Genomic DNA, 144,179 nt, shown 5'->3' with positions numbered 1-144,179 from the left:
CAGTTCAGTTCTCCAGGAACCCAAACCCCTCCTTCCTACTCCAACTCTAGAGCACTTGTTTACCTCCCTAATCTCCTGCCCTTCTTGTGTCGCTTGTGGTACAGGTAGTATTTCAGAAGATACTACTTTGGAGATCCTTGCCCCTAAGCTTACATCCTAGGTCCTAAAATGTTGTTTATTTTTTTTAAATGGACTTAGTTTTCACCTAAAAAAAGATGGAGGACTTGCACCTCCATAACTTCCAACCACTTATTTCTCAAATAAAATCCTTATTGAGGTTATATGATCTCCCGCTACTATCTTGGTTCGGGAGGAAAAATATCCTAAAGTCTTACGTGCTTCCTGTAATTATTTACAAACTAAGCATGATCTGGAGGCGGGGATTTAAAGCCCTTCGTAGAGAAATCAATGCTCTGCCGGGAACCAGGAGGGAGCAACAGCCTGCAGGAGCGCCGCAGAACGTCAGAAGAAGTAAGTAATGATTTTTATTCTTTGCTCCACTGTATTGCCGGCGTATAAGGTGACAGTTGGGGGGTCGTCTTATACGCCCCGTCGCCTTATACGCCGGTATATATTTTTATTGTAACACATTTCTGGATGAATTGCAGGGAAGGGGTTATATATTTAACCCCTTCCCGACAATTCATCCTGCGATCGCCGGCAGCCCATTGCTTTCAGTGGAACCTGCTGTATTGCTGGCTCCATTGAATTCAATGAGCAAACATCGTTCTTCTCTACCACAGCTGTTACAGCTGTGGCAGAGAAGGATTTGTCTTCTATAGGTTCTCAATGGGGGTCGGCGCTGCTGCCGCCGGCCCCATTGAGCGCATATAGAGAAGATTTATGGCCTTAAGAAGGACCGTTGGGGTTCTTGAAACCTAAAATACTCCTAACACTCTCCCTATAGCAGCTCCAACACGATAGCACTTTCCCTGAACTAATGTCAGAATGCATCCGTACCGAGCCGCGGGAGGGGCAGATTTCAATACTCGGGTGACACCTAATCTCGCCAGCCACTCACTGCAGGGGGGTGGTATAGGGTTTGAACGTTGCAGGGGGAAGTTGTAATGCCTTCCCTGTCTTTCTATTGGCCAGAAAAGCGCGCAAATTTCTCAGGGAAGAAAGTGAAAGTAACTCGAACATCACGTGGTGCTCGTTACGAGTAACGAGCATCTCGAACACCCTAATACTCGAACGAGTATCAAGCTCGGACGAGTATGCTCGCTCATCTCTAGAAGGAAGTCATCTTTCAAAAATATCTGTGGTACATGGACAATGCTAATAATTCTTATCTGTAATTCGTGAGTAATGTGGCTATTGTGTATGTTAACCTAAAAAATTCAATTAAAAAACTTTGTTTAAAAAAAACAAAAAAAAACACCTCTGGCATCAACGACAAAGTTAATGTGTACCATGACCGCTGGATCCTCACCAGCCCCTCCCAGTAATCTGTCAAACTGGTACATGATCTGTCGAACTCAAGCACCAGGAAGACAACACACCATTTGCTGATCCCCATCTTTGTGGCTGATTGCCCTGTTTATTATACATTCCGTAATGATACTCATTAAAAAGACTGTAGAAATGACTTTTGCCCAACTGCCACACCCACACACAAACGAAAAACATTTCCAATTGTGCACTAAGCCATAAGCTTTCATGGACAGAACTTGGCAATTTGTATTTGTTTTTTTTTTCATACAAAGTCAAAAGTATATAAGCTGGCACTTTATGTGGTTTGTTGTAGTAAGCATGTACTAGCTGAATCAGTGCCATGCTGCTTTTTTATGGGTGGTGGTCTGATCAGACAGGGTCAATCAATCAATCCATCCAGGGAAAAGGGAGCCCCATGACACCCCACCAAGAAGCCTCCACCAAGCCTCCATAGCCAGGGCTTGGAAAAAGTACTTTGGCAAACTAAGCAGATAAGGCCCCTCAAATAAATACATTTCTTATTAAAAGTTGTCTTGAAAACACATTTTAAAGGGCAAATGTAATACCCCCCCCCCCCCCCCCCAACAAAAAAAAAACAAGGGAAGAAGCTAAATTTTAGTGAACTCAAGGACCCTTAATGATGTCAACCCCAACCTTCCTCTTCTGATCCACTGCAGCCAACGGTAAAGCAGATCAAAGTGATAATGATCACTTGTCCATCAATATGTGTGCAAGTTACATGCAGAGCTTGACAGCACCTGTGATGTCAGTTATTACCGGCTCTTAGCTCCGCCCTCTGATCACATTACGGGACGTCATCACAGGTCCTTTATCCTCCTCCTGCATTGAATGAGGAATTGTGAGCAGACTACATTCCCCACAGACCCCTACAGCCTCAGTTACTATGAATACAGCATTACTCAGTGTGGCAGTTTGTACCTGCTTGTGAGACAGCTGTACACCTATGTGGAGACTGCAATGAATGACACCTCACAAATTAACACATACATAGCTCATGTGCTGCCAGGACCTGTGATAAAGGTCTGCCGGAGCTGGAAGCCTGCAGGGCTGTTAGGTGGAAGGCAGCAGGATAGGGTTAACGGGGAGGAGGCTGTTAATTGTAGAAGAGGATGCTGGGAGAAGGCAGGGTCTAGCAGGGAGGGGGGAAAAAAAAGAGCGGTTAGAGCAAGAAAGAATCAGTGCAGCAGAGGAAAAGAGGAAGAAAGAAGCACAGAAGGTTAGAAGAGTGAAGAAAAAAGAATATACCTCGAAGTTCCAGCCAGACCCGAAGAGCCCAGCAGTCAAGCAGGAAGATACCAATCCAGGGAAACACAGCGGTCAGAAGAAGCAGGGAAGAAAGCAAGAAGACCAAGCAGCAGAGGAAGAGCCCGAAGACCACCGACTCACCATTGAAGATGGAGGCACTTATGGTGAAGATCCGGGCAGCGGCGGTTGAAAGGGGTCTGGATTGGCTCGAGCAGCTCTCCGGTGAGGCCCTGGGAGCAGCGGTGGGGACTTCATTGGTGGCGGCAGACGCAGGGACGGCAGCAGGCCAAGCAGCGGCGGCGGGAGGTGCAGAGCCAGGCGGAGAGGTGCGGGCAGCGGGCCAAGTGACGGCGATAGGTGCGGGGCCGGCAGCACCAGCGGGGCCAGCAAATGAGCGGAGGCCGCGTGTACCCGAGAGACTGAGCCCCGAGCACGCTCCCTCACGCAGGCAAAGAGTGCGGAGTTCCTCTCCGCCCCCCCCCCCCCCCCCGCAGCCAGGTGAGTTAGTCTCTGTCTGGTGTGTCCAACAATGTTAACCAGTTAGCTTATGCGGGGGGTAGTATTGGTCAGTTTGCGGCGGTAGGTGGGACGGCCAGGGTGACAGTGGCGGTCCAGACAGAAATGGGATTCGCTTAGACGATAAGGCCAAGGGCGAGGTCTACGTTTTCTTTGAGGGCCCCTTGGGGGCCCACCTGAAAAAAGAGGTTAGGGAAAAGATTTGGAGGGACGAATATGTGGAGATATTCTCCCTCCTCCCCTTGGAAAAATTTAATTTCGACAAGGGGAAAAGGACAGATTTTAAAAAAGAGGAGGAGAAGGAGAAGCGTAGGTGGTGCCTTATACCCCAGACTTTCGCAAATTGGCTGCTGGCGTTTGCTATTTTAGCAAGCGTGATCGGGGAAAAAGCCCTGGACAATTGCTCCGGCCTTTTCTGCTACATGGACTCCATAGGAGAGGCTTATCAGGTGTATGGGGGGGGGGGGGGGGGGGGAGGGGCAGACCTGGCTGCACTATGATGAGCAGTTCAGGCAGCGTAAGGCGGTGCGCCCATCTATCAGATGGGATCACAAAGACATTGGGCTATGGTTGAGAGTTATGGCCCCTGCGCGTTTTGGCCAGCCCTTTCAGGGCAGTGACGGGTCATTCGGCTCGGCCTCCAGTGCAGCAGGGGGACAGGGGGGAGTAGGACCGGGTACTGCTGGCAGTACAACGAGGGTCAATGCAAGTTCGGGGCAACATGCAAGGTCCGTCATGCTTGCTCCCACTGTAGCGCAGGGTCCCATGGGGCAGCTAGATGCTTTAAGAAAGGAAAGGGAAAAGGCCCGGGGGGGGGGGGGGGGGGGGGGGTTTACAAAAAGGGATGACCCCGGTGATTCTGGAAGAGATGGTACCTCATCTAAGTAGGTACCCAGATAGGGAAAAGGCGGAGTTATTGTTTAAGGGTTTTAGGGATGGTTTTCACTTCCCGCCCCCGATTCAAGGGGTACCCTTTTCGTTAAAAAATTTGCGTTCGGCGTTAGAATATCTGGAGGTGGTGACAGAGAAATTAATAAAAGAGGTTAGGGCGCATGGCAGGGCCATTTAAAGAACCGCCGGTGCACGATTTGGTGGTGTCACCATTGGGAGTGGTACCTAAGAAGGACCCGAATAAATTTCGGCTAATTCACCACCTATCATACCCAAAGGGGGTGTCTGTAAATGATGGAATAGACCCTGAGCTATGCTCGGTAGTGTATACATTTGATGCGGCACTTCAGTAGATTCGGAAATGTGGTAGAGGGGCGTTGATGGCGAAGGCTGACATCGAGTCAGCTTTTCGCTTGCTCCCGGTAGCACAGGAAAGTGTGAGGCTCTTAGGGTGTTTTTGGGCAGGGAGTTATTTTGCGGATCGTTGTTTGCCCATGGGATGTTCCATCTCATGTGCATACTTTGAAGTGTTTAGTTCATTTCTAGAGTGGGTAGTGAGGGACACGGCGGCAGTGCAGTTGGTCATTCATTACCTGGATGATTTTTTGTGTGTGGGACCGGGTGGTTCGCCGGTTTGTGTGCGAACTTGCTGGGGACCTTACAATGGGTGGCGAAACGTTTCGGGGTGCCTCTGGCCCCTGAAAAGACGGAGGGGCCCACAACTTGTTTAAGTTTTTTGGGCATCACCATTGATTCAGAGGCAATGGTGTGCCACTTACCGGAGGAAAAATTGAGAAATTTACATGAGGAGGTAGGGGCAGCGCAGGTGGAGAAGATCACGTTGAAAGGGCTGCAGTCGTTGCTAGGCAAGCTGAATTTTGCTTGCAGGATTATGCCTATGGGCCAGGTCTTCTGCAGGAGACTAGCGTCGGCAACGGCAGGGATTCGGGCCCCCCACCACTTTAGCCGTTTGGGGGCTAGTCACAAGGCGGACCTGGCAGTTTGGTCCGCCTTTTTGGAAAAGTACAATGGCAGGTCGGTAATTATGGGGGAGGTCAGTAACAACGTGGACTGGGAGCTCTATACAGATGCAGCAGGAAGAGCGGAGTTCGGGGCCTATTTTCAAGGTAGATGGTGTGCGGGGGAATGGCCGGAACAGTGGAAGCAGGAAGGTTTAGTGCGGAACCTAGTACTATTGGAATTATTTCCAATAGTAGTGGCTATCACACTGTGGGGTAGCCACTTCCGAGATAGGAAAGTGAGATTCCACTGCGACAACATGGGGGTGGTGCAGGTAATTAACAACCTCTCGGCGTCATCCCCCCCAGTGGTTAACCTGCTGTGTCATTTGGTACTGGAGGCCTTGTCGTTAAACATGTGGGTGTTAGCGGTGCACGTTCCAGGTGTCGAGAATTCAATTGCCGATGCTCTCTCACGATTTCAGTGGGAGCGGTTCCGGACACTGGTGCTGAGAAGGAGGGGAGGAAGTGCCCGCATCGAATCTGGAACGTGGTAAGCGAGCAGTGGGGGGCCTGATAGAGCAGTCACTGGCTCGGAGGACGAGGGTGGCATATTGCGCAGTGTGGTGTGAGTGGGAAGAATGGTTGAGGCAGTGTGTGTGGGGGGGGGGGGGAACGTTCGGAGGAGGATAGAGTGGGGTTACTGTTGAGCTGGTTGGGAAGGAGCGCAGAAATAGGACGGTCAGTAGTAAAGGTTAATCAGTTTGTAGCGGGGGTGGCCTTTGGTTTTAAATTACGGGGGGTTGGGGATGTGACGAAGAAATTTCTGGTAAGACAGGCGCTGAAGGGTCTGAGGAGAGGGAATGGGAGGCAGGACACTAGGCGGCCGGTATCCTTTGATGTCTTGGAAAAATTAGGGGGGGGGGGGGCGCGGTCGATGTTATTTGCGGGAAGGAGTTCGAACATCGGTTGTTTAGGGCAGCCTTTTCATTGCCGTTTTTGAGGCCCTACGGGTAAGCGAGTTGGTGTCACCTAGCAAGGTCTCGGTGGGTGGCCTGCAGTCAGAGGACATGAGGTTGGTGGATGGGAGGTTGGAGTTGCTTATCCGTCGGTCCAAGACGGATCAGCAAGGACGGGGTCAGGTGATTCGACTGGGTGAGGTGCCGGGGGCCAGTATGTGCCCGCTGAGAGCCTGGGAGCAGTACAGAAAAGGGTTAGGTTTTTGCACGGGCCCATTGTTGCAGCATGAGAACGGACAGTTTTTTATCGCGTTTTCAGTTTACAGCGGTATTTAAGAAGGCCTTGGAGGTGGCGGGGTTAAACAGTTCACAGTTTGGCTCACACTCATTTAGGGTGGGGGCAGCGACGGAGCTGTCAGTAAGAGGCATGGAGGAGGAGGCGGTAAAGAGAACAGGTCGATGGGAGTCAGGGCGTTTTAAATCGTACGTGCGACCTCACCTGCTTTAAGTTCAAGGCAGGGTTGACCGGAGGGATGAGGGGGGCATTTTGGCGGTTGTTAACTAGATTACTGTTTTATTTTTGCAGATTGTCGTCCAGCCTTAGTATGGATCATGGGACACTCCTGTTTTTTTGGGGAGCGGAGAGAGCGGGGGTACGGCCGAACGGTAGGCAATTGCATTTACCAAGGAGCGAAGCGGTAGTCAGATGGATGGGGATTAGAGCTAAGACTTGGGGTAGCATGTTGGAGGAAGTGGAAAGGAGGGTTAGGTGGGACAGGGCGCCGGATGTCCTGGTCCTACACGCGCGAGGGGGGACACACGATTTGGGGAAAAGGAGGTTCAGGGATCTGTCTAGAGATATAGGGTACGATTTTCTTAGGCTACAAGCGTCATACCCGGGAGTAGTCGTGGTGTGGTCAGAAATAGTACCGAGGAAAGTATGGAGGGGGGCGCTGTCCGAGAAGGGCCTAAATAGAGCGAGGGTCAAGCTAAACAAGGAAGGGTCACGCTTCGTGGGAAGTAAAGGTGGGATAGCGGTTAGACATATAGACCTGGAAAATTAGGTGGGCAATTACTGGAGGTCAGACGGGGTTCATTTAAATGACATTGGCACAGACTTATGGTTGGAGGGAGTGCAGGAGGGCATTGAGCGGGCGCTATTGGTGTGGCAGGCGGCGCAGGCTCAAGGGGGGGGGCGGGGTGGGGGGGGGGTCGAGCCTCGCTTGCTGTGGCGGGGGAGGGGGTCCTTGGATCCCGTGTAGAAGGTCAGTGGGGGGGAAGGCAGGGGCTGCATAGCGCCTTCCCCCCTTTTTGTTATTGGTAAATCGTGGCCTGTCACCTCCTGGGTTACAGGGCGGAGCCCTGATAGTCGGTGGGAGAGGCTAGCCAGGGGTGGCTAGCCGGCCTTGGGGTTGGGAAGATGGCGGCCGGAGGCTAATTGGGAGTGTGATTGGTCTCCCGAGTCTGCCGACCTGCGGCGGGAGGAAAGGTTTATGGAGATAGGCGACGCCTGAGTCAGCCAAGTTGCGGCGGGTGACCGGGACAGCCATTTCCTTGGTTGTGTGAGGCGGCAGGATATTTTGTAGGTGGGTGCTCCAAGATCCTCTTCTCAGGTTTGCCTTGGGGGAATGTTTTTTTACGATGTTTTGAAATGCGTTTTAAAATTTGTATTAATGTTGTTTGTTTTAATAAATGGCTGCTGTGGCCAAATTTTATCCAAACAGATGGTGTCTGTGGTCTTTACGGGTAATGGTAGGTGGGGAAGTTAAGGAGGGTCACAGCGGCGACGACTTCGTTATACCCGGTACATGTCACAGCCATCTGATCAGTCACATGGTCTCTGAGCTAAATGAGGGACTATGGGCAGACTACATCCCCCATAAACCCCGTATCCTCAGTTGCTATGGATACAGCAATACTAAGTCTAGCAGTTTGTAGCTGGTTGTAAGACAGCTGGACACGTGTGGAGAATCCAATAAGTGACACCTCACAAAATGTCCATACATAGCTGGCAGTGCATACTGACCAACAAAATCTAAGCATAGTCCTTCACCACTATCTTCACATCTCCTGAAAGTGATATCATGTCAGCTCAAGTGGTAATGCCGTCAACACCAGTCCAGCCTTCATCTAATCGTGAACTGTTGTCCAGTGTTGAAACAAACTGCGGCTATCATGCAAACATGTCACCACAGAGGGTTGAACGTTGCCGTGAAGCTAATGCAGCTTACATGACACGGTCACAAAACATGGTTTCACCTCAGCCACCAGCTGACATTCGTAAAACACATGCAGCTCATAAAAGCAAAAGCTACAAGTGAACATGGCTCCTCAACGAGCTGCTGAAGTTCGTAAATTACGTGCAGCATATATGTGAAAATGTAGCAGAGCAGTGTGTGTGTATGTATGTAGCAGAGCTGTTTGGCACATTGCGCCATCAGAAATACTGGTACTATTGCAGCGTCTGAGGAGCAGGCCCCAGTCTTGGAGATGGAGAGGAGTTATCCAAAAATGGATAAATGCACCAGGGGTACAAAGGGTGCATCACACAATGCTTGTAGTACTATGGTTAGGCCCCAGAGAGGAGACGTGTTCCTAACAAAGGGGTGAAGCCTACTAGCGCCTCTCAGGAACTTCCTGACCCACCTATGGTCTGCCAGAGAGATTGAAAAATGCCCCCAAGGCCGCAACCTGAACCTTCAAGGTGTTTGAACTTAACCCTTTATCCAAACCTTCCTGAAGAAAGTCTAGAATTCTGGGGATGTCAGGCTGATCTAGTTCCTGAATATCTTGCCCCACCCATTCTGAAAAATTTTCCCAAACCTTCGAATAGATCTTTCTAGTCGAAGGCTTGAGGCTCTCACATATGATTGACACCAGCTTGTTGGATAGACCTAGGCCTAAGAACTTTACCCTCTCAGCATCCAGGTGGTTAATTTGACCCTCTGGACCTTCGGGTAAAACAGTGAGCCTTGACGTAGAGGTCTGGCTTAAACGGCAGGTAAACGGGATCGCCAACACAGAGGGAACCAAGGTCTGTTGGGCCAACAAAGCTACTATTACCGCCGTCCTTGATCCCTATACCTTCCTCAGAATGAGTGGCATTAGGGGCCGGCGCGTGTGCATGTGTAGGGAGGCAGTGGGGAGCATAAGCTACATCCCAGTCCCACGCGTGCGAGTGGGTGTCCGTGCCTACTACCTGGGCCTCTGCGCCCCGAGAGAAGAATAGCCGACACAAGGTGAACAGATTTATTGTGGTGTTCCCCACTTTGTGGCGAGAGATCTGAACTCCTCGGGATGCAATTCCTATTTTCCACTTCCTGTCTGCTGAGGTAATCCGCAGTCATGTTTTTGGCTCCTCTTATGTGAAAGGCTGACAGAGATGGAGTTGCTTGTTCTGCCCAGTATTGGATTTTCCATGCCAATCGCTGGAGAAGAGGATTCCTGGTGGCACCCTGGTGGCAAGTGAGTGATACTGCAGTCATTATCCGAGAGGATCTTAATGTGTCTCCCAACTAATTCTGCATAATAGCTGCATAGGGACTTCTAGACTGCATTTAAGTCCTTAAAGTTGGAGGTATTGGATAGCTCATGAGGACCCCAGGAGCCCTGTATGTGCCTTCTCTGTAAGTAGGCTCCATAGCCTATAGCGCTGGCATCAGTTGTAATCACTACTGCAGGGTCACGGTTCCATTCAGAGACTTGAGAGATTGACTACTGACATCCACCACTGTAGAGAGTACTTGACTCCTGGTGAAATGGCGATTATCTCATTTAGAGAAGCCCGACTCTTGTTTCTCTTTGAGGAGAAGGGCTTGCAACTTACTGCTAATAGACACACCAGTCTTTATATAGGGCTGTATACGCACCTAAAATATGCTGCCGTCTTGAGGGGAGTAGGGAAGAGCATTAAAGGTAGGAATCTAGGATAACACCCAAAGATGTTTTCCTAGGTTCTGGATCTAGGGTGGATTTTTGAGAAAGGATGAGCCAGCCTAAACCCAGCAGTAAAGGGAGGGATCTGTAACTGGGAATCCAAGATTGTGGGGGTTTCCGCCACGAGGAGGAAGTCATCCAGATGAGGGTTAATTATTATCACCAATCCGCGCAAATGTGCTGTCATTTCTATTACCACTTTAGAAAAAGAAAATTGTGGGGTGGAGGAAATCCCAAATGGCAGACAAACAGAAAATGATAAACTGACCCCTCTATCTCTAATGCAAATCTCAAATATTTTTAGGAAGTGGCATGAATGGGGACGGGATAATCAGAATCTTTTAGGTCAACAGTGGCCATGACGCAATCTACACTGTTTAGCGGGGGTCGTAGTTTTGTTTCCATTTTGAATTTCCTGTATATAATAAAGTCGTTCAGGCTTTTTAAGTTTGATTGTTTTATGTGAACCGTCTGGTTTTGGCACTAGAAAAAAAATGGGAAATAAAACCCCTTCTGGAAGTCTTGTTCAGGAAAAGGGATGATGGCCCCTAACATTAACAGATTTTGGACCCCTGTATGTAAAGATTATTAGATGGAAAGAGATTGTAGAGGAGTTATCAGAAATCTTCTGGGAGGCAGGGAGCTAAACTCAATCCTGTAACCTTCAGTTATCAGACTTAATACCCATTCACTAGCAGTAATGTTCCACCATTCACTATGAAATTAGGATAATCTCCCACCCACTTGTTGGGGGCAGCAGGACCAGGATTGTCTGATGGGTCCTTACCCCTTCCTCCTTTGGGATAGGACCATTTTCCAGTTTTCCCTTTCCCCACATATCCAGAGGATGAGGGACAAGGTGGGAACAGCCTATTAGGGGGGTCTATCTACTGTTAGCACTTGACTTTTGTCTGCTGCCTTCTCCAACATGAGATCCAGATCTGGGCCAAAAATATGACCCTGAAAAAGGAAGGGCGCAAAGTTTGTTCTTGGATGAGGCATCTCCCGACCAGGCCTTCACCCAAATAGCTCTTCTGGCGATGTTAGACAGGGCTGCTAAACGGGCCCGAAGCGGAAAATAGGAGTTGCTGTTTAAAGTCCTTTGATATTATTGGACTATGTTCCATGTACTGCCATTCATTTAGGATCAGGCGTCTCAGTGTAGCGTTTACTGGGAATACCGGTAAAAACATCTAGTCCTGTATAGAACAAGGCTGCCGGTCTCCTCTACTTGCACGGTTTTACACACCACTTTAAGGAGCTGGTCCAGGTCAGTAGAAGAGAAGAAGTACTTTTTTTCCTCCTGAACTTCCTCACTCAGTTCCCCTATAGAGAGGTTGTCCACCATGTCAGATTCAGAGCCTGATGCCGCAAGAACTGTCCTTCTTGCAAAAGAAGACCTGGTTGTAGGTTAGAAAAGGAAGAGTATTGGACCTCCTCTCGTACTATAGTCAAAATATCTGTCATTATAGTGACTTTCTCCTCCTGCAAAATTTTGAACGTACAGAATGCACAAAGTAGTTTAGTGTACATGTCATCTAACCGCTTTAGGCACATTGGGCACTTTTTGCTACTCCTCTTGGCCTTTCTAGGTTTCTGTATATCCCTGTCCTGCAAGACATGGAATACAGTTGTTAAGTGTTTGTGTCATGGTGCAGGTGCATTGGTCAGCCCACTGGACCACTGTTCGGGGAGTCTGATTTCTCTCTGGCGGGCATCCCAGACCTACAGAATCCTTTAATGGTACTGGAGGATCAGGTGACAGTCACTGCAAACCACCAGCAGAACTCTCCTTGTAGCTGCTGGACTTTAAATTTTGCGTTTTCTCCAGTACAATTATGCCAATACCAAATTGTATTTTTTTTTCTCTTTTTCACTTTAAAAAAAAAAAAAAAAAAAGTAATACACGTTTAACCCATTCCCGCTGCAGGGCGTAAGTTTACGTCCTGGGAGCGGGGTACTTCCCGCAACAGGGCGTAAACTTACGTCCTGGAGATAGCGCTGGATCATATGTGATCCAGCGCTATCCCGCAGCGGGAGCCGGCTGTCAGTCACAGCCGGTGTCTCGCTGCAGCAGCGGGGGGACATCGGAGATGCGCCCGCCACTTTTAACCCCTTCCCTGCCGCGATCTAAGTAGATCGCGGCAGGGGAAGAGTTCACAGCGGGAGCGCGGCTCCCTCTGTGTCTCCGGCCGGAACTCGCGATGTCATCGCGAGAGCCCGGCCTGTCACCATGGCAACAGGACGCCAGACACTGGCGTCCTGTATTGCCTATGCCTGAGATCGCTGTATGAGCGATAAGGCATGGGAGAGCAGTAGCTCTGCCATGCCTTATGACAGCGATCATCAGGGCAGTGATTAAAGTCCCTTAGAGGGACACAAACAGTGTAAAAAAAAGAAAGATTTAAAAAATGAATTAAAAAAAATGTAAAAAAAAAAAAAGAGTAAAAAAAACCATTTTTTATGCTTTTTCTCAGATTAGCATAAAAAAAAGGTAAAAAAAAAATAAAACCCCACATATTTGGTATTGTCGCGTCCGTAACGATGCGTACAATAAGTTGCACATGCTTTTGACTGTGCACCGAAAAAAACGCTAAAAAAAAAGCTAAAAAACTGAGGCAAAATGCTCATTTTTAGCATTTTGCCTCACTAAAAACGCTATAAAAGTGATCAAAAAAGTCGTATGTACGCCAAAATGGTACCAATAAAATCTACAGCTCGTCTCGCAAAAAATAAGCCCTCATAGAGCTCTGTACATCAAAAAATAAAAAAGTTACGTGACTTTGAATGCAGCAATTTAGAATAGAAAAAAGATTTCCAAAAAAAAGGGTTTTTATTGCAGAAAAGTGGGAAAACCTAAAAAAAATGTTAGAATTTTGGTATCGTTGTAACCGTACCGGTCTGCAGAAAAAATGGAAAGTCTCATTTATGCTGCATGATTAACGGTGTAAAAAAAAAAAAAAAAAAAAATCTATGGCAGAGTTGATGCGTTTTCTCTCTCTGCTATCATTAAAAAGAAAAAAAAAATTTACAATATAGTCTATGTACCCAAAATTGGCATCGATAAAAACTACAGTTCGCCACGCAAAAAACAAGCCCTTATACGGCCGCGTCCACGGAAAAATAAAAAAGTTATGGCTTTTGAAAAATGGAGATGGAAAAATACCAAAAAAAAAATCGCTTGGTCCTCAACGCCAAAATAGGCCATGTCATGAAGGGGTTAAAATCACCCTCCTTTTGCCATATCTATAATAAAAAAAAAAAATCTAAGATCAAAAGAAAAAAATACATATTTGGTATCGCTGCATCCGTAAATGTCTGATCTATCAAAATAGTGCATTATTTACCCCGCACGGTAAACGTAGTCCGAAAAAAAATAAAGAACGCCACAAATGCACTTTTTCAGTCACGCTATCTCCCAGAAAAAAATGCTATAAAAAGCGAACAAAAACTTGTATGTATTTCAAAATGGTACCAACGTTAACTACAGGACATCCAGCACAAAATGAGCCCTTGCTCAAGTACGTCGATGGAAAAATAAAAAGTTATTGCGCGCAGAAGATGACCGCAGAAAAAAAAAAATAATGTCTTTGAAATAAAATACAAGTGCTACAGTAAAAAAAAAAGGTCTACACATTTGGTATCGAAGTAATCGTACTGACCTGTAGAATAAAGTTATGTCATTTTTGTTGCAGTTTGTGCGCCGTAGAAACAAAACGCACTGAAGGGTGGTGGAATGTCATTTTTCTTTCATTTTACTCCACTTAGATTTGTGTAAAAGTTTTTCAGTACATTATATGGTACTTTAAATAGCACCATTGAAAAATACAACTTGTCACGCAAAAAACAAGCCCTCATACAGCGACGTCGATGAGTAAATAGAGGATAAAAAGAAATGGGGGAAGAAAAAAAAAAGGACCCTGTCATTAAGGGGTTAAACAATGTACTAACTTCCTTCTCTGGGTTATTCCGATGCAGGGATACCACATGCGTAATTTAATTTTTAATTTTTCACAAGGTAAAGGGACACAAGTGTTTTGAATTTTATTTTTTTAAATCTTTTCCTTTTTTTCCCCCCTTTTTTTTAAAATTTTCGTCCCTTTAGGGGACTTCCACAGAGACCCATCAGGACTCCCTGATCACATTCTGGGGTGGGGTGGGGGGGGGGGGGGTCCCTTGGTGACAGCCCTTTACATGCTGCAGTCACAATTTGCAACGTTTGAATAAACTTTCAGCTCGGTTGGAGAGAACCACCACAAAGTATTTCTTGCTCCGGAGGACAATACGGACAGCAGGCGGTTGGGTTGCAATGGGCACCGTGTAATAGTTTATTGGCACTGCAGGGGTATTGAACACTTGTTTCAAAAAAAAAACAAAAAAACACTTATTAGAGTGAGTGGACCCCAGCATGCAACAACTGTTTTCTATAAACAAACATTAAAGTTCATATTGTCAGCGTTTCAGGGAGGGGGGAATCTTCTAAAAGCAGAGGATAAAAACAGGAACGCTTACATGTTTCAAGCCTAGTTAGTGGTATAGAGATGGATATTCAGGATACAATGCAGCAGAAGGAGATACAAAAATATACAATATTTATGAACATAAGGAAAGTTATACGGACAACTACATTGTAAAGGTTACATCTTAGAGTATGTTCACACATGCAGCAGAATTTCCACAATGGAGAATTTCATGGCAAATTTCACAGAACTTCTGCATCTAAAGCAGTCAAAATCCGCTGCGTGTCTGCAGATTTCAGAAGTTATGGCGCTCCCCTCACCTCCACAGTCTGCACACCATCAGCACCCCACTGAAAATTGCCATATACTTACTGACACAGGAGGGCAGACATGTGCATCACCTCAGCATGCAGGTAACCAAAATGCCAAATGAGGGAGCCAGTTACACTACCTCCTAATATAGAGGGGGTGGCTGCTTAGTGCATACTCCTACAGAGTAGTAACTATAGGGTGTCAGACCTTCTGATACACATAGTGCATTGTGCAGGCTAGCAACCTATAAGTGACGATCTATCAGTTCAGCGGTCTGCCCTGCACCTTAAAGGGTGAGCCACATTGGTACTGGCACCCTGGGTTCCCCTGGTGTCTGGAAGCCGCACTGCATGTGAATAATGCAGAATAAATGAGAGGTATTAGATGGATTTGGGCTGGCTGCCTGAAAGTTTTCAGCATTTATAATCTACACCATGGGTCTGCACCACGCCCACAGCGTGTAGATGAGGTTTTGAAAATCCACTTTGCTGATACAATAAACGCTGCAGACTTTCCTTGCAGAAATTGCGCTCATAGCAAATCCGCCCCGAAGGGAACGCAGCCTAATAAGTGCCCATTCTAAAGATTTTCTAGATATTCTCTACAGTTGGGATTTGAGGATATCCTACAGAGAGAGAAGACCCGTGACCATTACAGGAGCTGTCGAGGTACCTCAAGGACTGGAGCTAAGATAAACGGGTGTGGATTTACCACAGCCAATCACAATGCAGTTTTACCAGAAGAGGTAAAGAAGTGAAAGCTGTGCTGTGATGGCAAGAAGGTTCTTATTCTTTTAGAGAGTTTTGACAAGTGAGCCCCAACACACCACACCGCCTATCAGACAGTGAGACGAATCCACACTGTCACGTGTTGTCTGCAGGGTATTCCAGGACTGGCAAGTGGGGGAGAGTTTAAGAAATCCACAGCCTGACATTTAATACGGCAGTTTACCACAAAGGTCACCTCTTCAGATGAGCAAGGCAAGATCACAGGCAAAGCAGGGGGATTGCAGACAGACCAAGGCAGCCGCAGTCGGCCAACATCCCACCCACGTTTGCGGTTTCTGTGCCAACGTCACACAGATTCAAAAAAAAGATTAAAGGCGATCATAAGGGTGACTACCCACTAGCGGTTTTTTTTTGCTGCAAATTCAGTGCGGTTTTTTTTCCAATTGTCAATGGGACTTTCTAATGGTAAAAACGCAATGCACCAAAGACACAAGTCGCGTTGCGTTTTTAAGATTCGAAAGTCCCATTGACAATTGGAAAACAACGCAGCGAATTTGCAGCGAAAAAAAACCCGCTAGTGGGTAGGCACCCTAAGGGTGCATTCAGACGACCGTATATCGGCTGGGTTTTCATGCCGGCCGATATACGGCGTCTCTCCCTGCAGGGGGGGGAGGCTGGAAGAGTCGGGAGCAGTGCTCTGAGCTCCCACCCCCCCCCCTGCACTATTTTCAATGAGGAGAGGAGAGGTGGGGGCGGAGCTAATTCCCGGAACTTAGCCCCGCCCCTGCCCCACCTCCTCTCATTGCAAATAATGCAGAGGGGCGGAGAGGAGGCAGAGAGGGGGCGGAAGCTCGTGGACTGCTCCCGACTCTTCCAGCCTCCTCCCCCTGCAGAGAGAGACGCCGTATATCGGTCGTCTGAATGCACCCTTAGGCAGCGCTAGATGCCTTTCATGGAGCATCACTTACTACAAGGCCATAAAGGACACATTCACAAGGGGCCGGTTGGATGCAGTACAGATCGCATCATAGGAACGGCACAGGGTTTTGCAAGGCTTGCAGAAAAGAATAAGGGCCTGCGTCATACGTGTATTTGCGCAATTTTTTGCGCTCACGATATACAGTGAGTAGAACCCAGGGATATCTATTTTCCTGTGCACAAAAATGTGCACATATTGAACCAATTACCTTAATGTATGGGAGCATGCTTACAGGGTTTTTTTCCCCCACACACAGGTTCGCATCATTTGCACATGCAAAAAAAGTACAGTAAAACTTGCAGATGTGCACACAAATTTGCGATGCCCATTACACTAATATGCGGCACAAAGGTGCGCATGCCCGAGTGACACTGGTCTAAGTACCGCAAAGTCACTTTTTTCTGACACTGTTTTCAACCACATTCAAACCGCCCCGTGTGAATGACTTCCCAATATCCAACTTGGCTATCCACCCAACAACTGACAAGTCTAGTGAGTAGCGGAGACCCCCTTCACGCTCATCTAACAGCAGCCACAGTTCTGACTCCTGTCTAGTGGCCGGTGCTTGCAATTGCAGGCTAGGGTCCCAGTGATTCCAATGACAGCTGCACCTGCAACCCCCCACCATGGCGTATCCAAATGCGGACAGCCGGCGATGCCTGGAAAACCCCTTTAAATGTTAACAGTTGAAAACAGGGTGGTTCTGGCGCATCCTTAAAGCATTTCCGAACTGCAGCAATATAAATAAAATAAATGCAGTTTTTAAGTACGCTTTTAGTTTTTTTGCTGCAGTTCAGAAGTGAACGCCAAGTGTGAACGCCGCCTTCCGAGATCTGGAACGCGAGTGCCTAGCGCGGTTTCTGAACACAACTTTGGCGCGGCTTCAGCTATTTTCTGGTTGCCTTCGGGATTCTGTAACCACAAACACCTTCCATCTGTGAAGTGTTCCCTGTAATTATGAATTAGGACAGATTTATTACACTTTCTTTAAACTCACCAAATAATGAAAAGTGGTTTTACAATTCCTTCAGCTGCCAAACCAATAAATCATCTTCTCACTCACAGAAGAGACAGACCCGCCTGCAGCTCCTCATGGCGGGAGGTGGCTGATTTAAATAATTCCCAGCACCCCGTCAATCAGCCAGCGGGCGGCTCACCTGCAGACTCAGGTGTGCATGATGGGAATAGTGGCGGCCCTCACACCTGCAGGGTTCTGAGACCGCCAGCAGGTAAGGCCTCCTTCACACGGGTGATGCGGTTTTATACTGGCAGCATTGTGGCCAAAAAAGCATAAACAGGAAAAAGCTGCGATCAAGTCGTGGCCAAAATTTGCGTTTTCTCATCTATTCGCATAAGTGGCTGCAGTTTATGTACACCGCAGCATGAAAAACCCTCAGTCAGTGTAAATCCTCAGCATGGCCTCCAAGGGTTAACTAGAGCCAACTGTAATGTTTTCGCAGCGCTGGCTACAACTAAACTTCCTCCCCCATCCTTTTATAGCAGCTCCAAGAGAAATCTATGGGAGCCACCAGCATATATCGGCTGAAAGATAGGGCAAGACCTATATTTTCCAGCGGCGTATAAAATTGGCCACCATATTCGGTCGCTAATGTCCAATAATTTCTGGTGCAACGTTTTTACGCGGCTAGAAATCGGTCATGTGAATGAATGCATCGGAAACCAATGCTTCAGATGATCACGATGTTTTTAAGCTGCTAAAAACCGCATGTGTGCAGCAGCCCTAAGGCCTCATGTCCACGGGGAAAATAAGAATTAAAATCCGCAGCGTTTTTCCCGCACGTGGATCCGCGCCTCATAGGAATGCATTGACCACCCGCGGGTAGATAAACACCCACGGATGGTAATTAAAAAATTTCTGAAGCATGAAAAAAAATGGACATGCTCCATTTTAGTGCGAATCACGCGTGTGGGAGCTCATAGAACACATGGCTCAATTGATCTCCCGCGTGAAAAATAAAAGACAATTACAGTGCATCTGCAGCCCAAATCCGCGTTACAAATCCGCAGCGGATCTGATTTTTCCCGTGGACATGAGGCCTAAGGGTCATTAATGGAAGGAGGGGATGAATTATGGACAGAACGGATCCTCTTTCTTAGATTCCCTGCTGGTGTTGGCTTCAAAAACTATATCAAAAAACCTGAACAAACCCTGCAGGTGTGACCGCAGCTGGAGGACGGTTGTTACTGCTAAATCCCCTGCTGGTGTTGGCTTCAATGTTGTGCATCTTAAGGCTCCATCACACAACATGCAGAGAATAGAGCTTATAGATTTCAATGACTTTGTTCCCATTTAGCACACCTGCAGTGCGGACGTGTCACAGGTAGCAGCGCACCAAGCGCCAGCAGTAGGTCATCCGGATTTGCTGTCACATATTTTGTATTCTTAGTAAGTCCGGATCCATATTTGCCCAATAGAAAAGATTACCGATGATGCAAAAACCAACAGTAGCGCAGCAGCTGACAGATGGAGGACAGATTTTTTTTTTAGAAAAGTAACTTTACAAACGAAAGTAGTAATTAGCTGCTTTGGCTGCACATGAGGGATCGCTACTGTAAAAGTTGCATATTGACGATAATCGGAAGTCACGCAATATATAACATTATACAAAAGGCAAGGCACTGGAATGTGCTGCGCCAAAGCACATCTGTCGTCGTGACTATGTCTTTTACGAGGGGCTGCTGTTAAGTCTTTGGCTTTGTGTTCTTTTTTTGTTTCTATGGTAACGAATGTTATATCACATGAAAGCCTTATGTGTCTAATATATGTTTTCAAAATGTTGTGTTTGTAGCTTATGGCAACAGTGATCTCGGCACGCAGGAAAACAAAATGGCGGAGTCTAAGGCGATATTCCCAGCAAATGAGAGCAGAGGAGTGATAAAATTCTTGTTTCTGCAAGGAAAGTCCGCGAAGGATATTCATGGTGATATGTCGCAGACATTGGGCGATCAATGCCCTCCATATTCTACAGTTAAGTACTGGGTGGCCGAATTTAAAACGGGCCACTTCAGCGCCAATGATGAGGAACGTCCTGGACGACTGAGAGAGGTTGTTGTTCCGGAGATCGTCGATGCTGTGCACAACCTCATACTGGAGAATCTGCGAATTTCAGCTGAAGGAATAGCAGACATCATGGGGATTTCTGGTGAACGTGTTTGTGTCATTATCCATGAACATTTGGACATGTAGGAGCTCTCTGCAAAGTGGGTCCCCAAATGTTTGACAACAGATCAGAAAAGCATGCGAGTGAAAACTTCCCGGTCTATTTGTCACCGTTTCCGGACTGATAAGAACTTCCTGGATCGACTGGTCACTATGGAATGAGACCCGGATTTATTTGTATGACCCTGAAACCAAGGAGCAGTCAAGAGTGGAGGCACAGTGGTTCTCAGCAAAAATCAGCCACTAAGGTGATGGCGTCTGTGTTCTAGGATAAGGAGGGCGAGCTGCTAGTGGACTACCATCAAAATGGTTCCACCATCAATGCAAGGTATTACATTGAACTTTTGGACCAATTGAAGGCACCTCTGAAGGCCAAAAGGCGCGGCAAGGTGTACAAAGGAATCTTGTTCCTGCAAGACAACGCCTCCGCTCACACTGCACAAGCAACCACGGCAAAAGTGGTGGAGCTAGGCTTCCAGCTGGTTGACGACCCACCTTATTCACCAGATCTAGCTCCCTCTGACTATCATCTGTTTTCAAACCTGAAGAAATACTTCAAGGGTACCAAATTTCACACCATTTCTGATGCCTTCTTTTTGCAAGGCTTACAGAACTTGGAATACCGATGTAAGAAGTGTGACATCAGTGGAGAGTATGTGGAATAAATGTAAAGTTTCATCTTCCTATCTCGTTGCTTTCTGGGTAAAGCCAAAGACTTATCAACACCCCCTCATAGGTCCATGACGTGACACTAGCGCTCTGGTAGGAGAAGCAATAATAGTATTATCATGTCTCCATCTAAGGGTGGCTTCACGTGAGCGGGTTGGACTGTGCATGTGGGATCCCGCAGCAGACGGCGCCCCTGCGTACCTATGATTTCTGCATTGCAGATGATTGCAGTGGCTCGCCGTTGGTCTTGAGCAGTACAGATTATTTTTTTCAATATTTGTATTTTTTGCGCTGTTGCTAGGTGGATACCTGCGGCCAATACACAATGTTAATTGTGGATCGCCTGCGTATTAGACGGTCTCCATTCACTTTAATGGAGTCCATCTGCGCGGAGTCTGCAGCAAAATAGAGCATATCAACACATTTCACCTACCCTAAACTATCCGCCATGTACGTCAGTCACACTCCGTATAGTCCACACACACTAGTCCTATGAGACCAGTCTCACATGTCTTGCAGCTGTTATCGCCCCAGGTCTATGGCGTTGTCTGGGAGGGAGCTGTGCCGTCTAAATCCCCATAGTCTATATTGGCGCATAACGCGCGCAGAGAAAAAGACGCAGTTGAGTGGCCCAATAGAAATCAATGGCCTTATAGCACCACTTATTACGCGTGTGAACAATACATACATAACATGCGGGCGACATACGCCCATGTGAGTGGAACCCTACGGTTGTAGTCAGTAGTGCTGTTAGGGCTCACAATTTGCTGTAAAAGGATATAAAGTTATCTGCTATTCTCTAACTTTTCTCTGCAATTTTTGGTGAGTCAATTGAAACGAGTTGAGCGCTGGTGCACATATGCATTATCCTCTCCATTTGTGAGGGGACCTTCGTGACTCCCATTCTCGGGTCTGATGGTTGTCCTAGCAGTCAGACCCCCACCCATCATAGATGTATGCCTTAGGCTGTATGTACATGGGAAGCGCAATGTCCAAGAAAATCGCACCGATATTGCACTTGTTTAACCTGCGATGTTCAAGCTTCTGCGATGCGATTCCGTGTGAGCAATGTGTATCGCGCTTTTCCCATGCAGTTCCTACACATATGAAAAATATCATGTTCCAGTATTTTAGATGGAAAAAACAGTATCACACCCGCATACAAATCGCATGGCATGCGAGCGCGATGTGATTCTTTTCACACATCTATAAAAAAATAAGGGGTGATTCTTACAGCGGAATTGCCCAAAAATAGGAAAAGCTGCGAAGACTGAATCTCGGTGCGAGCGGAAAATCGCTCATGTAGATTAACCCAGTGAGAAGAATGGGATATTGCAGGGGTGCCAGTTCTGTGTGTCTCGCACAAAACGCATGTGTCGTTATCGCCTGCGCAAACACATCCTGACCCTGCAGGGGAGAGCGCTCTATCTTGGCTTGAGTCCCTCCATTGCCAAATCTGCAAATCCCAAATTCACGTGACACAAGGTCCGGTCTCACGCAGCCGAGAATCTCGCACGAATATGAACCCTATTCTTTTGACTGGCGTCATACACAAGAGTGACTTTGCACGGCCCTGTATCACACTCACCTGTGTGAAATCAGCCTCGGGGTCCACATCCTTGCTGACTGTATTCACACCAGATAAATTAAATTGGTGTATTTAGGCGTGCATTCCCAGCACGTCCTACTTTCACAGACTTATTAACGTTTCTGTGTGTGAATACACATTTTCATCCATACTCACTGTTTTGTTTGGCTCCCTGTTTTCAGTGGGTTCCCTACAAAAATGGCATCACTAGGGCCTTCTTGCATTTTTTTCCGCACGTGTAAAAATGCAGTAAAGACGCCGTCACACAGTGCGTATCCGCTGCGGGCTTTCCAAGTGGAAAATACACATCAACAAGGACCTAAATTGTGTAGATTTGGCTGCATTGCAACGGTCTCACTGCTCTTACAGTAAAGAACCCCCTTCAATGTTGTGTAGAAGTCTTCTTTACTCTAGATGTAGAGAGCACCCCCTTGTTACAGTCACAGTCCTGGCTATAATAGATGATGGGACAGATCTCTGTACTGACCCCTAAAATATCTATATATAGTTATTAGAGGGGCCCCCTTGTTACAGTCCTGGGTATAATAGTTGATGGGAGAGATCTCTGTACTGACCCCTAAAATATCTATATATAGTTACTAGCTGATATACCCGGCTTCGCCCGAGTTAATTTGGTACTGGTGTTTATCTGGTGTTCACACGGAAATCTTGGTTACTTTAGAGATACCGGAAAAACACATGTTCACCATTTTGCATAGTTCTCTGTGTTACCCAGGAAACACCGCGGGAGGTAACCATGCGACGTTTCCTTTATATAAAATGACATCAGGAAGTGAGAGAATTAGATTCCATATGTAAAATGTGGACGCTAATTCTTTTGCGCTTAGAATTGAACAATCGAGTTGGGACCCATTAGCTTTTCCTATTTATGACATAATCAATGCTCGTGCCAAATTTCACGTTTCTATGACACCGGAAAGTGAGAAAATTACATTCCGTACGTAAAATTTGGACGCTAATTATTTTGCGCTAGAATTGAATATTCGAGTTAGGACCAATTAGCTTTTCCTATTTATGACATAATCAATGCTCGTGCCAAATTTCACGTTTCTATGACACTGGAAAGTGAGAAAAATACATTCCATACGTAAAATTTTGATGCTATTTCTTTTGCGCATAGAATTGAATAATCGAGTTGGGACCCATTAGCTTTTCCTATTTATGACATAATCAATGCCCGTGCTAAATTTTAAGTTTCTATGTGAGAAAATTACATTCCGTACGTAAAATTTGGACGCTAATTCTTTTGCGCATAGAATTAAATAATGGAGTTGGGACCCATGAGCTTTTCCTATTTATGACATAATCAATGCTCGTGCCAAATTTCCCGTTTCTATGATACCGGAAAGTGAAAAAATTACATTCTGTACGTAAAATTTTGACACTAATTCTTTTGCGCATAGAATTGAATAATCGAGTTGGGACCCATTAGCTTTTCCTATTTATGACATAATCAATGCACGTGCCAAATTTCACGTTTCTATGACACTGGAAAGTGAGAAAAATACATTCCGTACGAAAAATTTTGACGCTAATTCTTTTGCGTATAGAATTGAATAATCGAGTTGGGACCCATTAGCTTTTCCTATTTATGACATAATCAATGCCCGTGCCAAATTTCGAGTTTCTATGACACCGGAAAGTGAAAGAATTAGATTCCGTACGTAAAATTTGGACGCTAATTCTTTTGTGCATAGAATTGAATAATCGAGTTTGGACCCATTAACTTTTTCTATTTATGACCTATTCAATGCCTGTGCCAAGTTTTAAGTTTCTATGACATTGGGAAGTGAGAGATTTAGATTATGTACGTTAAATTTCGACGCCAATTCTTTTGCGCTAGAATTGAATAATCGAGTTGGGACCCAATTACTTTTCCTATGTTGGAGATAATCTATGCTCATGCCAAAATTCATGTTTCTACGACATCGGGAAGTTGGAGGACTTTTGGCGAGTCAGTCAGTGAGTCAGTCAGTCAGTCAGTGAGTCAGTGAGGGCTTTCAGCTTTATATATATAGACTAGCTGATATACCCGGCTTCACCTGAGTTAATTTGGTACTGGTATTTATCTGGTGTTCACACGGAAAAGCTTATGAAGTCGTGATTACTTTAGAGATACTGAGGAAAAAAATATGTTCACCATTTTGCATAGTTCTCTGCGTTACCCAGGAAATACCACGGGGAGGCAACCATGCGACGTTTCCTTTATATAAAATGACATCAGGAAGTGAGAGAATTAGATTACATACGTAAAATTTGGACGCTAATTCTTTTGCGCATAGAATTGAATAATGGAGTTGGGACCCATTAGCTTTTCCTATTTATGACATAATCAATGCTCGTGCCAAATTTCCCGTTTCTATGACACCGGAAAGTGAAAAAATTACATTCCACGCGTAAAATTTTGACGCCAATTCTTTTGCGCTAGAATTTAATAATCGAGTTGGGACCCATTAGCTTTTACTATGTATGACATAATCAATGCTCATGCCAAATTTCCCGTTTCTATGACACCGGAAAGTGAAAAAAATTACATTCCGCACGTAAAATTTGGATGCTAATTCTTTTGCGTTAGAATTTAATAATCGAGTTGGGACCCATTAGCTTTTCCTATGTATGACATAATCAATGCTCATGCCAAATTTCCCGTTTTTATGACACCGGAAAGTGAAAAAATTACATTCCGTACGTAAAATTGCGACGCCAATTCTTTTGCGCTAGAATTGAATAATCGAGTTGGGACCCATTAGCTTTTCCTATATATGACATAATCAATGCTCGTGCCAAATTTCATGTTTCTATGACACCGGAAAGTGAAAAAATTACATTCCGCACGTAAAATTTCGATGCCAATTCTTTTGCGCTAGAATTGAATAATCGAGTTGGGACCCATTAGCTTTTCCTATTTATGACATAATCAATGCCTGTGCCAAATTTCCTGTTTCTATGACACCGGGAAGTGAAAAAATTACATTCCGCACGTAAAATTTTGACGCCAATTCTTTTGCGCTAGAATTGAATAATCGAGTTGGGACCCATTAGCTTTTCCTATGTATGACATAATCAATGCTCGTGCCAAATTTCCCGTTTCTATGACACCGGAAAGTGAAAAAATTACATTCCGTACGTAAAATTTGGACGCTATTTCTTTTGCGCATAGAATTGAATAATGGAGTTGGGACCCATTAGCTTTTCCTATTTATGACATAATCAATGCTCATGCCAAATTTCCCGTTTCTATGACACCAGAAAGTGAAAAAATTACATTCCGCACATAAAATTTTGACACCAATTCTTTTGCGCATAGAATTGAATAATCGAGTTGGGACCTATGAACTTTTCTTATTTATGACATAATCAATGCTCGTGCCAAATTTCGAGTTTCTATGACACCGGAAAGTGAGAAAATTAGATTCCGTACGTAAAATTTGGACGCTAATTCTTTTGCGCATAGAATTGAATAATCGAGTTAGGACCCATTAACTTTTCCTATTTATGACATATTCAATTCTCGTGCCAAATTTTAAGTTTCTAAGGCATTGGGAAGTGACAGATTTAGATTATGTACGTAAAATTTCGACGCCAATTCTTTTGCGCTAGAATTGGGACCCAATTACTTTTCCTATTTTGGAGATAATCTATGCTCGTGCCAAAATTCATGTTTCTACGATATCGGGAAGTTGGAGAACTTTTGGCGAGTCCGTCAGTGAGTCAGTCAGTGAGTCAGTGAGGGCTTTCAGCTTAATATATATAGATTAGAGGGCCCCCCCTTGTTCCAGTCCTAGGTATAAATAGATGATGGGAGAGATCTCTGTATTGTCCCCTGATATATCTATACATAGTTATTAGAGCGCCTCCTTGTTACAATTCTGGGTATAGAGGATGGTCTAGCATATAATAATCTAACAGTATGTATGAAAGTGTCCTCTAAGCTTATCTTTAAGAACACGGCACATAGAAATTGCTACACAACACTATGAAAGTCCTTGGCTGAATCCAGAGAACAAATCAGTCTTTGTCCAGGGTTATCAACGAGAGTCTGTAGATTCAGGAACTGTCTAGGCAGATTGAGGCTGGGTTCACACGGGACGTATTCATTGCGGATTTGCCGCAGAATTTCTGTGCGGAAATTCCGCAGAATTTCTGCTTATGTGGCAAAACCGCTGACAAGCGTAGTTTATCGCATTTATTATTGCGTATTATGTGCGGTTTTTGTGCATGAAATTTCCGCAGGTTGTGACGAGCGTTTAAATCTGCAGCGCTTTTTAAGTATTTCCAGCGGTTTCAGCTGCAGTTTTTGCTGCTTATATGGAGGCCTATAGACAAAAAACAGCCGGGGAAACGTCCAAAGAATTGACATGCTGTGTATTCAAAAAGCGCGCCGCAACGACATTTCCACATTGCGGCAAGGCGGAAAAATTCAGCACGGTGAGAACAACATTTTGCCAAAACATATTGAATTTGGCTTGCTCTGCAAACGCAACGGTTTGTCCACCCTGCGGATTTGCAACGCCAAAACGCAGCAAATCCGCAACAATTCTGCCCTGTGTGAACCCAGCCTAATGGCTGTAGACCTTGCAGGTATAAAGCCACCCTGATTTTGGTGAATAATTGTAGTTATCACATGGGAGATACTGTAGCCAAAGACTTTACAATTATTTTAATGTCTACTGGCAAAAGGGAGGTGGTCCTGTATGGGTCTGGTAACAAAGCGTCTTTACCTGGTCTTAAAAGAACAACTTTGGCCTTTGAATCCGGAAAGTATTCAGTTATCAAGGCATTTTATGTCCTATGAATCTCTATGGGAAGGCCGTCCAGAGCCACAGCTCTACAACAGCTAGTGAGGCAGCCGCCTCCTGTAGCTCCTCCAGTTGTAATGCTGAATCCAGAAAGCTTTTATCTGTTTCTAATAAAGTTAGGAGAGAAATAGACTGGAAAAAGGAAAATATTTGTTGTTTAGGCATCTGTAATTTAGACCAGGGCCTCATGTCCACGGGTGGATCGGATTGCGCATGCGGGAGCGCCCAGTGGCCGAGGACACTGCAGTACTTACCCGTCCAGGTCTTCTCTCTGCTTCACTGCGGAAGTTAGCGGGGGGGAGAGAGGGAGAGGGAGATCCGCTCCACGCCCCCCGCCGGCACCCAAACCTTTTCTTCCGAGCCGACAGGTACTCGCTAAGGACAATGCTCGCTCGAGTAATTGTCCTTAGCGAGTATGCTTGCTCATCTCTAATAGTAACCAAATACATTCTAGTGTGAAGAAAGTACAGTCTAAACAAATATCACCTTTCATCATTAATTTCTTTTTGTATACAAGTGAAAGAGATTGATTTGTGAATAAGGATACTCACCCCCTAGAATAGCTTGTATGACTAGTATGAGAAGACTAGACTGCCTACATAAATCATGGATAGGCCAGAGTGTCTGCAGTCAGATGGGTCCCTCAAAAACACAGAATTGCAGGTAGAAAAGGCACAATATAATTAAACATGGTCTGTCGCTTTACCGGGTCTCCCATGCCTCTAATATCCCAAGTAAGGAGTGTTGGCCAATCAACTGCTGCCATCCCCACATCCGATATCAAAAAGCCTACAGGCTTTTTCTTTCACCACACTTTGACCTCTTTGCGTGACCTTTGGTCGATGATTTAGGTGTCATTAGATTAGTTACATCATCACCACCGCGTAAAATCGAGTGGTGGTGGTGAGGGGAGAAGAAAGAGCTAGCAGTGGAGAGGGGAAGAGAGAGAGCGCAGCAAACTGTTGCTAAGTGAGTGCGACACACTGGTAGAGACAGAGAGGGAAAGGGGAGGAGAGTAAAGGAAGGGAACGAGCAGTGGGGAGAGGAGGTGAGAAGGGGTGAGGGGAGCAGGAGAGAGAGAGACAGTGAGTAGTGGGGAGGAGGAGAGAGAGAGGTAGTGGCAGGGAGGGGAGGAGAGAGAGAGCGAGCAGTGGGGAGGAGAGAGTGAGAGGTGGGGAGGAGAGAGAGTGAGACTCGCGCTCCGCTTCTCTCACACTCGGCCTCCGCTTCTCTCCCTCTCGGCCTCGCGCTCCGCTTCTCTCCCTCTCGGCCTCGCGCTCCGCTTCTCTCCCTCTCGGCCTCGCGCTCCGCATCTCTCCCTCTCGGCCTCGCGCTCCGCTTCTCTCCCTCTCGGTCTCGCTGTTTTTGCAGCCCTCACTGAGAGTACAATATGGTAGTGTCAATCACACTGATATGTCTGCTATGTGGATCTATGCAGGAGTTTTAGAGAAACGTTATAGGTAGCAGCTAGAGATGAGCGAACGTACTCGTCCGAGCTTGATGCTTGCTCGAGTATTAGGGTACTCGAGATGCTCGTTACTAGAGGCGAGCACCACGTGTTACTTGAGTCAATTCTATTTCCTTCCCTGCATGTTTTGTGCCATTTTCTGGCCAATAGACATGCTGGGAAGACATTACAACTTCCTCCTGTGACCTTCCAGCCCTATCCCACCCCCCTGCAGTGAGTCTCTGGAGAGATCAAGTGACAGCCGAGTAAATAAAGCAGTCCCGCCTGCTGCTCGCCTCAGACACAGGCTGGCAGAGATTAGGGAGAGTGCTGCTGCTGCTAAAGGGAGAGTGTTAGCATCTTCAAGAACCCCAACGGTCCTTCTTAGGGCCACATCTGACCGTGTGCATTACTGTTGTGGCAGCTGGGAGCAGTTTTGCACAATTCCTTTGTTTTCCTTTTGGGCTATGCAGACTATTGCATTGTCAGTCTGCAGCCAATTATACAGAGTATAGGGACAGTACTGCTCAGGCAGGGACAGTGTTACTGTAGAATCCTGTCAACAAATACCGCAAAAAGCTCCTCCTTAGGGCTATCTGTGAGCATGTGCATTACTGTTGTAGTGGCTCACTATTAGCCAGCTAGGCCTTTCTGCAGCCCAGCGTATAATTTTTTTGGCCTACAGTGTGCGTTACATATCCGCTGTGACCCTCCAAGTGCAGGCCAATAAGTGCAGGCCATTTTTTACACCGCTCTGTGCGTCGCGTAAACGTCACGCATAGCGTACACCCACAGCCACTGATAGAGGGAAAGACATATACACGCTATCTAGGCTGCTGGTTTTTTTAAACAAAGACTGAAAAAGCACTCCTCCTTAGGGCTACCTGTGAGCATGTGCATTACTGTTGTAGTGGCTCACTATTAGCCAGCTAGGCCTTTTTGCAGCCTAGCGTATAATTTTTTGCGGACTGCAGTGTGCGTAACAAATGCTGTCAGCCTCCAACTGCACGCCACTAATTGCATAATTATTCAGACCGCTCTGTGTCTGCTCTATTGGTAATACACCATGCTGAGGGGGAGAGGTAGACCTAGAGGACGTGGCCGTGGATGCGGGCAAGGACGCGGAGTCGCAAGTGAGGGTGTAGGCACAGGCCGAATTCCTGGTCCAGGTGAATCGCAGCGGGCTGATGCGGGATTAGGAGAGAGGCAAGTTTCTGGGGTCCCCAGCTTCATATCACAATTTATGGGTCCACGTGGTAGACCTTTATTACAAAATGAGCAGTGTGAGCAGGTCCTGTCGTGGATAGCAGAAAATGCATCCAGCAATGTATCGACCACCCAGTCTTCTATGCCGTCCACTGCTGCAACTCAGAATCCTCTCGCTGCTGCTCCTCCTTCCTCCCAGCCTCCTCACTCCATGACAATGACACATTCTGATGAGCAGACAGACTCCCAGGAACTGTTCTCTGGCCCCTGCCTTGACTGGGAAAAAATGGTTCCTCTCCCACCTGAGGAGTTTGTCGTGACCGATGCCCAACCTTTGGAAAGTTCCCGGGGTCCAGGTGATGAGGCTGGGGACTTCCCGCAACTGTCTCATGAGCTTTCTCTGGATGAGGAGGTCGATGATAGTGATGAGACACAGTTGTCTATCTGTGAGGTAGTAGTAAGGGCAGTAAGTAAATCACAGTGGTATAGAGATCTATATAAATTTAACTGAAACCCTTCACAGATATAGATTAAAATATAATGACATTTATTGAAAATTTCTAAAATTATGGGCTCACATATAACACTTATAGACAATACGTAAAAAGGACAGGTAACATATAAGCAAAGAATAGGCCCTTATGGATATATGTAAGACAACGTATCTCTCGGATAGATTTTTAGAGATAGCTGCCGCTCATACAAATGAGAGAGGATAGAACTCCAGAAGGTGAAAGAGTGATATCCACGTCTAAGGATTATTTGTACTTAGATGTTGATATGGTACAGGAATTGGTACCTGTACTAGGGCACAGTATTCTTATGTGTACTCTTGTTGCTAGAACACTTTATTTAATACCTTCCCATTGGTAGCACAGTTATTGTGTATACAGGTGCTAAACACATGGGCTCATTGTGTGTCAGTGATGCTGACCAGAACGTTTCGGAAAGCTCGCTCGACGCGTTTCCCTACCCATGTAGGGGGCAGTTCCTCAGGAGCGCGGGTAATTATTGCCCGAAAAGTACATAAAGACAATAGAGCAACAGGATTAGTGCGTCAGGACATAGTCCTGCTGCAGTTTGATACTGCTAAGGTGATGCCACCTGTTCGATAGTCACCTCTTCTTGCTTGTCACTTCCCGTGCGGTATCTGTGTTGGTACCGCTATCGGGCTCTCTATTTGAATATTCAGAGAGGGAGAGGGTCATTCATCCCATCTGGCATATAAGATGGTATGTGCCAGTATTTGAATGCCTCAGATAGCACTTCCGTGTAGCAGATGGCGCCCTTTAATCAGGCTTAGTCACCGGCTACTACGGCAAGGCCAGGTGATACCCTCCTAGAGAATTCCTGCAATATCCATTAGGGTACTTGCATTGGTCTGTAGATTTCTGTGACCAGTGTGGATTTATGCAATACCCAGATGGAAATTGTTCTGTCTCTCAGTGTTTGTTAAAGCGAATGCTTCTCCAGGATCTATGGCCGACCCTTCTCACACAGCTGGTAGTTATCCTGGCTGTGTGTGATGAGGGCACTGCCTACACAGATGAAGCTCAGGTAAGTAGCAATATAAGTCTCAGATAGAGTTAGCTTCAGAGAATAGAGGGTTGTTTCGGCTAGACCTGGGGGATAATACCCCATTCAAAGTTCTTTCATAGAGACCAGGAAAGACAGAACCCCTACAGTGTCAGTCCTAGCTGGATTAGACAGGGGTAAGAGACAGGGACAGAGCAAGAGAGGTAGCGCCTGCGGCTCTGATGGTGAGCGGCCGGCTATGAGGTGTTGGAGCTACTGACAGTGTTTAAATGGAGGTGTGGCTCCTCCTCTATGGGAGGGGTAATGTCCTCCAGCCTATTGGGACTCCAGGGGGCGGTAGTGGTTGTCCCAGGAAACGCCCACCTGATCATTGTGTCCAATTTCACATGCTTCTGCTTAGCAGAGCGATGGTAGAATAGAGTGATGCTGTTAACCCCTTCTTTCACAGTTTGTTATTTCCCAACCGATCAATGGGAGTCTCAGTGCGATGTATTCACATCTAGCAGCCGTGTGCGAGCTTCCGCGTCCCACGGTGGAACGCATGACGCGCTGCGCGGTGATGTCATCGCGCAGCGCGCCTCCTTATTGGCTAATGTATCAGGATGGGTGGAGCGTCGCATAGAAGTATCTCCTATGCCTTTTATCGATCGTTCCTTAGTGCGGTTTGTCCCTAGGGGGTACAGGTGTGTAAATCCTGTTACAGTGTCCGCCGCACGCAGGCTATATCGCACGGCGCGTCCTTGCATGTGTTTTAGTGTCAGATGTCAGTGTATGAGACATGACATCTGTATACCATCTGACAGGGGGCGTGAAGGGGGCGTGGTTTAGATTTAACCCCAATCATCCTGGATCCTGATAGAGCATTTATATATCGTAGTGAAGCTCATAACGAAGGTCCTGCCCCTTGATGGATTAACATATTACACCAGAAGGACGATAAGGAGGAATAATTGAAAGTAAATTCAAACAAACCAATAAAGGATAATGCGGTTAAGGGTACTAACAGAGGCAGACTTTTGCACAAGTTCTGCATACACTCCTTTCTCTGTCATTTAGCACTCCATCAAAGTGTCATACATAAGTTAAATGATACCCCAGATATTAGATAGTGTTAGAAAATATATCAGATTCTGCTTGTAAGGTGCCGGATTTAATGCATTCGACCATGCTCTGAAGATTCTTTATCAGCATAGAAGGAAAATCGTCTTTTATATAGTAGAAGGAGAAGCCTCTCAAAATTTACAAAAAGCAGTTAAAGCTCAGTGTCGCATTAAGGCCTTCTGGTTTTACCGTGTTTAATCTAAAAATCCAGTTGGCCTCTTTTTGTAGCAGCTTTTTATCGGTATCGCCTCGTCTTGCATTAGTCCGTAGGACCTCAATTCCCTGAAATTTAAGGTCTTTTAGTTCGCTCTGGTGAAAATCTCAGAAATGATCCGCCAGTGGGGTTGACTCTCCCTGACGGATATTGCCAACGTGCCCCAGGATACGACGCCGGAACTCCTGTGTGGTCTTTCCGACGTAGTTCCTGGGGCACGGGCAAGAGGCCATGTACACCACATTGCGAGTACGACAATTGATAAACCCGCGATTGGAGTATATCTTGTTTGTACTCGCACTCTTGAAGGTCTTACTTTTTAGAATGAACCCACATGCTTCGCAGCCGTGACACGGGAATGTTCCAGATGGTTTATGGCTGCTGAGCCAGTTCTCATTTGTGTCGGGGTCCAGGTGGCTTTTAACAAGATGGTCTCTTATATTATGTCCTCTACGGAAGGTTATCATTGGGGTGGACGGCAGGATTTCTGTAAGATCCGGGTCATTCGCAATTATACTCCAATAGTGTTTTAGTATATCCCTTACTTCGCGTGAGCCCGTATCAAATGTTCCTATAATTCTGGAGATTTGAGTATTCTCTCTAGATCGTGGGGTTAGGAGATCCCTTCTCTCTTGCTGTTCTGCGTATCTACAGGCGTCTTCGATGATGTCGCATGGGTAGTCCCTTTCTCGAAACCTCTGTTTTAGACCTATACTTTTTGCTTTGAAGTCCTGATTGTCAGAGCAGTTTCTTCTGACACGAAGAAACTGCCCTTTAGGGATACCTCGTTTGAGAGCAAACGGGTGATGACTGTCCCATTTTAGGAGGCTGTTAGTAGCAGTTGATTTGCGGTGAAGCGTGGAAGTGATTGGTCCATCATCCTCCTTGGATAGCTGTAGATCCAAAAAAGTCACCGAGTTTTTATTTATTTCTGCTGTGAATTTTAGATTTAGATTGTTAATGTTCACTGTGTCAACGAAGCTCTTAAAGGATGACTCAGTGCCTCTCCAGAAAATCAGGATATCGTCGATGAAACGTAACCATAACAAAATCTTGTCTGCCCATTCCGGATTTGAATAAATGAACTTTTCCTCCCACCAGCCCAGGTAGACGTTAGCGTAGGATGGGGCACAAGATGTCCCCATCGCGGTCCCCCTGAGCTGGTGGAAGTACTGGGTATTAAACAAAAAGTAATTATGGGTCAAAATAAACGAGAGGAATTCGAGGACGCAATTGTTATGTTGGGAGAAGTGTGATCCCCTTTGCTCCAGAAAAAAACGAGCCGCTCTAATGCCCCCCTCGTGTGGGATGGAGCTGTAAAGGGACTCCACATCGAGGGTGGCAAGAAGAGTCTCCGAGTCCACCGTGATACCTTCAATTGTTTTGAGGACATCCATAGTATCCTGGACATGTGATCTTAATGATGTCACAAAAGGTCTTAAAATTTTATCTACATAGATACTCAGGTTCTGTGTAAGATTATTTATGCCAGAGACTATTGGTCTCCCACGAAGGGGAATTGTGCCCTTATGCACCTTTGGGAGAGCATAGAATGTGGCTACGACTGGATGTTTAGGGTTCAGAAACTCCCACTCTTTACGATCAATGCATTTATTCTCAAAGGCAGTAAGCAGGAGTTTATTCAGTTCCATCTGGAACCGTGTGGTCGGATCGGAGGATAGTATCTTGTATGTATCGATGTCCTTGAGTAGCGCAAGGCACATCGACACGTAATTCTCTCGATTCAAGATCACCACATTTCCCCCCTTATCGGCAGGTTTTATTACCAGTTTGTTGTTGGATTTTAATTTCTGTAGTGCTAAACTTTCTGCTTGAGATAAGTTAGGGTGCATTCTACGAGGTTTTAATGTTTTTAAGTCTTCTGTTACAAGCTGCTCAAAGATGTCCAACTCAGGACATGGACAAGCTGGGGGATTTTTTGTGTTTCTGGGGTCCCCAGCTTCATATCACAATTTATGGGTCCACGTGGTAGACCTTTATTACAAAATGAGCAGTGTGAGCAGGTCCTGTCGTGGATGGCAGAAAATGCATCCAGCAATGTATCGACCACCCAGTCTTCTACGCCGTCCACTGCTGCAACTCAGAATCCTCTCGCTGCTGCTCCTCCTTCCTCCCAGCCTCCTCACTCCATGACAATGACACATTCTGATGAGCAGACAGACTCCCAGGAACTGTTCTCTGGCCCCTGCCTTGACTGGGAAAAAATGGTTCCTCTCCCACCTGAGGAGTTTGTCGTGACCGATGCCCAACCTTTGGAAAGTTCCCGGGGTCCGGGTGATGAGGCTGGGGACTTCCCGCAACTGTCTCATGAGCTTTCTCTGGATGAGGAGGTCGATGATGGTGATGAGACACAGTTGTCTATCTGTGAGGTAGTAGTAAGGGCAGTAAGTACGAGGAAGGAGCTCACAGAGGATTTGGAGGAAGAGCCGCTGGATGATGAGGTGACTGACCCCACCTGGTTCGCTAAGCCAACTGAGGAAAGGTCTTCAAAGGGGGAGGCAAGTGCAGCAGCAGGACAGGTTGGAAGAGGCAGTGGGGTGGCCAGGGGTAGAGGCAGGGCCAGAGCGAAGACTCCCCCAACTGTTTCCCAAAGCACCCCCTCACGCCAAGCCACCCTGCAGAGGCCTAGGTCTTCAAAGGTGTGGATGTTTTTCAGTGAGAGAGCGGACGACCGACAAACAGTGGTGTGCAACCTGTGTCGTGCCAAGATCAGCTGGGGAGCCACCAGTACCAGCCTCACCACCACCAGCATGCGCAGGCATATGATGGCCAAGCACCCCACGAGGTGTGACGAAGGCCTTCCCCGCCTCCGGGTCACACCACTGCCTCTCCCCCTGTGCCCCAACCTGCCACTCAGATCCAACCCCCCTCTCAGGACACAGGCACGAGCTCCTCCCGGCCTGCACCCACACCCTCACCTCCGCTGTCCTTGGCCCCATCCAGCAATGTCTCTCAGCGCAGCATCCAGGTGTCTCTAGCGCAAGCCTTGGAGCGCAAGCGCAAATACGCCGCCACGCACCCACATGCTCAAGCTTTAAACGCGCACATTGCGAAATTGATCAGCCTGGAGATGCTGCCGTATAGGCTTGTGGAAACGGAGGCTTTCAAAAACATGATGGCGGCAGTGGTCCCACGCTACTCGGTCCCCAGTCGCCACTATTTTTACCAGTGTGCCGTCCCAGCCCTACACCAGCACGTCTCCCACAACATCAATCATGCCCTCACCAACGCGGCTACTGGGAAGATCCACTTAACCACGGACACGTGGACAAGCACAGGTGGGCAGGGCCACTATATCTCCCTGACGGCACATTGGGTGAATTTGGTGGACGCTGGGACTGAGTCAGAGCCTGGGACCGCACACTTCCTACCCACACCCAAAATTGCAGGTCCTTCCTCGGTTCTGGTATCTGCGGCGGTCTATGCCACCTCCTCTAAACCCTCCCCCTCCTCCTACGCAAACTCTACCTTTCAATTAAGAAATGTGAGCAGCATGTCGCCAGCAGCCGGTGTGGTGCGGCGCGGCAGCACAGCGGTGGGCAAGTGTCAGCAGGCCGTGCTGAAACTACCCAGCCTAGGTGACAAGAGGCACACGGCCCCGAGCTGTTGCAGGGTCTAACTGAGCAGACCGACATCTGGCTTTCGCCGCTGAGCCTCCAATCGGGCATGGTCGTGTGTGACAACGGCCGTAACCTGGTGGCGGCTCTGCAGCTCGGCAGCCTCACACATGTGCCATGCCTGAGCCACATCTTCAATCTGGTGGTTCAGCGGTTTCTGAAAAACTACCCGCACTTGTCAGACCTGCTCGGCACGGTGCGCCGCGTCTGCGCACATTTCCGCAAGTCCACCACGGACGCTGCCACCCTGCGGACCCTGCAACATCGGTTTAATCTGCCAGAGCACCGGCTGCTGTGCGACGTGCTCACACGGTGGAATTCTACGCTTCACGTATTGGCCAGGCTCTATGAGCAGCGTAGAGCAATAGTGGAATACCAACTCCAACATGGGCGGCGTAGTGGGAGTCAGCCTCCTCAATTCTTTACAGAGGAGTGGGCCTGGATGCCACGTCCTCAGAAACTTTGAGCAGTCCACCCAGATGGTGAGCGGTGATGCTGCAATCATTAGCGTCACCATTCCTCTGCTATGCCTGCTGAGAAGTTCGCTGCAAAGCATAAAGGCTGATGCTTTGCGGTCAGAACACGAGACGGGGAAATGTCGCTTGATAGTCAGAGCACCCTCATGTCTATATCTCAGCGTGTTTTGGAGGAGGAGGAGGGGGAAGAGACAGCTGGGCCCACTGCTGAGGGTACCCATGCTGCTTGCCTCCCATCTGTTCAGCGTGTATGGCCTGTGGACGAGGAGGAGGAGGATCCTGAAAGTGATCTTCCTAGTGAGGACAGCCATGTCTTGTGTACTGGCACCCTGGCACACATGGCTGACTTCATGTTAGGCTGCCTTTCTCGTGACCCTCGTGTTAGACGCATTCTGGCCACTACGGATTACTGGGTGTACACACTGCTCGACCCATGGTATACGGAGAACCTTTCCACTCTCATTCCCGAAGAGGAAAGGGATTCGAGAGTGATGCAATACGACAGGGCCCTGGTGGACAAACTGATGGTAAACTTCCTATCTGACAGCGCTAGCGGCAGAAGGCGCAGTTCCGAGGGCCAGGTAGCAGGGGAGGCGCGGAGATCAGGCAGCATGTTCAGCGCAGGCAGGGGAACACTCTCCAAGGCCTTTGCCAGCTTTATGGCTCCCCAGCAAGACTGCGTCACCACTCCCCAGTCAAGGCTGAGTCGGAGGGAGCACTGTAAAAAGATGGTGAGGGAGTACGTAGCCGATCCTACCACCGTCCTCCGTGATGCCTCAGCTCCATACAACTATTCGGTGTCAAAGCTGGACACGTGGCACGAACTTGCGCTGTATGCCCTGGAGGTGCTTGCTTGCCCTGCCGCTAGCGTCTTGTCAGAGAGGGTGTTTAGTGCAGCTGGGGGAATCATCACGGACACGCGTACCCGCCTATCAACTGCCAGTGCCGACATGCTAACACTCATAAAGATGAACAAAGCCTGGATTTCCCCAGATTTCTCTTCTCCACCAGCGGAGAGCAGCGGAACCTAAAGATTCTTTTCGCTGCAACCATAGATAAAGCACTCTTCTGTATCACCGGGAAAACGTCGCATTTATCTTTGTCAATCTGTCTCTGACATTAGTCCTCCTCCTGCTACTCCTCCTCCAGAAACAACATGTCATCGTGCTGAACGGCCAATTTTTCTGCGGCCCAAAAGGCTCATCTACATCTACCAATGTTTTTACAATTTTTCTAAGTTTCAAAAGTATTGAGACTGTTACATGAACCAATTTTTTCAACAGGGCTGCCTCCAGGCTCTGTTACAAATTAAGCAACAGTGAGCTGTATCTTTAAAAAAATGTTTATCGGTTTCACCTGCCCTCTCGGTTGATAAATTTTTCAGAGCTACACTTGTACTCTTGGTACACTAATTTTCCGGGCCCACGCCTACACTCTTATCCAACTAATTTTTCTGGCCTTCGCCTGTCTATACTTCTGCTACAGAAATGTTACTGGAATCTGTCTATAGTGTTACTACTGAAATGATACAGGGGTCTGCGTATACTTCTGCTACAAAAATGCTACTGGGGTCTGCCTATACTTCAACAACAGAAATGGTGATGGGGTCTGCCTATACTGCTGCAACATAACTGTTACTGGGGTCTGCCTATACTTCTGCCACATAAATGTTACAGGGGTCTGCCATACTGCTGCCACTTAAATGTTACAGGAGTCTGCCTATACTTCTGCTACAATAATGTTACTGGGGTCTGCCTATACTTCTGCCACGTAAATGTTACAGGGGGTCTGCGTATACTTCTGCTACAAAAATGGTACTGGGGTCTGCCTATGCTTCTACTGCAGAAATGTTACAGGGGTCTGCTTATAATGCGGCGACAGACATGTTAGTGGGGTCTGCCTTTACTTCTACAGAAATGGTACTGGGATCTGCCTATACTGCTGCTACCAAATTGTTACAGGAGTCTGCCTATGCTTCTGCTACATTAATGTTACAGGGGTCTGCTTATACTGCTGCTACAGAAACGTTACAGTGTTCTGCCTATACTGTTACTACAGAAATGTTACTGGGGTCTGTCTATACTGTTACTACTGAAATGTTACAAATACTGGGCTCTGCCTTTACTGCTGCTACTGAAATGTTACAGGGGTCTGCATATACTGCTGCTACTGAAATGTTACAGGGGTCTGCATATACTGCTGCTACTAAAATGTTACAGGGGTCTGCATATACTGCTGCTACTGAAATGTTACAGGGGTCTGCCAATACTGCTGCTACTGGAATGTTACAGGTGTCTGCCAATACTGCTGCTACATAAATGTTACAGGGGTCTGCCTATACTGCTGCCACGTAAATGTTACAGGGGTCTGCCTATACTGCTGTCACAAGGATGTTACTGGGGTCTGCCTTTACTGCTGCCACAAGGATGTTACTAGGGTCTGCGTATACTTCTGCTACAGAAATGTTACTGGGATCTGTCTATAGTGTTACTACAGAAATGTTACAGGGGTCTGCCTATACTGCTGCCACGTCAATGTTACAGGGGTCTGTCTATACTGCTGCTACAGAAATGTTACTGGGGTCTGCCTATACTGTTACTACAGAAATGTTACTGGGGTCTGTCTATACTGTTACTACAGAAATGTTACAAATACTGGGCTCTGCCTATACTGCTGCTACTGAAATGTTACAGGGGTCTGCATATACTGCTGCAACACAAATGTTACTAGGGGGTCTGCGTATACTGCTACTAAAATGTTACTGGGGTCTCCCTATACTTCTGGCACGTAAATGTTACAGGGCCCCCCAAAAAACCCAGACTGACTAGGGCATGGCGTGTGGGCCGCAGCCAACATGTATTCCCTCTCACGCAACCTCAGCTATCCGGGGCACTGCAATGGGATTTCTTTCTGTACCGTCTGTGTTCCTGCTAGCCACCCATGCTGCGGGTGCACACAGACTTGCCATAGCGGAGTTGTACCTGTCTGTCCCCAAAACACTGACAGACTTGGGTAGGGTGCAGAGTGCAGATGGTTTACCCCTTGCGTTGTCGATGAGGTATCCGACACCCAAACAGAATGAGTAGTGTGTGGACACATGGAGTCCCCATTGCTATGTCACTCGCAGGACCTTGTGTGAGGGTATATATATATATTGCCATATGTGTTTTTTATGCTTTTATACCTATATGCAAGTTTTATTCAATTCCAAATGAAAAAAACTTATATGTCGCCTTACATCAGATATTCGAAGGCTGAGAGAGATGTTCTAGAAGTTCAGCAAAGAAAAACCAGACATGAAGGCCGCATGTACTTGGCCGATTTCCCAGAAGCGCTGGAACAAGATATCAAGATGTTCAACCATGTACATAATTTTCACTGTCTTAGGCCCGAAATCCGGACTTCTTAGAATTGAGTGGGTGATTCTTTGCACTGGAGTTAATTGAATACGTGATTTTCTGTACGTAAGCCAGAGGCGCCAGTATCAAGATAATGACTGTTGTATGACTTTCACTGTCTCAGTCCGCAAATCCAGACTTCCCATATATGGTTATGAGCCCATCACCCCCTAGTGGGGATGGGACAAAGGGTATAAGATCTCATGTAATCTGTAATAAAGCACGTCGACGTGGGCACAGCTGAGAGCCATGTCCCGTGTGAGAAACTATACCAGACCTCTGTGTGGTGTCTATTCTTACGGCCGGCAGCGGGGCAAGTGGGGTGGGCCCGATTGGTGCTGTACTTAGAATTTTAACCCTGATAAATGGCGCCCGAACGTGCGGCGACAAAACCGGAGCTTACAACGCATTCCACCCGGATCCACGCCGCAGAGAAACCGTCCTGCTGCAAACCGAGCCTGATCAACTCACTTACAACTCCAGGTAAGACCGGCATATATTTATGTTGTGTTTTACTGCGAGTCTTGCAGCAGGACTGACTATCTGTGGTTTGTGACCGGACGGGTTGGGTTAAGAGTTCTACACGGTAACTCGTGTGGGCTTCGGGTTTGCCGTCATGGACCACTGACCGTGATATGCGCACCAATGGCTCACCCAGAAACTAGTCTGTAGTCTATTTGTTGTTGAAGTCCGTAGCGTTTTAGCGATAGTGGAGATTGTTTGATTGTTTGTTGTATCTGCAGAATTTTTTTTTTCTCTTACTTTTCATTTGGTCTCAGACGAAGGAACCCTCCGTTTGAGTTTATTTAGTCGTTAATGGTTTAGAGGAGAGGGAAGCACTCTGTAAGACAGGTCCCATTGACGAAGGAACCCTCCGTTTTAGGTTAGTTTAGTAGTTAATGGTTTAGCTGAGGAGAGGGATGTACTCTTTGGGACTGGTTCCATAAGAAGAAGATGCCTTCGGTTGTATTGCCATATATAAGGGGCTGACAATTCGGGTCAGAAGGATGCACTCTATGGAGCGTGTTATTATTGTTGATGTTCTAATATGCGTAAGACCTTATTAAAGAAGATAGAGCCCCTCAAGGGCTGCCGCCGTGTGGATGAATCTGTAAAATGTAAGAAAACTCTAATGAAAATGTGTGACACCGACCCGCATGGCAGATTACAAAATGGTGTCTGGGAGGGAGGTCTTTAGGACCCAGAGGTGCCTTGGAAGATCAGGTTTTGCTAGACAGTGCTGGAGGAGGAGGAGAGAGAGAGAGAGACAGTCAGAGAAAGTTAGGTATATACACATTATTTGTTTAAGAAAGTATCCGTAAGTGAAATGTTGAAAAGTACAGTAAGTGATCAAGAGGGCGTCAGGAGAGTGTCTATTGAAGGTTATATTGGCAGTTAGGTAGGGGAGAAAAGTGCTGAAGGAGCAAGCAAGTCGATAAGTAAGTTACAATGCACGTGATTTGTTGGTAAAGAGAGATGGAAATGTGTATAATACAAGATAGATAATAGATAATATGTATAATCCATACTAGGTGGATATATGTGTGTATATATATATACTGTAGTGCAAATAGTTAGCTGAGCTTGCTTGTAGGAGAGAAGAGTCTGCTGACATGTAGCTGCAAGCTTGTGTTTAGTCTCCAAGGTCAGGAAGATAACAGCAAGAGAGAAAATGCAATAACATCCTTGGTTAATATCTTGGCTTGCTTACAATGAATTGAAATGAATTTAATTAGTTATACTGTCTTAGTAGGCAGGGAAATATAGTAATTTCTAATGTATATTCTTACTTATACAGGGGTTGAAAATGAATGTTGCAAGGTCCCAGGATATGTGTTAATTATGATTTCAAAATGCAGGCAATAGTTTAAGCTAAAACTTATTCAGTATGTGTTTCATAGTCGCGGAGAGATAAAAGATGTTTTAAAAAGGTGGGGGCTTTCAGATGCACTCTGAGCTCAGGGTCACAAGGGGGGTTGAAAAATACCCAGAGATTCTAAAATACTTTAGCGTTTAATACAGCATATAATAGCTTCAGTAGATAAGAAATATAGAATATTTCAGTCACTCAGCAAACTTTTTTTTCACATAATTTGTCAAAGATAGCGCTCATTCACAATCTCATCTCAATAGAATCATGTACTTTATAATAGCACTCACCTCGGTGTTTTTCAGCTGATGTATGTATGTTTGTCAAACTTTTTTTGTCTGTGCATCTGCATGGACTGGTACACCTTCAATGGGGGGTGACGGAGCAGACTTGAGAGCATGGATGGATGAGAGTTAGTGACCCGTGTTCAAGCTGTGGTGGAATGTGTGATGTGGATAATGACTGGGGATAGAAGTCCTCCCCGTGCATGGGACTTTGCTTGGTTGTGATGTGGACGTGTGGACGGTTAAGCTGAAATGGAGCTGAGAAGACGGGCAATGTGCCAATATCGAAGGGGTGGAGCTAGATGATGTATTAGTACGTAATGTTTCATCCTCCTCTTGCACGAGGGAGGGGGTGAGGATTTTGAGCAGCTAGTTTTTTTGTTTTGTTTTTTTTTCTCCTGTCTGAAATTTGATAAAGATATTGCAGGCAGGACCAGACTAATAATGAATTCACTTAAAGGGATATCACATTTCAAATATGAGTAGATGTTTGTAGATTATTCTTCCCCGATGTAACTCATGTTTCTGTTATTGATGCTAACATTTTACAGGCCTTATCTGCATCCATCAAATCTTTTTGCAATGTTATAATAACTTAAAACCGGGTACTATTCTTCCAATTGAGTACCCTGGTTTAAAGGGGGGGAGGAGAAGGCATAGGTGATCTAGGTATTGCAAGTCAGCCATTTTAGGTATTGCAAATCAGCCATTTTTAAATTTTTTTGCAAGTCATTTTTAAATTTTTTGCAACAAGGTTCTAATCTTTTTGAAATAGAATACCAGCCTGATTGTCTAGCATTGATGCAACAAGAAAATTTAAGTTTTAAAAAGTTACTGAAAGCCCTTGTTAATAATGCATATTTTGAGTTGTTTTTTATAGATGGTACCCAGGGTGATTGACGACTCCACACTGGATATACGGTGGTTACACAACAAGATGTCCTAAAAAGCAGAATGTCTCCGCATGTCGCAGTACAAGAAGCGGAACTAAAAGCACTCACAGAGGCGTGTAGAGTGGAGGAAGGTAAGACGGCAACCATTTACACTGACTCCCGGTATGCATTTGGCATAGCTCATGATTACGGCCCAACATGGAAGGCCAGACAGTTTTTTACCACAGCAGGACAGCCAATTAAGAATGTTGCAGCCGTGCAGTCTCACGGAGACCCTATTTCTACCTGACAAGGTGGAAAGCTCACACCAATTCCTACACCGGAGAAACAAGAGGCAACGCCATCACAGACCACACAGCAAAAGCAGCGGCCCTCAAGCCGTGGAAGAAAGAAGAAAAGAAGAATTTGATAAAAACTTGGACTTTGACTACACTTGGACTTTGATAAAAATCTTGGACTTTGATAAAAATCTTGGACTTTGATAATAATTTTGGACTTTGATTTGAACTTGGACTTTGATAAAAACATTGGACTTTGATATGCTAAAGACTTTACAGTTAAGAAAAAGACAAATGGACTAAAAAGGGACGGCGTATGGTGAACAGTCAACAGCACTTGCCCACCATAGTCCCTGTGCCCCATGATGGCCCAGCTGACGCACGAAAAGACGCACCTCTCAAAGCAACAATGATGTCAACGCTCGAACAAGGACGGGTGGCTCCTTGGTTTTCTGTAGCTGCTGCATCATTTGTCCAATTTTGCATGATCTTTGCCGTAAAGCAACAGGGCAGAAGTAAAATTTGCCACATAACGCTTGCCTAGACCACTCTACCCATTTCAGGGATTGCAAATTGGCTACACTCAGCTCCTACTTGTTGGGAAGCATGAATATGTGCTTGTTGTTGTTAATGTTTTTCAGGTTGGAGACCTACTCTGTTACCAAAGTAAATAAGCAGGTAACCGCACAGAAGCTCATGAATGAGGTAATCCGCAGATATGGGGTACCGGAAGTGATTGAGTCAAACAAAGGTACAAATGTCACAGGTGAAATAATGCAACACATCATGTCTGCTTTGGGTATATTCTAGGCTTTTCACACACCCTACCATCCGCGGAGTAGGGGGAAAGTAGATACAAAAGGCAATAGAGGAAATGGGCAAATTTTGAATTGAGTGTCTTCTATTAGTTTTTCTTTTTTTTCCTTAGGAGGATACATGCCACAGTAGCTGAGTTTGGGGAATGATTTTCTTGTTAATTTTGTCATAGGTCTCTCCAAGGAATTGTTAGTAATGCATTCTGCAGTCTCTGCTTTTCTCCCAGGTCTTACAGATGAGTGTCACAATCTAAAACCAGGTGACAGGGTCTATGTGGAAAAGTTTGAGCGAGGAACCCGGTTTGAATGTCCCTACCAGATGTTGCTCACCACCCCAACTACAGTCAAGCTCGAAGGAAAGCCCACTTGGATCCACACTTCGCACTGAAAAAACTAATGATCCTGCATATCCTTTACATGCTATAATGTGGTACAATTCCTCTAACACACACCTTTGACTACTGTACACTAGCCCCCTGTTTCAGAACAAATTAATACAATCAAATGTGCAATCAATAAGACTACACTGAAGGTGAGAATCCAACACCGCATCGTGCTAAGAGAGACATTGACACTCCAGGTGGTAACTTTGACCCACATGTACACATAGATGCAATAGGAGTGCCAAGGGGGGTGCCAGATGAATTTAATTCTAGAGATCAGGTTAAAGCAGGTTTTGAGTTCTTATTTGCTTTTGTCACTGTTAATAATAATGTAGATTGGATGAATTATATCTATTACAATCAGCAGAGGTTTGTAAACTACACCAGAGATGCTTTGCAAGGGTTAGCTGACCAGTTAGGGCCCACTGCACCCATGGCCCTAGAGTAGCCCTGGATATGATTTTAGCAGAAAGAGGTTGGGTATGTAATTTTCTGTATGTGTATTATCCCTTTGATCAAAGAGTATGAGTATGAGTAATGTGACACCAAAATTTCCCTTGTTTGAAAAAAGATGAAGAACCAGTTCCGATAATGCCAACCACGTACGTTACCAGAAGAATGGAGAGATGGACTAGTACTGCGCCTGCCTCAGTCTCATGAGATGGACTGTCAGTGGACTTCCCATTTGCCTAGGGAAAGTGCAGAAGACCTTAGGTTCCGGCGAGGGCACACCCTGTGGGGTGTTAACTTGTACAGATAGAGGGTATGGATGCCCGGAAATAAGCCCAGGGAATCCATGGCCTCCTTCTGAGGTGAGGTAGGGATCCCTTCCCTTTTAGGAGTAGGGACTTACGGGCAGTGGAGAAACCCTGACGCAAGGGAGAGACGACCGAGGAAGAGTGCAAAGTCTGATGCTTGATCTCCATATTAAGTTTTTTAGGGGGGTTTGTGAGGGTATATATATATATTGCCATATGTGTTTTTTATGCTTTTATACCTATATGCAAGTTTTATTCAATTCCAAATGAAAAAAACTTATATGTCGCCTTACATCAGATATTCAAAGCCTGAGAGAGATGTTCTAGAAGTTCAGCAAAGAAATACCAGACATGAAGGCCGCATGTGCTTGGCCGATTTCCCAGAAGCGCTGGAACAAGATATCAAGATGTTCAACCATGTACATAATTTTCACTGTCTTAGGCCCGAAATCCGGACTTCTTAGAATTGAGTGGGTGATTCTTTGCACTGGAGTTAATTGAATACGTGATTTTCTGTACGTAAGCCAGAGGCGCCAGTATCAAGATAATGACTGTTGTATGACTTTCACTGTCTCAGTCCGCAAATCCAGACTTCCCATATATGGTTATGAGCCCATCACCCCCTAGTGGGGATGGGACAAAGGGTATAAGATCTCATGTAATCTGTAATAAAGCACGTCGACGTGGGCACAGCTGAGAGCCATGTCCCGTGTGAGAAACTATACCAGACCTCTGTGTGGTGTCTATTCTTACGGCCGGCAGCGGGGCAAGTGGGGTGGGCCCGATTGGTGCTGTACTTAGAATTTTAACCCTGATACTTGGGCCACACAAGGTGTTTGCTGGGACAGAGGCTGACCCAGGGCCCGCTCACATATTGCCCACACCGAGTATTACTGCATTGTGGAGATGTGTAGAAGTGCTGGGCTGGCAGCGGGCTCCCCTTTATGCCCAGATTTGCAGCTCCTGACGGAGGTGGCAAAAGATTGGAATGAAGATGGAACGTCAATCTATTATCAATTCTCAACAGCATTGTGGGCTATCACCCCCCCCCCCTTTCGAAGAGGGTCGCTGCCTGGCCCTGCCAACCCTCTGCAGTGTGTGCCTCCAGTTCCTTCTCATGGCAGACGCACTTATAAATAGACAGGAGGGTGGTGTGGCTATGAGACCAGCGTGTGGCATGAGGCCAGCTGAGGGCTGCGCAGGGGCACTTTTGTGTGCGCTGCGGACGCAGGGTCGTGCATGTTGCCCCTCACCTGCCCTATCTGTTTCTGTGTCGTTTCCATGACTTTCGTAGGTTTTACCGATTTGCACAAATGAAAACCTTAGCGAGCATCGGTCATATACAAAAAATGCTCGAGTCGCCAATTGACTTCAATGCGGTTCGTTACTCGAAACGAACGCTCGAGCATCGCGGAAAGCTCAACTCGAGCAACGAGCACCCGAGCATTTTGGTGCTCGCTACAGATGAGCAAGCACCAAAATGCTCGGGTGCTCGTTACTCGGGATGAAAATTTCGCGATGCTCGAGGGTTCGTTTCGAATAACGAACCCCATTGAAGTCAATGGGCGACCCGAGCATTTTTGCATATCGCCGATGCTCGCTAAGGTTTCCATTTGTGAAAATCTGAGCAATTCAAGAAAGTGATGGGAACGACACAGCAACGGATAGGGCAGGCGAGGGGCTACATGTTGGGCTGCATCTCAAGTTCCCAGGTCCCACTATTAAGCCACAATAACGGCAAGAGTGGGCCCCCCCTCAACAATTTTTACTTCTGAAAAGCCCTCATTAGCAATGCATACCTTAGCTAAGCACCACACTACCTCCAACAAAGCACAATCACTGCCTGCATGACACTCCGCTGCCACTTCTCCTGGGTTACATGCTGCCCAACCCCCCCCCCCCCTGCACGACCCAGTGTCCACAGCGCACACCAAATTGTCCCTGCGCAACCTTCAGCTGCCCTCATGCCACGCCACACTCATGTCTATTTATAAGTGCGTCTGCCATGAGGAGGAACCGCAGGCACACACTGCAGAGGGTTGGCACGGCTAGGCAGCGACCCTCTTTAAAAGGGGCGGGGCGATAGCCCACAATGCTGTACAGAAGCAATGAGAAATATAATCCTGTGCCACCGCCATCAGGAGCTGCACACGTGGGCATAGCAATGGGGAACCTATGTGCCACACACTATTCATTCTGTGAAGGTGTCTGCATGCCCCAGTCAGACCGCGTTTTTTTTTATAAATAGTCACAGGCAGGTACAACTGGGAATCCCCAACTCCGCAATGGGAATTCCGTGTGCACCCACAGCATGGGTGGCTCCCTGGAACCCACCGGCTGTACATAAATGTATCCCATTGCAGTGCCCTGGACAGCAGAGCTAACGTCAGATTAAATGCAGGTGGGCTTCGGCCCACACTGCATGCCCCAACCAGACCAGCCTTTTTAATTCATAGACACAGGCAGGTACAACTCCCTATTGTGAAGTCCCTGTGGACCGACAGCATGGGTGGGTGCAAGAAAGCCACCGGTGGCACATAAATATATCCCATAGCATTGCCCATCACAGCTGAGGTAATGTCATGTTTAATGCAGGTGGGCTTCGGCCCACACTGCATGCCCCAGTCAGACGGGGGTTCTTTAGAAGTGGACACATGCAGTTACAACTCCGTGTGGACCGACAGCATGGGTGGCTCCCTGGAACCCACCGGCGGTACATAAATATATCCCATTGCAGTGCCCAACACAGCTGATGTAACGTCAGCTTTAATGCAGGTGGGCAAAAAATTAATTGGATTACACTGTAGGCGAGGGCCCCAAAAAATTGGTGTAGCAACAGTACTAATGTACGTCAGAAAAATTGCCCATGCCCAACCAAGAGGGCAGGTGAAACCCATTAATCGCTTTGGTTAATGTGGCTTAATTGGTAACTAGGCCTGGAGGCAGCCCAGTTAAAATAAAAATTGGTTCAGGTGCAAGTTTCAACGCTTTAATGAGCATTGAAACGTATAAAAATTGTTTAGAAAAATTATATGACTGAGCCTTTTGGGCCTAAGAAAAATTGCCCGTTCGGCGTGATTACGTGAGGTTTCAGGAGGAGAAGCAGGAGGAGGAATATTATACACAGATTGATGAAGCAAAAATGTCCCCGTTTTTGATGGTGATAGAGAACGATTCTTCCATCCTTGGGTGCAGCCTACGTATTGCTTAGGTATCGCTGCTGTCCGCTGGTGAAGAAGAGAAGTCTGGGGAAATCCAGGCTTTGTTCATCTTGATGAGTGTAAGCCTGTCGGCACTGTCGGTTGACAGGCGGGTACGCTTATCCGTGATGATTCCCCCAGCCGCACTAAACACCCTTTCTGACAAGACACTAGCCGCAGGACAAGCAAGCACCTCCAGGGCATACAGTGCGAGTTCAGGCCACGTGTCCAGCTTCGACACCCAGTAGTTGTAGGGGGCAGAGGCGTCACGGAGGACGGTCGTGCGATCGGCTACGTACTCCCTCACCATCCTTTTACAGTGCTCCCGCCAACTCAGCCTTGACTGGGGAGCGGTGACACAGTCTTGTTGGGGAGCCATAAAGCTGGCAAAGGCCTTGGAGAATGTTCCCCTGCCTGCGCTGTACATGCTGCCTGATCTCTGCGCCTCCCCTGCTACATGGCCCTCGGAACTGCGCCTTCTGCCACTAGCGCTGTCGGATGGGAAGTTTACCATCAGTTTGTCCACCAGGGCCCTGTTGTATAGCATCATTCTCGAACCCCTTTCCTCTTCGGGAATGAAAATGGAAAGGTTCTCCTAATACCGTGGGTCAAGCAGTGTGTACACCCAGTAATCCGTAGTGGCCAGAATGCGTGTAACGCGAGGGTCACGAGAAAGGCATCCTAACATGAAGTCAGCCATGTGTGCCAGGGTACCTGTACGCAACACATGGCTGTCCTCACTAGCAAGATCACATTCAGGATCCTCCTCCTCCTCCGGCCATACACGCTGAAAGGATGACAGGCAAGCAGCATGGGTACCTTCAGCAGTGGGCCAAGCTGTCTCTTCCCCCTCCTCCTCATGCTCCTCCCCCTCCTCCTCCTGAACGCGCTGAGATATAGACATGAGGGTGCTCTGACTATCCAGCGACACACTGTCTTCCCCCGCCTCCGTTTCCGAGTGCAAAGCGTCTGCCTTTATGCTTTGCAGGGAACTTCTCAAGAGGCGTAGCAGAGGAATGGTGACGCTAATGATTGCAGCATCCCCGCTCACCATCTGGGTGGACTCCTCAAAGTTTCCAAGGACCTGGCAGATGGCTGCCAACCAGGCCCACTCTTCTGTAAAGAATTGAGAAGGCTGACTCCCACTACGCCGCCCATGTTGGAGTTGGTATTCCACTATAGCTCTACGCTGCTCATAGAGTCTGGCCAACATGTGGAGCGTAGAGTTCCACCGTGTGGGCACGTCACACAGCAGTCGGTGCACTGGCAGATTAAACCGATGTTGCAGGGTCCGCAGGGTGGCAGCGTCCGTCTTGGAGTTGCGAAAATGTGCGCTGACCCGGTGCACCTTTCCGAGCAGGTATGACAAGTGTGGGTAGCTTTTCAGAAAGCGCTGAACCACCAAATTAAAGACGTGGGCCAGGCATGGCACGTGCGTGAGGCTGCCGAGCTGCAGAGCCGCCACCAGGTTACGGCCGTTGTCACACACGACCATGCCCGGTTGGAGGCTCAGCGGCGAAAGCCAGCAATCGGTCTGTCTGTCAGACCCTGCAGCAGTTCGTGGGCCGTGTGCCTCTTCTCTCCTAAGCTGAGTAGTTTCAGCACGGCCTGCTGACGCTTGCCCACCGCTGTGCTGCCACGCCGCGCGACAGCGACTGCTGGCAACGTGCTGCTGACACATCTTGATTGCGAGACAGAGGTTGCGTTGGAGGAGGAGGAGGGTGGTTTAGTGGAGGAAGCATACACCGCCGCAGATACCAGCACCGAGCTGGGGCCCGCAATTCTGGGGGTGGGTAGGACGTGAGCGGTCCCAGGCTCTGACTCGGTCCCAGCCTCCACTAAATTCACCCAATGTGCCGTCAGGGAGATATAGTGGCCCTGCCCTCCTGTGCTTGTCCACGTGTCCGTTGTTAAGTGGACCTTGGCAGTAACCGCGTTGGTGAGGGCGCGTACAAAGTTGCGGGAGACGTGGTCGTGCAGGGCTGGGACGGCACATTGGGAAAAGTAGTGGCAACTGGGAACCGAGTAGCGCGGGGCCGCCGCCGCCATCATGCTTTTGAAAGCCTCCGTTTCCACAAGCCTATACGGCAGCATCTCCAGGCTGATCAATTTGGCAATGTGCACGTTTAACGCTTGAGCGTGCGTGTGCGTGGCGGCGTACTTGTACTTGCGCTCAAACAGTGGCGCTAGCGACGTCTGGACGCTGCGCTGAGAGACATTGCTGGATGGGGCTGAGGACAGCGGAGGTGAGGGTGTGGGTGCAGGCCAGGAGACGGTAGTGCCTGTGTCCTCAGAGGGGGGTTGGATCTCAGTGGCAGGTTGGGGCACAGGGGGAGAGGCAGTGGTGCAAACCGGAGGCGGTGAACGGCCTTCGTCCCACCTTGTGGGGTACTTGGCCATCATATGCCTGCGCATGCTGGTGGTGGTGGCTCCCCAGCTGATCTTGGCGCGACAAAGGTTGCACACCACTGTTCGTCGGTCGTCAGGCGTCTCTGTGAAATACTGCCACACCGTAGAGCACCTTGACCTCTGCAGGGTGGCATGGCGCGAGGGGGCGCTTTGGGAAACAGTTGGTGGATTATTCGGTCTGGCCCTGCCTCTACCCCTGGTCACCGCACTGGCTCGGCCTGTGCCCACACCCTGACTTGGGCCTCCGCGTCCTCTCCCGCGTCCTCTAGGCCTACCCCTACCCCTCAGCATGCTGTATTACCAGTAGTGCAGAAACAGAACGCTGTAATTAAATGTGCCACCTATTGGCCTGTGGTTGGAGGCTGACTTCGTTTACGGAACGCACAGCAGAGCCAGGAAATAATTTTGCGCAAGCCTGCTGTAACACTTAGCTGGCTGCGTATGAATTAGGACAACTACCCCCAGCACAGACCCAGTACACTGAGGACGGTCACAGGCAGCCCAAATAGATTTTTTTCCCCAAATGTTTTTGGAAAGGCCCACTGCCTATATACACTGTATATGTCTTCTCTCTCTGCGTCACCACTACTGGCCCTGGAGTATGTAAAATAACTGCAAACTGTTGCACTGTGGACTGGAATACAGCGGTGATGTAACAGCCAACACAGAGCCAGGAAATAATTTTGTGCAAGCCTGCTGTAACACTTAGCTGGCTGCGTATGAATTAGGACAACTACCCCCAGCACAGACCCAGTACACTGAGGACAGTCACAGGCAGCCCAAATAGATTTTTTTTCCCAAATGTTTTTGGAAAGGCCCACTGCCTATATTCAATAAATATGTCTTCTGTCCCTGCCTCACCACCACTACTGGCCCTGGACTATGTATAATTACTGCAGGGCGCAATGCTCTGCACGGCCGATATACAAAAAAAAAATGTGCAACACTGCAAAAAGCAGCCTCCACACTACTGCACACGGTTAGATGTGGCCCTAAGAAGGACCGTTGGGGTTCTTGAAGCCTAAAATACTCCTAACACTCTCCCTATAGCAACTCCAGCAAGACAGCACTTTCCCTGATCTCTGTCAGAATGCATCTGTGGCGAGCCGCGGGAGGGGCCGATTTATATACTCGGGTGACACCTGATCTCGCCAGCCACTCACTGCAGGGGGGTGGTATAGGGCTTGAACATCGCAGGGGGAAGTTGTAATGCCTTCCCTGTCTTTCTATTGGCCAGAAAAGCGCGCTAACGTCTCAGAGATGAAAGTGAAAGTAACTCGAACATCGCGTGGTGCTCGTTTCGAATAACGAGCATCTCGAACACGCTAATACTCGAACGAGTATCAAGCTCGGACGAGTACGTTTGCTCATCTCTAGTGCTCGCTCATCTCTAGTAGCAGCCAAACAAGAGCAATCTCTGATATACTCCGTTCTCCTCAGGAGGGGTGTATCCCCGAAATGCACTATACTGGCTGTTTTTTAATTTATAAATAAAAGAAGAACCGGTATACTTCCTTGGGTTGGTCATGTGAGCGGCTTATTAGCACAATGTATATGTTTAAAGCTCCCCCATGCAGCATTTGACCCTTCTGCCTCTATTGGGAGGTGAGTATTTACAATTTGGTGAATTTGGCCATACTGTTACGTGATTTTGCAAATTTCTCCCTTTTCCTCCTTCCCTCTCGGTCTCGCTCCCTGCTTCTCTCTTGGTCTTTGCTTCTCTTATACTCGGTCTCGCCCTCTGTGTCTCTTATTTTCTGTTTCTGTTACTAGCAGTCTCCGTTTGTTGCTCTTACTCCCAGGCTCACTCTCTGTTTTTCTTACTGCCTGTCTTACTCTCGCTCTCTGTTTCGCTCTCTATTTCTCTCTCTGTCTTATTCTGTTTCTTTTACTCTCTGTCTCTGTTTCTCTCGGTCTCGCTATTAGGGTGCATTCACATGATTGTATATCGGCTGGGTTTTCACACCCAGCCGATATGCGGCGTCCCTCTCTGCAGGGGGAGGAAGCTGGAAGAGCCGGGAGCAGTGCACTGAGCTCCCACCTCCTCTCCACCCCTTGCAACTATTTTCAATGGAAGGAGGCAGAATGGGGGCGGAGCTATGCCCAGGAACTTAGCTCCACCCCCTCCCACTGAAAATAGTTGCAAGGGGGGAGAGGAGGCGGGAGCTCAGTGCACTGCTCCCGGCTCTTCCAGCTTCCTCCCCCTGCAGAGAGGGACGACGTATATCGGCTGGGCGTTAAATCCCAGCTGATATACGATCGTCCGAATGCGCCCTTACTCTCGCTATGTCTTTAACATTCATGGTGGATTCTGCACCCAAGTCTGCTACAATGTCCTCATGCATATTTTGCAGCGAATGACATCTAAAATCTATGGCAGAGATTATTCGGCATGTCTGGACGTGGCTGCTGACTATGGATACAGTTGAGGGGTGGCTATGTTTTGGGGGCAGCCCAGAGCTTACAGTACATTTAAGCTGCCATACTCTAATGAACTAAATACTAGTATGTAGTACTAGAAGCCAAAATGTAGCTGTGTACCTCACCTATCTTATGTAAGAAAGACAGATTTATAGAAATGTTCATCAATACTATACATGAAAACCTACAGATTCAAATCAGCACACCTATGGGATAAAGTTAACTCCCAGCTGGAAGATCAGTCTCATCTGCGACGCAGCCGGGTACTGGAGGGAGATGAGTCTGGTGAGAGAAACTGGGATTCAGACGGTAGCATAAAGCGCTAGTGACGTTGAGTTACAGAAGTCAATACTTCATTCGTGCAGCAGCCGCTACTGTGTCATCTTGTGTGGCCGCAAGAAGAGAGTACACGAGTGGACATTGCTGCAGCAAACCCCACAACGGCGTGAGTGGGCAGCAGACCCCACACTGGGACCGCCGGAGGACACAGCTCCTGTAGTGGGGAAGTCCCTGGCAGGAGTGGGCAGCAGACCCCATGTAGTGGCCCAGAGCACCATTGTGGTCCCCTCCATAAATGTCATATATGTTTGTCCTGTGTGCAGAACTTGTCTTGTCATATCCAGTGTGTTGCACACCTGCGGCGCTTGATGGGTTAACTTTAATAAAATCATTGCCTGCATAAAGATGTATCAGTTTGTCATGTCATGTGGTGTGAGTGAAGGTATAAATAGGAGTGCCTGAGAGCGGGAAGTAGGTCTGTCTTCTATCTTGTCTACTGAGAGAGTGCTAACACAGAGCCACATGGAAGCATCTTCAGCTTCCATGTAGGTGAAGTTGGAGGAAGAGGAGAGATATGCCGTAGCAATTGGAATCTGGATGTGAATGGAGTTAGTCCCAAGATCCTAGAGAGTGAGAGCAATTTCCAATAGTTCTGTACAGAGGAAGCCACCGTACAGGTACCAATTTACATTACCGGTTTTCCTGTGTGGTCATCCAGAGTCACAATCACTGCACAGAGGTGCGCTACTGAGACACACCCACGTGCCTGCCATGTGGGGTGTTATTGTTTAAGCCTTCATGGGAATAATTATCTGCCAAAGTGTGTGTGGAGTGACCCGTACCCCCTGCTCTAGAGTGCTCCCAGTTCAGGAGCGGTGCTGTACAGATAACGTGGACTATAGGACCAGTTTCATCCTGTGTATCCTCCCTGACCTTTGAGCTTTAGTCTACTTGCACTTAAGAGAATTGTACCTGCATTACTGTGAATAATTGTTTAACAATATTCTTATGTTCTGCAAGTACATTTATACCGGGCCCTAACTGTTCCTGAGGACCCTAAGTTCTATACACAAGTGTGGGAACGGTGGCATCATGAGTGATATCTACTACTACTCCCCTCATCCCGTTTATTGTCGATCCCTATCCTAGGGATGTCGAAGGTGACCAGAGCCTGGTAAGTGCCGCCGTGACAAGCCAACACTTAACCCTCCCAGCTCTACACAGTAGTCAAGTGTCCGGGGTCATCAGTCTGGGGTGTTGCACCCAAACCGCAACTGCGAAAGGACACGGCTCCTGTAGTGGGGACCACCCCGGCAGGAGTGGGGAGCAGACTCCACACCGGGACAGCCAGAGGACACAGCTCCTGTAGTGGGGACGTTCCTGGCGGGGTGGGTAGCAGACCTAATACCATGACTGCTGGAGGACATGGCTCCTGTAGTGGGGATGTCCCCGGTGGTGGTGGGCAGTAGACCATTGGAAGAAACAGCTTCTGTAGTGGGGATGTCCCCAGTGGTAGTGGGCAGTAGACCCCATGCCGGGACCTTTGGAGGACATGGCGTCTGTAGTGTGGACGTCCCCGGTGGTAGTGCACAGCAGACCCCATGCCGGGACCGCCGCAGGACATGGCTCCTGTAGTGGGGACATTCCCAGTGGTAGTACACAGCAGATCCCAGGCCGGAACCATTGGAGGACACAGCTTCTGTAGTGGGCAATAGACCCTTAGTCGGGACCATTGGAGGACATGGCCTCTGTAGTGGGGACAGCAGGCGTAGGCACAACTGTAGAGAGGCTAATCGGACACTTGTGTCCACAGGAGGCCATGGAAGCCGGTGGACTGACTAGGACGGTTTACTGTTAGGCACGAGGGCTGCCATACTTATTCAGAAGTATTTGTTTCAAGTAGAGCACCCTCCTATGGAGTCTGCGTGTATGACATGGAGGCTGTTTCTGCTATTATAACACCCCCTGTATTAAACCTTGCAGGAGTGGGATATGGGTTGTGGTATTCCGCAGGTGGCTGATGGATACGTATATCATGTAGACGTACGTCCTGTGCTTCTGACATTGTAGCCATACCTGTCAGTTTACCAGTATCAAAAATGGCCGTCGGAGGCTCCGACGTAATCACTGTGCGTCGGAAGAAGCGTGCTGCCCACGGAGCGGAGCGGTGGCGAAGGATGGCGGTGTACGCGCGGCTATGGGCCGGGAGCCTGTGGCTGGAGCGGTGCCGAGTAGCTGGGCTCACCGCAGCCCGTGGGGCGGACCGAGGGCTGCACACAGCCGGCTGGCGGCGCTCTTGCACACATGTTGCATCAGCCAGAGCCGCTGTCAGTGCGACCTTCGCGGCCCCTCGTGTCCGGCACGCCGTCCTCTGCCGGGCCGTGTCCAGCTACGGTAGCCGGGGCAGCGGAGCGTTCTCTGGGGACGGAGAGGGAGAGGGCGCCGCCGCCGGCGGCGGGGAGGAGGGCGGCGGGGCAGAAGAGCCGCCCTATGCCGCCCCAGTTGTGACTGCGCTGACCCCTCTCGTAGTCCCGGAGGTCTTCCCGGATGTCCCGGTGATCCCTGTCTCCAGGAACCCAGTCTTCCCCCGCTTCGTCAAGATCATTGAGGTAGGTACCTGTGGAGCCTACTGCCGCCGCCTCCTCCTCCGCGGGGGCCCGACTGTAGCGCCTCCACCGCCACCTCCGCGGGGGCCCGACTGTAGCGCCTCCACCGCCACCTCCGCGGGGGCCCGACTGTAGCGCCTCCACCGCCACCTCCGCGGGGGCCCGACTGTAGCGCCTCCACCGCCACCTCCGCGGGGGCCCGACTGTAGCGCCTCCACCGCCACCTCCGCGGGGGCCCGACTGTAGCGCCTCCACCGCCACCTCCGCGGGGGCCCGACTGTAGCGCCTCCACCGCCACCTCCGCGGGGGCCCGACTGTAGCGCCTCCACCGCCACCTCCGCGGGGGCCCGACTGTAGCGCCTCCACCGCCACCTCCGCGGGGGCCCGACTGTAGCGCCTCCACCGCCACCTCCGCGGGGGCCCGACTGTAGCGCCTCCACCGCCACCTCCGCGGGGGCCCGACTGTAGCGCCTCCACCGCCACCTCCGCGGGGGCCCGACTGTAGCGCCTCCACCGCCACCTCCGCGGGGGCCCGACTGTAGCGCCTCCACCGCCACCTCCGCGGGGGCCCGACTGTAGCGCCTCCACCGCCACCTCCGCGGGGGCCCGACTGTAGCGCCTCCACCGCCACCTCCGCGGGGGCCCGACTGTAGCGCCTCCACCGCCACCTCCGCGGGGGCCCGACTGTAGCGCCTCCACCGCCACCTCCGCGGGGGCCCGACTGTAGCGCCTCCACCGCCACCTCCGCGGGGGCCCGACTGTAGCGCCTCCACCGCCACCTCCGCGGGGGCCCGACTGTAGCGCCTCCACCGCCACCTCCGCGGGGGCCCGACTGTAGCGCCTCCACCGCCACCTCCGCGGGGGCCCGACTGTAGCGCCTCCACCGCCACCTCCGCGGGGGCCCGACTGTAGCGCCTCCACCGCCACCTCCGCGGGGGCCCGACTGTAGCGCCTCCACCGCCACCTCCGCGGGGGCCCGACTGTAGCGCCTCCACCGCCACCTCCGCGGGGGCCCGACTGTAGCGCCTCCACCGCCACCTCCGCGGGGGCCCGACTGTAGCGCCTCCACCGCCACCTCCGCGGGGGCCCGACTGTAGCGCCTCCACCGCCACCTCCGCGGGGGCCCGACTGTAGCGCCTCCACCGCCACCTCCGCGGGGGCCCGACTGTAGCGCCTCCACCGCCTCCTCCGCGGGGGCCCGACTGTAGCGCCTCCACCGCCTCCTCCGCGGGGGCCCGACTGTAGCGCCTCCACCGCCTCCTCCGCGGGGGCCCGACTGTAGCGCCTCCACCGCCTCCTCCGCGGGGGCCCGACTGTAGCGCCTCCACCGCCTCCTCCGCGGGGGCCCGACTGTAGCGCCTCCACCGCCTCCTCCGCGGGGGCCCGACTGTAGCGCCTCCACCGCCTCCTCCGCGGGGGCCCGACTGTAGCGCCTCCACCGCCTCCTCCGCGGGGGCCCGACTGTAGCGCCTCCACCGCCTCCTCCGCGGGGGCCCGACTGTAGCGCCTCCACCGCCTCCTCCGCGGGGGCCCGACTGTAGCGCCTCCACCGCCTCCTCCGCGGGGGCCCGACTGTAGCGCCTCCACCGCCTCCTCCGCGGGGGCCCGACTGTAGCGCCTCCACCGCCTCCTCCGCGGGGGCCCGACTGTAGCGCCTCCACCGCCTCCTCCGCGGGGGCCCGACTGTAGCGCCTCCACCGCCTCCTCCGCGGGGGCCCGACTGTAGCGCCTCCACCGCCTCCTCCGCGGGGGCCCGACTGTAGCGCCTCCACCGCCTCCTCCGCGGGGGCCCGACTGTAGCGCCTCCACCGCCTCCTCCGCGGCGGCCCGACTGTAGCGCCTCCACCGCCTCCTCCGCGGCGGCCCGACTGTGCAATACCATAGTAGCATGCTGTAAGACGTGTGAAGTGTTACATGATGGTGAAGCTCTTTACCTTTAAACTGGTTTATGTTTTTGACATGAAGGTGAAGAACCCCAACTTGGTGGCCCTCCTGAGACGGAAAGTGCGGCTCGCCCAGCCCTACGCTGGGGTGTTTCTTAAGAAAGATGACAAGTAAGTAGAAGCCCCCTTCCCCATCCTTAATGTTGAGGGGAAGAACCACAAACTGTGTGTGAGCCGTGGCCGCAGGACACATCCGAGGCCTGAGGGGCTACGACCCCGGCAGTGCATGCTTACTGGTACAGCGGAGTGTTCAGATCATTGTGGGTATGCGCCATAGGGTGGCCACAAGTGGTAGGGTCCTACTTTAGGCCGCTCTCACCAGATTCCTGGATTGCCGTCCGAGCTTGTGATACGCAGTCACCACCCCTGTATACGGGATGATAGAACTCCTGGTACTAATCTAACTCCTACGGCGGCCTCGCAGCGCTGCAGATGTGAGGGATGGCTTCTCTGCCGTTTAAGGCTGCCTGCGTTTTTGCATTGCGTTCGCCACAGCGATAATCCGGCCGCGGAGAACGCAATGCACGCTTTCCATAGCTATGGAAAGCGCAGCCCCCCTGTCCACGAGTGCAGAATCATAGCGAATTGCCGTGATTCTCCGTGGTGAGCCTATCTGTAGGGGAGGGGGGGGGGGGGCAGGAGGAGAGTCACAGTCCAGCAGGGGGAGTGCCGATCTGCTTCAGAGGATGCTCAGTAAGGCTGTCTCGGCAATAGATCAGAATTCCTTCCTAGTGAATGCTACAGCACAGGGACGTGACCTTCACTGACCTGCAGGAAGAAGAATGCGAGGAATGCAGCCTTCATAACAAACTGGTCAGTGTGAGGTGACCCTGGGGGTACTGCAGAAGCTCAGCCAGGAGAAGATGGGCTAAGGAGTCTGACAGGGGAGGAATAGTGGAGCATAGAATTATTATTTTTTTTAATGATAAAACCCCTTTAAAGGGATACTCGCCTGAGCCTTACGGGGTCGGTCACCGGGAGGCTGCTGCTCTTCTCCTGTCCCTCCGGCAGCCGTCCAATTGCAGGGCAGAAACTGGAAGTTCCACCTTCCGACCATGCCGGGCAGCAATTCCTGTCACCCAGGTCAGTGGTCGACGCATCACTAATTGGCCTGGCCGCATCTAACCTCTGACGTCCTCGGAGAGTTAACGGCGAGTACGCATGCGTCCCCCTTCCTGGCGCACGTGCACACTCGCCGTTGACTCTCTGAGGTCAGCAGAGGATCGACACGGCGAGGTGTCGGAGCTGCTGATTGCTGATGGAGCCAACCCCTCACGTGCCAGGTAAACAGCGAAGGAAAGAACAACGGGATTAGGTGAGTTAGCTTTGGTTTTTTCACTCTTTTCTTTCCACAGGTTAGACTCTGCAGGGTAGTATGTTTTATTTTACTGACAGGACCCCTTTAAGGACCAGACACACTGTGATTTTAACCCCTTTGGTGGGTTTATGGTCCTATTTTTTTTCCTGACCTCCCACATTGATGATTGCTGCGCTTTTTCTGACACATAGAGCTATTTCTTTAATGCGTTTTTCACAGAATTTTTTTTTATTTATTTTAATCTATTATAGGTAAAGTATTTGAATGTTGATGTATGGTGCTTTTATTTAAATAATATTTACGGTATATACGAGTATAAGCCGAGCTTTTCAGCACATTTTTTTTTGTGCTGAAAAAGTCCCCCTTGGCTTCTACTCGAGTAACGTAAAAAAACCAAACACAATACTCGCCTCCCAGCCGATGTCTGTGTCCCCGGCGGTGCGGCAAGCTGCATGAGACTTCTCCCTGCTATCATTTCCCTGCTCGGTTTTGCATTCCCCTGCCGTCAGTGCTGTGTAAAGGCCCATTTACACGGAGCGATGATCGCTCAAACGATCGCTCTACTCAGCTACTTATTAGCTTATTAGTGTGCAAATGAAGCCTTTAGCTGAAAGCAGTTAATAGCCCAAAGGCTCTTATCCGCATTCAGCTAGTTTGTTCTCCATCGGGAAACAATGCTATCAGCAGTACCTGCGGAGAACTCAGCTTGCGGTCCTGATAAGACCACACAATGATTTTTAGGCTGGTTTGAATGTAACGATCAGCTTGCAGTGCACGAAAAGTGCCCAATGGCCGTGCGTTTAAACGATTATCGCTCAAATGATTGCTTTTGAGCCATCATCGCTCTGTGTAAATGGGCCTTCAGTAAGCACTGTGATTGGATTGAGCGCCAGCCAATCACAGCCGGCGCTCGATCATTCACAGCCATTCAGTGAATAACATCACTGAATGGCTGCGATTGCTGTATCGAGCACCGGCTGTGATTGGCTGGCGCTCGATCCAATCACAGCGCTTAGTTTCACAGCGCTGATGGCGGGGAAATTCAAAGCCAAGCAGGGAGGTGACAATGGGGAGAAGTCTCAAGCAGCCTGCCGCACTGCCGGGGAGACCCATCGTGCCAGAGGCACAAACGCCGGGTGGGAAGCCAGTATTTTTTTTTTTTACTTTTTACTTAGTATGGACTCTATCAATAAGTTTTAATATTTTTTTTGTGGTAAAATTTTTTGGCTCAGCTAATACTCGAGTATATGCGGTACTTTGAGTGGGTTCGCCTCTTTGTGTTGGACATTTTGATATGTGATGTGCATAATCCCATTACAGGGCGGCTATGGCAACGCTTTATGTTGGCGTCAGCGTGCCTTATATATAATTTATTTTATTCTGCCTGTTTTGACTTCTGCCTGAACGCATCGCCTTATTTCTCTATCCCCAGCAATGAGTCGGATTCCGTTGGCAGCCTGGATGAGATCTACCATACGGGGACCTTCGTTCAGATCCATGAGATGCAGGACATGGAGGACAAGCTGCGCATGATAGTCATGGGGCACAGAAGGCAAGGATTTAAGATGGCAAACTATATTCTAGCTTATATTTGGACTGACTGACTTATTGATGCTATGCTGTTCCCACTTTGCTGATCTTTGCTGCTCATCGTCCTCCCATGACATCTGCATAGACAGTATTTCACGGCGGTAGGCCTTTGGAAATCACCTTATCAAAATACTGACGTCCACCTGTCTGTCTGTGCGTGAGTGGGTTTATGAGTGTCTTACATGCTCCGCCCCTAATCACATGACAGTGACGTCATCAAAGGGCCATCCCCAGCGAGGGAGTTACATGCTCCGCCCCTGATCACATGACGGTGACATCACAGGTCCTGTATGCACACGGCTGCAGTCCGGCTAGGTGTTCCTTAGTTTTTTATAGCAATTAAGGCCACGGGGGGTTTGTAGTCCGCCCTTAAGCTGCACAAGGATGCAGGATCTGTGATGACGCCACTGTCATGTGATCAGGGGCGGAGTACGTAAGTCATTCACTCGGGATGAGTGTCACCGTCATGTGATCAGGAGCGGAGCATAATGATGACGACGTCATTACAAGTCCTTCATATCCACTGTTGTGCTGTTTCTGATTCCTGTTGTATGAGAGGAGCAGTGCATGTGGCAGTGCTTTTTTTTCGTGACGTATGTAGCAGTGCTTTGTGTGTGACGCGCATGTAGCAGTGTTTTGTTGTTTTTTTTTTGTTTTTTTTGGTGACGTGCATGTAGCAGTGCTTTTTTGTGTGACGCGCATGTAGCGGTGCTGTGTGTGTGTGTGTGTGTGACGCGCATGTAGCGGTGCTGTGTGTGTGTGTGTGTGACGCGCATGTAGCGGTGCTGTGTGTGTGACGCGCATGTAGCGGTGCTGTGTGTGTGTGTGTGTGACGCGCATGTAGCGGTGCTGTGTGTGTGTGTGTGACGCGCATGTAGCGGTGCTGTGTGTGTGTGTGTGACGCGCATGTAGCGGTGCTGTGTGTGTGTGACGCGCATGTAGCGGTGCTGTGTGTGTGTGACGCGCATGTAGCGGTGCTGTGTGTGTGTGTGTGTGACGCGCATGTAGCGGTGCTGTGTGTGTGTGTGTGTGACGCGCATGTAGCGGTGCTGTGTGTGTGTGTGTGTGTGACGCGCATGTAGCGGTGCTGTGTGTGTGTGTGTGTGTGTGTGACGCGCATGTAGCGGTGCTGTGTGTGTGTGTGTGTGACGCGCATGTAGCGGTGCTGTGTGTGTGTGTGTGACGCGCATGTAGCGGTGCTGTGTGTGTGTGTGATGCGCATGTAGCGGTGCTGTGTGTGTGTGACGCGCATGTAGCGGTGCTGTGTGTGTGACGCGCATGTAGCGGTGCTGTGTGTGTGTGTGTGTGTGTGACGCGCATGTAGAGGTGCTGTGTGTGTGTGTGTGACGCGCATGTAGCGGTGCTGTGTGTGTGACGCGCATGTAGCGGTGCTGTGTGTGTGTGTGACGCGCATGTAGCGGTGCTGTGTGTGTGTGTGACGCGCATGTAGCGGTGCTGTGTGTGTGTGTGACGCGCATGTAGCGGTGCTGTGTGTGTGTGACACGCATGTAGCGGTGCTGTGTGTGTGTGTGACGCGCATGTAGCGGTGCTGTGTGTGTGTGTGACGCGCATGTAGCGGTGCTGTGTGTGTGTGTGTATGACGCGCATGTAGCGGTGCTGTGTGTGTGACGCGCATGTAGCGGTGCTCTGTGTGTGTGTGACGCGCAGGTAGCGGTGCTGCGTGCGTGTGTGACGCGCGCGTAGCGGTGCTGCGTGCGTGTGTGACGCGCGCGTAGCGGTGCTGCGTGCGTGTGTGACGCGCGCGTAGCGGTGCTGCGTGCGTGTGTGACGCGCGCGTAGCGGTGCTGCGCGCGTGTGTGACGCGCGCGTAGCGGTGCTGCGCGCGTGTGTGACGCGCGCGTAGCGGTGCTGCGCGCGTGTGTGACGCGCGCGTAGCGGTGCTGCGCGCGTGTGTGACGCGCGCGTAGCGGTGCTGCGCGCGTGTGTGACGCGCGCGTAGCGGTGCTGCGCGCGTGTGTGACGCGCGCGTAGCGGTGCTGCGCGCGTGTGTGACGCGCGCGTAGCGGTGCTGCGCGCGTGTGTGACGCGCGCGTAGCGGTGCTGCGCGCGTGTGTGACGCGCGCGTAGCGGTGCTGCGCGCGTGTGTGACGCGCGCGTAGCGGTGCTGCGCGCGTGTGTGACGCGCGCGTAGCGGTGCTGCGCGCGTGTGTGACGCGCGCGTAGCGGTGCTGCGCGCGTGTGTGACGCGCGCGTAGCGGTGCTGCGCGCGTGTGTGACGCGCGCGTAGCGGTGCTGCGCGCGTGTGTGACGCGCGCGTAGCGGTGCTGCGCGCGCGTGTGTGACGCGCGCGTAGCGGTGCTGCGCGCGCGTGTGTGACGCGCGCGTAGCGGTGCTGCGCGCGCGTGTGACGCGCGCGTAGCGGTGCTGCGCGCGCGTGTGACGCGCGCGTAGCGGTGCTGCGCGCGCGTGTGACGCGCGCGTAGGGGTGCTGCGCGCGCGTGTGACGCGCGCGTAGCGGTGCTGCGCGCGAGACGCGCGCGCGTAGCGGTGCTGCGTGCGAGAGACGCGCGCGTGTAGCGGTGCTGCGTGTGTGTGTGTGTGTGTGTGTGTGTGACGCGCATGTAGCGGTGCTGTGTGTGTGACGCGCATGTAGAGGTGCTGTGTGTGTGCGTGAGACGCGCATGTAGCGGTGCTGTGTGTGTGTGTGCGTGAGACGCGCATGTAGCGGTGCTGTGTGTGTGTGTGCGTGAGACGCGCATGTAGCGGTGCTGTGTGCGTGTGACGCGCATGTAGCGGTGCTGTGTGCGTGTGACGCGCATGTAGCGGTGCTGTGTGTGTGTGTGTGTTTGTGACGCGCATGTAGCGGTGCTGTGTGTGTGTGTGTGTTTGTGACGCGCATGTAGCGGTGCTGTGTGTGTGTGTTTGTGACGCGCATGTAGCGGTGCTGTGTGTGTGACGCGCATGTAGCGTTGCTGTGTGTGTGTGTGTGACGCGCATGTAGCGTTGCTGTGTGTGTGTGTGTGACGCGCATGTAGCGGTGCTGTGTGTGTGTGTGTGACGCGCATGTAGCGGTGCTGTGTGTGTGTGTGTGTGACGCGCATGTAGCGGTGCTGTGTGTGTGTGTGTGTTTGTGACGCGCATGTAGCGGTGCTGTGTGTGTAACGCGCATGTAGCGGTGCTGTGTGTGCGTGTGACGCGCATGTAGCGGTGCTGTGTGCGTGTGACGCGCATGTAGCGGTGCTGTGTGCGTGTGACGCGCATGTAGCGGTGCTGTGTGCGTGTGACGCGCATGTAGCGGTGCTGTGTGTGTGTGTGTGTTTGTGACGCGCATGTAGCGGTGCTGTGTGTGTGTGTGTGTGACGCGCATGTAGCGGTGCTGTGTGTGTGTGTGTGTGTGTGTGACGCGCATGTAGCGGTGCTGTGTGTGTGTGTTTGTGACGCGCATGTAGCGGTGCTGTGTGTGTAACGCGCATGTAGCGGTGCTGTGTGTGCGTGTGACGCGCATGTAGCGGTGCTGCGTGTGCGTGTGACGCGCATGTAGCGGTGCTGCGTGTGCGTGTGACGCGCATGTAGCGGTGCTGCGTGTGCGTGTGACGCGCATGTAGCGGTGCTGCGTGTGCGTGTGACGCGCATGTAGCGGTGCTGTGTGTGCGTGTGACGCGCATGTAGCGGTGCTGCGCGTGCGTGTGACGCGCATGTAGCGGTGCTGCGCGTGCGTGTGACGCGCATGTAGCGGTGCTGCGCGTGCGTGTGACGCGCATGTAGCGGTGCTGCGCGTGCGTGTGACGCGCATGTAGCGGTGCTGCGCGTGCGTGTGACGCGCATGTAGCGGTGCTGCGCGTGCGTGTGACGCGCATGTAGCGGTGCTGCGCGTGCGTGTGACGCGCATGTAGCGGTGCTGCGCGCGCGACGCGCATGTAGCGGTGCTGCGCGCGCGACGCGCATGTAGCGGTGCTGCGCGCGCGACGCGCATGTAGCGGTGCTGCGCGCGCGACGCGCATGTAGCGGTGCTGCGCGCGTGACGCGCATGTAGCGGTGCTGCGCGTGTGTGTGACGCGCATGTAGCGGTGCTGCGTGTGTGTGTGTGAGACGCGCATGTAGCGGTGCTGTGTGTGTGTGTGTGTGTGTGTGTGTGTGACGCGCATGTAGCGGTGCTGTGTGTGTGTGTGTGTGACGCGCATGTAGCGGTGCTGTGTGTGTGCGTGTGACGCGCATGTAGCGGTGCTGCGCGTGCGTGTGACGCGCATGTAGCGGTGCTGCGCGTGCGTGTGACGCGCATGTAGCGGTGCTGCGCGTGCGTGTGACGCGCATGTAGCGGTGCTGCGCGTGCGTGTGACGCGCATGTAGCGGTGCTGCGCGCGCGACGCGCATGTAGCGGTGCTGCGTGCGCGACGCGCATGTAGCGGTGCTGCGCGCGTGACGCGCATGTAGCGGTGCTGCGCGCGTGACGCGCATGTAGCGGTGCTGCGCGTGTGTGTGACGCGCATGTAGCGGTGCTGCGTGTGTGTGTGTGAGACGCGCATGTAGCGGTGCTGTGTGTGTGTGTGTGTGTGTGTGTGACGCGCATGTAGCGGTGCTGTGTGTGTGTGTGTGTGTGACGCGCATGTAGCGGTGCTGTGTGTGTGTGTGTGACGCGCATGTAGCGGTGCTGTGTGTGTGTGACGCGCATGTAGCGGTGCTGTGTGTGTGTGTGTGTGACGCGCATGTAGCGGTGCTGTGTGTGTGTGACGCGCATGTAGCGGTGCTGTGTGTGTGTGACGCGCATGTAGCGGTGCTGTGTGTGTGTGACGCGCATGTAGCGGTGCTGTGTGTGTGTGTGTGTGTGTGACGCGCATGTAGCGGTGCTGTGTGTGTGTGTGTGTGTGAGACGCGCATGTAGCGGTGCTGTGTGTGTGTGTGTGTGTGTGTGTGTGAGACGCGCATGTAGCGGTGCTGTGTGTGTGTGTGTGAGACGCGCATGTAGCGGTGCTGTGTGTGTGTGACGCGCATGTAGCGGTGCTGTGTGTGTGTGACGCGCATGTAGCGGTGCTGTGTGTGTGTGACGCGCATGTAGCGGTGCTGTGTGTGTGTGACGCGCATGTAGCGGTGCTGTGTGTGTGTGACGCGCATGTAGCGGTGCTGTGTGTGTGTGACGCGCATGTAGCGGTGCTGTGTGTGTGTGACGCGCATGTAGCGGTGCTGTGTGTGTGTGACGCGCATGTAGCGGTGCTGTGTGTGTGTGACGCGCATGTAGCGGTGCTGTGTGTGTGTGACGCGCATGTAGCGGTGCTGTGTGTGTGTGACGCGCATGTAGCGGTGCTGTGTGTGTGTGACGCGCATGTAGCTGTGCTGTGTGTGTGTGACGCGCATGTAGCTGTGCTGTGTGTGTGTGACGCGCATGTAGCTGTGCTGTGTGTGTGTGTGTGTGTGACGCGCATGTAGCTGTGCTGTGTGTGTGTGTGACGCGCATGTAGCTGTGCTGTGTGTGTGTGTGTGTGTGACGCGCATGTAGCTGTGCTGTGTGTGTGACGCGCATGTAGCTGTGCTGTGTGTGTGTGTGTGTGACGCGCATGTAGCGGTGCTGTGTGTGTGTGTGTGACGCGCATGTAGCGGTGCTGTGTGTGTGTGTGTGACGCGCATGTAGCGGTGCTGTGTGTGTGTGTGTGACGCGCATGTAGCGGTGCTGTGTGTGTGTGTGTGACGCGCATGTAGCGGTGCTGTGTGTGTGTGACGCGCATGTAGCGGTGCTGTGTGTGTGTGAGACGCGCATGTAGCGGTGCTGTGTGTGTGTGTGACGCGCATGTAGCGGTGCTGTGTGTGTGTGTGACGCGCATGTAGCGGTGCTGCGTGTGTGACGCGCATGTAGCGGTGCTGCGTGTGTGTGACGCGCATGTAGCGGTGCTGTGTGTGTGTGACGCGCATGTAGCGGTGCTGTGTGTGTGTGTGAGACGCGCATGTAGCGGTGCTGTGTGTGTGTGTGTGTGTGTGTGTGTGAGACGCGCATGTAGCGGTGCTGTGTGTGTGTGTGTGACGCGCATGTAGCGGTGCTGTGTGTGTGTGACGCGCATGTAGCGGTGCTGTGTGTGTGTGACGCGCATGTAGCGGTGCTGTGTGTGTGTGTGTGTGTGACGCGCATGTAGCGGTGCTGTGTGTGTGTGTGTGTGACGCGCATGTAGCGGTGCTGTGTGTGTGTGTGTGTGTGTGTGTGTGAGACGCGCATGTAGCGGTGCTGTGTGTGTGTGTGTGTGTGAGACGCGCATGTAGCGGTGCTGTGTGTGTGTGACGCGCATGTAGCGGTGCTGTGTGTGTGTGACGCGCATGTAGCTGTGCTGTGTGTGTGTGACGCGCATGTAGCTGTGCTGTGTGTGTGTGTGACGCGCATGTAGCGGTGCTGTGTGTGTGTGTGTGTGACGCGCATGTAGCGGTGCTGTGTGTGTGTGTGTGTGACGCGCATGTAGCGGTGCTGTGTGTGTGTGACGCGCATGTAGCGGTGCTGTGTGTGTGTGACGCGCATGTAGCGGTGCTGTGTGTGTGTGACGCGCATGTAGCGGTGCTGTGTGTGTGTGTGTGTGACGCGCATGTAGCGGTGCTGTGTGTGTGTGTGTGTGAGACGCGCATGTAGCGGTGCTGTGTGTGTGTGTGTGTGTGTGTGTGTGTGTGAGAGACGCGCATGTAGCGGTGCTGTGTGTGTGTGTGTGAGACGCGCATGTAGCGGTGCTGTGTGTGTGTGACGCGCATGTAGCGGTGCTGTGTGTGTGTGACGCGCATGTAGCGGTGCTGTGTGTGTGTGACGCGCATGTAGCGGTGCTGTGTGTGTGTGACGCGCATGTAGCGGTGCTGTGTGTGTGTGACGCGCATGTAGCGGTGCTGTGTGTGTGTGACACGCATGTAGCGGTGCTGTGTGTGTGTGACGCGCATGTAGCGGTGCTGTGTGTGTGTGACGCGCATGTAGCTGTGCTGTGTGTGTGTGACGCGCATGTAGCTGTGCTGTGTGTGTGTGACGCGCATGTAGCTGTGCTGTGTGTGTGTGACGCGCATGTAGCTGTGCTGTGTGTGTGTGACGCGCATGTAGCTGTGCTGTGTGTGTGTGACGCGCATGTAGCTGTGCTGTGTGTGTGTGTGTGACGCGCATGTAGCTGTGCTGTGTGTGTGTGTGACGCGCATGTAGCTGTGCTGTGTGTGTGTGTGACGCGCATGTAGCTGTGCTGTGTGTGTGACGCGCATGTAGCTGTGCTGTGTGTGTGACGCGCATGTAGCTGTGCTGTGTGTGTGTGTGTGTGACGCGCATGTAGCGGTGCTGTGTGTGTGTGTGTGACGCGCATGTAGCGGTGCTGTGTGTGTGTGTGTGACGCGCATGTAGCGGTGCTGTGTGTGTGTGTGTGACGCGCATGTAGCGGTGCTGTGTGTGTGTGTGTGTGACGCGCATGTAGCGGTGCTGTGTGTGTGTGTGTGACGCGCATGTAGCGGTGCTGTGTGTGTGTGAGACGCGCATGTAGCGGTGCTGTGTGTGTGTGTGACGCGCATGTAGCGGTGCTGTGTGTGTGTGTGACGCGCATGTAGCGGTACTGCGTGTGTGACGCGCATGTAGCGGTGCTGCGTGTGTGACGCGCATGTAGCGGTGCTGTGTGTGTGTGACGCGCATGTAGCGGTGCTGTGTGTGTGTGTGTGTGTGTGAGACGCGCATGTAGCGGTGCTGTGTGTGTGTGTGTGTGTGTGTGTGTGTGTGTGTGAGACGCGCATGTAGCGGTGCTGTGTGTGTGTGACGCGCATGTAGCGGTGCTGTGTGTGTGTGACGCGCATGTAGCGGTGCTGTGTGTGTGTGACGCGCATGTAGCGGTGCTGTGTGTGTGTGTGTGTGTGTGACGCGCATGTAGCGGTGCTGTGTGTGTGTGTGTGTGTGACGCGCATGTAGCGGTGCTGTGTGTGTGTGTGTGTGTGTGTGTGTGTGAGACGCGCATGTAGCGGTGCTGTGTGTGTGTGTGTGTGTGTGTGAGACGCGCATGTAGCGGTGCTGTGTGTGTGTGACGCGCATGTAGCGGTGCTGTGTGTGTGTGACGCGCATGTAGCTGTGCTGTGTGTGTGTGACGCGCATGTAGCTGTGCTGTGTGTGTGTGACGCGCATGTAGCTGTGCTGTGTGTGTGTGTGACGCGCATGTAGCTGTGCTGTGTGTGTGTGACGCGCATGTAGCTGTGCTGTGTGTGTGTGTGTGACGCGCATGTAGCTGTGCTGTGTGTGTGTGTGTGTGACGCGCATGTAGCTGTGCTGTGTGTGTGTGTGTGTGACGCGCATGTAGCTGTGCTGTGTGTGTGTGTGTGTGACGCGCATGTAGCTGTGCTGTGTGTGTGTGTGTGAGACGCGCATGTAGCGGTGCTGTGTGTGTGTGTGACGCGCATGTAGCGGTGCTGTGTGTGTGTGTGACGCGCATGTAGCGGTGCTGTGTGTGTGTGTGTGTGACGCGCATGTAGCGGTGCTGTGTGTGTGTGTGAGACGCGCATGTAGCGGTGCTGTGTGTGTGTGTGAGACGCGCATGTAGCGGTGCTGTGTGTGTGTGTGACGCGCATGTAGCGGTGCTGTGTGTGTGTGTGACGCGCATGTAGCGGTGCTGCGTGTGTGACGCGCATGTAGCGGTGCTGCGTGTGTGACGCGCATGTAGCGGTGCTGCGTGTGTGACGCGCATGTAGCGGTGCTGCGTGTGTGACGCGCATGTAGCGGTGCTGTGTGTGTGTGTGACGCGCATGTAGCGGTGCTGTGTGTGTGTGTGTGACGCGCATGTAGCGGTGCTGTGTGTGTGTGTGTGACGCGCATGTAGCGGTGCTGTGTGTGTGTGTGTGTGTGTGAGACGCGCATGTAGCGGTGCTGTGTGTGTGTGTGACGCGCATGTAGCGGTGCTGTGTGCGTGTGACGCGCATGTAGCGGTGCTGTGTGCGTGTGACGCGCATGTAGCGGTGCTGTGTGCGTGTGACGCGCATGTAGCGGTGCTGTGTGCGTGTGACGCGCATGTAGCGGTGCTGTGTGCGTGTGACGCGCATGTAGCGGTGCTGTGTGCGTGTGACGCGCATGTAGCGGTGCTGTGTGCGTGTGACGCGCATGTAGCGGTGCTGTGTGTGCGTGTGACGCGCATGTAGCGGTGCTGTGTGTGCGTGTGACGCGCATGTAGCGGTGCTGTGTGTGCGTGTGACGCGCATGTAGCGGTGCTGTGTGACGCGCATGTAGCGGTGCTGTGTGTGCGTGTGACGCGCATGTAGCGGTGCTGTGTGTGCGTGTGACGCGCATGTAGCGGTGCTGTGTGTGCGTGTGACGCGCATGTAGCGGTGCTGTGTGTGCGTGTGACGCGCATGTAGCGGTGCTGTGTGTGCGTGTGACGCGCATGTAGCGGTGCTGTGTGTGCGTGTGACGCGCATGTAGCGGTGCTGTGTGTGCGTGTGACGCGCATGTAGCGGTGCTGTGTGTGTGACGCGCATGTAGCGGTGCTGTGTGTGTGTGTGAGACGCGCATGTAGCGGTGCTGTGTGTGTGTGTGTGTGTGTGTGTGTGTGAGACGCGCATGTAGCGGTGCTGTGTGTGTGTGACGCGCATGTAGCTGTGCTGTGTGTGCGTGTGACGCGCATGTAGCGGTGCTGTGTGTGTGTGTGAGACGCGCATGTAGCGGTGCTGTGTGTGTGTGTGTGTGTGAGACGCGCATGTAGCGGTGCTGTGTGTGTGTGACGCGCATGTAGCTGTGCTGTGTGTGCGTGTGACGCGCATGTAGCGGTGCTGTGTGTGCGTGTGACGCGCATGTAGCGGTGCTGTGTGTGCGTGTGACGCGCATGTAGCGGTGCTGTGTGTGCGTGTGACGCGCATGTAGCGGTGCTGTGTGTGCGTGTGACGCGCATGTAGCGGTGCTGTGTGTGCGTGTGACGCGCATGTAGCGGTGCTGTGTGTGCGTGAGACGCGCATGTAGCGGTGCTGTGTGTGCGTGTGACGCGCATGTAGCGGTGCTGTGTGTGCGTGTGACGCGCATGTAGCGGTGCTGTGTGTGCGTGTGACGCGCATGTAGCGGTGCTGTATGTGCGTGTGACGCGCATGTAGCGGTGCTGTATGTGCGTGTGACGCGCATGTAGCGGTGCTGTGTGTGCGTGTGACGCGCATGTAGCGGTGCTGTGTGTGCGTGTGACGCGCATGTAGCGGTGCTGTGTGTGCGTGTGACGCGCATGTAGCGGTGCTGTGTGTGCGTGTGACGCGCATGTAGCGGTGCTGTGTGTGCGTGTGACGCGCATGTAGCGGTGCTGTGTGTGCGTGTGACGCGCATGTAGCGGTGCTGTGTGCGTGTGACGCGCATGTAGCGGTGCTGTGTGCGTGTGACGCGCATGTAGCGGTGCTGTGTGCGTGTGACGCGCATGTAGCGGTGCTGTGTGCGTGTGACGCGCATGTAGCGGTGCTGTGTGCGTGTGACGCGCATGTAGCGGTGCTGTGTGCGTGTGACGCGCATGTAGCGGTGCTGTGTGCGTGTGACGCGCATGTAGCGGTGCTGTGTGCGTGTGACGCGCATGTAGCGGTGCTGTGTGCGTGTGACGCGCATGTAGCGGTGCTGTGTGCGTGTGACGCGCATGTAGCGGTGCTGTGTGCGTGTGACGCGCATGTAGCGGTGCTGTGTGCGTGTGACGCGCATGTAGCGGTGCTGTGTGCGTGTGACGCGCATGTAGCGGTGCTGTGTGCGTGTGACGCGCATGTAGCGGTGCTGTGTGCGTGTGACGCGCATGTAGCGGTGCTGTGTGCGTGTGACGCGCATGTAGCGGTGCTGTGTGCGTGTGACGCGCATGTAGCGGTGCTGTGTGCGTGTGACGCGCATGTAGCGGTGCTGTGTGCGTGTGACGCGCATGTAGCGGTGCTGTGTGAGTGTGTGACGCGCATGTAGCGGTGCTGTGTGTGTGACGCGCATGTAGCGGTGCTGTGTGTGTGTGACGCGCATGTAGCGGTGCTGTGTGTGTGTGACGCGCATGTAGCGGTGCTGCGTGTGTGTGTGACGCGCATGTAGCGGTGCTGCGTGTGTGTGTGACGCGCATGTAGCGGTGCTGCGTGTGTGTGTGACGCGCATGTAGCGGTGCTGCGTGTGTGTGTGACGCGCATGTAGCGGTGCTGCGTGTGTGTGACGCGCATGTAGCGGTGCTGCGTGTGTGTGACGCGCATGTAGCGGTGCTGCGTGTGTGTGACGCGCATGTAGCGGTGCTGCGTGTGTGTGACGCGCATGTAGCGGTGCTGCGTGTGTGTGACGCGCATGTAGCGGTGCTGCGTGTGTGACGCGCATGTAGCGGTGCTGTGTGTGTGTGTGACGCGCATGTAGCGGTGCTGTGTGTGTGTGTGTGTGTGACGCGCATGTAGCGGTGCTGTGTGTGTGTGTGACGCGCATGTAGCGGTGCTGTGTGTGTGTGTGACGCGCATGTAGCGGTGCTGTGTGTGACGCGCACGTAGCGGTGCTGTGTGTGTGTGTGTGACGCGCACGTAGCGGTGCTGTGTGTGTGTGTGTGACGCGCACGTAGCGGTGCGGTGTGTGTGTGTGTGTGACGCGCACGTAGCGGTGCTGTGTGTGTGTGTGTGTGAGACGCGCATGTAGCGGTGCTGTGTGTGTGTGTGTGTGTGTGAGACGCGCATGTAGCGGTGCTGTGTGTGTGACGCGCGTGTAGCTGTGCTGTGTGTGTGTGACGCGCGTGTAGCTGTGCTGTGTGTGTGTGACGCGCATGTAGCGGTGCTGTGTGTGTGTGTGACGCGCATGTAGCGGTGCTGTGTGTGTGTGTGACGCGCATGTAGCGGTGCTGTGTGTGTGTGTGACGCGCATGTAGCGGTGCTGTGTGTGTGTGTGTGACGCGCATGTAGCGGTGCTGTGTGTGTGTGTGACGCGCATGTAGCGGTGCTGTGTGTGTGCGACGCGCATGTAGCGGTGCTGTGTGTGTGCGACGCGCATGTAGCGGTGCTGTGTGTGTGCGACGCGCTTGTAGCGGTGCTGTGTGTGTGTGTGACGCGCACGTAGCTGTGCTGTGTGTGTGTGTGACGCGCATGTAGCGGTGCGGTGTGTGTGTGTGACGCGCACGTAGCGGTGCGGTGTGTGTGTGTGTGTGTGTGTGACGCGCACGTAGCGGTGCTGTGTGTGTGTGTGTGTGTGACGCGCACGTAGCGGTGCTGTGTGTGTGTGTGTGTGAGACGCGCATGTAGCGGTGCTGTGTGTGTGTGTGTGTGTGTGTGTGTGTGAGACGCGCATGTAGCGGTGCTGTGTGTGTGACGCGCGTGTAGCTGTGCTGTGTGTGTGTGACGCGCATGTAGCTGTGCTGTGTGTGTGTGTGAGACGCGCATGTAGCGGTGCTGTGTGTGTGTGTGACGCGCATGTAGCGGTGCTGTGTGTGTGTGACGCGCATGTAGCGGTGCTGTGTGTGTGTGTGACGCGCATGTAGCGGTGCTGTGTGTGTGTGTGACGCGCATGTAGCGGTGCTGTGTGTGTGTGTGACGCGCATGTAGCGGTGCTGTGTGTGTGTGTGACGCGCATGTAGCGGTGCTGTGTGTGTGTGTGACGCGCATGTAGCGGTGCTGTGTGTGTGTGTGACGCGCATGTAGCGGTGCTGTGTGTGTGTGTGACGCGCATGTAGCGGTGCTGTGTGTGTGTGACGCGCATGTAGCGGTGCTGTGTGTGTGCGACGCGCATGTAGCGGTGCTGTGTGTGTGCGACGCGCATGTAGCGGTGCTGTGTGTGTGCGACGCGCATGTAGCGGTGCTGTGTGTGTGCGACGCGCATGTAGCGGTGCTGTGTGTGTGCGACGCGCATGTAGCGGTGCTGTGTGTGTGCGACGCGCATGTAGCGGTGCTGTGTGTGTGCGACGCGCATGTAGCGGTGCTGTGTGTGTGCGACGCGCATGTAGCGGTGCTGTGTGTGTGCGACGCGCATGTAGCGGTGCTGTGTGTGTGCGACGCGCATGTAGCGGTGCTGTGTGTGTGCGACGCGCATGTAGCGGTGCTGTGTGTGTGCGACGCGCATGTAGCGGTGCTGTGTGTGTGCGACGCGCATGTAGCTGTGTGTGTGTGTGTGACGCGCATGTAGCGGTGCTGTGTGTGTGTGAGACGCGCATGTAGCTGTGCTGTGTGTGTGTGACGCGCATGTAGCTGTGTGTGTGCGACGCGCATGTAGCTGTGTGTGTGCGACGCGCATGTAGCGGTGCTGTGTGTGTGCGACGCGCATGTAGCGGTGCTGTGTGTGTGCGACGCGCATGTAGCGGTGCTGTGTGTGTGCGACGCGCATGTAGCGGTGCTGTGTGTGTGCGACGCGCATGTAGCGGTGCTGTGTGTGTGCGACGCGCATGTAGCGGTGCTGTGTGTGTGCGACGCGCATGTAGCGGTGCTGTGTGTGTGCGACGCGCATGTAGCGGTGCTGTGTGTGTGCGACGCGCATGTAGCGGTGCTGTGTGTGTGCGACGCGCATGTAGCTGTGCTGTGTGTGTGCGACGCGCATGTAGCTGTGCTGTGTGTGTGCGACGCGCATGTAGCGGTGCTGTGTGTGTGTGACGCGCATGTAGCGGTGCTGTGTGTGTGTGTGACGCGCATGTAGCGGTGCTGTGTGTGTGTGTGACGCGCATGTAGCGGTGCTGTGTGTGTGTGTGACGCGCATGTAGCGGTGCTGTGTGTGTGTGTGACGCGCATGTAGCGGTGCTGTGTGTGTGTGTGACGCGCATGTAGCGGTGCTGTGTGTGTGTGTGTGACGCGCATGTAGCGGTGCTGTGTGTGTGTGTGAGACGCGCATGTAGCGGTGCTGTGTGTGTGTGAGACGCGCATGTAGCGGTGCTGTGTGTGTGTGTGTGACGCGCATGTAGCGGTGCTGTGTGTGTGTGTGACGCGCATGTAGCGGTGCTGTGTGTGTGTGTGACGCGCATGTAGCGGTGCTGTGTGTGTGTGTGACGCGCATGTAGCGGTGCTGTGTGTGTGTGTGACGCGCATGTAGCGGTGCTGTGTGTGTGTGTGACGCGCATGTAGCGGTGCTGTGTGTGTGTGACGCGCATGTAGCGGTGCTGTGCGTGTGTGTGTGTCGCGCATGTAGCGGTGCTGTGCGTGTGTGTGACGCGACGCGCATGTAGCGGTGCTGTGTGTGTGTGTGCGCGTGCGTGCGCGTAGCGGTGCTGTGCGTGCACATAGCGGTGCTGTGTGTGTGTGACGCGTGTAGCAGTGGTGTGTGCGTGTGTGCGTGCAGCGGTGCTGCGTGCGTGCGCAGCGGTGGTGTGTTTGGTGCGCGTGCAGCGGTGCTGCGTGCGTGTGTGTGACGCGCGTGTAGCGGTGCTGTGTGTGTGTGTGTGTGTGTGTGTGTGCGTGTGTGTGTGTGCGCGACGCGCGTGTAGCGGTGCTGCGTGCGCGACGCGCGTGTAGCGGTGCTGCGTGCGCGACGCGCGTGTAGCGGTGCTGCGTGCGCGACGCGCGTGTAGCGGTGCTGCGTGCGCGACGCGCGTGTAGCGGTGCTGCGTGCGCGACGCGCGTGTAGCGGTGCTGCGTGCGCGACGCGCGTGTAGCGGTGCTGCGTGCGCGACGCGCGTGTAGCGGTGCTGCGTGCGCGACGCGCGTGTAGCGGTGCTGCGTGCGCGACGCGCGTGTAGCGGTGCTGCGTGCGCGACGCGCGTGTGTGTGTGCGTGCGTGCGCGGCGCCAGAAACAGTGGTACTTTAATTTCCTAATAATTACTACTAATATATAAAACACAATAATTCTGTGAATATGTTGCAGTTTTTTTCAGCATTCCATAAAACTTCTTTAGGGAACTAAGCGCTCCGGTACAACTTGTCCCCATAGACTTCTATGCAGGAACTGCCACTAAAGTAGGGTTGTCTGTACTGCCGTCTGACAGGACAGCAAGCCGGAGGTTCAGGTGTCTGTTGTCGGCACACTGAAGTAGAAGGAAATTCTGTGTGTGCAGCGGATGCGAACATGAACTCCCCTCACCTAACTTTTTCTTGCTTTGGGATACCTGTGTCTCTGCTGCCACCGGCTCATATTGCTTCATCTTAGTGGGTGTATAGGGAAAAAACAGGATCCGCACTCCCAGGAACATATAGTGAAGCAAGTTTATTCGTACAACGCGTTTCGTCCTGATGTGTACATGTACCTGATAAAGTCCCATGTAGCTGTGCTGTGTGTGTGTGACGCGCATGTAGCTGTGCTGTGTGTGTGTGACGCGCATGTAGCTGTGCTGTGTGTGTGTGACGCGCATGTAGCGGTGCTGTGTGTGTGTGACGCGCATGTAGCGGTGCTGTGTGTGTGTGACGCGCATGTAGCGGTGCTGTGTGTGTGTGTGACGCGCATGTAGCGGTGCTGTGTGTGTGTGTGACGCGCATGTAGCGGTGCTGTGTGTGTGTGTGACGCGCATGTAGCGGTGCTGTGTGTGTGTGTGACGCGCATGTAGCGGTGCTGTGTGTGTGTGTGACGCGCATGTAGCGGTGCTGTGTGTGTGTGTGACGCGCATGTAGCGGTGCTGTGTGTGTGTGACGCGCATGTAGCGGTGCTGTGTGTGTGTGACGCGCATGTAGCGGTGCTGTGTGTGTGTGACGCGCATGTAGCGGTGCTGTGTGTGTGTGTGTGTGACGCGCATGTAGCTGTGCTGTATGTGTGTGTGTGTGACGCGCATGTAGCGGTGCTGTATGTGTGTGTGTGTGTGTGTGACGCGCATGTAGCGGTGCTGTATGTGTGTGTGTGTGACGCGCATGTAGCGGTGCTGTATGTGTGTGTGTGTGTGTGTGTGTGTGTGACGCGCATGTAGCGGTGCTGTATGTGTGTGTGTGTGTGTGACGCGCATGTAGCGGTGCTGTGTGTGTGTGTGTGACGCGCATGTAGCGGTGCTGTATGTGTGTGTGTGTGTGACGCGCATGTAGCGGTGCTGTATGTGTGTGTGTGTGTGTGACGCGCATGTAGCGGTGCTGTATGTGTGTGTGTGTGACGCGCATGTAGCGGTGCTGTGTGTGTGTGTGACTCGCATGTAGCGGTGCTGTGTGTGTGTGACTCGCATGTAGCGGTGCTGTGTGTGTGTGACTCGCATGTAGCGGTGCTGTGTGTGTGTGACGCGCATGTAGCGGTGCTGTGTGTGTGTGACGCGCATGTAGCGGTGCTGTGTGTGTGTGTGTGTGTGTGTGACGCGCATGTAGCGGTACTGTGTGTCTTTGTGTGACGCGCATGTAGCGGTGCTGTGTGTGTGTGTGTGACGCGCATGTAGCGGTGCTGTGTGTGTGTGTGAGACGCGCATGTAGCGGTGCTGTGTGTGTGTGAGACGCGCATGTAGCGGTGCTGTGTGTGTGTGTGACGCGCATGTAGCGGTGCTGTGTGTGTGTGTGACGCGCATGTAGTGGTGCTGTGTGTGTGTGTGACGCTCATGTAGCGGTGCTGTGTGTGTGTGTGTGACGCGCATGTAGCGGTGCTGTGTGTGTGTGTGTGACGCGCATGTAGCGGTGCTGTGTGTGTGTGTGTGTGACGCGCATGTAGCGGTGCTGTGTGTGTGTGTGACGCGCATGTAGCGGTGCTGTGTGTGTGTGTGACGCGCATGTAGCGGTGCTGTGTGTGTGTGTGACGCGCATGTAGCGGTGCTGTGTGTGACGCGCATGTAGCGGTGCTGTGTGTGTGTGTGACGCGCATGTAGCGGTGCTGTGTGTGTGTGACGCGCATGTAGCGGTGCTGTGCGTGTGTGTGTGTCGCGCATGTAGCGGTGCTGTGTGTGTGTGTGCGCGTGCGTGCGCGTAGCGGTGCTGTGCGCGCACATAGCGGTGCTGTGTGTGTGTGACGCGTGTAGCAGTGGTGTGTGCGTGTGTGCGTGCGTGCGCGCGCGCAGCGGTGCTGCGTGCGTGCGCAGCGGTGGTGTGTTTGGTGCGCGTGCAGCGGTGCTGCGTGCGTGTGTGTGACGCGCGTGTAGCGGCGGTGGTGTGTGTGTGTGTGTGTGTGTGTGTGTGTGTGTGTAGCGGTGCTGCGTGCGCGATGCGCGTGTAGCGGTGCTGCGTGCGCGACGCGCGTGTAGCGGTGCTGCGTGCGCGACGCGCGTGTAGCGGTGCTGCGTGCGCGACGCGCGTGTAGCGGTGCTGCGTGCGCGACGCGCGTGTAGCGGTGCTGCGTGCGCGACGCGCGTGTAGCGGTGCTGCGTGCGCGACGCGTGTGTGTGTGTGTGTGCGTGCGTGCGTGCGCGGCGCCAGAAACAGTGGTACTTTAATTTCCTAATAATTACTACTAATATATAAAACACAATAATTCTGTGAATATGTTGCAGTTTTTTTCAGCATTCCATAAAACTTCTTTAGGGAACTAAGCGCTCCGGTACAACTTGTCCCCATAGACTTCTATGCAGGAACTGCCACTAAAGTAGGGTTGTCTGTACTGCCGTCTGACAGGACAGCAAGCCGGAGGTTCAGGTGTCTGTTGTCGGCACACTGAAGTAGAAGGAAATTCTGTGTGTGCAGCGGATGCGAACATGAACTCCCCTCACCTAACTTTTTCTTGCTTTGGGATACCTGTGTCTCTGCTGCCACCGGCTCATATTGCTTCATCTTAGTGGGTGTATAGGGAAAAAACAGGATCCGCACTCCCAGGAACATATAGTGAAGCAAGTTTATTCGTACAACGCGTTTCGTCCTGATGTGTACATGTACCTGATAAAGTCCCACATTCAGGACGAAACGCGTTGAACGAATAAACTTGCTTCACTATATGTTCCTGGGAGCGCGGATCCTGTTTTTTCCCTATACACCCACTTTGTAGCGGCTCTCTCCTAGAGAGATGGAGGATAGATGCGGCTCTCCTGCTGACCAGCCCGGCGGGATAAGGAAGGAACGATTGGATATTTATAGAAGCCTTTCTGGATATTGGGTGTACGTGGAGATCCAGCCCTAGGATCTCCATTATACATCGGGTGAGTTTAACCCTTACACTTTCTTTGTGATTGCACATAGTGATTAACCCTGAACTCTGGAGCGCTGTCCTAATTTTGTGTATACTTTGATTGCTTCATCTTAGATGCTGCTGCCAAAATGGGTTTAAAACTTTTCAAACCATTTAAAGCTAAATGAAAGTGTCTCGCTCTTCTAATCCATGTTGGGAAATGTTTTTTTTTTTTAAAACTTCAATAAATATTCAATTGGAAAAAATCCCTTTTATTGAGGTTAATATGTTTTGCAATGTAAAGTAAAACAAAATTAAGAGCACCAAAAGCTAAGGATGATCTCGGAGCTTATCTCACTGTTGTGCCGTTTGTTTTCTAGGATCCGTGTCAATAAGCAACTCGATGTTGAAGCTGATGAGTCCAAAACTGAGGAGAAAGTAGAAAGAAGAAAAAGAAGAAACAACTCGGCAGTCAGACATGTGAATGAGAAGGACAAAAGCCAGCAGGTGGTGATTGATCCAAAAATGGCCTCTGAGGTTCTCATGGTTGAAGTGGACAATGTGACTCACGAAGAGTTCCAGATCACCGAGGAGGTCAAAGTAAGAGCACTTTGTGGATACTGTGCTTCTGCTTGGATATCTTCAGATGTGGATTCCACCTGTGAAAGCCATGCATGAGCTATAGGGGTAAATCCTCGTGTGGGATCTGCACCAAGAACTGCTGTCGCTGCCTCTCCTTGCCGCATCGGCCACAGCAGGAATCCCATTAGAATTTGTGGGTTTACAACAAATCTGCTCGGGTTTCATGGCAAAAATCCATCTTGTGAGCACATCCATAGCTTGCTGCACTCTATGGCTGCTGTTGAGGTTTACTTTCTTTGAATGGGTAAAATACTTTATTTCCCCTTTTTATCTTTTCTCCCCACTTTTAGGCGCTTACTGCTGAAATCGTGAAGACCATCCGGGACATCATTGCTCTAAATCCTCTGTACCGGTAGGTGTGTTTTCACGTGGGGGTGGAATATATCAATGTATGAATCTTCTCACTTATTCTGCTTTTTTAATTTGTCTTTAGTTAAATACTTTATTCTGTGCTTTAGAGAGTCTGTAATGCAGATGATGCAGGCCGGACAAAGAGTGGTGGACAATCCCATTTATCTGAGTGATATGGGTGCAGCGCTGACCGGGGCCGATTCCCAAGAGCTCCAGGATGTCTTAGAAGAAACCAATGTAAGTGCTGGAATGCTGCTTCTTTGGTATGTCCCTTTTTATACGGGCTGACTGTCGGGTACATGACTGCAGAGCCGGACGTCAATGCTGAGGTCATCGGTGCTCGTGCGGAGCGTTTACGCTGACGGACTTCACCGTTGGATCGCCTACTTCTCAGGGAGCAGTTACAAAACGACAAGCCCCCGATCCAGCCATGGTGTCTAACCTGTGAGCGATTTCTGTGCATTTACACTGCATGATTATTGCTCAAGACCGTTCATTTGAACGAATTTTGAGCGATAATCGCAAGGAGTAAATGGGCCATTAGGAGGAGATTTCCAGACCATCATTATGGATATTTAATTCCTCATTAGGTTTGTTTTTCAAACATTTATCCTAGCATTCCCCCCCCCCCCTCCCCCCCAGTTCTTTTCCTTCAAATGGTGCGGACAGATATTGGTGTAAAGTGACTCTCCAGTCCCGGAGAAACCAACGTGGCCACACGACTCCTCTGTCTGCCCCCTGCCCTGTGCATTGGTGGTCTAATGGCCCTTAACATTCAGAATAATTCTGATTTCCTCGCTCTCGTGGGAATCTGAAGGAAGCTTGTCCCGCGTATGAGGACCATAAGACACTACATGCAGCTCCAGTTGGTTAATGCAGCTCTAACACGGCACGCTCTGGGACGGCGGTTATTCAGGCTTTTCTGGGGCTTCTAAAGGGCTGAGAAAAATATAGGGAATAAAAAGTCAGACATAAAAATAATTAGCTTTTTTTGCTTATGGAAAAGAGGCTAACAGATTAGGTGCAATGTCTTTTAGTGTCTTATTTTAGTTAGTGGAAACATATAGAAAATCCGGATGAATGTGTGTGTGTTTGCGATTCCTTTTTTTTTTCTCATCTTAAATAATTTCACAGATTCCAAAGCGACTCTACAAATCTTTGTCCCTGTTGAAGAAAGAATATGAACTCAGCAAGCTGCAACAGCGTTTGGGACGAGAGGTAACGTGGGAGAAAATGTAATATTGAATATAGATCCTTAACAAGCGTTAGAAAGGTACACAATGCCGCTGTGTGCAAAGTAGACAATCGTATCTACAAAGGCTTGATGTGTTTTTTTTTGTTTTTTTTCTTTCTCCCCTTGGTCCTGAACCTGTATGCAAGTGTTTCCTGCCGCCTTCAGTTCATTAATCAGTGTTCAACTGGGAGATAATTCTAGTTAATCATTCTGCACACAAATATTTGTCAGGTGGACATAGATATTGTGATAGGACAGTTAGCAGAATGGCCATCAGAGGGCTCGAAAGCAGTCATTCTGCTAAACTATAGGGAGAAAACTCCTGTGTGGCTGTGGCAGGATGGAAAGAAATGTTGATTGCTGCCACACTGACAGCTCCTGACTCCCCTCATGATGGCAGGAGGCTGCCCTCTCTGGGATGAGGGCATGTTAGATGCCCCTGAGATCACTCCCGGAATGGAAGGGTATGGAATACATATTGCTGTGATTCGTTGAGACATTAGTCTTCATAGTTGGGATTGAAGATCCTGTGTTAGATGGTTGCTAGTCGGCCAGGTATTGTTTTGGCATGTGTGCTGTGATGCCTGTTACAACAGTGTGAATATTGCTGAACTGCTGCAATAAAAGGCTGGTGAACCCAGTTTGTTCTACTAAACCCACAGTGTAGAAGTGAACTCCTGAAGGGTTGCCACCCATCTTATGAAGGAAAGATGGTCGTCCAAGAGTGATTAACCCCTAAGTTAGCACAATATGGAAACGCAATATAAAAAAAAAGCTTATTACAAAGGTGACACATAAAGTGTGTATAGTGCAAAAGTAATATAATTTATACCATGGACATTAGTAAGTCAGTAGCACTCTGCCACCCTGCTTATTAGAGGGAAAGCGTCATCGGGACAGCATAGTGAGTAAGACTGCAGCGCTTGGATCCTTAGTTAAAATCCAAGCGAGGGCAACATCTGCATGAGGTTTGTTCTCTCTCTGCCTGCACGGTTTTCCCTCGGGTACTCTGGTTTCCTCCCACACTCAAATATATATTTATTATACTGATATGTGAGTTGGGATTGTGAGCCCCAATGGGGACAGGGCCAATGTGAGCAACGATAATATCTGTACAGCACTATGGAATATGTATGCGCTATAGAAAATAAATTAGAAAATGGCCGATTTAAATCAGGTTTTTACTGTAAACAGTTTCCTTAATTTTTGGTTGTTTTACATGTTTGATGTCGCACTATATATTTAAAAAAACTTGCAGTTTTCACTCTGGCTGCTGAGTCTAATATGCTAAGAATTTTGTAGAGCAGCCTCATGGCATGGCCTACAGACACCAGGGTACTCATATAGGTCTATAAGAGTCTGTTACCTCTGCAGAGATCATTGTGCAGGGAGGAGAAGGTGGTGAGCTGTGACCATCACCTCTTGTGAATGGGGAGTCCTATGTTACGTATATTCAGTTGTAGTCCTGCTTGTAGTGATAGAGATGACTGCTGAAAAGTTTTCTCTTCTGTATCATTGGGGGGCACAACTGAAGACCTTGGGGGAAACAGCTACTTCCACTAGAAGGCGACATTCAGCGAATATGCTCTAGCTCCTCCTACCAGCTATACTCCTCCTGCAGGCAACATTCTAACTAGGAGGCAGACCTGTTGATCGACAGTCTCCAGGAACCTCTTTGATTCAGAGAATATAGGGAGGTTGGATTTTCCCGGTTACCCCACCAAGGAAGATGAACACGACGGCGTTAACTGTTCCATTGGCTGTCTAAACCTCCAGAAGAAAAGAAGGCACGTCCAAGCGCTAACTTAAAGGTGACCCGCCAGCCATATTTTCCCCATTTTCAGCTGGGCACTCCCTTCCTCTTTAAAGGCAGGCGAGCGCAGGGGTGTACACTGTTGGATTTGGGGACCCCACCTTTCTTTCTCAGTGATAGGATAAGTATTTCCTATCTTGAGTAGGGTAAGTATTCTTCCTTCCCACCCCCTAATACCCAACTACAACCCCCATCATCTCCCATTGGGAGGTGCAGGTTTTGCCCCTGCTCCAGGGGAGCCATATACTATTCCTAAGGCCACTCTCACACAGACGGTATTTTTACATAATTTAGCGGGCGTTCTAAAAAACGCTTTACTGAGCCTCCATTGATTTCATTGGGGCTCTTCAGATGATTATTTTATTGTGGCGTTTCTAACACTGTGCTAATTGAACGCTGTCTGTACTATGTGTGCGTTGATGCACCACATCACCCTGGCCTTAAGGGAGTTTTCCTTTCAGATTTCGGGCTCGGGGTTTTCTCTACAGCCACCCTCTTCTTTCTTTCCCTTCCACGTGCTGCATCCTGCAGTGCATCAGGTTACACAACTACTACGTCAGATGCGACCTTCTCCTTCAGATTCTCTGAAGGCCTATCCTTCTCATGCAGAGTTCAATGACGTTTTGAGCAGGCAATGGAACATTCCTGATAAAAGCTTCACTAAACCGAAGCGTCTGGACTTTATGTATCTTTTTCCAGAGTTGGTGAAGTGGTCGTCTACTCCAGTGGATCCAAGAAACACGCCACCCACCCTAAGGCAGGTGCTTCATTCTTCAAGACGTTCGTGACAGAAAAATGGAATCTCTAGTCAAAACCCTCTTTGAGGCAATGGGTTTGGCACTCAGGACAGTTTTCGCCTCTTCCTGGGTCAGCAAGGCCACTACTGAAGGGACCAAGCAACCTACACCAAGGTATTTTCTCTGGCTCTCCTCCAGAATTGACAGACATTGGCATCAGATAAGCCATGAGAAGACGTTTATCTGCAAAGCTTCTCTGAGACCAGCAGACACTTGGCTGGCACCTCAGCAACCTCATGATGCACCCTACAGCTAAAATCCTGGGAAGCTAATGCCTCTTAGAGCCTTCCTTTGTTGGCTCAAGACAGATTGGATGAGATTATAGGGACTCGAACCCAGCTCCTTATGAGATTATTGTGCTCTATTGCCTTGATCAAGCGTCATCTCCTAAACCTGCTCCTCCTCTACTAATGCCACTGCTCCATACCATTCTTTTATCCTACCCTGCGACCTTTAATCTAGTATTTGATGCACTACAGTCTCATCCCTTCGAGCTTTTGCGTGACGTTCTAGTCCACTTTTTAGTCTGGAAGGTGGCTGCCTTTGTAGCAGCCAGGTTTCAGAGCTCGCTGCCTTGCCGGCCAAGCCTTCATTCACTGTCTTTCTTGAGAACAAAGTGATCCTAGTCCTGGTTCCCTTCTTTCTACCTAAGGTGGTGTCGGCATTCCACCTCAATAAGGATATTGTCCCGCTTTCATATTGCTCCTCCACAGTTCATCTGCTAGAACGCGCCCTTCACAAATTGGATCAGTTCTAGCCCTGCGGACCTACCCTTCTCAGAAGGCCCTTTTCAGGCGATCTGACTCTAATCTCTGGCCCAAGATGTGGCCTTGAAGCTTCCTAGGTGGTCATCTCTCGCTAGATCCGATTTAATGGTGGTAGAGGCCTACTGTTCTAAGGGCAGAGCTCTTTTCTTCTGCGTTATGGCACATTCTATTTGGGGGCGGTGAGTGCCTCATGGGTGGTACGCAACGAGGCTTCTGCTGTATGAGGTCGTTACATGGACCTCGTTGCAAACCTTTTCAAAGTTTTACAAGGTGCCTAATTTTGCAACTGCAGATACCTCTCTCAGTCAAAGAGTTTTGTAGACGGCTATAAACTGACTGCGTGCATCCTTCTATACTCCCCCCCCCCCCCCCCCCCCCCGAGAGACTGCTCTGGAACGTCCCACGATCAAAGTTGTGTCCCCCCCAATCATACAGGTAAAAAAAAACAGATTTTTGTACTTGCTGAAAAATCTTGTCTCGTTCATTGGGGCGGACAACACTCGCCCAGTCAGTTATTAGGACTTTTACATATACTTCTCGCTGCAGTTGCACATGGTGCTACTCCAACTTACTGTTTTCATGTTGATATATTGACTTTTTCTCTTCATATCCTACTGCTTGCATGCAAACGTGGTTAGCTTTGGTGCCTGAAGGAGCGGTATATAGCTAATAGGGAGCAGCTGACAGTATTCCTGCTTAGTGTTGCCTCCTAGTGGCAGCAGCCATATGCAAAATCTTTAGCTGTGTCCTGCAGTGAATTAGACTATAGAGATTCTACGGTAAGTGCAAAGATCTTGTTTTCTCTATAGAACAGCCTTCTGTGAGGTTCAGTGATCGGTGTCAAAAATGCAAGATATTGAATTTTTTTTTAGCATACATAGTGACATTGAAAATGAAGAGTAAAAAATGAATGCAAAACCTTTATTTAAAGAGTACCTGCACTTCACCTTCAGAGCACTTCTGCTCCTTCAGCCGTTTTTGTCTCTTCAGCAGCTGAAGACGGCCCCAAGTGGTACTCTGAAGGTTCGGGTGTTCTAAACAATGGGTCCTTTTTTGATAGCACATTCTTTTAACCCTTTCCAATCCACTGTCTGGCATCTTCCTACATTCTGATTGAAGCTTGTACAGAATGTCAGAAGACGCTCCGACAGTGTATTCTTGCCGTCTATGGCCAGCCACTCCGCTGTCGCATCCTCTGTGGCACAGACACACTGGCTTTACCCAGCAGGTGGCCACATTCTATAATGGCAAAAAGAGAAAGCCTTTTAGGAAACCTTAAATCCAAAATTGAATTGGAAAGAGTTAAATGTAACCTGTATAACCTGGAAAGAAGTGCAGTTCTGCCTTAAAAAGATTAACATGGAATAATGAACAGGTCCGGATGGCTCCCCCAGCCCCCCCCCCCCAGCCCCCCCCCCCCCCCCCCCCATACACATAAGTGCCTCTTGGGGTTTTTGCCTTCCTCTGGATCAACCCCACCCCCAGGCTAGCAGACTGAACTCGATGGAGATGTCTTTTTTTCACCTTTAACTATTACTCTGTTAGTTGCTGTAGAAATGTAAGTAATACTTTTAAAATGGTATTTTGCAGGTAGAAGAGAAGATTAAACAAACACATAGAAAATACTTGCTGCAGGAGCAGCTGAAGATCATCAAGAAGGAGTTGGGCCTGGAGAAAGAGGACAAGGACGCCATTGAAGAAAAGTTTCGTGAGCGTTTAAATGACCTTACAGTCCCGAAGCATGTAATGGAAGTCATTGATGAAGAGCTGGGCAAGCTTGGACTACTTGACAACCATTCCTCAGAGTTCAAGTGAGAGGAGAACTTGGGCACTTGTATTGTTGGCGGATTTTGTCGTCTTTGCAATAATTGTCAGTAAATTTTGTTCTGCTTTTGTTAAGCAAAGTGTTGAGTCTGGGTTTTTTTTTGGGGGGGGGTTGGCTTTCGAGCGGTTTGGGTTCTGGGGAAAGCCTCGCTTAGGCGTAGCTTCAGAGTCTGTGCCAGCTACATGCCCCCTATAAATATGGCATTTTGCTGCAACCTCTTCCTTCCTCATGAAGTTTTATGTACGTCATGGCCAGGAAGAGGTTAAACCCTTTCAGCCATTACACATGTTGTATTTGTACCTTTGCTCTTTGCCTGCTGAATGGGGCCTATGGTTCTCTCATAGGATGAATGCATGAAAGAAACATGATGTGAGCAGAGCCTTCATGCCAAATGTTTGACTTTTTGCAGTGTAACAAGAAATTACTTGGATTGGCTAACCTCCATCCCCTGGGGGAAGTACAGCCAGGAGAACTTGGATCTTCGGAGAGCCGAGGACGTGCTGGAAGAAGATCACTATGGGATGGAAGATGTGAAGAAAAGAATTCTTGTAAGTTACATTTTTAGGGGTCTCCAAATACCTTAGTTCAAGAAAAGGTCTCATTAGACCTGTTCCACAAGCATATTACAGGTGCAGTCATACGGATGGGTGTCAGTCTGACGGATACTGGCTCAAACTCGGAGCATCCAAGAGTACTACGATGCCCTCAATTCAGGTCCGAAACCCAGTGGTCAGTCTGGGAGACTCTTCATTAATACAGGCACATAGATGCACTCGTGTAAAACTGGCCTTCTAGCAATACTGAAAATAAAGACATAAGTTAATGTAATTCCACTTAATCTCCTGCAGTGTTGAGCCAGAGAAAGGCAGGAGCTCCCAATATATATAAGCCAATTTTTTCTCTTTTAGAGAGTCTCCATTTGACACTAAATCTGGCTGTCAGAATAAATTCAAAACAAGTTTGTAAAGTTGACAGATGAGGGATACGGATGTGGAATAGAAAAAAGGTGGAGCATAGCCCTTTGGAAATGATTCCAGGGGCCATGAAGGTTTAAGGTGTGTAAGAGATTCTGAGGGGCTGCTGAGCACTTATAGGACTGTGGCTTCCAAAGCTTCGAAGAAGGCTCTGTGACTCGCATTTGGAGCATAAATATTTAGCTGCTGGGATCTCCGTTAGGCCCTGTCACCTCCATGTGTGTGATCAGTCAGCTACATGGCTCTTTAAGCTGGGTTCTCACACGGCAGGATCCCGCTGGAAATCTCGTGGTTTGGCCGCCGCGAAAAACCTCGTGACTTTCGGAAAGCGCCGCTTTTGGAGCGGCTTGGTCGCATGCTCTTCCGTTGAGAAAAAAATAAAAATTGACGTGCTGCGACTGGGAAATCCGCGACGCATGCGCTGGCTTTACCGAGACGGATTGGCCGTCCTGTGTGTACGAGATTTTTCAAAGATCTCGTCCACATGGCTGGCTATTCCCAGGATTAGCGGCTGCAGGCAGATCTGCCGGATGGAATTTCTGCAGCAAATCTGCCCTGTGTGAACCCAGCCTTGCTGTGCCATTGCTCACACCCGCCCATCGTCCCAATGCCAGAGACCCATACACTTTCCACACTCACAGCTTTCAAAGTCTGCAGAATTCTGCTTCCTGCAGGTGCGTCTCCTGTAGTAGTGCGATATCTGCCCCCCAATCGTTTTATGTGTCTCCGGACCCACATACATCCATTAGGGGACCTCAGACCTTCCACATTCTATGTCACAATTATCATCTGATGTCCCGGTGGTAAAGACCAATGTGAAGGAGGTCTAACCTAATTGCAAAAAGACAGATGTAGGCCCGCAAGACCCCAAATCAATCTCCACTCTGTGAAGTAAAGTGCGTGACATTAGCATACTATCTGAGAAACACTGGACCTGTAAGCTGCAAGCACACTGTAGTCCTATATACCTTGTCTTCTGATGCTACATATGGGCATTCCTGTTCAGACTAAGTATTAGATTGGGTTCACATGGGGCGGAATTGCAATGGAATTTCCATGCAGGTTTACTGCATGGATGTTCCGCCAGCAATTTTTATCCCATTCGCAAAAATCTCGTCCTTACATTGTGGCCAAGCTGCGCTGAAATTGACATGCTATGCGGAAAGCAAAGCAATAGTTTGTCTCCCAACCGACACCCCCCCCCCCTTTTTTTTTTTTTTTTTTTTTTTAAATATTACAGAAGAATCAAAGAATTGCCTCTGTTACTCTAGTCCAAGACTTTCATAACGGTCTGTCGGGCTCTGCACTTGTGTTTGAGGACCCAGATGATGGGCTCGCTGCACCTTCATAGGCCTGCAGCAATTCCTGCTCACATTTGTTTTAGCTCTCTAGGGGAATATCTTCAGGCAGTCAAACTAACTTCAGATTACGCCTTCTGTTCTCCAGATCTTCAATGCGCTTCAGAAAGCTACTAATCGTAAGGTCGTCCCCCATATTGGATGCAGGTTGACCGCATCTTGAGAAGGTTCCCCTTGTAAAAGATGGAGTGAACCCTTAACAGTTGCTGTCAGCGTAGTCTTCAAGTGGTCAATAGCTTGTAGTCAGTGGTTGGATGTTGTAAATCTGGCTTAATCGTGCCGAAACTTGCTGCCTTTTATAAAATTGTCATTTGTATCAGTTTCCACAATTGTCAATTCTACAGTCTATGGAGAAATGTAGGGCAGCTTCAGTGGTTTTCGGATGCTTTTTCACACTACAAAGTAAATGGTATTCCATATACTTTCTATGGCCACTGATAAGGTGTCACAAAACGACGAATGAAATCCTACTTGCAGAGATGGGGAAGCGTCCAGACGGGGAGCAGTAGTACTGTTACTTTAACATACTAGCACTGGAACCGGAAGCCATATGTTTAATCCATGTTATAATGTCAATGGTAATTTGGGGGTTTATGGCCATTTCCCTATGCATCCAGTTGTCTGTATTATGGATATATTTACTCTCAATAAGTGAGACTTGAAAAATTTAGGCAGTGCCCGTATAGCAAAATAGAGGAACAATAAAGAGGATGAGCTGTTCAGCTGACTTACAATTCTGTTGCAATATGTTCTCCAAAATGTCCACTAGATGGCGTTGTGGATTGTTAATAATGCATATTATCTAGCACCTTCAATGGAGTTGCAGGCAATAGCAGTATATGCAAGCCAGAGTTTAAGGGGAATTAAACAATATCTCTGCAGCGCCATCTATTGGAAGGCAGTATTCCTGCATTTAAGGGAGTACAGTGCAGTTCTAAGGCCGCCTTTACACATTCTTTTGAATGGGGTTATAAATGAGAGATTTTTTTTTTCCTTCCTTCAATCATTGGGCATGTTATCACATTGCATCTCCCATTGTCCTCAACGGGGCAGGCGGCAGCATTGCAGTATGCATATAATTATATAGAGTGCTCTTTCTTGCAGTTTTTATAGGCATGGGGGTGGGATTTGGATAAGATTAACTAATTTATAGATTAATGGTCAATAAGTTCTGACCATTTATGCATATTATTAGAAACTTGGCATTGAGGATAGAGCATGTAATTTAAAATGTTGATTGCTTTTAGCATAATGCATCCTTTTGTTTACTTCTAGGAATTTATAGCGGTGAGTCAGCTCCGGGGAAGTACACAGGGGAAGATCCTCTGCTTCTACGGTCCACCAGGAGTAGGAAAAACCAGTATTGCCCGCTCCATTGCCCATGCATTGAACAGGGAGTACTTCCGGTTCAGTGTGGGCGGGATGACGGACGTGGCTGAAATTAAGGGCCACAGGTGAGTCTCCACATTAGACTTTTTATTTAACAGTATTACTTTTAATGTAGAATCCAGCAGCCCACTTTATCAGTACTTCCTCGGCTTCATCTTGCCCTCATAGCTTTACCCCAAGCAGCCACTTCAACTCCTTCCTGGTATCCTCCTTCTCCACAGCTTTAAGACTCCCCCAAATTGCACTTTTCTCAACGTTTCATATGAGAAGACACTCTGATTCTACAGAAACTCTTGAGTTAGAGATGCTGAGAGCTCCTGTAAGTTACGTGAAGAATAAATGAACCAATGGAGGGTGGGGCAGTAGGTTTTTAACGTCTGTTTTTTTTTGTTTGTTTGTACCAAACAGAAAAAGGGTGTGGAGCTATCCCGTAGAAGAAACTAGATGCCCTACATCATGGGTGTCAAAGTCATTTTAACCCAGGGCCACATAGGGGAAAATTAAACAGAGGTACTACCCAACCAGATAGACGCTCCGTTGATGGCAGGTGTGCTGGAAGAACTTAAAAGCAACTGGTGCACGGTTTAATTGTCTGAAATACAAGAATTAGGAAGACGATGGGTTCAAACCCACTTCTCTTTTTATGAAAGCCAGCAGATAAACACGTTTCGAGGCTCAAGGTCTCTTCATCAGTAATACCTGGGGACAATGCTATAGTGTAAGAACTGCATGATTCGGAGTGCAAGGACAGTGGTGCAGAATGAAGAAAACATGAGCTATAAAATAATACCAATTATACATAGAAAATAATAAAAAAAAACACTTTTTTAGCATTTGTGCTAAATCATGACGATGGACAAAACTTGATATATAAAAGTGAAGGACATCATTACAAAAGTGTACAAAATTTTTTTTAAGGGTGGAAAAAGACCCTAACAGACCATAAATGTAATCTTGAGTACACCAAGCTATAAAAGACACCGGACTGAAAATAAGTGACAAATGAAATATATAGAATATGCAAACAAAATTCATGAGATCGTGAAAAAATGTGGTTCAAAAAAAGCTAAATGCACATCAATCATAATCCATGTGAAACTATAAGAAAAAATGTATCTTACAAACTCGCTGAAGGATAAACCGATAACGGAGCTGAACACAAAGTTTGTAAGGAGAAATGGTGGAAGGTGGATAGTACTAGTATATACTGGCCGCTATATTAATACGGTGAAGGGCTGAAAAGGCTTACCGGGAGCACGGAGACTGTGGGGATGCAGCCCGCCAAGGGGGCAGGTCTGTGCTGGAAATGGTACATTCGTAGTGTCCCAACACCCTAATAAAGCTGCTGAGTCAACAACCCCTTAAAGTTTAAACCTTTTTCGTATTCTTCTGTTTGTAGATTGAGTACAACTGAATCCCATGTGTATTTATGCCAAATGAAAGAGGTTCTGCCATCAGGTTCGTGCTGCATGAACCCTGGACAGGTCATGTCTAGTGCAGAAGCGTGGCAGCACTTCAGAGTAAAAGCTCCATGGGGCAATAGGCATAACCTGTGAACCTTATGGCAAAATCCCTTTAATAACCCTTTTTTATGTACTACTAAACGGCTACTAAGTGATTGTCAGACATGTTTGATAACTTTACCTTTTTGCATATATGGATGTGTAAATCTACAATTTCCTCCTCCTTACAGGAGAACGTACGTCGGGGCCATGCCAGGAAAAATCATCCAGTGTTTGAAGAAGACCAAAACTGAGAATCCTTTAATTCTCATTGATGAGGTTTGAGACTCCCCTTAATTATTTGGTGCATTCAGTGCTGTGAGGTTTCTAATGTTTGACTCCATCAATTGTCCGTTCTGTCAGCGCTGCCTCCTGGTACACTCTGCAGTCTTAGTACAATGGCTTAATTATTGTGGAGTCGTTACATAACTGCTAAACTGTAGACGACCACAGGAGTCACAGATGGGATTCACCAGGGTGTAAAGGGATTGGCCACTTGGTAAAACATTTCCTAAGAGCCCTTGGAACGGTTTGCTCTGGTGTAGTACACTGTAAAGCGCCTCATTACACAATGCTCGTAAGAAGGCTGCCATCTATTGGGGATGGAAACTGTCTATGGGAAGCATGATGGCAACTGATTAACCCACTGGGCCACTTACTCAGCAGTCTCTGGCTTCCTCCTCCTCTTCTGCAAGCACTGAATGCTCCCAGCATCTGCTCAGTAGAGGATCCAATCGAGAGAACGGTCTTGGGGGTAAATGAGGTGATCACTGCAGGACGAGGGGGGCACGTCCAGTGGACGAGGGGGGCACGGACGCTGCACGGTTTACGTTGCCCATAGATAGGCTTACAGTTCAGGGACTTCTAGGAAATATATTTTATGAAGTGGCTAGCCTCTCTAATATGTGTGCTTTGTAGAAAATATCCAAAGTAAGCTGTTAATGGGGGTCTCAGGGTTGTGTGTTTTATAGTTGGCCCTGCAGGAGATCCTTCACACTAGGTAATTTCATGCTTTTTATACTATTCCAGTTATTAAAGTTCTGGAGAGTTCCCTATAAAGTCCACTTTAAGTATTTGGAGCAGCAGTGAATGTGTTAACGTTAACGGTGGTCCTTTTTAAAATCTAGCAGCTAATTCCCTGTAAATGTTCATTACATAATCTGAAGGGCCATCCATGCAATACAAGGGGAGCGCGAGTCATTTACTTTCTGGTCCTGCTCATAGGTGGCGATCCCAAGCAGGGGGATTCCCTTCTCTGATGTCCATGTACCATGATGGGACATATGGACTGCGGTTGTCTTCTTGTCACAAGTGGGTTTGCTTTACAAGCAGTCTGTATGCTCTGTTTGGGCTCATGGACGTCCTATCAAACCCCCTTGGAGGACGGAGCAGGAAGTTGTTGCAGTTAGCTTAATGAATGTCACTCTATATTCTATGGTCCCAAATTGATTTGGCGCTGTGTAATGAGGTATTTACTGCTGCGGTTGTAGAATATGTGGAATTCTTGCTTTATTGCTGAAAAGGAGTTGAATGAAACATGTTGTCACTGGTTGTCCTGTTTTAGCATAAACTATACTATGTCTCCTCTGGTAGGTTGATAAGCTTGGCCGTGGCTATCAGGGTGATCCATCTTCCGCTCTTTTGGAACTCCTAGATCCCGAACAGAACTCAAACTTTCTCGACCACTATTTGGATGTGACTGTAGACTTATCGAAGGTAACCTTTCTGCGGTTCATCTGTAATGTACAATGTTACTTTGTAGCAACCCCAGTGGATGCCATAGCACCTGACAAACCCCGTCAACCTGGAACTGGGTCCTTTGGGGCTCCCTCGATTGAGTAGTGCTGCATCAATGCTATTACTGTCAAATTTAACAGAATTGGTAACGGAGGCCCTGGGCAGAGCCTTCGATGCAAATGTTCAAGGACTCCTTTCTTTGCCTTTTGGTTAAGGTATATTTAAAAGGTGAAGAAGGTTTCTTGGCTCAAGCATTGATAATTAGAGAACTACCAGCGACTTTCTTCTCTGTATTTGCAGTGATGTTGCCTGGAAGTGCACCCTTAGGTTCCCCATTCTTCAGAACCTCAGTATGACGAGCCAACTCATGGAGAGAGTTGGCTCTTCTCGCTGCCTTTGCAACATTAAATTTTAAAGTACATCTTTAACGGAAAAAAAAAGATCTGCAATTCAAGCCGCGCATAGGGAAGCATGGGGCATCTGCACTAGATTTAAAGCATGCAGATTTGTTTTTTAGACCTTTTTGGTCCGGAAAAGAAATCGCAGCATGCTCCATTTCAGTGCAGTTCATGCATGGATGGCTTCCATTGAAGTCAATGGAAGCCATCCAATCGGCGGCCCACCCACAGCTCACACTGCAAACGGGCCATCTGTGGGAAAGCAGGAGATGTATAAGTCTTTACTGCGCATGTCCGACGGTGAAGAATGTCCCGGAAGAAGAGCTGTCCGCACAGATGCTGCCACCTGCCCACACAGGTACGCAGTGTCCTTGGCCACGTGCAGTGTCTGATTCTGCTGTGGGCTTCCACACATGAAATCCGCCCCTGCCCGTGGACATGAGGCCTTGGTGGCTCGATATTTGTTCTTTTGACCTCCCAGTTCCTTGAATGCTTTATTTCCGCTAACGTTCCCAAACTTTTTAAAGTCTAAACTAGGCCTCCAGTACAGCCCTTCTCATTCTATGCATAGATGCTGCATTCACATTAAAGCGGGTAGATTGGCATGGGTGTAACGCAAAGTAAGAGTGAATGCGCACCAGCAAACTCTTCTTTATTCAATCTGTTAACACACATGTACCGCAGCATCACCCACGTGCTGTATATCCCCTGTGTGGTTTGTACCACACGGTTCCGTACTCATGGCTGGCCAGAATGTTAAATCACATAGTAGGTGTATTATTGCATACGGTAGATTTGGTGTGCATGTAAGTGAAATGAACCCTCTTTAGGGTGCGCAGTAAGGATCCAGTTCTAAGAAAGATATTCTTGGAATCCTAATATATGCAGCATGTTAGATCTTGCATTACCACTTGCCTTCAGGAGTATTCTTGGGGACAGTAAAAAGAGTTGTTCTTCAGTAGAGCAATATTGGGAGAAGGGATGTAAAATTTGTTACAGAGTGCATATAGGATAGTGCCATCTGGAGACGGGGACATCCTGGCCAAATAATAAAACTAAATGACTTTTGTTCTTGTTACCACATAGAGCACATTGTGGTAACAATAATAATATCCGTTAAGACTACCTACCGCTTTGGAGGTTGGAGAATGGCCCTTGTACTACTGGATACTAATGCTATATTCTATTTCCCTATGGACCAAACCAAAAGCAATCTGCAAAACAGAATCAAATCTGATGATCCTTTGTTTGTCGTGTTCTCTGCTGATTGCCAGGCGCCGCCAATGTCTTCTGTGCAGTCTACCATTCTGGCTACTCTCTTCAGACTGGCTGTGGGTAAGGGCCCATGTGGTCAGTAATATGCAGGTGAAAGTAGGCACATGGGAGATATCAACTCTTTGTATGTGTTAACCATGTGAGTAAAGAATATCTTACTGCACACACAATGGCGCGGCCACACTCTTCGGTTGTCTGAACTTAGGCGAGTGGAGCGCGCTCCGCAGCAGAGCGAGCTGGTCCTCCGGTTGTATCCATTGTATGCTTTTTGGGGGTCAGAACTGCATGATGGCTCTTAGAGCGGCCCGTTCTCCCCAGCGGTATTGTCCGTGTCCGGGGGCGTTATGTTATCAGTACTATAATATGTAAACTAAGGCTGCCTGTCCACGGGCGCTTTTGCATTGTGTTCCCTGCAGCGATAATCCAGCCGCGGGGAACACAATGCACGCTTTTCATAGCTTTGCTATGGAAAGCGCAGCCCCCCTGTCCACGGGCGGAGACTCGTAGCGATTCTCTGCTTGCAGCCGGCAAATCGCAGCATGCTGCAAAATGCCGCGATTCTCCGCGGTGAACCTATCTTTCAGGCTCACCGTGGAGATCCGTCTGCTGGCTCCTGCTCCCGCAGCAGAGATCCGCCACAGGGTATCGCAACGCCTGTGGACAGGCAGCCTGCAACCTTTATTTGTACATTACTTTTGTGTGTCTCTTAATATATAGAGCTGTGGGAAATGGTGACCTCCGACTATATATATGTGTCTCCATCTAGACTGTATAATGTATTATTGGATCTTAAAAGGCCACATTTGTATCCTGTGTCAATCTGTCTTCTGCAGGTTCTCTTCATCTGCACAGCCAATGTCGTAGAAACCATTCCAGAACCTCTCCGGGATCGCATGGAGATGATCAACGTCTCTGGTTACGTGGCGCAGGAGAAATTGGCCATAGCTGAGGTAAGACCTTCTCTATGCCTATTTACGGATTGGAGCCGAGAGCTGTCCCATAATATAACTTACTGTGCAGCTTGTATGCACTTAGCAAAGCATTCCACAAAGGGGTGAAGGAGCCGTGCAGCAAATGGCCGCTGACAGATGAGAGCTTAAACCGAATGAAATCTGAATACTCGCCGTCCAGTGCTACAGCCTTGGTGCCTGACGCATGGAACGTGGAAGTAGCGGCGGGCGATCACATGACACTCATTGTGCAAGTGACCGCTCAGCCACTCGCAAGCTTCAGAGGTGATTCTGCTGTGGTCGCTAAATCCTGTGAGTGGCTGAGAAGTCACATTGCCAATGATTGGCACGTCGCCGCCTGCCGCTTTCTCGGGGGGCTGTCCGGCGAGCATCGGGGCTGTAGCGCTGGACGGGGAGCTGCCGGAGAGATGAATTTTCAGTTTTAACTTCAAGCCATTTTACCTTTCAATAATTTTAGTCCCAGAAAACCCCATTAAGTAACAAAATGAATCCGTAATCCATTTAGTCTGATTTTTTTCTTTGTAGCGATACCTCGTCCCACAGGCCCTGACTATGTGCGGTTTAGATGAACAGAAGACTCGTCTCACATCGGAGGCACTCATTGTTCTAATTAAACAATATTGTAGAGAGAGCGGCGTGCGGAACTTGCAGAAGCAGGTAGAAAAGGTGAGAAAAGAAAGTAACGTTTAATAAGTTCTGTGTTTTTATCCAATGAACCTGAGCGAAGAATGGAGCAACCTAATGTAGTTGTTAAGGACCGCTTGGTGGCCACGTAACCTTTCAAGTCTTGAGGTTCAAATTAGTTCGTACCTGGATGCATCAGGGAGGCCAAAAACTATATGATTTATAGTAATCAGTTCCCACAGATACGTAGAGATGAACCGCGGCAAGTATACAGCCCACTCTGCTTAAGGCACGTACACTGGAAGTTTATTCACTTTGGTATAGTTCTAATACAGGAAAGGAATACATCATTAGTCACGGGGTTAATCTTATTGGGTTAGAAAAACATTAAGAATCATATATTGTCCAGCAATCAGTGTAGTGAGAATATATGTTATGTTCTCAAGTGTCTGTTTCTCCCAGCATTATCTGGTCCTCCCTTGTATTCACTTTGTGATTCAGGTGGCTGTAGTACAGTCTGTTCCTTTGTCCAAGTCTCCGAATGTAGTCGTGGGAGGACTCCTGATAACAACCGTGTCCAGACTTGGTTCTCATGAAAAAGAACAGAGACACATCATTAGACATTGCACCGCACCTTCTGCTCTAAAGCTACTTCTGCTTGAATTATTGTATCACTACGCACAAGCTTATTTACATCTTATAATGCTCCATTTTGTATTTAGCGGCCATTTTGAGACAGATTCTTCCATTTTATGAGCCTGTACTTTCTCAATTCCCCCTAGAAACTGTCTCAAAATAAACAATACTTTATAACTTCTACAGGGCGGGGTAAGGTTTGCTTTCCCTATTTCTAGCTTATGATCTATGCCCTACCTATCATTGTTGGTCAGCTGTGCAAGGGCTAATCCCTTCCCCGACGACTAATCCTAACTAACTAAACACGAAGACCTGATGGACACAGAAGGGATCTACAACACACATGCTACTCTATTCTAATGGCTGGGAGACTAGAGTGGTCACCCCTGCTTCTGCTGAGACAGCTCAATTTGGGGGTAAATCGCTCTATTGTATTATAGGCATATAGCCATTGCCTGCGGTCTGGCCTTAAACTCATCTGGCACCCCCCTTGGCACTCCTATTGCATCTATTTATATACATGTGGATCAAACCTGCCACCTGGATCGTCAATTTCTCTCTTAGCACGATGCGGTGTTGGATTCTCACCTTCAGTGTAGTCTTATTGTACATTTGATTGTATTAATTTAAAACAGGGGGCTAGTGTACAGCAGATAAAGGTGTGTGACGCTCGTCTGTAGGACCTGGGAGAAAAGCAGAGACTGCAGAATGCGTTATTGACAATTCCTTGGAGAGACCTATGACAAAATTAACAAGAGAATCATTTCCCAAACTCGGCCACTGTGGCATGTACCCTCCGGAGAAAAAGAAAAACTAATGGAAGACACTCAATTCAAGATTTGCCTGTTTCTTCCATTGCCTTTTGGATTTACTTTCCCACTACTCCGTGGATGGTAGGGTGTGTGAAAAGCCTGGAATATACCCAAAGCAGACATGATGTATTGCATTATTTCACCTGTGAAGTGTGTACCTTTGTTTGACTCAATCACTTCCGGTACCCCGTATCTGCGGATTACCTCATTCATGAGCTTCTGTGCGGTTACCTGCTTATTTACTTTGGTAACAGGGTAGGTCTCCAACCTGAAAAGACATCAACAACAACAAGCACATATTCATACTTTCCAACAAGTGGGAGCTGAGTGTAGCCAATTTGCAATCTCTGAAATGCGTAGAGTGGCCCCGGCAAGTGTTATGTGGCAAATTTACTTCTGCCCTGCTGCTTATGGCAAAGATCATGCAAAATTGGACAAATGATGCAGCAGCTACAGAAAACCCAGGAGCCACCCGTCCTCGTTCAAGCGCCGAAATCATTGCTGCTTTGAGAGGTGCATCTTTCCGTGCGTCAGCTGGGCCATCATGGGGCACAGGGACCGTGGTAGGCAAGTTCTGTTGACTGTTCGCCATACACCGTCTTGTTTCTGTTGCTCCCATATTTAGTCCATTTGTCTTTTTCTTCCTTGCTGGCTTGTAACTGTAAAGTCTTTAGCATATCAAAGTCCAAGTTTTTATCAATGTCCAAAGTTTTTGTCAAATTCTTCTTTTCTTCCATGGCTTGAGGGCCGCTGCCTTTGCTGTGTGATCTGTGATGGCGTTGCCTCTTGCTTCTCCGTTGTAGGAATCGGTGTGAGCTTTCCACTTTGTCAGGTAGAAGTAGGGCTTCCATGAGACTGCACCGCTGCACCATTCTTAATTGGCTGTCCTGCTGAGGTAAAAAACTGTCTGGCCTTCCATATTATGCCGTAATCATGAGCTATGCCAAATGCATACCGGGAGTCAGTGTAAATGTTTGCCGTCTTACCTTCTGCCACTCTACACGCCTCAGTGAGGGCCTTCAGTTCCGCTTCTTGCGCTGAGACATGCGGAGGCATTCTGCTTTTAGGACATCTTGTTGTGTGACCACTGCATATCCGGTGTGGAGTCGTCCATCCTCACCCTGGGACCATTTATAAAAAACAACTCAAAATATGCATTGTTAACAGGGGCTTTAGTAACCTCTTAAAACTTAAATTTGCTTGTTGCATCACTGCTAAACAATCATGCTGATATTCTATTTCAAATAGATCAGAACCTTGTTGCAAACAATTTAAAAATGGCTGATCTGCAATACCTAGATCACCTATGCCTCCTCCTCCCCCCTTTGAACCAGGCTACTCAATTGGAAGAATAGTAATCGGGTTCAAAGTAGTAGCAACATTGGGAAAGAATGAAAAGAGCACTTTGTAGCCGGATTTGACAGGCCAGAGATAAGTGCTTGGGTTGCACTTGCGTGAGTATGCTCCGAATGACATGAGGGGTGAGGACCACTAAGGAATGTAGTCCAATACCAACTCAGAAGGTTTGTCAACCATTGCCTGTACTGCTGCCACCGCACAAATACATGAGGGAGCTGCTTCAGAGGTGAGAGAGAAAAGCATAATTGAAAGACAGTCATAGAGTGGTTGCATAAGAAAGGAAACCGAGTGCATTCATGGTCGGCAGTATGAAACAAGGCCCAGAAAGGTGCGGAGTTTGGCAACGGATGCAGGTACAGGTATGGCCGGGACAGCAGCCTTTTGTTCCTATGTCAGATGTCCAGTTCCTTGGCCTAAACAATGACCCAGGAGAGCAACCTTAGTTTTGCAGAACTGGAGTTTGTCTTTAGAGGCTTTACAGACATTTTCTGCAAGAAAAATTAATAGTGTAATTGTGGCTTGTTGTCAGGCTTCCAGATCATCAGCACACAGCACCTACATGCGGTAGGTGGCAGACTGACACCTCATCAGCACACAGCACCTACAGCACACAGCGCCTACATGCGGTAGGCGCCTGGCTGACCCTTCAGCGTCTTTTCTGGACTGGAAAAAGAGGGGTGTTTGTTGGAGCAGTTAGTTTACAAGACTCTTCTGAACTGTCACCTGAGGTCTCAACCCGTACCGATCCATCCCGGGAGAATTTGATGGATGCAGATAAGGCCTGTAAGATATCAGTGCCAATAACAGAGACATGAATTACATCAGGGCAGAATAACCTACAAACAACTATTAATATTTGGAATGTGATATTCTTCAAGCAAATTCATTATTCATCTGATCCTGCCTGCAATGTCTCATCAAATTTGAGGAAACAAAAAAACTTTTACTAGCTGCTCCGGACTAGCTGTACCTGCATTTTATGAGCCTGTACTTTCTCATAGTTGCAGTTTATAGGCACTGTGCGATGCATAATCTTTGTTAGAGACAGACGCTTGGATGGTACTCATCAGTTTGGAGTGCTAATTTTGGCAAAAGGGGACCCACATTTCCCAAGCATCTGCAGTCCTGGATGTGGAAACCTGCATCTATCATACATGTCTGGCTTGTCATTTTTTTATGCCGTAAATGTTTAAGATGGTAATTCCCATGTAGGTTTTATTGCAGCCCTCCCATGTGATTCCATATGTCAATGTGATCCTCAGATCAGAGAAAGTTTGTGCACCCCTGCTTTAGAAGACTTGGCACATATTACTCAAATCACTTTTATAGTAAACCTTTTTTAATTGGTGGTTTATGTTTCACCATCCATATAAAACTCTGAAGTACTTTATCACTTTGGCCACTAGAGCAGATGCAATAAGCTGAGGTTTCCAGTGAATCACTTGTTGGCTTTGCAGTGTAGACTGGGTCAGAAGTATTGTAGTGCTGGAGGGATAGATAAAGGTAAGACTTTAGCCCTCTAGGGCTCCGTATGCAACTCCTTCACCACATGGAGACTAATTATTTGGCATCCTCTGCCGGTTAGCTCTAATTCATTGCAGCGGTGATAAAGCAGAACTCTCCCTACTCTATGGTCTGCCCAGTTCATCTGAAGCTTTTAGCACTGGGGAATGGCTGGAAAAAGGATTTTCTCTGGAGGACTTAGGATGGCTCCAGACACTGCCGTAAATCGTATGCCGTAAACAGCATTTCTGCAAATCCAGGTCTGGGGTTGTCACCCCTCATCAGTGTGCAGTAGGTTGTTGGCTGGGTGAGAGGCCTATGGTGTGAGGAGACTTATAAGACCATGCATACTCCTCTCAGAAATTTATATGCAAATGAAAGATTGAACACTGCCTCTATAGCGCCACTATTCTGACTCAGAGTGGAGACTAACAGGTGGGCTATAGACGGGAAACTCCCTAGCAGGTGGAAAGGGAGGGGTTATGCAACACGGGGTACAGAGAACCAGAAGGGACAAACTAAAAGGGCAAACACTTGCAGATACAGTACAGCTTATTCATGTCCATGAATAGTCAGGTAGATGAGACATGACGGCCACCTATCAGAAGGCAGCACTACTACAAATCAATGTTGAACTTCTTAAAGGGGTTCTGACATCAAAAAAAAAAATTTGTACTCACCTTGCCTGGCCTGGCCCAATCGCCAGGCATGTCCCCTCCAGCCGGCATCATCTTCTGTGCCTTTAAAGCAGAGCAGGAGCGGTCAAAAAGACCGCTTCCTGCTCTGGTCCGTCCGTCAGGCACTTCCGAGGTGAACGGACGGACCGCACAGTGCTTGCTGTGGGCGGCCCGTCCGTCCTGCTGAACTCCGGAGTGATGCGCATGCGCAGTGGAGACGCAGCCCGTCCTGACTCCTGTCAGAGGGCACCTCTCCACTGCGCATGCGCGCGATCCCGGAGTGGCGCGGCTCGTGCAGACAGAAGAGGAGGAACAGCGCCTGCTGGGAGATGACCCCCCCCCCCCCCCCCCGATGTCAACAACAACAGAACAGGTAAGTATTATCTTTTTATGCTTTAGCAGCCATTAAACCATGGGTTCCCTGGGTCCATTAGGCAGACCAGGGAACAATGGCTGCTAAAGCATAAAAACATTTTGTGTCAGAACCCCTTTAACAGGCCATGCAACGAAGATATAGTTGCATATGTGTTTCCCAGAGAGTCATGCATGGCCTTAGAATTCTCTCCATACCACGTAGGTGGTCTCCACAAGGAGAAACTATACCCCTTATGGCCCCCACTTCAGAATTGCCAGTTTATACAGAAATGAAGAGTATGTCTTCACGATGGCAGCCCCACACGGAAGGCTTTTAACCATAGAAAAGAAGTACAGCCTAATATAAAATGCCTACCGGCTTCTTCTTGCCCCACACTTTGCCCCCTTAGTATGACCTTTGGTGAATGATTTTGATGTCATTACATTTGTGATCTCACCACCACATCTGTACAATCGGTGTTTGATACATGGAGTGACTATCAGGCCGGGTAAAAGTCCCTATGTAAAGTCTAGCGGCGCTGTGGTGCTTCAGCCAACAGCACCACTAGGGCGAGTCAGGGCTCCTTCACACTGGCAAGGGCGAATCACGGCCCGATATCGCCCTAGCAATCCATGTGGAAACCCCCAGACGTGAGGCGTTTTCATATGGAAACAGCCTGGCATCCCTGCGGGACTGAAGGATTTCCCCGTCTGGCTGTCACAGCTGCAGCAGGGGATAGGGATGTTCTCCCATCGTTTTTAATGGAGCCGATGCTGCTGCCTCCACCCCCATTAAAAGACAATGGGTGATATCGCAAAAAAGGACATGCTGCAATTTTTTTTATTTTTTTTTTTACCCCCTTCCTGCATAGCATTGAAATGTGTAGCCATACAAGAAAACCTCACCGATGTGAGTAAACCCATTGTATGTTCATGTAGCGAACATCGCGCCAATATAGTATTTAAGACTTCTGTCACTTCTACAGACTTTTATCTAAAGACTTTCTTTTTGAACATTGTGCATTATAGAAAGTAGCTGGAGCAGATGTAAGCAGTTGTTATGGGCAAGGGAAGGAGTAAATAATCCGAATCTTGTGCCCAAGGTTCTGCGGAAGTCTGCATACAAAATTGTAAATGGAGAAGCTGAGTCTGTGGAAGTCAATCCATCCAACCTCCAAGACTTCGTAGGAAAACCAATCTTCACTGTGGACAGAATGTACGATGTCACCCCGCCTGGGGTGGTGATGGGTCTAGCGTGGACGGCTATGGGTAGGTACATTTTATATATTTCTATGGGCTAATTGGTCACAGGCATGCATCCTTTCTGCTGTCAGTATGGTAGCTGTGATATTCATACATACAACAACACTCTAACATATTGATATATAAAAAAACCTACGCTATCAAAACCCATTTGTTAAAGTTTTAACAGGAGCACTGAAAGTTCAAGGGTTGTCTGAGAATTTTATTTTAAGGTGTTTTTTTTACGCGGCGGGTGCTCACTGTAAAACACAGCTTACCTGTGCCTGGGATTCAAAAGAATTATGGTCATGACAATCGATCCTTGTAGATGCGGTCATCGTTGACCACAGCATTTAACCCTTTCCAATCCATTTATTTTTTCTCACCCATTCTCCCCAGCTGCAAATAAATTGGAGCTGGGAGAATGGGTGAGAAAAAATACATTTTCCCTGCACCCTCCTGATCTGACAGAGTTCAGGAGGGTGCAGGGAGGGACCTGCTTACCTGACCGGCGTCTTGTGCATTCTCCTTCTGCCTCCCGGCTCGGCGATCATGTGACCGCTGGGGTCAGGTGACACCTGGCGGTCACATGATCGCCGGGTCGGGAGACAGAAGGAGAATGCACAAGACGCCGGTCAGGTAAGCAGGTCCTTGCACGGTGCAGGCTCCCGGCTCGGCGTTCATGTGACCGCCGGGGGTCAGGTAACACCGGCGGTCACATGATCGCCGGCCGGAATCTATGCATTGCATAGCGCTAATTGAGCGCTATGTAATGTGTAAAGGAGTGGGCAGAAAGGGTTAAAAACCCTTTCTGCCTTCTTCTCGGGGGTCCTCGATGACGACCAGTAAAGGAGTGCATCTGCACCCGATGTGCCTGACGATCGGGTGCAGATCCACTCCTGCACTGCAGTGTCGGGCCTGCCCCGACATCGGAGCTGTGGAGGAAAATGATGATGTCGGGGCAGGCCCGACATTGGACTGGAAAGGGTTAACCCCTTAGTGACCAAGCCTGTTTGCGCCTTAATGACCAGGCCAAATTTTGCAAATCTGACATGTCACTTTAACATGGAAAAACACCAGAAAGGTTTTGTATATCCTAGCGATTCTGACAGTTTTTTCACCATATGTTGTACTTCATTTAGGCGGGAAAAAAAAGACCGATAGAATTTGTGTTTATTTATTAAAAGCGCCAAAATTGGGAAAATTTTGAAAAATCATCATTTTTTCACATTTCCAACTGCAATATCTCAAATATGTGCAAACATAATACAGAAATGTTTGCTAAGATATATATTTCCATCCGTTTACTTTATTTTGGGCGCACATTGGAAAAACTTTTGTTTTTTTTTAACCATTTAGGAGACGTACAAATGTAACATTACTTTTCAGCATTTTGAGGAACACTTTGTTTTCCTACACCAAGCCAAGATTGGAAAGGCTCATAGATATCAAAATGATAGATACCCCCACAAGTGACCCCGTTTTAAAAACTGCACCCCTTAACGTATTCACGGAGGGGTGTCATGAGTATTTTAACCCCACAGTTTTTTTTTTAGGAGTCAATGCAATTTAGAGGAGAAAAACTAAAATTTCATATTTTTGCAAATATGTCATTTTAAAGTCAGGACCTTTTTCTATAGTACACATGAAAATGAGGATTTGCACCCCAGAATGGATACCCCTGTTTGTTCCGTGCTCAGAAACATACCCATTGTGGCCCTAGTATTACGTCTGTATGCACAATTGGGCCCAAAATGAAAGGAGCAACTGGTGGCTTTCGGAACAGAAATTTTGCTTGAAGGAGATTTAGGCTCTATTGCACACTTTGTAGAGCCATTGAGTGACTAAAACGATAGAGAACACCCACAAGTGACCCAATTTTGAAAAGTAGACCCTTTAACGAATTTATCTAGGGGTATTATGTCATAAATAGGAAAAGCTAATCGGTCCCAACTCGATTATTCAATTCTATGCGCAAAAGTATTAGCGTCCAAATTTTACGTGCGGAATGTATTTCTCGTCCGTATCATTGGGGGCCACAGCCTAGACCATGGGATATAGCCACTGCCCTAGGAGGCGACACTAAGCAAAAAAGTGTTAGCTCCTCCCCGCTGGCTATATCCCCCCTGCAGTCACTCAGCTAAATAGTCTTTAGCTTAGTGTCTGCTAGGAGGCAGACGTGGAAAGAGCTATTCGCGGGAATCCGGGGAGTCGGGGCTTTTCCCTGGCTTTACTGGCCTCCCGGGGGAGACGCAGGCAGGGGGTGTCTCCACCACTACTGCGGCGTCTCACCCAGAGAAGAAAAAGGGGCCCGACCATGCAATGCGCATCTGAGTCGGTTACCCGCCAGCCATAGGGCTCCCCCTCCCTGGAGTAGCGCACTGTCTGACGGTGACGCGTAGGGGGCAGCACTGCTGGAGCAGTCGACGCATGGACAGGCTGTGGCTCCCAGGACAACACCCCGTTTTGGGACTAGCGGCAAGGGCAGCATTCCACCTGGGACCCGGGGGGCGGAGCGCCGTCGTCATGACCGGAAGACGTCACTTCCGGGTCACGGGGACGCTTCCCGGCCAGGCCACGCCCCCTCCGACTGCGGCAAGCTTAAAAAGGGCAGCCAGAAAGAGGAATGGCCGCTCTCTGCAGCACATCGTGTTGGCTTGCCTGCACGCCTGAGCCCGGCACTGTGCAGCTCTCCGAGCCCACAGCAGCCCTTCTGAGCAGCAGCCCTTCTGAGCAGCAGCCCGTCTGAAGCAGCAGCCCGTCTGAAGCAGCAGCCCTTCTGAGCAGCAGCCGTCCAGCCATCCAGCCCTGCAGTGTCCCTCTGCTGCGGAGAAGCATCCGGACAGCAGCAGCACCTCCTGTCTCGGGCACCAGCAGCAGTGACAACGCCGCAGCAAGTCCCTGCCACAACGCCTGCCGGTTCACCAACGCTACGAGATCGGGTGTGTGTACCCGCGTCGACTCCCGACAACATTCAAACGTCAGGACCAGAGGCTCCAGCTGGACCGGGGGAACCGCACAAACAGCTGCTAGACCGGGTAAGCCTTGCCCAAGGCGGCACTTTGCGGTGTTCTCCCCTCGCCCTCCCCTCCCCCCCCTGCAGGCATTCCTGTAAACGGTACCCACCAGTTGCAAATTGTGTTGTGTTACCATGTCTGACCCCAGATCAGAGGGTTCCAGCCCGGCCAAGGGGAGGGTGAAGCACTACGCTTGCTCTACATGCAGCGTTAAATTTGCGTAGGTCAAACCGACCCCCGCTGCGCGGGATGTACCACGGCACGCGCTCCCCCAGGGACTCCGGTGCCCCCCGCCGCCTCTGTGGAGCCAGGGCCCGAGCCCCAATGGACAAGGTCCCTGGCCGCTGCCGTTTTCGGCCTGGCCTCATCCTCTGCGGCAATTTTACGCCGGTTAGAGCTCAGCTCCGACGCGTCCTCCTCGGAATACGCACGAGGGAAGACACGCAAGAGAAGGAGGTCCCGCAGTAGCGAGGACTCCCCCCGGAGATCACGACGCACCAGGAGGTCAGATAGGTCCCCCAGGGCCAGGCGGTCCGGGGACTCTCGCGGCTCTCACGGCTCCAGGGAATCTGTGCATACATACCATAGATCTAGGCACTCGTCGCGATCCCGGTATTCTACAAGACAGGCCCGAGCTCACCATGAGTCCCCACGAGCGTCTTGCTCTCGGGCATCCCATGACACGGCCCAAACGGCAGGTGAGGGCAGCTGGTCGGAAGACTACGACCGCTCTGGTGCCTCGTCAGTGTCTGAACTAGACGAAGAACAAGTGTCACTCCTAGCCAGCCTAATGGATAGCCTGGTAATATCAGTAAGGGAAACCCTCCAGGTTACGGAGGAAACAGTAGAGACGGCCCCGTCCACGGTGTCGTTTAGACGACAGAGGAAATCACGACAGGTCTTTCCGGACCACCCGGATTTCTCGGAAGCCCTTAACAAGGAGTGGCAGAACCCGGATAAAAAATTCAGGCAACCCGGGAAAACTTGGGAGATTACTTACCCGTTCCCAGGGGGCTTGAAAAAGGGTTGGGCGGTACCTCCAGTAGTCGACCCACTCGTGTCACGACTAGCTAGGAGCACAGCATTGCCAACAGCCGAAGTAGCGACGCTAGCTAACCCGCAAGACAGGAAGCTGGACACCTTGGCAAAAACAGTGTTTCAAGCCACAGGCACAGCCTTGCAACCGATATTTGCGGCTGCATGGGTCAGTAAGGCGTCCACAGCCTGGGCCAAACAATTACGAAAAGACATCATAGCAGGCGCTCCACCAAGTGAGTTGCTCGAGCTGACAGATAATATCATACAGGCAAATAAGTTTGTATGCACAGCTCAGCTTGACGCAGCCAAGTTTGTGGCCCGGGCGTCCGCCACATCGGTAGCGACAAGGAGAACACTCTGGCTGAAGAGCTGGTCAGCGGATACAGCGTCCAAGATAGCGCTAACGAAATTGCCGTTTGAAGGAGACAGGCTATTCGGCCCCAAACTGGATGACATGATAAAGGACGCCACAGGCGGCAAAAGCACGTCACTACCGCAAATGGCGGCAAGAAAGGAGAAGGCCCCATTAAAAAAGAAGCCGTTTTTTAGGCCCTTTCGGCGCTTTCCATCCCGCCCAGGGGCGGGGCAGTGGTCCCACTCTGCGAGAACCCCTGCAGAGTCAAAGAGGGGCCCCTCATTTAAAACAAAACAGACGTGGCGATCCCGACCCGGAACATCGAAAATGGCGGGACCAAAAAACGTGGCATGAGACACTGCCCCCACCCAGTGTCACCAGGGTGGGGGGCAGACTCTCCCAATTTTGGGAGACATGGGGGAGGCGCGTGAACGACAAGTGGGTACAGGAGATTGTGACATCCGGGTACTCAATCGAATTCACGACCCTCCCACGGAATTTTTTCTGCAAGTCCAGAGTGCCGTCCACTCCGGAAGGGGTAGCCAACCTACAACAAGCAGTACAGAACCTACTGGCACAAGGGGTTGTGAAACCGGTGCCAGGAGCCCAGGAGAGGCAGGGGTTCTACTCGAACCTTTTTCTAGTACCCAAAAAGGACGACAGAGTGAGACCGGTCCTGGACTTAAGGAGGTTGAATCGATTCGTCAGGACAAAACATTTCCGGATGGAGTCAGTCAAGTCCGTGATAACATCCATGCAGCCGGGGGAATTTCTGTCCTCGATAGATATCAAGGACGCCTACCTTCATATCCCAATTCGGGAAACACATCAGAAATTCCTCCGCTTCGAAACACAGGGAAGGCACTTTCAGTTTACGGCGCTGCCATTCGGCCTGTCTACGTCACCAAGAGTTTTCACGAAGGTACTAGCAGCAGTGATGGCGCTAGTTCATGCGGAAGGTATAGCGGCTATTCCATACCTAGACGACATACTAATAAAAGCACCATCATGGGACGACAACGTCAGGAGCCTGAACGTCACGATAAAAACCCTACAAGAATTCGGCTGGATAGTGAACCGCGAAAAGTCATGCCTAATACCAACGCAACGTTTGGAATTTCTGGGCATGATATTCGACACCAGCCTCCACCGGATCCTGCTACCTCAAGCAAAAGCACACAAGCTCCGGCAGGGCGTCCGGTCCCTAAGGCAGGGGAAACCACTGACCATCAGATACTGCATGGCTATCCTGGGCCAGATGGTGGCAGCATTCGAGGCAATCCCCTTCGCTCAGTTCCGATCAAGGATGTTACAACACCTGATACTGTCACGCTGGAATGGGTCCCGGCTGACCCTGGAACGGCAGATCCAGATAACCCCTCAGGTCCGAGGGTCACTGAAATGGTGGCTGAGACCTGGCAGGCTTCAGGCAGGGCGACCGTTGGGCCCCAGGCAATGGACAGTAGTGACGACGGACGCCAGCCTTTCGGGTTGGGGCGGAACACTGAGGGACCAATCGGTTCAAGGAGTGTGGTCACAAAGAGAGGCAAGGCTTCACATAAACATTCTAGAACTGCGAGCCATCTACCGGACGCTCCGACACTTCGGGCCCAGTCTCGAGAGAAAAAGCGTACGCATCCAGACGGACAACACCACAGCGGTGGTCTATATCAACCGGCAAGGTGGGACACGGAGCTCGTCGGTAATGAGCGAGGTGGCAGCCATACTGACATGGGCAGAGAGGCATCTAAGCTCAATATCCGCGGTGTACATCCCCGGAGTAGAAAACTGGATGGCGGATTACCTAAGCCGGGAAAGGATAGACCCCGGCGAATGGGGCCTGCATCCAGAAATCTTTCAAACGATATGCCTGAAATGGGGCACACCAGACCCACAGGCAGCGGCAACCGATGCCCTGACAATTCCGTGGAGGGAGTACAAACTCCTATACGTATTCCCGCCAATCCCGCTCATACCGAGGATCCTGGGAAAAATCAAGCAGGAAGGGCGACCAGCAATATTGGTAGCACCAAATTGGCCAAGAAGGAGCTGGTATGCGGCCATCATAGAAATGCTGGTCGACACACCGTGGCACCTTCCGGAGCGAAGAGACCTGCTATCCCAGGGGCCTTTTGTTCACCCGGATTCCAGGTCTCTACATTTGACGGCCTGGCCTTTGAGACCGAGGTGTTGAGAAGGAAAGGTTATGCGGAGAATGTCATCCAGACAATGATACGAGCCAGAAAAGCAGCCTCGTCAGCAATCTACTATAGAGTCTGGAAGCGCTTCTTCATCTGGTGCGAGGAGAGGCGTTTACAACCAATGCAATTTTCGGTGTCCGAAATTCTTGCATTCCTACAATCAGGCCTTGAAGTAGGATTAAGGGTAGGATCGCTGAGGGGCCAGGTGTCAGCACTAACGGTACTGTTCCAAAGACCAATTGCAAACAGGATAGCAGTACGGACTTTCCTGCAAGGAGTTGCCCATACAACACCCCCGTTTAAGCCTCCGGTCCAAACTTGGGAGCTCAATCTCGTGTTAGACACTATTACGGACCAGCCGTTTGAGCCGCTCAAGGAAATCCCTATGCGGTTACTAACCTGGAAGGTGGCATTCCTCGTCGCTATCACATCGATCCGGAAGGTCTCAGAACTAGCGGCATTGTCTATACAAACACCATATATGGCCTTCCACCAGGACAAAGTGGTACTAAGACCATCACCCGAGTTTTTACCAAAAGTAGTCTCTCAGTTTCATATTAATGAGGAAATCGTTTTGCCCTCCTTTTGTCCAAATCCAGTACACAAAAAGGAAAAACTACTGCACCACCTGGATGTAGTAAGGGCGCTGAGAACCTATGTGAAGAGAACAAGGGATTTCCGCAAGACCGACTCCCTCTTCGTTATTCCGGAGGGGACCCGAAGGGGCCTAGCAGCCTCAAAAATCACCCTATCAAAATGGATAAGGTCCCTGATAACGGAAGCATATCGAGCCTCGGGACGCTCGCCACCATTTCGGGTTACGGCCCACTCCACACGGGCGGTGGGGGCCTCCTGGGCAGTCCGTCACGGAGCCTCAGCCCTCCAGGTGTGTAAGGCAGCCACCTGGACTTCCGTACATACATTTTCGAAGTTTTATAGAGTCCACATAGCCGCATCATCCGACGCCGCTCTTGGACGGAAAATCTTGCAGGCGGCAGTTGTTTGACCGCACGTGCAGTGCCCACCCAATATATGTTTTTTTTCGGGACTGCTTGTGAACGTCCCATGGTCTAGGCTGTGGCCCCCAATGATACGGACGAGAAACAGATATTTTTGGTATAACTTACCGTAAAATCTCTTTCTCGTCGCGTTCATTGGGGGCCACAGCACCCACCCCTTATTATTTAGGCGGTTGCCGGAACTCTCTGTTCTTCGGTCATTTTTTTGGTGGCAAAGAATTACGCCAGATTTATGTTTGGTATGTATATAACACAATATGTATAAATGTACTCCCACTGGCTTCCTACTGCTTGCAGACAGACTAATTAGCTGTGTGCCTGCAGGGGGGATATAGCCAGTGGGGAGGAGCTAACACTTTTTTGCTTAGTGTCGCCTCCTAGGGCAGTGGCTATATCCCATGGTCTAGGCTGTGGCCCCCAATGAACGCGACGAGAAAGAGATTTTACGGTAAGTTATACCAAAAATATCTGTTTTTCTCACTTTCCGTGTTATAGAAACGTGAAATTTGGCACGAGCATTGATTATGTCATAAATAGGAAAAGTTAATGGGTCCCAACTAGAGATGAGCGAGCACCAAAATGCTCGGGCGCTCGTTACTCGGGACGAAATTTTCGCAATGCTCGAGGGTTCGTTTCGAGTAACGAACCCCATTGAAGTCAATGGGCGACCCGAGCATTTTTGTATTTCGCCGATGCTCGCTAAGGTTTTCATTGGTGAAAATCTGGGCAATTCAAGAAAGTGATGGGAACGACACAGCAACGGATAGGGCAGGCGAGGGGCTACATGTTGGACTGCATCTCAAGTTCACAGGTCCCACTATTAAGCCACAATACCGGCAAGAGTGGGCCCCCCCCCCTCCCAACAACTTTTACTTCTGAAAAGCCCTCATTAGCAATGCATACCTTAGCTAAGCACCACACTACCTCCAACAAAGCACAATCACTGCCTGCAAGACACTCCGCTGCCACTTCTCCTGGGTTACATGCTGCCCAACCGCCCCCCCCCCCCACAGCGCACACCAAAGTGTCCCTGCGCAGCCTTCAGCTGCCCTCATGCCACACCACCCTCATGTCTATTTATAAGTGCGTCTGCCATGAGGAGGAACCGCAGGCACACACTGCAGAGGGTTGGCACGGCTAGGCAGCGACCCTCTTTAAAAGGGGCGGGGCGATAGCCCACAATGCTGTACAGAAGCAATGAGAAATCCAATCCTGTGCCACCTCCATCTGGAGCTGCACACGTGGGCATAGCAATGGGGAACCTATGTGCCACACACTATTCATTCTGTCAAGGTGTCTGCACGCCCCAGTCAGACCGCGGTTTTTTAATTCATAGACACAGGCAGGTACAACTCCCTATTGTGAAGTCCCTGTCGACCGACAGCATGGGTGGCTCCCTGGAACCCACCGGCGGTACACAAAAATATCCCATTGCATTGCCCAACACAGCTGAGGTAGTAATGTCGTGCTAAATGCACGCGGGCTTCGGCCCATACTGCATGCCCCAGTCTGACTGGGGTTCTTTAGAAGTGGAAACAGATGCATTTACAATTCCCTGTGGACCCACAGCATGGGTGGGTGCCAGGAAGCCACCGGCGGTACATAAATATATCCCATTGCATTGCCCACCACAGCTGAGGTAGTAATGTCGTGCTAAATGCAGGTGGGCTTCGGCCCACACTGCATGCCCCAGTCTGACTGGGGTTCTTTAGAAGTGGAAACAGATGCATTTATAATTCCCTGTGGACCCACAGCATGGGTGGGTGCCAGGAAGCCACCGGCGGTACATAGAAATATCCCATTGCATTGCCCAACACAGCTGAGGTAGTAATGTCGTGCTAAATGCAGGTGGGCTTCGGCCCACACTGCATGCCCCAGTCTGACTGGGGTTCTTTAGAAGTAGAAACAGATGCATTTATAATTCCCTGTGGACCCACAGCATGGGTGGGTGCCAGGAAGCCACCGGCGGTACATAAATATATCCCATTGCATTGCCCAACACAGCTGAGGTAGTAATGTCGTGCTAAATGCAGGTGGGCTTCGGCCCACACTGCATGCCCCAGTCAGACTGGTAATATGTACCTTAACAGTAACCGCGTTGGTGGTAATGTGGTGGTGACTGCGGACCTAGTAGCGCGTTTTATTTTGTTGGTTTTCGGAATGTGGCCAGGATTAAGTGGGCCGTGGCGGGGGATGTTTTTGAGGCACTACGTGTCCTCTCCACGTGTCCGTGGTTATATGCACCTTAACAGTAACCACGTTGGTGGTAATGTGGTGGTGACTGCGGACCTAGTAGCGCGGTTTTATTTTGTTGGTTTTCGGAATGTGGCCAGGATTAAGTGGGCCGTGGCGGGGGATGTTTTTGAGGCACTACGTGTCCTCTCCACGTGTCCGTGGTTATATGCACCTTAACAGTAACAGCGTTGGTGGGAAATGGCCTCGCCGCCATCATGTCTTTGGGAAGCCTCTGTTTCCACACCCCAGAGACATACCATTAGCAGCGGTATAGGCAGAGCCCATAATTAGTAACATTTCAGCCGTAGCATTAGCAACAGGCCCCACTAACATATCACTAGCAGCATTATAGGGGGAGCACAGTCTTAGTTCCATTTCAGTAATAGTAGCAGCCTACACAGGCCCCAGTAACAATTCCGAAGCAGCAGTATAGTGGGAGCGCAGTCTTAGTTCCATTTCAGTAATAGTAGCAGCCTACGAAGGCCCCAGTAACAATTCCGAAGCAGCAGTATAGTGGGAGCGCAGTCTTCATTCCATTTCAGTAGCTGCAGTATAGACAAGGCCCAAGTTACATTTATGTAGCTAAAGTGTAGGCCAACCCCACACACCTTTCTGTACCATGAGTGCAGGCGAAGAACATAGAAATTGCTATGATTACACTGTAGGTGAGGGCCCAAAAAAATTGGTGTACCAACAGTAGTAATGTACCTCAGTAAAAATTGGCCATGCCCAACCAAGATGGCAGGTGAAACCCATTAATCGCTTTGGTTAATGTGGCTTAAGTGGTAACTAGGCCTGGAGGCAGCCCAGTTTAACGAAAAAATGGTTCAAGTTAAAGTTCCAATGCTTTTAAGAGCATTGAAACGTATAAAAAATTTTTAGAAAAATTATGAGTGAGCCTTGTGGCCCTAAGAAAAATTGCCCGTTCTGCGTGATTACGTGAGGTTTCAGGAGGAGGAGGAGGAGGAGGAGGAATATTATACACAGATTGATGAAGCAGAAATGTCCCTGTTTTGGATGGTGAGAGAGAACGATGCTTCCATCCGCGGGTGCAGCCTACGTATTGCTTAGGTATCGCTGCTGTCCGCTGGTGGAGAAGAGAAGTCTGGGGAAATCCAGGCTTTGTTCATCTTGATGAGTGTTAGCCTGTCGGCACTGTCGGTTGACAGGCGAGTACGCTTATCTGTGATGATTCCCCCAGCCGCACTAAACACCCTCTCCGACAAGACGCTAGCCGCAGGACAAGCAAGCACCTCCAGGGCATACAGCGCTAGTTCAGGCCACGTGTCCAGCTTCAACACCCAGTAGTTGTAGGTGGCAGAGGCGTCACGGAGGACGGTCGTGCGATCGGCTACGTACTCCCTCACCATCCTTTTACAGCCTTGACTGGGGAGCGGTGACAGTCTTGCTGGGGAGCCATAAAGCTGTCCAGGCCCTTAAAGACTGTTGCCCTGCCTGTGCTGTACATGCTGCTCGATCTCCGCACCTCCCCTGCTACCTGGCCCTCGGAACTGCGCCTTCTGCCACTAGCGCTGTCGGATGGGAATTTTACCATCAGCTTGTCCGCCAGGGTCCTGTGGTATAGCAACACTCTCGAACCCCTTTCCTCTTCGGGAATGAGAGTGGAAAGGTTCTCCTTATACCGTGGGTCGAGCAGTGTGTACACCCAGTAATCCGTAGTGGACAGAATGCGTGTAACGCGATGGTCACGAGAAAGGCATCCTAACATGAAGTCAGCCATGTGTGCCAGGGTACCTGTACGCAACACATGGCTGTCTTCACTAGCAAGATCACTTTCAGGATCCTCCTCCTCCTCCTCCTCCGGCCATACACGCTGAAAGGATGACAGGCAAGCAGCAGGGGTACCGTCAGCAGTGGGCCAAGCTGTCTCTTCCCCCTCCTCATCCTCCTCATGCTCCTCCTCCTCCTCCTGAACGCGCTGAGATATAGACAGGAGGGTGCTCTGACTATCCAGCGACATACTGTCTTCCCCCGCCTCCGTTTCCGAGCGCAAAGCATCTGCCTTTATGCTTTGCAGGGAACTTCTCAAGATGCATAGCAGAGGAATGGTGACGCTAATGATTGCAGCATCGCCGCTCACCACCTGGGTAGACTGCTCAAAGTTTCCAAGGACCTGGCAGATGTCTGCCAACCAGGCCCACTCTTCTGAAAATAATTGAGGAGGCTGACTCCCACTGCGCCGCCCATGTTGGAGTTGGTATTCCACTATAGCTCTACGCTGCTCATAGAGCCTGGCCAACATGTGGAGCGTAGAGTTCCACCGTGTGGGCACGTCGCACAGCAGTCGGTGCACTGGCAGATTAAAGCGATGTTGCAGGGTGGCAGCGTCCGTGTGGGACTTGCGGAAATGTGCGCAGAGCCGGCGCACCTTTCCGAGCAGGTCTGACAAGCGTGGGTAGCTTTTCAGAAAGCGCTGAACCACCAAATTAAAGACGTGGGCCAGGCATGGCACGTGCGTGAGGCTGCCGAGCTGCAGAGCCGCCACCAGGTTACGTCCGTTGTCACACACGACCATGCCCGGTTGGAGGCTCAGCGGCGCAAGCCAGCGGTCGGTCTGCTCTGTCAGACCCTGCAGCAGTTCGTGGGCCGTGTGCCTCTTATCTCCTAAGCTGAGTAGTTTCAGCACGGCCTGCTGCCGCTTGCCCACCGCTGTGCTGCCACGCTGCGCGACACCGACTGCTGGCGACGTGCTGCTGCTGCTGACACATCTTGATTGCGAGACAGAGGTTGCGGAGGAGGAGGAGGGTGCTTTAGTGGAGGAAGCAGATACTACCACTGAGCTGGGGCCCGCAATTCTGGGGGTGGGTAGGACGTGAGTGGTCCCAGGCTCTGACTCTGTCCCAGCCTCCACTAAATTCACCCAATGTGCCGTCAGGGAGATGTAGTGGCCCTGCCCGCCTGTGCTTGTCCACGTGTCCGTTGTTAAGTGGACCTTGGCAGTAACCGCGTTGGTGAGGGCGCGTACAATGTTGCGGGAGACGTGGTCGTGCAGGGCTGGGACGGCACATCGGGAAAAGTAGTGGCGACTGGGAACTGAGTAGCGCGGGGCCGCCGCCGCCATCATATTTTTGAAGGACTCCGTTTCCACAACCTTATACGGCAGCATCTCAAGGCTGATAAATTTGGCTATGTGGACGGTTAACGCTTGAGCGTGCGGGTGCGTGGCGGCGCGCTTGCGCTCCAACACTTGCGCTAGCGACGGCTGGACGGTGCGGTGCGAGACATTGGTGGATGGGGCCGAGGACAGCGGAGGTGAGCGTGTGGGTGCAGGCCAGGAGACGGTAGTGCTAGTGTCCTGAGAGGGGGGTTGGATCTCAGTGGCAGGTTGGGGCACAGGGGGAGAGGCAGCGGTGCAAACCGGAGGCGGTGAACGGCTTTCGTCCCACCTTGTGGGGTGCTGGCCATCATATGTCTGCGCATGCTGGTGGTGGTGAGGCTGTTGGTGGTGGCTCCCCGGCTGATCTTGGCGCGACAAACCTTGCACACCACTGTTCGTCGGTCGTCAGGCGTCTCTGTGAAAAACTGCCAGACCTTAGAGCACCTTGGCCTCTGCAGGGTGGCATGGCGCGAGGGTGCGCTTTGGTAAACAGTTGGTGGATTATTCGGTCTGGCCCTGCCTCTACCCCTGGACACCGCACTGCCTCTTGCAACCTGCCCTGCTGCTGCCCTTGCCTCCCCCTCTGAAGACCTGTCCTGTGTAGGCGTTGCACACCAGGTGGGGTCAGTCACCTCATCGTCCTGCTGCTCTTCCTCCGAATCCTCTGTGCGCCCCTCCCTCGCACTTACTGCCCTTACTACTACCTCACTGCAAGACAACTGTGTCTCATCCTCATCGTCCTCCTCACCCACTGAAAGGTCTTGAGACAGTTGCCGGAAGTCCCCAGCCTCATCCCCCGGACCCCGGGAACTTTCGAATGGTTGGGCATCAGTGACGATAAACTCCTCTGGTGGGAGAGGAACCACTGCTGCCCAATCTGAGCAGGGGCCCGAGAACAGTTCCTGGGAGTCTTCCCGCTCCTGAGCATGTGTCATTGTAGTGGAGTGAGGAGGCTGGGAGGAAGGAGGAGTAGCAGCCAGAGGATTTGGATTTGCAGCACTGGACGGCGCAGAACTGTGGGTGGATGATAGCTTGCTCGAAGCACTTTCTGCCATCCACGACAGGACCTGCTCACACTGCTCATTTTCTAATAAAGGTCTCCCGCGTGGACCCATTAATTGGGCGATGAATGTGGGGACGCCAGAAACGTGCCTCTCTCCTAATCGCGCAGCAGTCGGCTGCGATACACCTTGATCAGGAGCTCGGCCTGTGCCCACACCCTCACTTGGGCCTACGCGTCCTCGGCCACGTCCACGTCCTCTAGGCTTACCCCTACCCCTCAGCATGCTGTATTACCAGTGATTTCCCAGGCAGGAAATAAATTGGCGCAAGACTGCAGGACAAATACGATTTTTCCCTTTTTTTGAAAGGGAGGGCAGTGGCACACTGACTATATTCAATCAGATCAGATGTATTCCACAGAAATGCAGTTATATGAAGTGCAGCAGAGCGGTGACTTTTCCCAGGCAGGAAATTAATTGGCGCAAGACTGTAGGACAAATACAATTTTTCCCTTTTTTTGAAAGGGAGGGCAGTGGCACACTGACTATATTCAATCAGATCAGATGTGTTCCACAGAAATGCAGTTATATGAAGTGCAGCAGAGCGGTGACTTTTCCCAGGCAGGAAATAAATTGGCGCAAGACTGCAGGACAAATACGATTTTTCCCTTTTTTTGAAAGGGAGGGCAGTGGCACACTGACTATATACAATCAATAAAATATGTCTTCTGGCCCTGCCTACACAATTCTCTCCCTGTAGTATTACTGCAGGGCGCAATGCTCTGCAGACAGCCGATTTTGAAAAGAAAAAAATATGCAACACTGCTAACAGCAGCCTGCACAGTACTGCACACTGATAGATGTGGCCCTAAGAAGGACCGTTGGGGTTCTTGAAGCCTACACTCACTCCTAACACTCTCCCTACCTAACCACCACTTCTGTCCCTGGACTATTACTGCAGGGCGCAATGCTCTGCAGACAGCCGATTTTGAAAAAAAAAAAAATTGTGCAACACTGCTAACAGCACCCTCCACAGTACTGCACACGGATAGATGTGGCCCTGAGAAGGACCGTTGGGGTTCTTGAAGCCTACACTCACTCCTAACACTCTCCCTACAGCAGCACCAGCAGCAGCACTTTCCCTCAGCTAAGGCCGCCTGCAGACGAGCGGGTCGGATCCGGCAGCGAGAATTCTCGCCGCGCGATCCGACCCGAGAGCCTGCAGGGACGAGCGCGTACTCACCTGCGCCTGGCGGCCCCGACTCTTTCATGTGCCGGCTGCCGCGTAGCCGGCGCATGCGCAGACCGCAGCCGGCGGCCGGGTGAGTGCGTGCCCCGCAGAAAATTAGGACATGCCGCGGTTTGTTTGCCGCGCGAGATTTCGCGCGGCCAAACCGCGGCCGTCTGCATAGGAGTGCGTATTTTAATGCACTCCTATGCAAACTTTCAGCGGCGGAAATCCCGCGGGAAATCCCGCGGCGGGATTTCCGCTCATGTGCAGGCGGCCTAACTCTCAAGGCATCTGAGGCGAGCCGCAGGAGGGGCCGACTTTTATACTCGGGTGACATCTGATCTCCCCAGCCACTCACAGCAGGGGGGTGGTATAGGGCTTGAACGTCACAGGGGGAAGTTGTAATGCCTTCCCTGTCTTTCAATTGGCCAGAAAAGCGCGCTAACGTCTCAGAGAGGAAACTGAAAGTAACCAGAACACCGCGTGGTGCTCGTTAAGAGTAACGAGCATCCCGAACACCCTAATATTCGCCCGAGTATCAAGCTCGGACGAGTACGTTCGCTCATCACTAGTCCCAACTCGATTATTCAATTCTATGCGCAAAAGAATTAGCGTCCAAATTTTACTTATGGAATCTAATTCTCTCACTTCCTGATGTCATTTTATATAAAGGAAACGTTGCATGGTTACCTCCCCGTGGTGTTTCTTGGGTAACGCAGAGAACTATGCAAAATGGTGAACATATGTTTTTCCGGTATCTCTAAAGTAACCACGGCTTCATAAGATTTTCCGTGTGAACACCAGATAAACACCAGTACCAAATTAACTCGGGCGAAGTGGGGTAGATCAGCTAGTACCTTATACAACTAACACTAAAACAAAAAAATTGGTATTAAAGGGCTGTCCGATTACTGAACAACTTTTTATGGAGTAAAATAATAAACAGAGCTATTTATTCCTCCGCAGACCCGGAGCTGCAGCTCGCTGTGATCCCAGTCTGTTTTGTGATGCATGATGTCGCAGGAAATCAGGTGACCGCTGCAGCCAATGAGAGGTTGCGTCACGTTCTTGAACTCCTGGCATCATGGCGCCCAGCATGTGAGCACTAATGCCAGGAGGATGGAGGTGACACTGTAGCGGTCACCTGATTTCCTGTGACCACATTTGCTAAAAGAATCTCCAGGCCAGCCGCGAGCTGCAGCGCCTACAGAGGGGTAAGTAGCTCTGTGTGTTATTTTACCCCAAGAAGTCCTATTGAAAAGGTGTTGTCAAGTAATCAGACGACCTCTGTAAAAGGAGCAATCTCTAGTATCATAACTTTTTCCACTTCTGGAACTTTGTGGGGTGTCCTTCATGTACTCATGAGATCATTGAGCCATTTGATATTTTATCTAATACACTTTTCTATCTGTCTTGCAGGTGGTTCTACCCTTTTCATTGAGACCTCTCTCCGCCGTCCCCTAGACAAAGACAATAAAGATGGTTCCTTAGAAGTAACAGGCCAGCTTGGAGATGTAATGAAGGAGAGTGCTAAAATTGCCTATACCTTTGCCCGTGCCTTCCTGATGAAGAAGCGCCCTGATAATGGTTTCCTAGTGACATCACACATTCACTTACATGTGCCAGAGGTGGGGGTTTTAGTCATTCAGGCAATAGAGGGTTTTCTGTACCCCCTCTACGCAGACAGCACCCCGTTATATAGGTATTTTCGTAACATCAACCCCTTGCTACTACAAAACCACAGTTATCGCCTGTCTGCTGTCTAACACCGTGTCCTTTTATCTAAAACTCAAGAACTGAGCTGCTTGGGTTTCCGCCATTTACTAACCAACCCACAGCCGATATCTCCATCTCAGCCTGTGATACCGCCATGACTACTTGGTAGCATGCACACCGTCTTGGGGACATGTAGGGCTCCTTTTTATTTTTGTTTGCCTTTGCCCCTCCCCCCATATTCGGTCACTTGCTCTCTCGTGTCACCAGCAGTTCAAAAACATCTGAGTCCGCCCTTTTTTTACTGTTGAGAAATTGAAAACTCTTCGCACTCTCACACCAGAACATTTTACTGCACTTGGATCTCATGTAGGAGCGTGCAGCGAGTATGACATCATATTTGCTGCGTGACGACAATCCTCATACACCATCTTGGCGTGTATCCGTGCGTAAGACCCGCCAAGATGGTGCCTACCACAATCTTTTTTGCTGGAGCTGTATGTGGGAGGCACAATTGAAAGTCAATGTGAGATTGGTACTGCTAAACGCGTGTGCGTAATACGTAGATTAGAACCCTTATTGTTACCCTTAATATTATGTATTTGTATATGGATATATTTATATTTCCCCCTGGATTGTACAGAACAAGCTTCTGTACCTCTCATGTCCCTCGGCTCCGTCTGTTAGCTGTTGTGAGCCGGCCTCACCCCTGTTGTTAACGGGAAGGGGTGTGTATATGGAAGAGGGTGTAGGGGATGTTTGTCTGATCATATTACTTGGAGTATAATGCAGCTGCCATTTGTTCTGTCTAGGGTGCCACTCCGAAGGACGGTCCCAGCGCCGGCTGCACAATTGTTACTGCGCTGCTTTCTCTCGCTCTGGGATGTCCGGCCCGCCAAAATGTGGCAATGACTGGAGAGGTGTCACTGACGGGGAAAATTCTGCCTGTAGGGGGCATCAAAGAGAAAACTATTGCTGTGAGTATTTGTGTCCATGTATAATTTACAGACGTGTCAAGTTGTAATGGAGGCAGGGATTTAGTTGGAAACCACACAAGATAATTACTGGATGTAAGAAGGGTCTCCGTTAACTTCCAAATAACCTAGGTGTTTAATGCAGAAGGATGAGCCAGATCTATTCTAAATGCCCATCAGAATAGAACAGCGGAGAGGGAGGTTTTTTTGCTCTAGAACCGGATTGCAGAACCTGCGGCCTCCTCCCCTCTGGGCGCAGACATACCGTTCTGCATATGTATGCTACAGGAAGATGTGGTGCTCAAGAAACCTTTTACATTTTCTGATGCTGAGAATTGAGTAATATGATGGCAACCTGAATCCCTACACTGCAGAACATAGAGCGTCGTACCAGTTCTGCACAGCAGAGCAGGACAAAATATGCTGTAGGGCTGGGCATCGGTGGGCACCTCTGCCGTGGGTAGTGGATATGCCACTTTCATCCTGTAGTGATGGGGAGACATATCTTCTATTGATTGCAGCACCACATTTGTTGCTTATGTAATCACATGTGGGATGTACAATCTGTGGGATCTGTCGATGTCCGCAGCGCTACAGTTAATGCAGTTTCCAGGCACAAGGGAGATAAATCAGCTAGTTGGTTATAGGAGGGGTTAGAGAGTCGGTCTTATGGAGTTCCATGAAGATATGACATAATCCTCTCTCTCCGGTTGCAGGCTAAGCGAGCCGGTGTGACATGCATCATCCTCCCCTCCGAGAACAAGAAGGACTACTACGACCTGGCCTCGTTCATCACTGAGGGGCTGGAAGTGCATTTTGTTGAACACTATGACGACATTTTTGATATAGTCTTTCCTGCCCCCTGACGCCCGCGAGTCCCAGGGATTCTTCATTTCGGTGTGTGTCGGCCACCGGAATAGCTCTCTTTGTATCGCTGCTACGCAGCCCTCCTCAACTATGGCTAGGTTTACTGTATGACTTAGTAAATATGACATTGGTTTAGTAATCTAATTATTAAAAGGCTTTTTATTGTATAATATGTCTTCCTCATCAGCTAGTAGGGGGCTTGTTGCAGGTTTTGGCTGGTGGCCAGACATTTTTCCTTTCTGGAGGGAAGTTCTCCCTTTTGTCCAAGGCTTATAGAAAGCAGTTTGTGCAATTATGAATATAGACTGTCAAGGATGCAAGACCTGTTTAAGGGTCTCCCCCCTAGATGCCAACTATGATGCAGTTTTTCACATTGAAGTCAAGCGGTTGCCATGTTTTCATGCGAATTTATTTATTTATTTTTTTTCCCCCTCCCACGGTGACACATTTGCAACTTGTCAATCACAATATTGATAGCCTGCTCACCCGTGTAAATGCAGCTCTAGAGGTACAAATAAGGTACCGGAGGGAAGTGTTTTATTAAGGAGCTAAGCACTAGAACAAGGGGGACAATCTGAGATCCGTTGGGGGGGGGGGGGGGATCGGAACCAATGTCAGGAAGTATTTCTGAAAGAGTAGTAGATGCTCTGAACAAACTCCCAGCCAACGTGGTTGGAAAATTAGCAATATGAATCCAAGCTGCCAGTAGTACAGATATCGTAGGAGAGATGATGGTGACTACGTGGTCCGTGTTATATGTTTTATGTCCTATTCTTGCCCATAATAAGGATGATAATAGGCAATCCCTCCCCCCACACACACAGACCAATAGTCCAAAGCACTGTGTAGCCTCCTGGACTATAATGTGTCTGGGATGCATCCGTCTGAAAATACATCCGTCTGAACAAAGCCTTCAAATGAGGGGTTAAAAGTACTTTATTAAAGGGACTCTTAAGCCAGTGTCACACGACTGGTTTTGCGCATGCGATTCTCAGTGAGTAGAACCCATTGATTTCAATAAGGTTGACTTGATTTCACGTATTTTGCCTGCGCATTTTGATCACGTAAAAAAATATAGTATGCTGTATTTTCCTGTGCATTTGTACCCAAAAATAGCGCACATGGAACTACCATATATACTCGAGTGTAAGCCTAGTTTTTAAGCAAGTTTTTTAATGCTGAAAAAGTCCCCCTTGGCTTTATACTCGAGTGAAGTAAAAAAAAAAAAAAAAAAAAAGCGTCTGTGTCTCGGGGCGGTGGTCTCCCCGGCAGTGTGGCAAGCTGCTTGAGAATTCTCCCCACTTTCATCTCCCTGCTCAGCTTTGAATTCCCCCGCTCTCAGCGCTGTGTAGGTAAACGCTGTGATTGGATCGAGCGCCAGCCAATCACAGCCGGCGCTCCATCATTCAGTGGATGACATCACTGAATGGCTGTGATTGGTTTATCGAGTGCCGGCTGGGATTGGCTGGCGCTCGATCCAATCACAGTGCTTACTTACACAGTGCTAATGGTGGGGGAATTCAAAGCCTAGCGGGGAGAATTTTCAAGCCGTTTGTCGCACCGCCAGGAAGACCATCGCATCGGGGACACAGACGCCATCTGGGAGGTGAGTATTGCATTTTTTATTTACCTAGTATATACTTGAGTATAGCTAGGCTTATACTTGAGTCAGTAAGTTTTACCAGTTTTTTTGTGGTAAAAACTTATTGACTCGGCTTATACTCGGGTCGGCTAATACTCGAGTATATATGGTAATTAACCTAATTACCCACTTCCATGAATCTGAGCATGCTTGCGTATTTTTTTGTGCGTGTAAAAAGTACAGTAAAACACACTTGCCCATTGTGCAAATGTGCTTACACCCACATACACCAGCCTTAGGTTACTTTCACATCTGCGTTGGGGTCAGTTCAGTGTTTCAGTCGCCCCAATGAAAAAAATCCCTTTTTTTGGCCCAGTTTGCTTACATTCTGGTAGGTTTTCCTTTTTTTTTTTTGGACTGTCTGCAGTATTACCGTATATTCCGGCGTATAAGACGACCCCCAACCTTATACGCCGGGAATACAGTGTAGGGGAAAAAAAATCAGTACTCACCTCCCCCGGCGTTCAGCGGCGCTGCTGCAGGCTGTCGTTCCCTCCTCGTCCCTGACGGAGCATTGCTTTCTGGATGCGGGAATTTCAAGCACGTGCTGTCAGCCAATCACAGCCATTCAATGACATTGAATGGCTGTGATTGGCTAAAACACACATGCCTTCAGCCAATCACAGCCATTCAATGATGTCATTGAATGGCTGTGATTGGCTGACGGCTTGATAGACAATCACAGCATTAGCTTTCTGGAGGTGGGGATTTCAAGCCCCGCATCCAGAAAGCAATGCTCTGTCGGGGACCAGGAGGGAGCGACAGCCTGCAGCAGCGCCGCAGAACACCAGGGGAGGTGAGTAATGATTTTTTTTTTTTGACACTTTCTTTTTTTTTTTTGTATTACCGGCGTATAAGACGACCCCCGACTGCAGAGCAGATTTTTCGGGGTTCAAAAGTCGTCTTATACGCCGGTATATACAGTACTTTTTTGTCCCAAAAAAAAGGAATTTTATTTATTTACTTTTTTAAATCTATGAAGAGCAAAGATGGAAACCCTGAAGTGACCCCAATGCTGGTGTGAAAGCTGCCTTATACAAAAGTACAGTGGCCGATGGAGGTACTTCCTACCAGCATACAATGCAAAAATATTATATAGGGGAGGGAGCAGGGGTGCAACATACTGATGGACAACCATTCGTATGATGTATGTGGCTGCTTAGTATTAGGCCGGTCTCATACGGCGCCCGCAGTGGAATCTGGCGATCCCGTGGACCTTCTTTTCTGTGTAATGCGGATGACTGCAGACGCTCGCTGTCTGTCATGTGCAGTACAGATTATTTTTTTAAATATTTGTTTTTCCTGCACCGTTGCGGGGCAATGACACGGGTACCTGTGACCTTTCCACAATATTAATTGCAGATGGTCTGTGGGTCGGACGGCTTCTGTTGACTTTAACCCCTTAGTGACCAAGCCTGTTTGCGCCTTAAAGACCAGGCCAAATTTTGGAAATCTGACACGTGTCACTTTAACATGGAAAAACACCAGAAAGGTTTTACATATCCAAGCGATTCTGACATTGTTTTTTCGCCACATGTTGTACTTCATTTAGGCGGAAAAAAAAGACCGATAGAATTTGTGTTTATTTATTAAAAGCGCCAAAATTGGGAAAATTTTGAAAAAATCGTCATTTTTTCACATTTCCAACTGCAATATCTCAAATATGTGCAAACATAATATAGAAGTTTTTGCTAAGATATATATTTCCATCCGTTTACTTTATTTTGGGCGCACATTGGAAAAACTTTCGTTTTTGTTTTTTTAACCATTTAGGAGACGTACAAATGTAACATTACTTTTCAGCATTTTGAGGAACACTTTGTTTTCCTACACCAAGCCAAGATTGGAAAGGCTCATAGATATCAAAATGATAGATACCCCCACAAATGACCCCATTTTAAAAACTACACCCCTTAACGTATTCACGGAGGGGTGTCATGAGTATTTTAACCCCACAGTTTTTTTTTAGGAGTCAATGCAATTTAGAGGAGAAAAACTAAAATTTCATATTTTTGCAAATGTGTCATTTTAAAGACAGGACTTTTTTCTATAGTACACATGAAAATGAGGATTTGCATGCCAGAATGGATACCCCTGTTTGTTCCGTGCTCAGAAACATACCCATTGTGGCCCTAGTATTATGTCTGGATGCACAACGGGGCCCAAAATGAAAGGAGCAACCGGTGGCTTTCGGAACAGAAATTTTGCTTGAAGGAGATTTAGGCCCTATTGTCCACTTGTAGAGGCATTGAGTGACCAAAACGATGGAGAACCCCCACAAGTGACCCCATTTTAAAAAGTAGACCCCTTAACGAATTTATCTAGGGGTACGATGACTTTTTTGACTTCACAGTTTTTGAATGAATCTAAGCCAAGCCGAAGGAAGAAAATTACGATTTTCATTTTTTTGGTAATTCTGTCATTTTAAAAGCAGTTTTTTTGTACAGCACATATATGAATGAAGACTTGCACCCCAAAATGGATACCCCTGTTTGTTCTATGCTCAGAAACATACCCACTGTGGCCCTAATCTTATGTCGGGATGCACAATGGGGCCCAAAATGAAAGGAGCAACCGGTGGCTTTCGGAACAGAAATTTTGCTTGAAGGAGATTTAGTCCCCATTGCCCACTTGTAGAGCCCTTGAGTGACCAAAACGATGGAGAACCCCCACAAGTGACTCCATGTTGAAAAGTAGACCCCTTAACGAATTTATCTAGGGGTACGATGACTTTTTTGACTTCACAGTTTTTGAATGAATCTAAGCCAAGCAGAAGGAAAAAATTACGATTTTCATTTTTTTGGCAATTGTGTCAATTTAAAAACAGTTTTTTTGTACAGTGTACATAGGAATGAAGACGTTCACCCCAAAATAGATACCCCCGTTTGTCCCGTGTTCAGAAACATACCCATTGTGGCCCTAATCTACTTAAAGGAAACATGGCAAGGCCTATAATAGAAGGAGCACCCGTTGGATTTCAGGGTACAACGGAATAAATTCCAGGCCCCATTGCCCACTTGTAGAGCCATTGAGCGGCCAAAACGATAGAGAACACCCACAAATAACCCCATTTTGAAAACTAGACCCCTTAACAAATTCATCTAGGCGTGTACTGCGTATTTTGACCCCACAGTATTTGAATAAATCTAAGCAAAGCAGAAGGAAAAAATTACGATTTTCATTTTTTTGTCAATTTAAAAACTGTTTTTTTTTTTTTGTACAGTGTACATAGTATGAAGGCGTTCACCCCAAAATGGATATCCCCGTTTGTCCCGTGTTCAGAAACATACCCATTGTGGCCCTAATCTACTTACAGGACACATGGCAAGGCCTGTAATGGAGGGAATGCCCGCTGGATTTCAGGGCAGAACTGAATAAATTCCAGGCCCCATTGCCCACTTATACGGAAAAAAAATTGACTTCCTAAAAATAATCCCCCCCCCCCCATCCCCATTTTTTGGCATTCCCTAATTATTAGATAAAGGTAATAATTAGAGATGAGCGAACGTGTCCGTTACGGACACATCCGCACCCGGACACCGGCTTTAGCGAACACTGCAGTGTTCGCGCGTAAGTGTCCGGGTGCCGCCGGGGGGCGGGGAGATGCGCGGCGGCGCGGGCGGCAGTAGCGGGGAACAGGGGGGAGCCCTCTCTCTCTCCCTCTCCCCCCCCACTCCCCGCCGCACCCCCCCGCGCTGCCACGGCGGCCCCCGAACTTTTTCGCCCGAACACCGAGGTGTTCGCAAAGTTCGGTGTTCGGGCGAAAAAGGGGCGGGGCCGAACGTGTTCGCTCATCTCTAGTAATAATATAAACTGTGTTTTATGTCCGAAGACAGGGGAAATTACGGAGGCTGGTTGGGTTAGGCACATTGGGCAAGAAAACCGAGTATCCCCCCTCCTCTCATGCTTTTTGGGGGGTATTTCGTGACCTCAGCGGCGGGGATGGGGTGTAAAAAGTAGCGTTCCGTGAGTCTTCGTAAGCTTGCGGAGGTGCAGCGGTCTCACACAGAAGACTCTCAACAAGCTGCTCCTGGAACTGCAGGAAGGCAAGCGTTCCCGGGGCTTCTTGTAAAATACGTATCACAGGTAGCGGTCTGAATAACGCCGGGCTTACACGGACGTAGGTGGAATCCGCTTGCGGAGGCCCGCAGCGGATCCCCACAGCGGATCCCAGCTGTGAGCCCGGCTGTGACCCTGCGTACGGACGCGTAATGTACTGCGCATAACTGCGTACTCACGCAGGCGGTCATTCGCAGTACACCTTTTTTTTGTTTGTATTTCCTGCACTGTCGCTTAGCGATGACGCGGGTACCCGCAGCCCGTATACAACGTAGTTGCGTATGGGCAGCGGGTATATCCGCGACCATAAAGCACAATAGGCTCTATGCTGCGGATAGCCGCGGTAAAATAGAAACTGCGTTCTCTTTTCTGCGAGTGGATTATGCAGTTCCAACCCACTAATGTGAGCGGAATTGTGTAATCCAATGCGATTGATCTGCGTATTACCGCGGATCAGACGCATGTGGAATCCATAATTCCTATCTGGTCATGTGAGAGCAACCTATGTTAGATCGCTACTTTTTTATTACGTGACCGGGGACCGCTCATCGAGGCCACCCGTCACTGCTCCAGGCTCTCAGCGACCGTTGGTCGCCGAGAGCAAGGAGATTTTAAGTTTCCTGGGCTCCCCGACTCCTGCGCATGTGTCCGGTGTTTTGCTGGCGGTCGCATGCGTAGAATCTGGGTAAGTTCACGGATGAGGATCGCGTCGGGGTGCAAATACGGAGGCCTCCGGTAAAAAGTTTCATCTCCTCTCACTGATCACATCGGTGAGGGGAGATGAAACTAACTTTTTTTTTTTTTAACTTTTACATGATCGTCATTATCCATTGGATAACGGCTAACACGTGATCAGGAACCGCTCAACGCGGCCCCCGTGAAATTTCCAGGCTCTTAGCTAAGTTTTGTAGCCAGGAGCAGGGAGATTTTAAGTTATCCTGGCAATCCACAGCTTTTGCGCATGCGTCCGCCGCTTTGGCGACGGCCGCGTGCGCAGAAGCTGTGGTAAGGTCCGCGGATAAATCCGGGGGCCTTAAGTACGTAAGTTCATCCTCCCTCACGGATATGATCCGTGAGGGGAGATGAAATGTATGCGTTTTAAACTTGTTTTTTTTACTTTTTAAACTTTTTTTCTTTACTTTTTAAAGTAAAAAAAAAAGTTTAAAAACTTTTTTTTTTTTTTACTTTTTTTCATTACTTTTTTACACTTTTTTTTACTTTAAATGATCACTGCTATCCATTGGATAACAGTGATCATCTCTGCAGGGACATCCCTATGCTCCTGGCTACACATGGCAGCCAGGAGCAAAGGGATTTTAAATTTCCCGGGTCCTGAGCCTCTCTGTGCACACGCCCAATGTCAATCATCGGACGTGCATGCGCAGAAGGGGACTCAGGTCCCGGAAGACTGGGACACCGCTGAGGACCGGGGGTGAGTATTTTCACCTCCCCTCATGGATCCGATCCATGAGCGGAGGTGAAATTAACTTTATTTTTACTTTTTAAAAACTTTTTCGCGATCGCCGCTATCCACTGGATAGCGGCGATCGCGGGTCCGGGGACCGCTCGCCGCAGTCCCCGGGGACATTCCCTGGTTCCCGGCTACCTTAAGGAGCCGGTAACCAGGAGATTTTAAACTCCCCGGGGCTCCCATTCTTCTGCGCATGCGCGTGACGTCATTCGTCTGGCGCGCATGCGCAGAAGAGCCGCTCCGGATCCCGGAGGACCCATTCTCCGCAGCAGACATCGGGGAAGCCGGGTAAGTACTTTCAGCTGCCCTGATGGATCCGATCCATCAGGGCAGCTGAATCTTTAACTTTTTAAACTTTTTTTTTACACTTTATTTGATCGCAATGCCGCGGGGGGGGGGGGGGGGAGGAGGAGAGTCCCCGCAGCCCAGGATGACAGCTCCATGTTGTCGGCTACCTGCGGGCACCGACAGCATGGAGCTGTCACGTCCATAGCCCACGGGGCTTTATTTTCTGTAGGACGTATGTTTTTACGTCCTCAGAGAATAAAGCCCACTTGAGCAGGACGTAAAAAGACTATGGGCTGGTCGTTAAGGGGTTAATGGAAGCTGTCTTTATGAAATCTGCACAAAAATAGACCAAACTGCGATTTTATTTCCGCTCATGAAAATCTCTATCTGCTCATCTGAGCTGATATGTGAATATTCTATTCTTTTAATGTGTGCAGAATACTGTGGATCGTCTGCGCTGGTGACTAACGCCGATTCCACAATAGAAATTTGGTCGTGTGAGACCGGTCTAAAGGCCCTTTTACACGCAACGATCGCTGAAAATTCATTGAAATGAACGAAAATGAGCGATAATTGTTCTGTGTAAGCATAGGCATCATGATTGGGATACAAGGAGCCTACAGGGTACCACTTTGCACTCTTCCGCCAGAAGCTCTGCTACTCTTGTCCACTAGTTGTCCGCGGTATTGCATTTCAGCCCCATTCACTATAATGTTGAGCTGCAGTATCAGACACAACCAATGGACAGGTGTGGCGTTGTTTCTGGAAGAGAGCAGACATGTTTTTAATCCTGAACACCCATTTAAGATAACACACCAGGACAAAGGGTTGTCCAGATCATGGCTGGCAAGGAACACTTTGTTTCCATAAGAGGGAGATGCAAAACGTATAACTGCTTATAAACTATCGCCTCACATTCGTTTTCATCATCTGCTCCCTCCTTTCTGTTTACTATAGACACAGTCAGCCTAGCAGCCGGCTTAAAGATGCCAAACTTGTGGTTTATGTTCACTTTAAACCAGTTCATTCACAAAACTTTAGAAAATGTTTTCTAAGTAAAACAATGCCGTTCCCTCCCGTGCGCCCATTGCCCTGGACCCCGATCCTGCAGTAATGTCCTAGCGGTCATTACTGCACAACGCAGCGTCTTACAGTTCTCATGTTTTTACAATTGCATGAAATCAATTTAGGGCTTCTGAAAATAACCCGGAGGGTCTGGCAAATGTTTGAGGTGTTCTTCACACCATTAGATTGTTGTAAACATGTGGTCATCCCAATGGCACTGTACTGAGTCCCTCACCCCTTCTTTTGGGATGCGTCACACCATGCAACATAGTAGCCAGAAGGGAAATAAGGACCAGAAAGTAACAGAGAGGGTTTGACACCCCCGACTCCCTACTTTCGTAAGCTTGTAGGGATGCTGCCTGGCCAAGGGCCAATAGGGGGCTTCCTATTACCGCTGGGACTATTGAGGTCACTATTACTAATAGGGGTCACTTATTACTGCAGTCACTATTAGACCTCGTTCACACAGTCATAGGTGCATTTCAGTAGTGCACATATGTTTAGTTGCGCAATCAAAAATCACAAGCGTGTTTATTGACTGCTCCAACATGTGTTTTGGCGCACATTTGTGAGGTTTCCTGCATATTTACTGCATATTTGCGTCTGCCCACTCCCTTCAGTGGTCTATTACAGTGCATAATATGCACCAAAACAGGTAATGCAGTGTATTTGTTCACATGACTGCAGATCACGTGAAAAAATACTCATGTAAATAAACCATTGAAATCAATGGGTTCTATTCACTGAGTATTACAGAAAATTGCATGCAAAATATACTATGCAAACATGCTCATGTGAGCTAGCCCTTACTATACAATTACCAAGCAAGAAGGCTGATGTGGGCCTCGGTGAATACAAATGTAACACCTACATAAGAAACATCTCCCAAATCCTTTGTATGTTTATTCAGTATGAACATTTGCTGATCCAGCATGTCTCCCTATTACATACACCCAACTACATTTAATATTACCCAAAGAAACACACATGATAAATTTGGCGCACATCCACACCAACATGCTGCCTGAGGGCAAAAAGAGAAACAAGGGGATAGTCAGTGTAGCTAGCGACCTGGGTCCAACTAACAGGTGTGTGTGGGGGGGTGGGGGTGGGGTCGAGCAGGGGGTGGGGTTAGGACTGACAGAACAGCCAATAGTACTATGAACTTAAAGATCTAAAAGAACCGTATAAATTGTATGGCTACGAATGCAAGAAGTCTGATCGGTAAAGTGGGTGAGCTTGAAGCGAGAATGACTGATGAAAATTATGATATAGTCGGAATAACAAACGTGGCTTAATGATAAGTGCGATTGGATGGTGAATTTACAAGGTTACAATCTCTTCAGAAGAGACCATGGAAACCAGAAAGGGAGAGGGGTATGTCTGTATGTTAAACCGTACTTAATGCCGAGGCTACGGAAGGATATATGGGCAGGAGATCAACGTGTGGAATCTTTGTGGGTAGAAATACAAGGAGAAATTATTAAATTCTGATAGGGGTTTACTATAGGCCACCAAAAGCAACAGAAGAAACTGGAACCTTACTATTAAGGCAGATAGAAGAGGTGTCAAACTGCAACAAAGTAATTATCATGGGGGACTTTAATTATCCAGATATAATGTGGGAGAACGAGACCTGCAAATCTCACAAGGGTGATAAGTTCTTGAGAACAATTAATAACTACCTTACCCAACTGGTGCGGGAGCCAACTAGAGGGAGGGCCACTCTGGACTTAGTATTAACTAACAAACCGGATTGAATAATGGGGGTGCAGGTCGAGTTGCACTTGGGAAATAGTGACCACAATATAATTAAAGGGGTTGTTCCTTGTGTGAAGTGGGTGTGTGCACTTCTGTATGGCCATTACAATGTACTTTATAATATACATTGTGCATTGTAAATTGGCCATCCAGAATGTATTTACTAACCTACAGGGGTGCCCCCCCCCCCCCCCGTGTTGATGATCCCGTCTCCCTGGGTATGAATAGTTCTTCCAGCCGGCTTCTCCAGTAGTCGTACATGTGCAGTAGAGATCCTCCACATGGGGACGAGCCTGGTATTCTTCGCGCATGCCCAGTAGCTCTCTTCAGTCCAGGTCTGCTACGGTGAGGATTACAAGTGTTCAGCTGTCATGGAGGCGGAGGGTGAGTGTAACGGGGAATGAGGGGGGGGGGGGGGCTGTCAGTGTGCTGGTCGGGTGTCTGGGGGTAGTGGGGCGGGGGTAGTGGGGCTGCTGTCAGTGTGCTGGTCGGGTGTCTGGGGATAGTAGGGGCTGCTGTCAGTGTGCTGGTCGGGTGTCTGGGGGTAGTGGGGGCTGCTGACAGTGTGCTGGTCGGGTGTCTGTGGGGAGCGGGGGCTGCTGACAGTGTGCTGGTCGGGTGTCTGTGGGGAGCGGGGGCTGCTGACAGTGTGCTGGTCGGGTGTCTGGGGGAAGCGGGGGGCTGCTGACAGTGTGCTGGTCGGGTGTCTGGGGGAAGCGGGGGGCTGCTGACAGTGTGCTGGTCGGGTGTCTGGGGGGAGCGGGGGCTGCTGACTGTGCTGGTCGGTGTGCTGGTTGGGTGTCTGGGGGGAGAGGTAGTGCTGTCGCCGTAGGGTGTGCTGTCACATAGACTTGTCACTGTGGAGTGTACTGTCACATAGACTTGTCACTGTGGAGTGTACTGTCACATAGACTTGTCACTGTGGAGTGTACTGTCACATAGATTTGTCACTGTGGAGTGTACTGTCACAGACTTGTCACTGTGGAGTGCACTGTCACAGACTTGTCGCTATGGAGGGTGCTGTCACATAGACTTGTCGCTGTTGAGTGCTGTCACATAGACTTGTCGCTGTTGGGTGCTGTCACATAGACTTGTCGCTGTGGAGTGTGCTGTCACAGACTTGTCGCTGTGGAGTGTGCTGTCACAGACTTGTCGCTGTGGAGTGTGCTGTCACAGACTTGTCGCTGTGGAGTGTGCTGTCACAGACTTGTCGCTGCGGAGTGTGCTGTCACAGACTTGTCGCTGCGGAGTGTGCTGTCACAGACTTGTCGCTGCGGAGTGTGCTGTCACATAGACTTGTCGCTGCGGAGTGTGCTGTCACATAGACTTGTCGCTGCGGAGTGTGCTGTCACATAGACTTGTCGCTGCGGAGTGTGCTGTCACATAGACTTGTCGCTGCGGAGTGTGCTGTCACATAGACTTGTCGCTGCGGAGTGTGCTGTCACATAGACTTGTCGCTGCGGAGTGTGCTGTCACATAGACTTGTCGCTGCGGAGTGTGCTGTCACATAGACTTGTCGCTGCGGAGTGTGCTGTCACATAGACTTGTCGCTGCGGAGTGTGCTGTCACATAGACTTGTCGCTGCGGAGTGTGCTGTCACATAGACTTGTCGCTGCGGAGTGTGCTGTCACATAGACTTGTCGCTGCGGAGTGTGCTGTCACATAGACTTGTCGCTGCGGAGTGTGCTGTCACATAGACTTGTCGCTGCGGAGTGTGCTGTCACATAGACTTGTCGCTGCGGAGTGTGCTGTCACATAGACTTGTCGCTGCGGAGTGTGCTGTCACATAGACTTGTCGCTGCGGAGTGTGCTGTCACATAGACTTGTCGCTGCGGAGTGTGCTGTCACATAGACTTGTCGCTGCGGAGTGTGCTGTCACATAGACTTGTCGCCGCGGAGTGTGCTGTCACATAGACTTGTCGCCGCGGAGTGTGCTGTCACATAGACTTGTCGCCGCGGAGTGTGCTGTCACATAGACTTGTCGCCGCGGAAAGAGTGGGGACGTCTTGTCACAGTAATTTGTCACTGTCGGGTGGGAGGGGGGGCTGTGACAGTAATTTTTCACAGGGTGTAATACTGCCTGTGCAGGTAGGGGAGGAGGTGAGCTGTTTATTGTGAATGGTGGGTCCTGTGTTCTCTATATACAGGTGTCACTGTACTTGGGAGGGGCGGGGGTGCCTTCAGTGTACTTGTGTGTTGGCACTGTCGGGGGGGGGGGGGCTGTGGGGGGCATTGTGTGTTTGTGGGGGGGGGGGTATTGTGGAGGGATGCACTGTTGAGGGGGCACTGTGGGGAGTCACACTGAGAGGGGTCATTGTGGGGGGTCATTATTGGGGGAGCACTGTGGGGGGCGTACTGCGAGGGGTCATTGTGGGGGGGTCATTATTGAGGGTTCACTGTGGAGGGGTACACTGGTGAGGGCACTGTGGTGGGTGCACTGTGTGTGGGCACTCTGGGGGTGCATTGTGGGGGGCATGTGTGGTGGGGGCACTAAGGGGGTGTACTATGGGGGGCACTGTGGGGGAGGGTCATTGTGAGGGGAGCACTGTGTGGCTGCACTGTGGGGAGGTCATTGTGGGGGGGGGGGTTCACTGTGTGTGGGTACTGGGGGGGGGACTGTGGGGAGGGGCATGTGTGTGGGGGCAGTGTGGAGGGGGCATGTGTGTGTGTAGGGCATGTTTGGTGCTACTTTCACTTTCAATGGCAGAGGATCGCAATCCTCTGCTATTGAAAGTAATACTAGAGATCACGATCTCCTGCTACTGCTGTGACAGCTGTAGCAGGAGATTTCTTCATCTCACCAGCATGTCCCCTCATCACTAGACACTGTGATACTGCTGACACAGTGTGCAGTGATGAGGGGACATGCTGGGGAGATGAAGGAATCTCCTGATACAGCTGTCACAGCAGTAGCAGGAGATCGCACTGCTCTCCCTGCTCTCCCCTTGCTTTGAATGAGGCCGACCGGCTGCGGGCTCCATTCAAAGCAGTGAAGCGTGCGTCTCCATTATGACGCCGGTCCTCCAGTCATGTGACCGGCGTCATCGGGAGTGTGCATGCTGAGGAGAGAAAGCAGTGCATCATGGGAACTAGCCAGCGGCGCCATCTTTGAAAAATTCTTCAGGCCAGCTTTATAAGGGGAAGAAAAGGAATAAAAAGGTTAGCAAAATATTGTTTTTTGTGTAATGCTGTAGTGTGTGATGCTTTTACTCCACAGGGCATTAATGGGGGAAAAAAACCCTTTCATTTCGAGCTGTCATTCAATAAGAAACATCATCAGAGAGCGACAAATAAACAAATTTAGTAAAGCAAAATTTGATCAGCTTAGAATTACTAATTGGTAACAGTAATTGGGACAGCGTCCTCAAAAATAACAGTACAGGCGACAAATGGGAAAAGTTTAAAAAGATCCTAATCACCGCATATGAGCAGTTCATACTCTTTAAAAAAAAAAAAAAAAAAAGAACTGCAAGTAAAAGGAAACCATTGTGGCTCGACAAGACTGTAAGGGAAGCAATAAAAGAAAAAAAAGCGTTTAAACTACTAAAACAAGAAGGCAACGAAGAAACGCTAAAATCATACGGGAAAAAAGACAAAATATTCAAAGAAAAGATCAAAATTGCCAAGGAGGGGGCAGAAAGACTGATCGCCAAAGAGAGCAAAAGCAACCCAAAACTATTCTTCAACTATATTAACAGGAAAAGAATTTGCACAGAGAGCACTGGCCCTTTAGCAAATAATACAGGAGAAATCATAGAAGATGATGAGGATGGGGGATGGGGGGAGCAAACCTATTAAATAGTTTATTTTCAAGTGTATTCACGAATGAAAAGGAAATGTCACATGAGAAGCAGGGGAATAAAATGAACTCCTCCCAAAATATTACATACCCAACACAGGAGGAAGTGCAGAACCAGTTAAAGAGGATTAAAAATCGATAAATCACCAGGCTCAGATGGACTACACCCAAATGGTCCAAGGGAACTAAGTGATGTGAGAGCTAGGCCGCTATATCCAATGTTTATGGATACTATCAAGACCGGTGTTTTACCACTGGATTGGAGCATTGCCAATGTAGTTCCAATATACAAAAAGGGGTCCAAAAGAGAGCCTGGTAACTACAGGGCGGTGAGTCTCACTTCAGTAACTGGAAAAATATTCGAGTGGTTTCTGAGAGACGCCCTTCTAGAATACCTCAAGGAGAACCACGAAATAACTCCTCACCAGCATGGGTTCATGAGGAGTCGATCATGTCAGACCAATCTGATCAGCTTCTACGATGAAGTAAGCTCTAGGCTGGACCTGGGAGAGTCTATTGATCTCGTATATCTGGACTTCTCTAAAGCATTTGACACCGTGCCACATAATAGGCTGATATATAAAATGAGACAGCTCGGACTGGGTGAAAATGTGTGTATCTGGGTAAGGAACTGGCTCAGAGATAGAAAGCAGAGGGTGGTAATAAATGGTTCATACTCTGATGGGGTGCCACAGGGTTCAGTATTAGGCCCCATTCTGTTCAACATGTTTATCAACGACCAGATTGAGGGACTGCACATTAAAATATCAATATTTGGAGATGATACAAAATTAAACAAGGTAATTAATACAACGGAGAATAATGTACGGCTACAAACGGACCTGGCTAAGGTGGGGGCTTTGGCAGAAAAAAGGCAAATGTTGCAAAAGTTCAATGTTGATAAATGTAAGATTATGCACATGGGTAGGAGGAACGGATGTCACCAATATACACTAAATGGGATACTGCTAGGGAAAAGTGATATGGAAAAAGGCCTGGGGGTACTAGTGGACTGTAGACTTACCTGGAGCAACCAATGCCAGTCAGCTGCTGCAAAAGCAAATAGTCTTGGGGTGCATTAAAATAGGTATTGGGGTGAGGGACGAGAACATTATCCTCCCACTATACAAGGCACTTGTCATGCCTCACATGGAATACTGCGCACAGTTCTGGTCACCGGTGCTCAGGAAAGATGTCGCAGTGCTTGAGGGGGTTCAAAGGAGGGCAACTAAATTAATACGTAGAACAAAGGGACTGGAATACCCAGAGAGGCTATCAAAATTGGGATTATTTGCCCTGGAAATAAGACAGTTAAGGGGCGATCAAATAACTATGTATAAATACATGAGGGGACAATACAAGGCTTTCTCCCATGATCTGTTTATACCCAGGACTGTGACGGTAACCAGAGGGCATCCTCTACGTCTAGAAAAAAGCAGGTTTCATCACCAACACAGAAAATATGAACCTTGCTGAGACCAGGCAAAACTGTGTGGGGCCAATCTGCTAGCAGCCCTTCACCTTGTCAGTCTCACACACATACCGTGCCTGCTCCATGTGATGATCCTGGTAGTGCAGCGCTTCCTAAACTATTACCTCGGCTTAGACTCACAACTGGAAAAGGCCAGGAAACTATAGTCACACTGTCGGCATTCACATCTAGCGGAGGTTCAGCGACAGTTCGAGATACCACCCAACCATCTAATCTGTGACGTGCTTATAAAATGGAATTCCACGATGCATATGTTACAGAGGCCGAGCCAGCAGCAGAGAGCGATCACAGAGTACCATGTGATGTCATCACTCTATCGAGACACGGGCAGTAAAGAACTATGAATAACAGAGCTTGGCGGCCATCTTACGTCAGTCTCCGCTGCAGCTGGAAGTGGGCAGATGTGTCTATCTCCCCCGAGAAGCCACAGGAACTGGATAATTTGTATTTTTACCAGACCACCTTTTTAATTCAGCCCACAAGGGGGAGACAGCGGCCTACAAAAATCTAAGTGGTCGCTGTTGTGGTATTTTTTTTAAAGGTAGGTGCAATTCTTCCATGGAAGGAATAGGTAGGTAGGTAGGCAGGCAGGCACAGTTCTTGCAGGTTGTGAATTGCTTATGTTATGGGCAAGCCCTTATGCCTGATCAGTGGCGTATGAAATGTCAGGAAGCCACTGACCTGTCTAATTGGGGGTCAGCTGCTGCCTGCGCTGAAGCACGCATCAGGGGCCTTGCTGCCTGCGCCTTTTCAACTAGTAGTGACTGTGGGTCACTCACACAGGCTGGTTGGAATTACCTAGCATTATCCTGATCCGGAGGTGTAACTTGAAGCTGCGGGACCACAGTATGAAATCTGGAACTGGGCCCCCAACTATAAAGCTTCGTTGATAGCATTGGTTTGCAATATGGGGAAGAGAGACTTTATAGGGCTCCGGGCCCCAGGTGCAACCGCACCCACTGCACATACGCCCATGACCCGAATACCTGGAGCACACAGTCGCAGGCTCCCAGGATACGCTGTAACTAATGAGTGCTAGGACGCTGTGCCTGACCAGTGTTTCCAACTTGCCTATTAGCACAGCACAGCGGTACGAACTATAAAGTGTTGGTGGCATATTAACTGGTGTGGGGTTTTGCTTCCAATAGTACCTGTGCACGCACTCACACACTGCCAGAAGCAGCTGCTCAGTGGATACAATGTTGCGACCTGTGGAAAAGCCCTAGAATCATCCAGGGCGAGACAGGCTGAGTGTAAATAAAAGCACTTCGTTAACAGCAGCCGCCTTTTTTTTATGATAACAGGGAGAGAAAACGCATCAATTCTGCCATACATTTTTTTTTTTTTTTACAGCGTTAATCATGGAGCATAATTAGAGATGAGCGAACGTACTCGTCCGAGCTTGATATTCGTGCGAATATTAGGGTGTTCGGGATGCTCGTTACTCGAAACGAATACCACGCGGTGTTCTGGTTACTTTCAGTTTCCTCTCTGAGACGTTAGCGCGCTTTTCTGGCCAATTGAAAGACAGGGAAGGCATTACAACTTCCCCCTGTGACGTTCAAGCCCTATACCACCCCCCTGCAGTGAGTGGCTGGGAAGATCAGATGTCACCCGAGTATAAAAGTCGGCCCCTCCCGCGGCTCGCCACACATGCCTTGTGAGTTAGCTGAGGGAAAGTACTATTGTGCTGGTGCTGCTGTAGGGAGAGCGTTAGGAGTCAGTGTAGGCTTCAAGAACCCCAACGGTCCTTCTCAGGGCCACATCTACCTGTGTGCAGGCTGCTGCTAGCAGTGTTTTTTGTTTTTTTTCTTCTCAAAATCGGCAGTGCAGAGCATTGCACCCGGCATTAGGGACAGAAGTGGTGCATAGGCAGGGAGAGTGTTAGGAGTGAGTGTAGCCTTCAAGAACCTCAACGGTCCTTTCTAGGGCCAAATTTAAGCGTGTGCAGTACTGTGCTGGCTGCTGTTAGCAGTATTGCATTTTTTTTTTTTTCTAAAAATCGTCTGTGCAGAGCATTGCACCCTCCATTGATACTACAGGGACAGAATTGTGTAGGCAGGGCCACAACACAGTTATTGTTCATTGAATATACGCAGTGGGGTCTTCCCTTTGCTAAAAAGGACAAAAAATTATATTTGGCCAGCCTGTGTCAGTCCTAAGGTCTCCGTGTACGTGTGTGCTGCCTGGACAACGTACAAAAATCAGACGCAACCAGCTACGGTTTACTGCAGGCTTGCGCCATTGTCTTTCCTGACTGGCAAATACCTGCTCTGCTAGAGTTAATAACTCTGCTACACTATAGTTGTGTGACACTTTTTGAGGGCCACACCACAGATATTAAACTTCTTGTTCATTGAATATACGCAGTGGGGTCTTCCCTTTGCTAAAAAGGAAAAAAATTATATTTGGCCAGCCTGTGTCAGTCCTAAGGTCTCCGTGTACGTGTGTGCTGCGTGGACAACGTACAAAAATCAGACGCAACCAGCTACGGTTTACTGCAGGCTTGCGCCATTGTCTTTCCTGACTGGCAAATACCTGCTCTGCTAGAGTTAATAACTCTGCTACACTATAGTTGTGTGACACTTTTTGAGGGCCACACCACAGATATTAAACTTCTTGTTCATTGAATATACGCAGTGGGGTCTTCCCTTTGCTAAAAAGGAAAAAAATTATATTTGGCCAGCCTGTGTCAGTCCTAAGTTCTCCGTGTACGTGTGTGCTGCGTGGACAACGTACAAAAATCAGACGCAATCAGCTACGGTTTACTGCAGGCTTGCGCCATTGTCTTTCCTGACTGGCAAATACCTGCTCTGCTAGAGTTAATAACTCTGCTACACTATAGTTGTGTGACACTTTTTCAGGGCCACACCACAGTTATTAAACTTCTTGTTCATTGAATATACGCAGTGGGGCCTTCCCTTTGCAAAAAAGCGAAAAAATTATATTTGGCCTGCAGGCTTGCGCCAATTTATTTCCTGCCTGGGAAATCAAATCACTGGTAATACAGCATGCTGAGGGGTAGGGGTAGGCCTAGAGGACGTGGACGCGTCCGAGGACGCGGAGGGCCAAGTGAGGGTGTGGGCACAGGCCGAGCCAGTGCGGTGGCCAGGGGTAGAGGCAGGGCCAGACCGAATAATCCACCAACTGTTTCCCAAAGCGCCCCCTCGCGCCATGCCACCCTGCACAGGTCAAGGTGCTCTACGGTGTGGCAGTTTTTCACAGAGACGCCTGACGACCGACGAACAGTGGTGTGCAACCTTTGTCGCGCCAAGATCAGCTGGGGAGGCACCACCAACAGCATGCGCAGGCATATGATGGCCAAGCACCCCACAAGGTGGGACGATGCCCGTTCACCGCCTCCGGTTTGCACCACTGCCTCTCCCCCTGTGCCCCAACCTGCCACTGAGATCCAACCCCCCTCTGAGGACACAGGCACTACCGTCTCCTGGCCTGCACCCACACCCTCACCTCCGCTGTCCTCGGCCCCATCCAGCAATGTCTCTCAGCGCAGCGTCCAGACGTCGCTAGTGCCACAGTTTGAGCGCAAGTACGACGCCACGCACCCGCACGCTCAAGCGTTAAACGTGCACATTGCAAAATTGATCAGCCTAGAGATGCTGCCGTATAGGCTTGTGGAAACGGAGGCTTTCAAAAGCATGATGGCGGCGGCTGCCCCGCGCTACTCGGTTCCCAGTCGCCACTACTTTTCCCGATGTGCCGTCCCAACCCTGCACGACCACGTCTCCCGCAACATTGTACGCGCCCTCACCAACGCGGTTACTCCCAAGGTCCACTTAACAACGGACACGTGGACAAGCACAGGCGGGCAGGGCCACTATATCTCCCTGACGGCACATTGGGTGAATTTAGTGGAGGCTGGGACAGTCAGAGCCTGGGACCGATCACGTCCTACCCACCCCCAGAATTGCGGGCCACAGCTCGGTGGTGGTATCTGCGGCGGTGTATGCTTCCTCCACTAAAGCACCTTCCTCCTCCTCCTCCTCCAACACAACCTCTGTCTCGCAATCAAGATGTGTCAGCAGCACGTCGCCAGCAGTCGGTGTCACGCGGCGTGGCAGCACAGCGGTGGGCAAGCGTCAGCAGGCCGTGCTGAAACTACTCAGCTTAGGAGAGAAGAGGCACACGGCCCACGAACTGCTGCAGGGTCTGACAGAGCAGACCGACCACTGGCTTGCGCCGCTGAGCCTCCAACCGGGCATGGTCGTGTGTGACAACGGCCGTAAGCTGGTGGCGGCTCTGCAGCTCGGCAGCCTCACGCACGTGCCATGCCTGGCCCATGTGTTTAATTTGGTGGTTCAGCGCTTTCTGAAAAGCTACCCCCACTTGTCATACCTGCTCGGAAAGGTGCGCCAGCTCTGCGCACATTTCCGCAAATCCCACACGCACGCTGCCACCCTGCGGACACTGCAACATAGGTTTAATCTGCCAGTGCACCGACTGCTGTGCGACGTGCCCACACAGTGGAACTCTACGCTCCACATGTTGGCCAGACTCTATGAGCAGCATAGAGCTATAGTGGAATACCAACTCCAACTTGCGCGGCGCAGTGGGAGTCAGCCTCCTCAATTATTTACAGAAGAGTGGCCCTGGTTGGCAGCCATCTGCCAGGTCCTTGGAAAATTTGAGGAGTCTACCCAGGTGGTGAGCGGCGATGCTGCAATCATTAGCGTCACCATTCCTCTGCTATGCATCTTGAGAAGTTCCCTGCAAAGCATAAAGGCAGACGCTTTGCGCTCGGAAACAGAGCCGGGGGAAGACAGTATGTCGCTGGATAGTCAGAGCACCCGCCTGTCTATATCTCAGCGCGTTGAGGAGGAGGAGGAGCATGAGGAGGAGGAGGGGGAAGAGACAGCTTGGCCCACTGGTGAGGGTACACATGCTGCTGGGCTGTCATCCTTTCAGCGTGTATGGCCTGAGGAGGAGGAGGAGGAGGAGGATCCTGAAAGTGATCTTCCTAGTGAGGACAGCCATGTGTTGCGTACAGGTACCCTGGCACACATGGCTGACTTCATGTTAGGATGCCTTTCTCGTGACCCTCGCGTTACACGCATTCTGGCAACTACGGATTACTGGGTGTACACACTGCTCGATCCACGGTATAAGGAGAGCCTTTGCACTCTCATTCCCGAAGAGGAAAGGGGTTCGAGAATGATGCTATACCACAGGGCGCTGGTGGACAAACTGATGGTAAACTTCCCATCCGACAGCGCTAGTGGCAGAAGGCACAGTTCCGAGGGCCAGGTAGCAGGGGAGGTGCAGAGATCAGGCAGCATGTACAGCGCAGGCAGGGGAACATTCTCCAAGGCCTTTGCCAGCTTTATGGCTCCCCAGCAAGACTGTGTCACCGCTCCCCAGTCAAGGCTGAGTCGGCGGGAGCACTGTAAAAGGATGGTGAGGGAGTACGTAGCCGATCGCACGACCGTCCTCCGTGACGCCTCTGCCCCCTACAACTACTGGGTGTCGAAGCTGGACACGTGGCCTGAACTCGCGCTGTATGCCCTGGAGGTGCTTGCTTGTCCTGCGGCTAGCGTCTTGTCAGAGAGTGTGTTTAGTGTGGCTGGGGGAATCATCACGGATAAGCGTACCCGCCTGTCAACCGACAGTGCCGACAGCCTTACACTCATCAAGATGAACAAAGCCTGGATTTCCCCAGACTTCTCTTCTCCACCAGCGGACAGCAGCGATACGTAAGCAATACGTAGGCTGCACCCGCGGATGGAAGCTACGTTCTCTCTCACCATCCAAAACGGGGACATTTCTGCTTCATCAATCTGTGTCTAATATTCCTCCTCCTCCTCCTGCTCCTCCTCCTGAAACCTCACGTAATCACGCTGAACGGGCAATTTTTCTTAGGGCCACAAGGCTCACTCATATAATTTTTCTAAACAATTTTTATATGTTTCAATGCTCTTAAAAGCGTTGAAACTTTAACTTGAACCAATTTTTCGTTAAACTGGGCTGCCTCCAGGCCTAGTTACCACTTAAGCCACATTAACCAAAGCGATTAATGGGTTTCACCTGCCCTCTTGGTTGGCCATGGCCAATTTTTTGGATGTACATTAGTACTGTTGATACAGCAATTTTTGTGGGCCCTCGCCTACAGTGTAATCAAATGAATTTTTAGCCCACCTGCATTACAGCTGACGTTACATCCGCTGTGTTGGGCAATGCAATGGGATATTTTTGTGTATCGCCGGTGGGTTCCAGGGAGCCACCCATGCTGTAGGTGCACACGGAGTTTAACCTACATGTGTCCACTTGTAAAGAACCCCAGTCTGACTGGGGCATGCAGTGTGGGCCGAAGCCCACCTGCATTAAGCACGACATTACTACCTCAGCTGTGTTGGGCAATGCAATGGGATATTTCTATGTACCGCCGGTGGCTTCCTGGCACCCACCCCTGCTGTGGGTCCACAGGGAATTATAAATGCATCTGTTTCCACTTGTAAAGAACCCCAGTCAGACTGGGGCATGCAGTGTGGGCCGAAGCCCACCTGCATTAAGCACGACATTACTACCTCAGCTGTGTTGGGCAATGCAATGGGATATTTCTATGTACCGCCGGTGGCTTCCTGGCACCCACTCCTGCTGTGGGTCCACAGGGAATTATAAATGCATCTGTTTCCACTTGTAAAGAACCCCAGTCATACTGGGGCATGCAGTGTGGGCCGAAGCCCACCTGCATTAAGCACGACATTACTACCTCAGCTGTGTTGGGCAATGCAATGGGATATTTTTATGTACCGCCGGTGGGTTCCAGGAAGCCACCCATGCTGTCGGTCGACAGGGACTTCACAATAGGGAGTTGTACCTGCCTGTGTCTATGAATTAAAAAGCCCGGTCTGACTGGGGCATGCAGAGACACCTTGACAGAATGAATAGTGTGTGACACATAGGTTCCCCATTGCTATGCCCACGTGTGCAGCTCCTGATGGCGGTGGCACAGGATTCTATTTCTCATTGCTTCTGTACAGCATTGTGGGCTACCGCCCTGCCCCTTTTAAAGAGGGTCGCTG

At 49.8% G+C, this 144,179-nt stretch overlaps 1 protein-coding gene across 1 annotated transcript; it reads left to right on the top strand.

Moving 5' to 3' along the window:
• Positions 1 to 55,389: 55,389 nt before the first annotated feature.
• LONP1 (lon peptidase 1, mitochondrial) lies at positions 55,390 to 121,732 on the top strand. The gene is made up of 18 exons (XM_066574158.1): positions 55,390 to 55,913; positions 57,876 to 57,964; positions 60,604 to 60,723; positions 78,934 to 79,153; positions 79,486 to 79,547; positions 79,654 to 79,783; positions 80,681 to 80,764; positions 85,748 to 85,968; positions 86,392 to 86,530; positions 89,590 to 89,768; positions 91,397 to 91,484; positions 92,799 to 92,921; positions 95,449 to 95,565; positions 96,112 to 96,252; positions 102,655 to 102,820; positions 119,428 to 119,636; positions 120,534 to 120,698; positions 121,412 to 121,732. The coding sequence occupies exons 1-18, from the start codon at positions 55,404 to 55,406 to the stop codon at positions 121,559 to 121,561; spliced, it is 2,913 nt and encodes a 970-aa protein (XP_066430255.1). The 5' UTR covers positions 55,390 to 55,403; the 3' UTR covers positions 121,562 to 121,732.
• Positions 121,733 to 144,179: the final 22,447 nt, after the last annotated feature.

This window comes from Eleutherodactylus coqui, chromosome 7 (assembly GCF_035609145.1).
Source record: "Eleutherodactylus coqui strain aEleCoq1 chromosome 7, aEleCoq1.hap1, whole genome shotgun sequence".
NCBI classification, from domain to species: domain Eukaryota; kingdom Metazoa; phylum Chordata; class Amphibia; order Anura; family Eleutherodactylidae; genus Eleutherodactylus; species Eleutherodactylus coqui.
The sequence above is the reverse complement of the archived record's forward strand: the minus strand, read 5'-3'. Positions and strand labels throughout refer to the sequence as shown.

Excerpts from the sequence above, each read along its gene's own strand:
- LONP1 (XM_066574158.1), top strand. The coding sequence starts at position 55,404 with ATGGCCGTCGGAGGCTCCGACGTAATCACTGTGCGTCGGAAGAAGCGT. Across the intron at positions 57,965-60,603 it reads TTTCTTAAGAAAGATGACAA|CAATGAGTCGGATTCCGTTG; the intron begins GTAAGTAGAAGC and ends CTCTATCCCCAG. Across the intron at positions 95,566-96,111 it reads AGAAATTGGCCATAGCTGAG|CGATACCTCGTCCCACAGGC; the intron begins GTAAGACCTTCT and ends TTTTCTTTGTAG.